The 137,879-nt window shown below is 37.7% G+C and overlaps 1 long non-coding RNA gene across 3 annotated transcripts; it reads left to right on the top strand.

Annotated features, from left to right (window-relative positions):
• The first annotated feature begins 16,630 nt into the window (after window positions 1–16,630).
• LOC102012860 lies at window positions 16,631–89,958 on the top strand. Of its 3 annotated transcripts, none has more exons than XR_260563.2 (5): window positions 16,631–16,732; window positions 41,184–41,273; window positions 79,070–79,128; window positions 82,675–82,808; window positions 89,777–89,958. It is a non-coding gene; the product is annotated as an uncharacterized LOC102012860 (long non-coding RNA). The 3 variants fall into 3 exon arrangements; XR_260562.2 differs by lacking the exon at window positions 16,631–16,732 and adding an exon at window positions 37,495–37,549; XR_001233536.1 differs by lacking the exons at window positions 16,631–16,732; window positions 82,675–82,808 and adding an exon at window positions 37,495–37,549.
• The last annotated feature ends 47,921 nt before the right edge of the window (window positions 89,959–137,879 follow it).

Raw genomic sequence — 137,879 nt, 5'->3', positions numbered from 1 at the left:
ATATATAGATGCAAGATACCTAAGATAGTTGTACTACTAAGTTCTGTTGTTTTATTGTAAAGAATAGCTAATGCTTAATTTTTTTGACCAATTTTACATTCTTATGTCTGGTAATCTGAACAGCTACTTTCAAGATAAAAATATGCCATATAACAACCATTTTTGATTTCCTTTCATTTTGTTTCAAAATTCTGTATTGGTTTTAATGTTCTTTCTTATGTTTTATTCTCTTTATTAATGGCAAATGAAAAAAAGACATACTATAAAGTTACACTAATTAACATTATATGGTGATGACATAAGAATATACATAGAATCAATGAAAAACAGTACAATACAGGTGTGTGTATGTAAAAAAAAAGAAAATAGAGATGTTAATGTTGAATTAAATCAATCACTAAGCATAATTAGTCTTGTTGGTATTGATGGAGACATGTTGTAGGTGTCGAGATTTAGGAATGCATGTCAATGATACAAGGGCATTCTTGGTTCATAACTCATGCATTCTGAACTCTGAGTCCCTGTCCTGTACTACAGACAAGGACGGAGGGATGGAGTTTTTAATGCAGAGACCTTTAGCATCACTAGGAGCTACCTCCTTGGTACCCCAGCTTCTTCATTGTATCCTCTAGCCACATTCCTTGACCTGAGAGCTCCCATGTACCAACTGGCATCAGGCGACTTACACATCTGCCTATTTATTTTATCTTGAGAGCCAGAAATGAATTAATATCCTGGAAAGGAGTTAGTATGGCTGGTTTTGTAGGTAAATACAAATATGGTAACTAGAGCGCTTACAAACAACTTTAAGCAACATATTATGATTTTTAAGCTCAAAAAATGAGTGTAGGGTTTAAAAAATCTCATTGATAATTTTAAAAAATGCAACTACTTTGTATAATCTTAATGATCCTATTTGCACATGATAAAATGTAAACATTATAAAAATGTTGTGCAGTGAAAAATGAATTTTATTCCGTCTTAAAGTCTAGTGCCTCTGTCCCCCGTGCTTGCTTCAGAGGTAGTCACTACTAGTTTCTTGTTAGTATACTTCCAGAAATATGCTTAAATAATAAAACTTAAATATTGTGTGTAAAGATCCCTGTAAGAAAACCCAATTAGGAATATGATATGTACTCATCTTATTTATTATGGACTCATCTTATTTAATACTATTATTTAAGTACTTATGTACTCATCTTATTTAAGTACTCATCTTATTTATTATTATTACTTATTATTATTTTGAGAGATTGTCTTTTTTTTTTTTCCCAGTCCCGGGAATCGAACTCACGGCCTTGCGCTTGCCAGGCAGACTCTGTGCTGCTGAGCCAAATCCCCAGCCCCTTGAGAGATTGTCTTACTATGTTGACCAAGCTGATCTCAAACTCCTGGGCTGGAGTGATCCTCCTGCCTTAGCATCCCATGAGACTAGAATTATATTGGTAATGCACACCACAGCACAGCACCTGATTGTTTTTATTTTTTAATGAACTTAACCATGTTTTCTTTCTTGGAAGTTGTTCATATCCCCACAAATTGCTTTATTCCATTTTAAAATGGCTAAATGGATAAGGAGGAATTTGCCTAATTTATTAAAGAAGCTCTCTATTAACAGATATTTAGGTTATTTCTATTCTTTTGAAAATGCAGGAGGGCCACCAGATTGAGACCAACAACTTAGTGACTTAGAAAGAACTTGTCTCAAAATAAGAAATAAAAAGGGGGTTATGGATATAGCTCAGTATGAAGGCCCTGCATTCAAACCCAGTACTGAAAAATAGTAAACTCCACTGTATGAAAAGCTTAGTATGAATGTATTTGTACACTTTTGCATGTCTGCTTGCAGTATACCTATAGGCTGAACAACAATGTGAAGAGAAATATCGGACTATACTAGAAAAATACAGATATTATGAATTTGATGACCCATTACCCATTTACCAGCCTGCCGTCTAGAGCCACCTATTTAAATTTCTGTCTCCATTTCCTCATTTGTAAAATGAGTATAAGTAATCGTACCTTCAAGAGATGTTATAAGTGGTAAGAGAGCTAATATAAGTACAGTATCCTGACATCTATATGTAATACATTTTCCATAAATTATATTATTAGGATGATTAACTAGAAGCCAGGACCTTCTCTTTTAAAAACATCAGTACCAGTTTCGGAGAGTAACTGGTTTTCCCTTAAACTTGATGAAGATCTCTAAGCTTCTTATAAATATTGATATGATTTATTCTAAGTATCAACTCAAGGAGATATTTGGTAGAGTAAATTGAGAATAGGAGTTGCTGGCTGTAGTTAGAAGTGAAAAGCTAAGTTTAGTTTTATTTTTCCTCCTCAAAGGAAGCTTAAAGTTCAGCATTGTTAGGCCTTAATGTACTTATCTGTTGCATGTAGTAATTAGATTATTTGATCTCTAAGGTACTTTCCAGCTCCAACAATTATGTTTTTACTTATTCTATTCTCAAAATGAAATGTGACTTATATGGCTTAGACAGTTGTGGGAGATATACTTAGATTCTGACTCATCTGAAAGTGGGACTTTGCATATGTTGTTCCTTCTGCATGGAATTACCCTGCCATCTGCTTGCTGTGTCTCTATAAAGACTGCCTGGGTGTCCCTGCTGAGTTTGGTGCTCTCCCCTTTTGAGCTGTCATAGCCCCTGCGCTATGGGATAAGAGTTTTGAAGAGCTTTGGTGTGGAGTTTTTGATGTATCTAGAAAGAAATAACATGTTTTTTTTCTTTGATTGTAAGTTGTAAAAGTCAGGACTCTACAAGGAGCAAAGCTATATGTGCCTAGACAAGTCAGTTACAGGGAGAAATCATGCCCTATAAAGCTTCCACGTTCCAGAAGAGGAAAAGTTCTCTAGCGGGAGTGAAGGGTGAGTAGACATTGTGGGTCCCTGAAACAGGAGGGGGCCAGGAGGCCCAAGCTCCCCATCCTTGATAGCACCCAGACAGGTAGGAAGAATCTAGCATAAAAATGGTGGTGCAGGTCATTCTGGATGGATAGACCTGAGGGAGCTTGTGGAAGTCCCACAGAGGGTGCACATCTTGACAGCAGATGATGATAGTCTTGTACTGGACATGAACATGGGAGGGGGAAAGGGATGAGGTCGGGCCTGCTGTGGTGTGAAAGCAATAGAATGATCTCATGTACCCTAAAGGAACAAAAAAGTTGGCTAAATAAGAACTGGACCCCAAGATACTTTCGACTGGGGACATGAACAGAATCCAGAGTGACCTGCATGGACCAACTCCTGAAGACTAGGCGCAGGACTGCTCAGCACATCACCCGTGTCAGTCAGTCCTCCCAGCCTGCACTAGAGAAATGCAGCAATCACACACTGGCAGATGAGGTACTCCATAGTAGAAGTTAATTTGGTCTGTTAATGTAGAATTATTAAAAATGTAAGTAAATTTTTAAGGCCCTCAAATACTTCTGTTTGATACTTTGTCTTCTTCTTTGGGTTGCACTTTGAGGGAAGGCAAAAAGTCTTCATTTTCTTTTTTATTTGTTCTCCTACCTTGCAATACTGACACAGGAGAAGTGTGCAGAAAGCATTTTGAATGAATAAATGTACTTTCATTGGTTAGCTGTCTTAAGACACAATCTACTGTAGGTGTTTTCACACCCCTGTGAAGTAGGCATTATTATCTCCATTTTGCAATCGAAAAACCAAAGCTCAGAGAGCTGTGACAACCCATCCAGGGGCAGCAGGAGACAGATCTGCTCGCATCAGTCTCCCTTCCTCGGGAAAAGTGGTGCTTTCCTTTTACTGGCTGAAAATAACTACAGAATAAGAAGGAAAATTAGTTCTTCATGTATGTTACTAAATTTATAGATAGTATATATTATATATCTTTTAAATATGCTCTAAATAAACATGTGTGGTCTGCTCATTTTACTTTTATTATTGCTTACAAATTTTCATAAAGTACCCAGGTTTTTATAATCTCACAAATATAATAAATATATAGACAAAACTATAGTACTGCCTTATTTATAAAAGAAACATATGATTTTTGTAAAAGCTTTGTAAGATCAGAAAAAGATGTTAAAATACACTTCCTCTAGCTATCCAATAACAATCTTCAGTTATTATTCACCCAGGTTCTAGAAATACATATTAGGAAATCCATACCAATGCTTTGTCTGTAGGTCACATCACGAATTTCTGTATAACACAGAATATTCCGTGCTCATGGAGCCAAAAACCATCTTTGTAGATGGAAGTGCTCAAGGGGAGAAGACATTGTAGTTAGGGCCTAACAGGTAAATGGTAATTCTCAGTATGCAAATCACTGTTTTATAAGCTCTGCCAGAAAACTTTGAAAGATTCAAGGAAAGTAAAGATATTCATATAATGCAGCAAGATAATTATGAAGAAAATAATGTTTAATTGCGATTTGAAATACCATAAGGGCCATAATAGTAGCTCAAAGCTTGGTTTACAAGTAGTTTAACAATCCTAGAGAGAGGAGGGCTATTACATCCAGAAGGGACCTGACCACCTGGCCTGAGAGTGTCATAGTACACACAGGAAGGGCGTCGGCACTTCTGTTTTATTGGTGTAAAGAGAGGGTAGGTAGAAAGTCAGCCCTGGCGTACAGTGCAGATTGGGCCAAGCAGCAATATACTCTCTCCTTTCCCGGAGGGGCCTAGAAACACTGTGCTCAGGCCAAGAGTAAAAGTTTAGCACTCAATTTGCATTTCAAACTTTCTAGAAAATTAACATGTCTATTTCAAGCCACTTAAAGAAGAAAGGCACCTTCCACCAGGGCATTAGAAGCCTCTCCATGTGAATAGAAACCAGTGTAGAATTGTTTTGGCTTGTTTCCATGGTGTTTAAGAAAGTAGTAGGCCTGGAGGGCACACTAAATTGACTTGATGTTTTTACTTTTTTGACATGTGGGGACTAATCGCATTTCCATGCCAGTGAACCCTGTCAGCTGCTGCAGATTAAAATATAATTAGTCTTTCCCTTTAATTGGCCATGTAAAAAACCCATCATCTCAAAGCCCTGGCCTGGTGCTTCAGAGCACAAACTTGGGGCCTCATTGCCTGCATTTGAATCCTGATTCTGCAATTTATAGGGTATGAGACTTTGAGTAAGGTACTAAAGATCTTTATGCATGATTTTTGTTGTTGTTGTTGTTCATTTCTACCTATCTCATGGAGTTTTTATAAGGATTAACTGAGTTTGTGCACTTAAAACAATGCCCGGCACATTGTAAAAACTGTAAAAATGTTAAATAAAACTTCTCTCTGACTGCTGGTGAGCCAAGACTAAAACAGCTAGCTGGGAGTGAGCTAATGACATATGGCTGACTTGAATGTCTCATAATAATACTAAAAAAAGTGCCAGTGCTTTTATGACACAGTGGGTGGTTGGGCAAGTGAAAAACAGGCAGGTTAGGGCTGAATATTATAGGAGTCTTGAGAAACCCACTGTGTTGTTTAGGCAGGCAAGGTATGTTAGGGCTGGCCAGGGAGGTGAACACGGAAAGCTGGACTACTTTAGGAAGAGGATGCATATTTCTCTGATTATTTACCTGGATTATGGGATGAGTTAGATGAGACAAAATGAGGCCAAGGAACAGACTGATGATATCCAGAGTTTGTGCTTCTATGCTTTTGGATAAATCAGAATTTGAATTTTGCTATTTCTTATTCTACTGGTTAATAGCAAAGAAATTACTTCTTTCCAACTGGATGAGAGAGGTAATTTATTGGATGTGGGGAAGCTCACATAATCAAAGGAAAGGCAAGAAAAGAAATTTAGAAGGACCAGGAAATAATACTACCAAGAGGCTCAGAAGCATAGACTGCTGGTTCAGCCAAACAACACCTTTTCCCCTTGGCTCCAAGCTCATGTTCCCCCAGAGAGAGAATCAGATTGGCCCAGCATGGCTCCAGAGCCCAGCCTTTGGCTGGAGGAGAGAGCATCTTAACTGGCAGTCACATCTGTCTGTGTCAGACCGGAGAGGCTTTCCGGAGCAAAATCACAGTGCTATTACTAGAGGAAAATAAAGGAAGCAGACTAGACAAAAACAAAAACAAACAAAACCCCCAACAAATGCCTACCTCACTGCTCTCTGCAACTGATGGGGAGGACAAAAGGTAGTACGAGAGAAGAGACCCTAGAAACTTTGACTTTTAACTTCGGTACCTGGATAGCCTTCTCTTCTGGTCTTGAGGCTGGACTCTGTACTGGATCTTAGCCAAAAGCTGGAGCAGAGACTGAGGCTGAACTTACACCAGGAAACGTGCCAAGGCTCTGATGGGGTCTTCTCATCCTAACATACTTTGACTTAAAATAGCTTAAAACATTGTGTGGATTTTTATGAAAAAGACAGCTATTCTATTAGATGCTTAGAGTACCTGCTGTCTCTCTCTCTCTGTCCTTCTCTCTCTCCATCCATCTCTCTCTGTCTCTCTATCATCTATCTATCTATCTATCTATCTATCTATCATCTAATCAATCTATCTATCTATCATCTATCAAAGCAAACAAAGACAACCCATTTCCAAACACCAACCAACCTCCTCAAAGCAGAAAAACCTCCAGCCTTATCCTCTTCTATTCAGAAATTTGTGGTCAGAGAAGCAAGACAAGCATGTAGACAAATAAAGTACATAATAACAATATAGAGTGGAAATAATATAACAGAGAAACACATCCAACAGGCACAGCTAACTCTGCCTGGGAGATTCAGTAGAGATGGCATTTAACTAGTTCCTGAAAAATGAATGAACACTTACACTTTTAAATTGAGACATTTATTATATAAAAAAAGACCCTAAATTATAAACATTCTTCATACTGCTGTCAGCAGCACCAATTCCATCCCCTGGCAGCATAAATATTGCCCTGTCTCCTGGGCTGAAAAGTGGGGTTGTAAATAATACCTTGAAAGCCAGAAAATGAGGAATAAATAAATCGTCACATTCCCAAGTTAAAACAACCTGTAAATGGTACCGTGTTCATAATAATCTGCAGTTTCATGCACTTAACTAGGTGTGAAATAAGCCAGGTGCCTTCGAGACTTGTCAGACTCATCAGCAGCTGTCACTCGTTGGCTGGTTAACTTGAAGGTCAGAGCCTCTGCTGGACTGGGCTGGGATCTTGGGTCAGCTATTGGCTTCTCAGTGCAGGGGCTCCTTATGTACTTAACATCATCTCTTGGTTAGGATTCATTTAAAATACACTTTTATGTTTGCAAAGTGTCTAGAACTTAATTTCTTCTCTAGAAACTCAAAGGAGGAAAAGGAATAGAGTGATAATAATTTACTCAAAATTCATTTGGATAAGAAGAATTTAATCAAAATAAGGTGATAAAGCTTCACCAATTAGCAGTTATTCTTAAATGAAAAAATATTGTCCAAATTTATTATGACAATAGTATATTATCCTGTGGTAATAGGAGTTTCTTTTGGGATGCAGTATCAAAACTGGACCCTCACATGTGAGAGGAAAACATTCTCCCGCTGACCTACATCCCCAGCTTGCAAATAGGTATTTTAAAGTGTTGGGAAATATACATATATTCTTTTCTCTTGCCATAAATGTTCTATCTTATTGCATTGTATGCATCTATGTAAATTACCTAAGATCACTTTTTAGATCAATGTGGGAAAGCAAAGAGGATATGAATGATTGAATAGATAAACAGCTCTAAAACGTAAAATCTATTTTAAGAACTGCATTAGTTATCTAATTTGAGCTGACGAAAACTGCAAAGTCCCATATATGGTTCCACTGACACCATTCTTTTGCCCCAGATAAAGTAGTCACTGGAACACTCAAGCTGTGTCTTGATTTTGCTTCTGCCCCCCTGTGTGTTTTTAAAATACTGCCCTGGTCCAAGAGCATTAATCGACCTCCCAGGTCACATCGACATGAGATGGTTAGTGATTCCCTTCCAAATGTTGTATAATAAGTTATCAACTTACTTCAAGTCTTTCTGACACTTAAAATAAAGTAAACCCATGTAATCTGTGAGATATTAGTGCAAACATATTTGGTTGTAGTCAATTTTCATTTTAGTAAAAATTCCTACTCTATTTTGGTTAAAATCTGTCAAGCAAAAATCAACTCTAAGGATATGGGTGAGGAGAAAAAGATTCTGGATTACCTATAGATTTATCATTTGTGGGAATATCAAACAACTTATTCAGTATTTACAGTTGGACTTTATCTAGCTTTCATAATAGTATTCCCTAAGTGTCAGTGGGGAGCAATTCTTTAGCACTATATTTTGATAAATTGAATTCATATATTAGAATATTTTTACAGATTCTTATTCATTCTTGCTCATACAACTTTCTCTAAAGCCAGAAGTGGCACATCTAAAACCCAGGCACTCAGGAGGCTGAGGCAAGGGGGAATCACAAGTTTGAGGTTAGCTTGAGCTACAGAGTGAGTTTAAGACAGGCCTGGACTACATAACTAGATTCCATATCAAAATAACCCCATCAAGCAAACAAAAGGCTTTCTCATATCTCTGTATTAGAAGAACATGACAGGGAAAGGTTCAGGGTGAGTGGCATAGAGGAAGGGAGAGAAATCATAGAAACTCACATTCAGCTAAATGATCCCTTGAATGCAATTTGAAGATAAATATTCTATTCCACATTATTTTTTCTCTGTCCAGTTGACAGAATAACAGGAAATCAATCAATCCCTCAATCACAATCAATGAGCCTGGAGCCAAGCTCATCTAAGTGATGATGGATGACACTTAAATGTGAGTTAGTGACTGATTTGGAGGAGTTTCAGAGGAGTAGAGGTAACAGCAGCAAGGTGGGTTTTACCTTGGACATGGAGAGGACAGGATGTTGGCTTAGTGATGACACACTCTACCCAACAACCTCTAGCTGCCTGAGAAGTTGCCCCAGATCCTGCCTCAGACCCAATAGATTGAAACAAGCCCATCTGAAATGATTTTTTTTCTGCTGTGTAATTTTTATACTAATACATTAAGCCTAGAAATCTACACTTAAATATCCAAGTGTATCTGTATAGAGGCAAACAATTCCCAGCAATGCCTCCATGACAATATGTAGTTTGTTGCTAATTAGGAAAAGCGCAAGTCATAATGAGATGTTCCCTTGCTTGCTAGAGGACTGCTCACCTAAAGGGTTAAAATATTCAGCTCAGGAGGGCAACCACCTGGTTCACAAAAAATCTCCGACAGGTGCTGTTAGCAATGCACATTTAGTTGATGTTTTAGGCACGCAATATCTGTGCACAAGCTCAAAAATACAGTCAAACTACAGACAATCCTTAATATGAGCATTCCTGGGGCCTCATCCTCTCTCTAGCAACAAATTTTCCCTCATGTCAGTAAACGCTCAGTGCCCAGCTAAGCCACTGCCTTTTCTCCTCATCCTCCCTAGACCAAAGCTGCCAGCATGCTCTTTTTCCCAGATGTTAAAAATCAACACTTCAGCAAGGTGATTGCCAAACAGAAGAGGAACATTTTATAAATGCATCCTGGAAGGATGACAGACCCAGGCCTTTAGCAGATTCAAGTGAGGAAAGCTCAGACAAAGAATATATGGCTCGCATTCTCCCAGCCCCTGCTTGGACCCTATGGTATAGATTGAACTGTATCACTGGGTAAAAATACCAGTGCTGCAGGTCCATTAAAGATTTATTTACTATGGAATGTTTTCATAATGGAAAACAGCTATAAGGTGTTTCTGTTAAATCCATTTCTTTTCGTTTCGGTCCAGTTAGGAAATACTGTCCAGTTCCCATCAGTCTTTCTATTGTCTTATTTTTTGGGTGTCTTGTCTCTTGTAAGTGACCTTCTTCCCCACAGGCCAGGGCAGTGAATTTTGAGTAGTTCTGCTTGGGGCAGCTGTCCTTGCTGGTTCCTAACCCATGCAGGCTTTGTTGGGTACCGTGCTGGTGGGCTTCCCAAGATACCCAGCCTGGTAGATTGGGCTGATTAGTCATAGAAACTGCTCGTTTTTAGAGATTTTTTTCCAACCTTCTCTGGCGCCAACATCATCCACTTGATGATCAGAAGCTTTTAGTCAGCATTTCTGCAATGAGAAGAGCTTCAAATAAGCTTCCTTCTCTTCAGGAATATAATGCCCAGGCCTGAGTAAGTAGGCTGTCCCTTGAAAGAAGTACAGTAAGCGACTTTCAAATGAGCAGGTGAACACATGAATGCTTTTCATTTAAACATAGAACAGAACACTGTTTTGGAAACTCTAGGAAACAAGTCTGAGAGTGTATTTTGAGGTTTGTAAACTGGCTGGGTGTGGCAATGCATACCCCTAAATGCAGTACTTGGTGAAGCTGAGGCAGGAGGATCATAAGTTGGAGCCTTGCCTGGACAGCTTAGTGACTTGGTGAGATCATGTCTCAAAATAGACACTTGGTTCAATTTTGACTACCGCAGAAAAACTTTTTTTTAAAAGTAAACTTGCACATACTGTCTTGGAGACATTTTGATTCTATTAAGATTTAAAATGCACATTTTTTTTTATTTTTTGTTTTTTTGAGACAAGGTCTCGATATGCAGTTTAGGTTGACCTTGAACTTCCTATGATGCCTAGACTGGCCTCAAACTCATGGCAATCCTCCTGTCTCAGCCTCCTGAGTGCTGGGATTATACGCATGCACCACCATGCCCAGTTTACAATGCACATTCTTGACCAAGGAATTTCACTTCTAAGACTGTATCCCCCAAACTACCCCAGCATACATGTTCAAGGCAGAAATTACAAGGATATTTATACAGCATTGTTTGCAGTAAAAAAGATCAGAAACAATTTCAATAAGTGTCTATTTTATAGGGGCCTAGTAATAGAGGTTTTTATAATCCATCAGATAGACTCAAGAATTGTTAAAAGATCGAGGTGGCTCTAGATGTTCTAACATGAAAAATTTCTAAAATATACCAGATATCAAAGGATAAGACCTGCACTGCTATTTGTGTGAAAAGGAGAGAGAGAACTGCCTATACCCACTTGCATGTGTGTATAGTATGTGCTGAAGAGGACTGGAAAGGTGAGAGAGAGATATTGAAGGAGGTGTTTCACTGTTTGCCTTTTTATACAGCTTAACATATTTTCTTTGTCTATATAATTCCTACTGAAATAAGCAGGTAATTAAATAAGTTGCAAACAAATACAATATTGTTAATTTTGCATCTTCTCTCTAGGGTTGCTTCTTAGTATTTGCTTTTTACAGAACAAATTCTCTTACTGGGCATAGACCTTTAGCTCTGGCCTTTGCTGAGTAGCTGTGCAATACTCAGCAAATTGTTTAGCATTGTCCAGAGCATCTTTTTGGTAAAAGAAATTAATAATATGTGGAGAGTTATCAAGAGGATTAAGCAGTAAGGTCTCAAGCACAAGGCCTAGATCATAATCCTTAATAAGGCATCACTAAGAGCTAGTTCGCTTCCCTTCCCCGCTTGCAGGAGGTAATGCTGGTGTCTTTGGCACCTAGTTGGAACACCAGACCTTTTCTTTTCTCTCAGGGCATGTATTTTCTTTGCAGCCTACTGAAGATCTTATGGTTTACTATGATAAATCAAAATAAAAAAAGACCAAAAGATACCACAAGGTGCATAAACAAAGCCTCCTTTCAGGGTTGTGATTACAAACAGGTCTCTGGGCACTTCCAGCCTGGGGTGAGAGCATGGTGGGCCTAGAGCTTCACACATCTTTGTGGTTGTGACCTTTAGACCCCTCTGGGGTCCTCTTAGCTCTGGCAGCTGCACAGCCCGGGAGACCCAAATAGCCACAGATATACCCAGAGCCTTTCCCCTCCAAGTCTCCTGGGGCCTTTCCTTTCTAGAAAAACATTTTTATTTTCATTCTTTTTACTTATAGTTTTCAAATCTATATAAAATGAGTTTTTGTTTTGGAGGGAAGAAGGTACTTTAAAAATGAAGAGCTCCCTGGGGTAACTTTTGTGGTGGTAGAGTGTGCGCACTCATTGAGGTGTGTGCATGTGACTTTTTTGGAGAACAGCAGAGAATGGGAAGCAGCTGAAGTGTTTTCCTTTGGGCCCCCTGTGGCCTCATCTAGTTGCTCGCCGCCGCACACTGGGTAATTTTACACACGCTGGCTTCAGATGCTGCTGAAGTCTGGAGTCCTCAGAGGAAGGCTGGTTCTTTTGAGCTCGGGTAAGGCATCACATCCCCTCCTTTGTTTGTTTTAGAAGTTGTTCTGGTGTGCAGGCTCCCAGGGGCATCTCGGTGAGGACGGAGATATCTGTGCCTTAGCAGAAATCTGTGCCTTAGCAGGATCTTCCACCGTCTCCATCACCACTCACAGGATGGCGCAGCAGCATCAGTCTGTCACGTGGGATAGTGGCGGGGGTGGGGCAGGGTGATGGTGCTGGATCTTGGTAGCCTCTGGCAAATTACTTCATTTCCCAAAGCCTGCGAAACAGGGGTGCAAATGTTATCTGCCTACTGGAACTGTGCCTGGCACACAGCAAGTGCTCACAAGGAGCCGTGCAACTCAGCTCCCAGGTTGTCTTTAAGTCTGGCGGTCAGCTCTGACAGAGTAGACACTCACTTTCCCTATTTTAGATCCTAAGAGCCCAGCACTCTACCTAAGCACTTGAGTAAATGAATGGTGCATGAATGAATGAAATCCCAAAGCCAAATCATAATATGACTAGACTAATTTTATGACACATTTTTCATTCACATTTGACTGGCATCCTTGAAGACCCCCCTTTGACATCATTTCTTTCTTGTCTGCTCCCTCTCCCACTTAAAAAGTGGATCTATTTTCCTGTCTCCGTGTATCACTTTTGGAAGTATTTGTTTTGTCCCTTTCTGCTTTTATTTTCTTTGACCTAGAAGGTTACTATAGCACTATAGCACACTATCTAAATGAGAATAATTTGTTACTAACTTTTCCAATTAGTATTGTGATTCTGAGGGGAGGGTCCAGAGTTTTTCTATTTCTACTTCAGCTGTGCAGAGATGACCAAACTAGGCTCTGTTGCTTCACTGGCAGCTTTTGAAATGCATTAGAAGAGAACTAGAAGAGATCACAGCAGCCACCCAGTTCAAACCCTTCATTTTGAAGAGACACTGTGGATTAACCATGGTTGCAGAGCTAGTTAGTAGCAGGGTAGGGACTACAAGGCAGGTCTCCTAAGTCATTGTTCAGTGATTTTCTAATGCATACAATAGCTTTCCTTCTACACTCAAGATGTAGCATTTTAACTAATGCATATTCTGATGTTACTCTTAAACAATTTGAAGATGGATGACAGAAGATTGATTTTGAGGAGGAAATCTCATTGGCATTGGTGGAGTGTGCAAAAATTAGTCAAATTAAAGAAAAAAGAAGGATCAAACTGATTGCATTTGGGATCATATTTGGCATGTGCATCGGCACTTTGTGACATGATTTATTATGTAGTTACAGAAACAAGCAGACTGCATGGAATAAATAAGTGGTGAAAAATAAATATAAGGCTATTTTGTTAAGTGATTGAGTAAGTGATGCAGAGAAAATGTTTTGTGACTAGTGCAGTAGTGAGTAAACACTAATTCCAGATCCTGAAGAGTGAAGTAGGTCTGGCTATGCATTTCCATAGAGCAAACAGCATGTGTGGGTGAGGAGAGGGTGGTGGATGCAGCAGTGTGGGAGGTGACGTGTGTTATGGGAGGCTGGTGAAAAGGCGGTGTGACTGGAAAATAGATCCAAGTGGGTGGGATGCAGAAAGATTATGAAGGACCTCAAGAGTGAGGTAGAAGAGGTCAGACCACAAGGTGCTCACCTTGCATTTTGGGCTACAGTGTGACTCTGTAGAGGCCAGTTTGATACAGACACATGTGCAGTTGGCATTGTGGGTTTGGAGAGCCTAGAAGACTATTTATGGGGTGCTTGACAATCTAGGCAAGAAATGGCAAGATGGCAGAGGTAAGTGGGAATGGAAAAGGAGGAGAAAATATAAATTTGATAGCTTGAGAGAAGAAATTATTCAAAGTTGGATCTAAGGACTTCAGCCTGAGTGACAAGGTAAAGGAGCTTGTCTGTGTCCTGAACTGTAGTTCCTGCAAACACAAGAGTTGGAGCCGATAGCTCTAATGGAACCTATTCCCGGTTGGCAGGCTTCCTCTCCCCATGTTTCAGGTCACAGAGCTGTTGTATTAAAGGCGTGCCTTAGTTCCCTTAAGGAAAACAATATTTATAAGAAAGTTGGTTGGTTCCTTGCACCTGCTTTCTGATTACTGTTGACTTTGCTACTTAGTTATCTCATTGTTAAATATATAGAGAGCAATCCCTGGAGCCCATTAGTCTCCACAGGTGGGAATGGATTTAATCTGTGGGAGAAAACAAAATTGCTTACCTGGAATGTTTGTTCTCTGACTAATCATGTAGTCATGTTGACCCACCCTCTATACCCTGTCAGTTCCCAGAGGTTTTGGCATTAGCGAGGGGCATTAGAATTATATATGACTAAGGAAGCCTGTTGGGGGACTTTGTAATATTCAACCTTTGACTTATGAAATTGAAAAAGATTCTAGGCATGGAGGCCTGCAGATCTTTTATAAGACAGTTATATATATATTTTTTCCTGATCTAAGGAGCATTCATTCCATACCTGACATATCTCCTTTATTATGTAAAAGGCTAAAAAGAAGATACATGAGCATGCTGGAAGTTTTCCTGATGACAGCAGACATTTATGCGGTAAAAATGTTAGTGTCATTATGGGACTCTCTGCAGTAGTAACCCTGTGGAGTAAATATAGTTATCACCCCCATTTAACAGATGAAGATACTGAGAAAGGCTGGGAAAGGTACCTCAAGGTGAAGTGAACTTGTCTTGGACCTTGGCCATCTGACTTTAAATCCTGACTTTTTCTCATTCTGTTATGCAGAGCTTGGGCAAAAAGTCAGGCTCAGAGAACTGCCAACTTGTTTACATGTTTTATTTTTAAATTATGTAACATTGGTTCTTTATGGATTGTTTGGACTTGTCTACTACAACAAGCAGGAGAGCAATTCAGGAGATTGTATATTACTCTCCATTAGCTATTAGCTCTTGTGAATTAATTATGCTACAGAAGTCACCCTTTCAGCTGTTTAAATTACCTAGCTAATCCACATTCTTGCTTTGCTTCTTGCAAGGTCCGGCTTGCCTAGAAAAAAATGGGTGCTCCATTTCTCTTACTATATTTAGCTGCCTGGGTTGGTAACTTCTACCTGCTCTTTGGGACTTGGGCTTAAAGCCAAGGTTCTTGTGCAACAGAAGGTGAAGTGGCTGGATTTAGGCTGTATCTTGTGTCAGTCATTTTGACGAGGGCAGCATTTTGAGGAAAACATGGCCAGATGGCTGTAGGAAATGCTAATTTACAAACAGTTTGTGTGCTTTGCTGCATTTCCCCCATTGTGTTTCTTTGATAAATTTGTCTTTTGACCACTTCTTCCAAACTACAGCTCTCCAGAAGGTGGCATGGTCTCTGCTTGAACCTGTGGCACAGCGTCAACATTATTTCTCCTTTTAAATTCCAAGAAGATAGCCTAGGCAACCAGGAGATGCAGACTATCATATCTTCTGCATGCACTATGAGTAGGCCCTTGGTTCTTTCTACTTTACCCCGATCCTCTTGTCATAGTTCCATTTAAATCATCTTCAGAAAAGATATCATATTTTCCTTAAGTGTCTGAGGAAACCCTAACTTCTCTTTCTCTTTTATGCTGGCATTCAGCAACTTAGATTGTGTTTAAATACCAGAAAATGGCAGGTGATGGCAAGGTGGAGCTAAATCTGTAACCTTCTTTCTGTTTGTTTTGACCAGTACATAGCCAGTTAAACTGATTATGTACACAGGAGGTATTCATAAGGAGGAAGACTCCAGCATGGATTATGTGGCACTCTGGAGGAAGCCCCAACCTCATTATCAGTAACTTCATCTTTTACTTAGTTTCAATCTTCAGGGTGTAACTGAAATAAGCCTACTCTGAAGTTGCCCTAACTGGAGGTGGAAATAACTTCTTGCAGTTCACTGTGTAAGAAACCTCTATGGCTAGACGTGGTGGCCCACACTTGTTATCCCAGCACTCAGAAGTCTGGGGCAGGAGGATCGCAAGTTTGAGGTCAACCTGGAATACATTAAACCAATCAACCAACCAACCAACAAAACAAACAAACAAATAAACCCCTTTATACATACTGGGAGATCGGGCAAGAAACTTTGGGTCCTCAGAACGTTAGAATTAAACATCAGTGATTTCTTGCTGCAAGGCATCCTGGGAAGGTGCCTATCAAATAACAAAAATGCTTGTGAATAGTTTAGGGCAAAACCCGAGAGTTCTTTGAGGTTCTTTTTTTTTTTAAAGCTATTATGCTTATGGAGAGAAACGAGTCCTAGGCCTTCATTGTCTCAATCCTGACACACAGAAAAGGACAAAGGAACACGACAGAACAAGACCCAGGGGATGGGAGTGAGCCGAGCCACTGGCCTACCCTTCCCTGCTGAGTACCTGCGGTGACTGTATGGACAGGGATTCCCACAATCACTCCAAGCACCTCTATGAAATAGCTGCGGTCTGTTTCCATTCCATTACCCACTTAGTCAGCGGCTTCCTGCCTATCCACAGTTGACTGCCGCAAGGACTCCTTGGTGTCTCCGCGTACCCTTGGGAGGAACAGCGACGGGAATGAGGAAAAGATGGACAGAGACAGAGCCGGGTCAGGTGGAGGCTTCTTTACTGGATGGGTAAGAGGACCTGCACAACAACAGTAGGGGCGTTTATTTATACTCTTGCAAAGTTAGTATCACGAGACACAAGGTTGCCTAGCGACTAATGACAAATTGTCCAGGCAGGATGCTTTTCTCAAGACTGAGGTACCTTGACTGCTTTAGGCACTGTGGCCTTATCTTGCCTCCACACCTATAACCAATTTCCAGCTTCAGCCACTCCTAACAGACTGCCTCATACCCAATCTGCTTGTTTGAAAGCTCCCATTTCCCATCTCTGGCAGGTGCGCCTGAATCCCACTGACCTCTGTAACTGTCAGTCTGTAATGGGAGGCTTAATGAGCAGATACACTGATTATTACAGTAGTGAAGATATGGAAATAATGATGGGACAAGAACAGAAAGACAATTGCTATTTACTTAGCAAATATTGAATCAGTACCTATTTTGTCGCAAGCACTGGTGTAAGTTAAGAGCATATACATGAATAAAACAACAGGATCTATGTCACAGAAATTCTCTATCAAAGATGGACACAAAATCAATGGTTATTTTTAATAACATTTTTTTTTTTGTCTTTTTGAGAAGAGTGTCACGATGCAGTTCAGGCTGGCCTTGAGCTCACTTTGTAACCCAAGCTAGTCTTGAACTCACAACGATCCTCCTCCCTCAGCTGCCCGAGTGCTGGGATTACAGGCATGCATCACCATGCCTGGCTAATAACTATTTTTGTTAAAAATACTTTTCTCAAAATTTGGAGGGCAGAAATATTTTGAGGCATTAATAATTAAACAGATCAAAAATTAAGAATTATGACTTAGCAAGGTATAGATGTGAATGCTATTTGAACTAGGAAGCGATGAATATAATAAGTAATAAATGTAATCAAGTTCTGTTTCAATATAAAGTTTTCATTTTCTGAAGATAAGCTGAATGATGAAAGGCATTATAATTCTTTCCTTTTAATCTGGGCCCTTCTTGAAAATGCAGTATTGATGAGGCCGAGGCCATGAAGCTCTTAAATAAATTGTGTGCAATGAAGTTTACATATGCTGTTTGACAGTGATCAGTCATTCTCTAAGAAAGACTGGCGATATTTTTCATTCATAAAGTCAGGTCTTCGTTTATTACCATTTCTCAGCAGGAGGGAGAAGAGTTAAAAGCAGCAGTGGCAAAAGGGATAGGAAGGGTGTGAGACATGGCTTAAAGGTCATGATCTCCACACACCTATGTGTCAAGTTTGTCTTATGCGGGTGGAGGGGTTACTTGAGGACATTCTGGAGCAGAAAACTGTCAGAGGGGACAGAATGGAGGAGGTTGTATCCCTCAGCCTTTAAAAACACAAATCCTTTATTTTTTAAATGAGCTAAAATATTAATATCATAGGGAAAATTTTCATAACTATACTTCTATGGTTCTATATGAGCACATTTAATTGTATCTTAAAGTGCTAAAAAGGAAAAGATAAAACATAGCTCTTAAAGAGAGTGGGAATTTATAAATTCAGAGTGAATTCAACAAACTTAGAGAAATCCAGCTGTGTCTGTCACTTTGGTAATGCCCCCTTCAATAAAAGTGTTGACTAAAATATACTTCTAGTTTTCAAAGAACTCATAGTGTAACAAAGGGTGGGGCTGTTGTGTGCAACACCAAGTAAGTACTGCTTTAGTTTGTAGACAGTCTAGCAGGGTAATTTCCTCAAATTTCAATGGAGGAAAGGGGAAATTCTTGGTATTATCAGCCTTTCTGTCTTCCTTTTTTTAACCTATGTGTTTTTTGTGATCTTACAATTTAACTGTATGTGGAGTTTTTTGTGCATCTCATCTTAATGGTGTAGTTTAACAATCAATACCATCAATTTTCTGATAAAGTAAGGTTTGAATACACAAAACAGTTACAATAAATTTATCATTATATATAAGTCACTTACCAAACAAATGGGCTATTCAGAAAAGGCTAAAGGTAAATTACTTGGAAAAGGTGGCCAAGGGTCATGGTATTTTTTTGATTTGAAGAATTTATGGCTGAGTAGCTTCTTTACAGTCATAAAATTTCAGCTTCCTATTCTTTACTCGAATTGAGTCTGAAGAATCAAACAAGACTGGGAAGAGAAGGTGATTATGGAAGCATACCTTCTAGGTGGGAAGGCTGGTAAAGAGGTTCTATTAATATAGGGGTTATATTTAGCATACTTACAATTATATATCTAAAACCTAACACCTTGTGACACATAGTTGGTATGTAAGAAAATTGTGCTTTATCTTTTCCTTTTTAGCACTTTAAGATACAATTAAATGTGCTCATATAAAACCATAGAAGCATAGTTTTATGAAAAATTTCCCTATGATATTAGGATATTAGCTCTTTAAAAAATAAAGAATTTGTGTGTTTAAAGGATGAGGGGTACTACCTTCCCCTTGCTGTCCCCTCTGACAGTTTTCTACTCCGGAGTATCCTCAAGAATTGGACAAGACTAGGAAGAAAAGGTGATTCTAGAAGTATACTTTCTAGGTAGGAAGGTTGGTAAAGAGGTTATGGGTGATGGCAGAGTGGGAAGAATGCAGTCTGCCCCTTGTAACTAGGGTATGATATGATGTGACTATTAATTGTGATATATCAACTTGCCTGGACCCTAGCAGTAAAGAATATTTTTGAGTGTACCTGGGCGGGTCATGGATAGTACCTTAGGTGCTATATATGGTCTCGGCCCCTTTCTTTCCTAGTTCTGTTCCCTTGCTATGCTTCCTGGCCATCACGAACTGCACATCTTTGCTCTGTCCTGCTGTTTCACCGTGATGTGTCTGTATTGGAGCCAGCTAACTCTGAACTGAACCCCTTAAAACCATGAGCCGAATTAAACCTCTCCTCCTTTATATTGTTGCAAGCGTCAGGTATTGTGTGTCAGGAAAGTTAACGAATGCACATGTCTGATCCCTAACTCTAAACAATAAGTTGTGGCTGGAATTGTTTGACAACCACTTTCTTTCTTTTCTTTTTTTTAAAAATTAGTACATGTTTGCAGTACATAATGAATATATGCATTGTCTGTAATTGGTGCATGTACAAGACACATCTTCATTCTTGTATGTCCTCTTCCCACCTCCCAACAGCTCTTGGTCCCCCTCCCACTTGCAAGGTACTCACTTTAAATAAGAAATAGAATATATTGTACTATAGTTGGTAACTTCTGTATCGTCTGTTGGTACATTTTATTAATGTAGGGGTTATATTTGGCATATCTAAAATTATATACCTAAGACCTAACACTGTGTGACACATAGTTGGTATGCATGAAACGCTATTAAATGAATTAGTACCTAGTGATGGAAGAAACAGAAAAAGTGGCAAACAGAAGAGGGAGAAAATTGAGTTGTAGTTATTTCCTTAGTCTTCCTAGAATACTTCTTGATATCATTAACCCAATTTAAAAGACTGCTTAAGTACTGGAGAGTGTCATAATTTCAAAGTATACATTTATCTTTATATTGACAGCCTGTTTCTTAATAACAATGCTAGAAATTTGAATGGTAGGTTTTAATCTTAGAACAAAGAGCTCATGGCAAAGATGTGGGATTTCAAACCAAAATATATTTCTGTCACCTAAAATGCACCACATCCAGTACGACTATTGCCTCTCAGGAACTCTTGGCATGTATATCTGTCCATTTGATACAGAGTGGGTAATGTAGCTCCTTTCTGAAAGTGCTTATTTAATTCATCTGAATTAAGTGGGAATAACAGACAGAAGAGCTTTAACCATAGAGATAAAGTAACCGAATTGCATTGCCAAGAATGAGTCCAGGTTAGTGGAAATACATTAGGAAAGACACTGTAAAAACGCAAAGTAAGAGTCTTACAAAAGATCAAGGATTAGTGCTGTGAAAATATAACAGCACAAAGAAAAAGCATTAAGAACGTAAAGCCATTTTCCAAAGCAGCCATTCTCATCCAGAGCATACAAGATACTTTCAGCTAGAGTGGCTTTTGCCACTGCCTGGTGTCACAGGGCTCAAGCCCTGGAAACCAGTTGCACATGGCTCCTTCCCTTGCAGGAGTGCCAGCCAGCAGAGCTTCCAGAGCAAGTCTGCACAGGCGACTGGAATGCTCAGGTGCCTACATAAAGAGATTCAGTCTGACTATGAACCCTCCTTAGTCAGCTCCTGATGATTCCAGAGATGGTAGCCCTGTTAATCTCAGTATATTACTTAAAAGAGGGTGTTGAAAACACTGTTATTAGGTCCCCACGTCTGATGCTATATGCTGTACCCCAAGGAAAGGTCAATTCACACCTTGTGTTTTCCCTGTTTCATATCCCACTAGTTTGGCTTCCTAGGAACTCCCAGAATTTCAGGAGGCAATTCCAGACATCAGAGAAACATTTTTTAAAAAGTAGTATTTTTCAACAGGCAGCATATGAAAAAAAAAAAAAAGACAAACCCAGCTTGACCATTGCCTCTCGGCAAAGGTACAAAATTTTCAGACAGTAAATAAATAGAAGGTTATTTGAAAGTGCAGTAAACCTAGAGAGATAGTCTGGAGACAAACAGAAGACCAGGAGGGAAAGTGGAGAGGGAGTGGTGACCCAGATGGGAGAGTCTACAACCCTGTGACTCCAAGCATGGTCTCTCATTCCTTCAGCTGACAGAATCAGAACTTGACTGTTCGAGGGTTCCCAGGGGATTTGTGTGCACCTTGAGGTTTGAGAGCTTGGGTGGCTCTTGCAGATCAGAGAGGCAGGATTCTGAGGGAATTTGCAACCCATGGAACTTTGAACCTTTTGTGTATCTGAGAAATGTCTGAGGAAGTTGTGAAGAAGGCAAGTTCACAGCCCAGAGCAAGGAAGTCCTGATTCAATTTGCTTGTGTGGTACCTCAAAAATCTGAATTTCTAACAGATTTCCCAGGGCTTCTGACACATGTGGTTACTAGACCACACTTTGACAAACCTCTGCTACCAATGCAAGGTCTGTGGAAGGAAGTCTATGCTTCTTAAATAAAACCTATTGAAGCAGCAGGCTGTAAACAGCTTCCAGCTTGAGAGATGGAGTTTCCTGCCTGAGACATCAGAGCTGTATTCAGTATTCCCAAACACTCCTCTTCCTAACTAAATCTGTGTTTCCATGATGCTGAGCTGAAACTCAATGTTGGCTTTGGTATGCTGTTTTCTTTGCTCAGGTTTCAGAGTCAGAAAGACTGAGGTTGGATCCTAGTTTTAAGGCAGATGCACTACTAGTTTTGTGATCTTGGGTTAGTGATTGGGAATCTCTGACACTATTTCCTTGTGTAAAATAGGTTATATACTTTTACACATGTGCCTTGGGGGGTTATTGCAAGAATTACAGAGAAATAGTGTGGATGAAATATATAGCATACTCTGTTAGCATTTAGCAGACATTTTGAACATTACCACATCTGTTGTTTGTAGTCTTTTCTGGCTGAAAAACTACTTTTTTTTTCTCTCTAAAATGTAACTGTTCTATGTAGGGTGCCTTGACAAGCTCCCCTCAGCACCACTATGCATGCTCACACATTTGTTTGTTCATAGTATTTAAACATTTCTCTCTCTGAGGTCCTTTTGACGTGTTATTAGTGTGCTCTCTCTCTTGCTACTGAACTGTGAACTCATCAAAACAAATGAAAGCAAATCCTATCTGTGGTGGGTTGACAACTGGTGGTCACCTTGGAACACCCAGATGAACCAAACCAGTGTGGTGCTGGATGTGGGAGGCCCACCTGGGGACTGTTGCCAACAAAATAAAAAGGAGGACTGAAGAAGAAGAGGTGCTGCTGGGAAGGTGTTGGTTCTGCTGGGGCTGTTGGTTCTCTTGAGGAGCTTGTCATGCTGGCTTTCCTAATGTAAACTTGGCTGTTCTTATCGTCAAAGGAGCTCAGGACCTTGTTGAGAATGGCAAAGGCTCACTTTGGCGGAGCTGTGGTCCTTACTTTGAGCATCGCTTTCTGGCTCCAAAGGGGAAGATGGTGCACTGTTTAATGTCCTGGAGAAGTTTGTTGTGCCTGCTTTCCTGGTATGGACTTGCCTGTTCTCATAGTCAGAGGAGCTTGGAATCTCATTGTCACAGAGGATCGCTGTGGTACTTTTGTGGGGAGCTCTGGTCTCTACTTTGAGTGTTGTTTCCTGGCTCCAGGGCAGATCCCTCAGCCTACTGGCACAGATCCTTCATCCCACCGGGACAGACTTTCTAGCTTCCACCACTGACCTTTGGCCCTTCCCAGTGCAGATCTGTGAAACAGACTTGTGGAGGACATTATTATGAACTCTAGGTTTTCAGCTGGACTCGTGCAGGATATTGCTGTTGGATCCAAGCCTTCAGGTAGATTCTTTGGGTCTTTAGTGTGTGCACAGATTTCTTGCACTCTTTTGAATTTGACTCTTCAGGTGACATTATAAAATAATCTGTAAGTTATGTGTCCTGTATTGTATTGTTTTCCTTGCAAATCCTACTACAGTGCTATCTTACCCCTCTTTGTACTTTTAACACCTAACTCACAGTATAAAGGCAAAGTTCTAAGCACTTTGAATACATTAGCTCATTGAATCCTCGGGACATTTTTTATAAGCTGAGCATTGCAATTATCTCCATTTTATGTATGGGGAAGCTACAGTACAGTAATGTTAAATAACTTCTCCAAGCTTACACCAAGAAGTGATAGACCTTAATTTGAACCCAGCAGTCTGGCTACAGAGTTCAAGGCAGGAGACACTCAATGAACACTTGCTGATTGGCATGACCTAGTGAGTATATTAACCTCAGGGGCAGGGCAATCCTGTCCATAAAATGGTGAGAAAGGAGCAAGTTAAATCACTGTCTAGTTTTCTAATAAGTTTTATTAAACTGAACCAATATCAGAACAAATCACAGATATAAAATGGATTCCTTCTGAAAGGAAACCTTGAGTCTCTTAAATTGTGGAGGTGAGTACTCAGATTATTTCAAAGAGTAAAATTTTTTAGAACAGTAGGTGTGAATGAAGAATTGCTGCCTTGGAGATTTCTTTCTTTTTTTTTTTACCTTTATTGAGGTATAATTCACATGTAATAAATGTCACTCATCTACGTGTACAGTTGATGAATTTTGGTGACTGTATTGTATCTGACAACATAACCCCTACCACAATTAAGATGTAGATAAATTCTCTCATCCCATAAAGTACCTTGCACCTTTTCCTTGACCTCTGATTCTAGGCAGCTATTGTTCTGCTTTCTGTCACCAAGGTTATGTCTTTTCCAGAATGTTATAGAAATGGAATCATACAATATTATATTCTTTGAAGTATGGGTTGTTTCATTTAACATAAAGCTTTTGAGATTTATGTGTATTGTTGTTTGAATCAGTTTTTTTCTTTCTTATTGATAAATATTATTTCACCTTATGGATAAGCCTTGGTTTGTTTATGCATTTGCCAGCTGATGGGCATTAGGCTTGTTTCTCAGTTTTGATGATTATAAATAATGCTTCTATAAATATTCATGTGCAGTTCTTTATGAGGAAATATGTTTCCATTTGTCATGGGTAAATACCTAGGAATGGGTTTGCTGGGTCACTTATTAACTCTATTTTTAACTTTGTAGTATATTTTCAGGTTGATTTGTAACACAGTTATACTGGGTTGTGTTTTTCCAGCAATGTACCTGAGTTCTGGTTGCTTCTATCTTTGATAGCACTTGGGATTGTGAGTCTTTTTAACATTAGCATTTTATTTATTTCAGAGTCATAACTATCACTGTGATTTCAAATTGAATTTTATTGATGATTAATGATGTTGAGAATCTTTCCTGGACCCATTGGCCAATGTGTATCTTCTGTGAATGCCTATTCAAATCTTTGGCTTATTAAAAATTTGAGTTGTGTATCTTCTTATTGATTTTATGTTAAATTTTTTTTTTAAAATAAAGTTCAGATATAAGCCTTTTGTAAAATATATGTTTTGCAAATATTTTCTCACAGTTCATGGCCAGATTTTTCATTGTCTTAATTTTGTCTTTTGGAGTGCAAAGGGGTTACTTTTATGGAAAAAAGGTAAAACAAAATTTCATAACAAGATGACAGGAGAATAGCAATAGTTAATACACTGCACATTATTATATTTAAAGTAGTTACTGACAGTACAAGATATGGGCATAAAAAATTCTATCGAAATTAGCACAAACCTTCCTTTTCTACAAACTAAGAGACCCTAATAGTATAACTAACTTGCTTTTTTTCACTTTTTCCTTCCTTCTTTTCCCCTTTTCCCTATCCTAGCTCCTTTTTTCTTTTAAACAATTTCTTTTCATTTCACAATATCTAATGTACATTTTAGACCTTATTTATCTTTCAATTTCTCATACCAGGGGGACAGTGCAATGTTTACACATGTGAGTCTGATTTATTTCTCTTATGAGTATGGTCTCAAGTTGCATATATTTACCTATAAAAGTCTCAAGTTTATCATTCTTAATGGCTGAGTAGTGACTCCATTGTATAAAAATACCACATCTTCTTTATCCATTCCTTGGTTGATGGGCATTTAGATTGTTTCCAGGATTTAGCTATTACAAATTGTGCTGCTATGGACATGGGTGCATGTATATCACTATGGTATGATGTTTTTAATCCTTCTGGAAAGATACCCAGGAGGGGAATAGCTGGGTCAAATGGAATCTCTAATCCTAGCCTTTTGAGGAATCTCCTCATTTCCACAGTGGTTGCACCAGTTTATACTCCTGTCAACAGTGGAGAAAGGTTCCTTTTCCCCCGTAGCCCTGCCAGCATTTGTTATTGGTTGCTTTCTTGATGACAGACATTCTTTCTGGAGTGAGATGGAATCTCAGTGTTTTAATTTGCATCTCTCAAATGACCAATGATGTTGAAAATTTTTTCATATATTTAATTGCCATTTGTATTTTTTCACTGAAGAAGTGTGTCTTCATCTCAGATGCCCATTTTTAATTGGGTCTTTGAATTTGGGGGCTCTGATTTTTTTCAATTCTTTATGTGTTCTAGATAGGAGTTCTTTGTCTGAGCGATGATTGGCTAAAATTTTTTCCCATGCTCTGGGCTTTTTTTTCACTCTGTTGGTGATTTCTTTTGATGTGCAAAAGCTTTTTAATAGGATAAGATCCCAGCTGCTGATTCTTTGAAGCAATACCCATGCAGTTTGGGTTTTGTTCATGAACTTTCTGCTTACCCCTATCTTCAAGATTTCTACCTACTTTCTCTTCCAATAGATTTATTGTTTCTATTGTAATATTTAGGTCTTTGATACATTTTGACTTTAGCATAGTGCATGGTGATAGACATGGGTCTAGTTTTAGTTGTCAACATTTGTAGAGTCAGTTTTTGCAGCACCATTTATTAAAGAGATTATGTTTCTTCCAATGAACATGTTTGGACCATTTGTCAAAGATAAGGTGGCAGAGTGTGTTTATAATTGTGACTGCATCTTCTAATCTGTTCCACTGATTCTCAGGTCTGTTTTTCTTTTGCAAGTACCATGCTGATTTTATCACAGTAGCTTTGTAGTATAATCTCAAGTGAGAGATTGTGATGCCTCCTGCCTTGGCTTTGTTGGCCAGGATTGCTTTTGCTATTCTAGGTCTCTTCTGGTTTCAAATGAATTTTAGCAGTATTTTCTGTTGGTCTGTGAGGTATGTTAATGGTATTTTGACTGAGATTGCATTAAATCTGTATAACAATTTTGGGAGTATGACCACTTTCAATATATTGATTTTTCCTACCCATAAGCAAGGGATATTTTTCCATTTTCTGATATCCTCTTCAACTTCCTTTTTGAATTACTGTAATTTTCAATGTATAGATATTTTACTTTGTTAGATTAACTCCTAAGTATTTCATTTTTTTGGTTGCTATTATGATAGGTATGGTTTCCCTAATTTCCCTTTGCGTGAGTTTGTTATTTGTGTACAGCAATGCTATTGATTTTTGAGTGTTGACTCTGTATCCAGATATACTACTGAATTTGCTTATTAAATGTAAAAGTCTTTTGGTGAAGTTTGGGATCTTCTATGTAGAGTAACCTGTCATGTGTGAATGTCTTGGTCCTGATATTAGAGTGAGAGCTTTTCAGTTATTTCTCTGTCTTGTCTAATTGCTCTGGCTAATGAACTAAATTGAATAGGAGTGATGATCTTGATTATTATATGTCTGGGTGTAGATTTATTTTGGTCATGGCTAATTGGAGTACCATATGCCTCACTTGATTCTGTTCCCATGTTTGGGGAATTTTTTGCTAATACTTCTGCAAATAGTCTTTTTATGTCATTTGTGTTGATTCCTGCTTTTTCATTGACACCTATCAGTCTTTGTTTTAAAAAAATTTTTTTTTTGTTTTGTTTTTTTTCTGATACCAGGAATTGAATTCACGACGTTGTGCTTGCCAGGCAGGCGCTGTGCTGCTGAGCTAAATCCCCAGCCCCAACACCTATCAGTCTTATAAGGGATTTTTCCTTTTGCTAGCAGCAATCTTGTCTTCAGGATTGCTTGAAAGCCTCTTGAAAGCCTCTCTTCAGTGTAGTTCAAGAGGTTTTGTCAGCTTTCAGTGAAATTTTTAATTTTCTAGATATCTGTTTGCATCTGTTTCATGCATTCTATTTCTTTCCCATATTGATCTTTCATAGTTTCCTTCATTTTCCTGTAGTCCTCTATCTCTACTCTAGATTTTCTGAGCATTTCCTTTACAATTGTCATCATTTATTTATTTATTTTTTACCTGAGAGATTATTTGTGGTCTGATTTCCTGTATAGCCTCATAGATTTGTTTCTTTACTTTGGTTGCTATTTTTTTCAGAAATTTCAGGTGTGTAGCTTCCATTTTCCTCTGTCTTGTTGTCTCAGGGGCTTGTTTTGGGAGTGCTTGAGGTCCAAGATTGCATTTTGCTTCTGCATCTTACAATTTTTAATTTCAAAAATTCTTATTTTGTTTTTTGTTTTGATCCTTGTAGGTTTTTAGAGTAAGTAGCTATATTACTAATACTGAGTGCTCTCTGCAAAAAGTCTGTTGTTCAGTGATGTCTTCTATGTGTAGGAGATCCTTGGTTTGTGTTTGTCCCAAGATCCTACCCTCTGATGTAATTAAGAGTGAGAAGTTGATATCTTTTTGGCTCATTCCCCAGTTCTTTGGTGTTGGGTTTTGGTGAGGTTATTACCCCAGTGCTTCCCAGTATTGTTATAGAAGGGAGAACAACTGATTACAACAGATATGACCTCACTAGCTAAATTAGTACAACCAGTAACAACAATAGCATCAAGCACAGTTTAGAAACTGTCAAATCATGGTTATGATTACTTTTGTACCTTAAACCATAGAAGCAAAATCTATAGTTATATAACAGAACTGATTGTAAATTGGGAGCTTGTATTCAAAGTGTTTCCCCCTGGTTTCACCATGTGGTGGGAAGTTTAAGAAGGACAGTGGATCAAACAAAGATAAGTGAAAAGAAAGCAGAAGCAAGGCTGGAGGACACAGGATGATTCCACAAGCTTTAGGAAACTAGACGAGAGGGCAGAAGAGAAAGAATGAAGGAACAAGCAAAGGATTATCTGAACATCGCTTCTGGGTTTGGGGATGGGATTAGTTTTCTGTGGCTAGAGTTCTCCCCAGACATTAAGAAAAGAGTAGAAGAGATAAGGAAAAAGAAAAGAGAAAGGAAAAAGTAAAAATAAAGAAAAAAGGGGTGGCCCCACCTGCCTGCTTTGATTCCTTCTGTTTTTGTCCCCATGCACAATGCTGGTTCACCTACATAACCACCCATTGGCTTGTATTTTTTATTGTTGCTTCAGACTTCTCCACATCACTAGTCCTGCCTGTCTATCCTGTGTGCCCTAGTTGAGACCCTACTGTTTTGCTTGTGTTCCCTTCCATCTCTGGGCCTTCTGCATGCAATTCTCCTGGGTTACAGCAGTGGTGTTATGAGGGAAAAGGGGTTACATTTTGATTGACTTTATTTAGTTTTTCTTTTGTGTGCTTTCTGTGCCATAAGAAATTTTTGTCTAATCCATATGAAAAAGGATTTTCTACTTTAGAGGTTTAATAGGTTTTTACATCTAGGTCCACCATCCATTTCCAGTTAATCTTGTGCCTCCCATGGAGATTTAATCCTGCTAGCATCTTTGTGCTGATGTCTTATGCTGTCAGGTTAGACATGGCCAAGTAGAAACTAGTATTAGAGTGTGTGTGGGTGTGAGAGTCAGGGAAACCTTTTAAAGCTGATAGCTGTTCAGTTCTCAGGTCCCACAATAAATGGTATTGTTTAAATCAGGCTTGTGATTTTTCATGTGGGATGTGCAGAAAGAATATGAGGGAAAAAACTGGTGGAAGATGAGGAGCTCAGGTAATGTTTTGAAGTCATTAAAACTTTGGGCAGATAAATGTGTTCCAGGTAGAATAAAGAATGATTATAATGCTTATTTATGAATCCAAGTTTCCTTGAATGTTTTAAATATTAAGCCCATAATATTGTTTTGCTTGTTTTTTTTTTGTTGTTGTTGTTAAACTCTTTGCTTACCTCCAGAAAGCACAAGGTTCTTATTTCAAGACAACAAACTCTTCCTTATTGCTGCAAACCTGACTGAAACAGGAAGGACCAATCTTGGGAAAATCCTCAGGTTGATGTCTTTTTTCCCTAGCCTGTCTTTTTCCCATTACCACTCCCACATGCTCTGATCCTAAGATAGTCTGAAATTTCAAAATGTTAACAAAAAATTCTCTGTATGTAGGTTGTTTCGGATTGTTAATTATTGGTGGCAATGGATGAATGTTCAGCACCTTGGAACCTTTGCAAAAGAAACCTAATAAGGATTCATTTGCTGTAGTTGGAAAAGTATTTAATGAACAGCTGACCTTTCAAATGTTTACAGGAATTGAATCTCTGTACTGCTGTAAGGAAGGTCCAAGTTCTAATTCTGACTCAGACACTGAATCCCTTTGTAGAGAAGGCTTTTAAATATCTTCAGCTTCAGTTTTCACATTTTTTTTTAAAAAAGGTTAAGCTTCCCTATCAATTATTGGTAAATGCCTGTAAGAGTTTTAAGAGAGTGAAAAGTACTTTCTCAGGGCAACACTCTATTGTTACCTCTCATGATATGATTTGCTATTCGCCTAAAATAAATGGGTTTGTATTATGGAAAGGAAATGATCCTCCAGGATCCTTAATCATGGGATAGGAAAACATGTTTCTTTCACATAGAGTTTGTGAATAAAGCTTCCACTGTTTGGAGGGAAAAATGAAAAAGGAAGCCCAGTTGTCTGGATTAGGTCACTTATAAATATCTTTAAAAATATTTACATAAATCTCCACTGACTAGCCAATGCTCTGAGCATATTCCATAAAAATATCTTCTAAATTGCTTTTGGAAATCCACAGACATATATTTTATGTCCATTGTTTGACACATGAGGCCTGCTATTCATGGTGCTCAGTTGTTTTAAGCCAATCCATGTATCTAGAAAGAACTAGGAAGGTGGGCTGCAGGGAAAGGTTTTACCTGAAAATTAAGAAGGACTCCTTCCTAACTTTGCTCCCACTTTTGGAGAATCTATTTCAGCATAATATTTTTTCCTTTGAGTCAGTTACTTCATTGCTTAAGTTTCTCATTTAGATGAGTTCATGTGTCCCTCATCTGCTGGCTCAGTCAGCATGGAGGTCTCACCCTAACCAGTTTCACAAGGCTCCCATTGTGGTTTTGGACATTATACAGGGAGCAGTGGAGCAAGCCAGGACACTTCCATGTCATCAGTGGAAAGTGGCATTTTGAAATCGCCTGAAAAGCATTCGTCATTTCTCTTGCAGTTTAAATATGAAGGAAATTCTCAGAGAATCGTAAGTCATTGCCATAGACTTCATCTGGTTCCTATGAAGGAAAACAAGGGTCATGTAGTTATCAGAAACAGGTAAAAGAAATCAGGGGATATAGTCATCCCTACTGGGGTCTGATCACACCTGGAAGGTATTTAGAATGGAGACCAAAGGTCACAATTGAGTGTTTTATTTGATCTATATATTGCTAAAATTTCCAACACAGTGTTCACAAAATAAAACAGAAACAAAATCATAAAGAATCATAAGGCCCAGTGTTTTCAGCATTTAAAATCTAGAGATTTCACATAGAGATCTGGAATCTCAGCTTCATTTGAAATCATGGAAAGTCTCGCATCTCTGAGTCTGCATTCCTAAGGGGTTAAATGGGCTAGGTCAGAGCAACCATGGCTCCTTCTGAAGTTCTGAAGGTTACACGACTGGCTTATCCTCTGGAGATATGATTTTATATACTTTGTTACTAAAAACATAGGTGACTACTATGTTATCTTTTCTATTCCAAGGAAAGGAATTACTTATAGAGAGAGAGTGAAAAGAAAAATTTTAAATGATATATTTGAATTTTTATTCAACTGTTTATAGTCAGAAATTCACAAGGTCATCCATGTATGAAATGGTTCACATATAGTACTCCTTTGATTCTTCTGAAAGGAAGGTGAAGCAGATGTGTGTTTTATACTATGTAAGTTTAAGAAGCAAATTAAATATTTTTCAAAGTGGTGTATCAAGGGGCTGGGGATTTAGCTCAGCAGCAAAAGCGCCTGCCTGGCAAGCGCAAGGTCGTGAGTTTGGTTCCCTGTACCGGAGAAAAAACAAAAAAACCAAACCAAAACAAACAAACAAAAAAAAGTGGTGTATCAAGAGATTCAGGGTCTTTTATGTAAAACCTGAAATATGACCCCTTGATTACAAAATAAGGTAATGGCCATGGCAGTCCAGTGAGTACCAGGACTATATTTACACTTAGAAAAAGGTGAAACTACAACAGGTACCACCAATACCTTTTTGCTGAAAAGTATGGGTTAGTTTGTGAAACACTTTTTATTCTCAGATATCTTCAAATCTACATCTCCTCCTTTACCCACTAGGCAGCAGTTTATAATGGACATACATAGCTTCCTAGGCTAAGCTTTCTAGTATTCCTTGTTCCTTCCTTTTAGCATCCAGACTTCCTTTCAAGGTGTTCCCTCTCTGTGGTCCTAGGGAACCAGGAGGCTGTGAATCAAGCCACTGTGCACTCCTGCTAGAGTAGCTATGGGATTTCACCAGCTATTGATGGGTGTGGGGCAAAAAATGGGCAAGTGTCCTAAACTTGGAAAGCTAGACTTTCCTTGCTAATTAAATCTGGAGAAGAGTGGTGCAATATTAAAAAAAAAAAAAAACATGAAATAACATGAAACTCGTGAATTCCAGGGATATTGCTTTGATGGCCAGGAAATTCCTAACCTTTTTTCTAACCTATTTCCAAGTTAGTTTCTCCATCAATTTCCTGAGATTCCCCAATATTCTTTTTCTGTCTTTGGTTCTTTTTGGGAGGGTGATTTTCTGTTGTATACAATTAAGGAGCCCTAACTGACATATCTAAGCCCTGATGATTCTTTTGCTCTACCTCCCTATCTGTCCCCTGGTCCACTCCCTGTCTTTTTTCTATAATAGAGTTCTATCTGATCAAAGAATATATGTATTTTATTTGATCAAATCACTCCTTCACTCTTCTGCTCAATACCTTTGATGGTTCCCCAATTAACTCTGAGAAAACAATCAAAACTTTACAATGCTTGGGAAGGCTTCCCATGACTTGGCCCTCTATTCCCCTTGTGACTTCATTTCCTGCTACCCTGACCGTCCTTGCTATATTGGTCTCCTTGCGGCTTCTCTAGTACCAGGCATGTCTCTGCCCATACCACCCCGAACACATCCAATCTCAGCTAGTACCAGGCATACTGCAACCTATTTTCCCCTGTTTCTCCTCTCTGTTTCCATTGCTTTCTTTCAAAGATAGTTGTTTTCATTTACTCCCTCACCTTTACCTTTATTCACCTTTATTCAATATCAACTACATGGTAAGAACTTCTTTAATCACCTATTTAAAATGTCAAGACACTCTTACCATAGACATTTCATACTCACTCCCCAGCTTATTTTAAATTTTATAGAATTTTATCACCATGTGGAATATTATACTATTTTCTTATTCATTTTTGTTGCTTGCAGTGCTGGGAATCAAACTCAGCACCTTACACATGCTAGGCAAGGACTCTACCACTGAATTATACCCAAAGCCTTCTTACTGATTTTAAAAGATTGACTATCTATGTCTGGTGCAATGTAACCTTCAAAATGACATACAGTGTTTGCTACTGTATCTTTACTATATGGAACTGTACCGTTTACTTGTTGAACAAAATTATGCAGTCTTCAGGAGAGCAGTTTCATTTTCCTTGTTTTTTTATTAAATCTAATGTAGTGCATGGCATAAAATAGGCACAAAACAAATTTCAGTTTTGTTGTTGTCCTTAGCTGCTGTGATTGTTAAAGAGGATAGAGCCACCAGGATCTAATCCTTTCTGGTTAAATGGTTTGTAGTAATCATAGGGACTAACCCCACCCAGCATTTGATCTGGTTTTCCTTTTGATGGTGAAGAAAAAATCTGATCAGGACTGAACTTGCTTAAAGAAAAGCTCAGATTAGTTTCAGTGAGTTTACACAGTCAGTGTTTTGAGTTGCAGCTCTGAAGTTGAATAAAGCCAAGAAATACAATTGATCATTTTAGTCTGCAAATTTCATTTGCAAGTTCAATGGAAGTGAAAGTGGAATGGGGTCATGCCGTTAGCTTTCTCACAGGCAGAGATTTCCAGGATAGGAAAATGTGTGTGTGTTTGCGTGGCCAATGAAAGAGGGACCATCAGCACCATGTTTCACTCCTTGGAGGGAAACAAAGGATGTCAGAATAGACTATTACTAAGCGAGATGTTTCAATCCAATCCTCCATTCTCTCTACTACCCCCCCACCAATTAAGCCAAATTCTGTGATATTGTGATGGAAAGATAAATACAATTTTAATCTAAATTTAGCCCATTCTTTCAGTATTTCTTTTCTTCCTTCTGCAATTCAACATTCTAATTTTCTATTCCCACCCCCAAATTCTGTCTTTTAGGTTGGCTGGGTTTCAAGTGGTATTAGTCACAATTTCTAATTATTTAAGCTATTTCTGTGATTAAGGAGAATAGCTGTGATTATAGAATGCTATTGAACGATGGGGATTTCAGAAAACCTTATTGGTCAGTTTCAATGTAGTTAGGAAAAAATTACAAAGACAAAAATATGTTTTGAGAAACTGTCCCTTATGACTTCAAACTTGTAGTTTATTAGAAGTAGAGGATAATTTTGCTGTAGACTTTAGAGAACACTACTCAAGATAACTCCTATATAACATGTGCAGAGCTTTTCCTTCTTGAGCATCAGCAATTTTAAAATGTTGAAATATTTTCATTTTCCATTATAATTAAACTCTGGGACCAAGAATTTCTTCCTTGGGTTGTGAATTCCTAAACTCCAAGAGTGTAGTCCAAATTTATTCTTAATCTTTTTTTCCTTCTTCTCAATTGTTATGGTTTGTGTCTGTGTGTCCCTCTAAAGACTCATGCAGTGATGAGGCAGGCTTTTAGAGTTTGATTATGGGTGTGAGAGCTACACCCACAACTGCCCTGGGGTGGATAGTTTGCATCTGTAAGGGAGAGGAAGAGGCTGCTAGCGGCCATTCCTCCCTTGTGTGCTTGTTGCTTTTGCTGTGTTCTGCCGCCATGAGCTGTAGCCCTCTGCCATGTGCCACTCTGCCTTGTAACCTGCCAAGTATGAACTGAAAACTCCACAAACTGTAAGTGAAATAAACCTTTCCTTCCTTAATTTTGGGTGTCAGGTATTTTGTCCCAGCAACAAGAGAAAAGTAACCAAGACATCAATAAAAATAACAAATGGTACTGGTGATACTTAAGTCAGGTATATTCCAGTTAAGGTAAATTCCAACTTGTTTGACACCTGCTATCTAAACCCAAACCACCCAAGGCTTGGTTCTATTGAATTCTTGTATCTGAAGAAACAAATAAGGAGCTCCACTAGTTGGGGTAGAGAATTGGCCGAAATTTCATGTCCACATATCAGTTGAAAAAATAACTGTCCAAGAACTGTAAGCAGTTTACTATTTTTGTTGTTTCTTTTAGTCAAGGGTACCTAGAGCTAGCATTTATTATGTGGGTTTTTAATGAACACTGAGATGGCAACATTTTCCCATTTGTATTTTATGTCAGCTTCAATAAGAGTTTTTGTACAAATGAGGTCAAATAAAATAACTCTCCAGCTTGAGCAATGTGATCATTTTCACTACCCATCAGATAATATATATTTGTAGACAGTGGACAATTATAAATCTTAGATAATGGGTATGATTTATATTAATTTTGTTACCTTCAGAGCCTAACACAATACTCAGGATATAGTAGGTGCTCTATACATGACTGATGTGACTCAATTGAACTAATGAGATGATTTTTACTGTTTCTAGCTTTTTGACCTCTAGGAAGGGCATCAATGGTTTTTTTTTTTGTTTGTTTATTTTGTTTTTCTAACTGATCTCTTTGGTGTGATCCATTCTTCTTCCTATGCTACTTAGAGGTTCTTAGGGTACATATATTAGATTTTAATGATAGTTCTTTGAATTTGATCAACTCTTATAAGAAATATTCATATCCATCTGTGAAGTTGAGGCATTGAAATCTAGAGGTGAAGCTATTTTCTTTAATAATCTTTTTCTTTTTTGGTTTTTCTCCGGTACCAGGAACTGAACTCACGACCTTGCGCTTGCCAGGCAGGCGCTTTGCCACTGAGCTAAATCCCCAGCCCGCTATTTTCTTTATTGTTACTTATTCTGACACCTAAGTTTGTCCTCTATTTTTAGTGACTATATGGTAGCCCTAATGAGCGCATTGTTTACTTATAATAAAAAAAAAGTTCTTTCTTAAAGACTTGGTGATTGACAGGGCTTAAAATAATGATGGCAAACTTAGAAATAAAGCTTCTGACATCTTTACATTGTTAGCATGAGTTTTGAGTTTTATTTTAAATGGTTATTTTCCAAATTGAAATTCATTATGATGGGAAGGTTAACTCTTATTTTCTTCTCAGAGATAGAAGGTTTGAAGTTACACTTAGTTGCTTCTTTCCACAAACAATTTTTTGCAGTTGGTTCTATCAATAAGATCATCAATATTTATCTAATGGGTTGAGTTTTTCAGAGCTGTAGATTTGGAAGATAACTGTTTTCTTACCAAAGTATGATTATTTTTATCATTAAGGCTGTCCTTATGTGTCTTCAGACCAAACCATTTTATAAATTTTTTGGTAGAGATGGAGCTTATTAATGCCCTCAATAAAATGGCAGTTAAGTTACACCTTGGGCTTGTTATTTTCTAAATTATTTAATCCTAGATCTTTAATTATCTTTAATTGTTCCTTTACAAAGCTTTCTGATTTAATGTATTTTGATACATACACCTAAGTATACGATCTGCTCAGATTCAACTATAATTTATTACAACTTTCAATTTTTTAATCTAATTGTATAAAGTCTTTAAATGTAAGAATCTTATTTTGTTCCATATTGTTCTTTATATTTTTATCATATAAAGAGTGGCTGATTATTCTTAGGAAGAGTTCAGACATGATTATTTGCTTAATAAGCAAGGTGACAGTAGTTTATACCTGTATTTTTTAAATAGTGAAAAATATTTAAACATTGATTTCATATGAATGTGAGGTAATTTAATAAGAGCAGTACAAAATGTTGTAAATTGTTTTACAGAACTGAAGGTTACATCAGCTACTAATGCATAATAATGTGTACTGATGATAGCAGTACACTTATCTTAATATAATTCATTTTATGTCCTGTTACCTTGTTTTTCCTGTCCTTTGATGTTTGAATAGAATATCAATTAACTTTAATGACTAGTCTTACATGGCTATCTTCTGCCCTTCTTGATTATATTTTTAAAGATTATCCCTATTGTTAGAACAAAATGTTACTCTTTCATAGGTACAAAGATAATCTTAACTCAAGGTGATTGTTTATATATATCATTAGTACTCATATTTTACAAAGTCAAGCTCAGATTCCATGCAGATTATTCTGAACCACTTATTTAACTCAGAGGTATGTAAGGCCTGTAAGAGCAAATCAATCAGGATATGTATTCTTTAAAATTGACGACAGATTTACTTAACATTTTAAATGCTGTCTGAAGTGCCCTTACATTTAAAAAGTGAACTTTTGGGGTGCTAACCCAGTGATTATGAACTCCATAAATGTCTTATTTGATGGTGAATATGAATAATTTTAACTTCTTATTTATAGTGACCTCATTGATTTTTTGCAGGGATGGGCAGGCATTTAAAGGTTAGCTTTTCAAAGTTCAAAGCTAACATAGATGGTGACATACTGGATAAGACATATGAGTGGATTCTTCATCAAATGTAGGTCATGGTGTGAGGGCTTCTAGACTGCCTGCTTTGAACTCTGCCGCTACCATTTGCAGGCTCTGAAAGTGCAAGCAAATGATTTCAATATTTTTGTGTTTGTTCCCTTTTTCTCAAAAAGTGAACAATAATAGTACTGATTTCACAAGGTCATTGTGAATTTGAAATCTTCAGCTTCAAGTGTTCAGGTAGCACTCGGTAAAAGTCAGATATTATTATTCTTCCCTTCCTATACCTCTGCATCTCTTCTTTGTCATCTACTTGCTATTGCCAGGAATTACCTGGCCCAGAGGACTATTTTAGAGTCTGTTCCCAAGGACATTCCTTCTCTTCCCCTTCATCCTTTTCCTCCTCTCCAAATTGGCAGTAGTGCGGCAGGCAATCTTCCTAATTTGATGTTTCTTTTTATTTTCAGACTTTTGACGTTACTTACTAAAAGACAGAAGAGTTGAACAGTCGTGAAGAGGTGATAAAGCTCAAATCTTAGAGTTCTTCCAGTTGCCATCTCTGGGATGATTCTTGCTTCCTTTGCAGCGGTGCTCTCCATTCAATCAGAAAGTACTGGCTTCCTCTTTTTCCCATGAAGACCATGTTCCAGGAGGCTCAGGGCAGAAAGTGATGGGCCTGTTTCATGGAGGGTGATTGTTACAGAGTTCCTTTTCATTCAGGAAAGTTTTCTTTGGGAATTCCTTTGAAAATTCAGCATGAGATCTGTTAGACTATTAATTTCTCAAGTTCAGACAGTTTTTGTTCACTTATTGTAGGATTTCTAATTTTACCAAAAAAAAAAAAAATACTGAAAGTTTTGGAGAGAACTTATTGAAAAACAGGCCTATAGTGTTGGAATGGGGGTGCATGTCTGTAATCCTGGCTATTTGGGAGGCTGAAGCAGGAGAATTTCAAGTTTGAGGCCAGTTTGTGTAACTTAGTGAGACTGTCTCAAAATAAAATTTTTTAAAGGATGGAGGCATAGTTTAGTTGTACAGCAGTTGCCTAGCAGGTGTGAGAAATGGGAAGAAAAGCAACCTATGAAATTTATCTTTTGTAAGGACATTGTTGAAGGTATTTTTTATCCAGATTTTTAGGAAGACAAATCCCATCCTGCTTTATTATCAATTGATTGTCGAATTTTCCTATAATTATTTTGTTTATCTTTGGCCTGTAACTGATGACGATCCTCTTTTTAACATTTCACCCCTTTAGCTTGCTTTTCCTCTCTGTTTGAATTTACATTTTGATTTAACAATTTTGCATTTTTAAACATCTTTGTAAACTACTTTAAATATTTCAGGAAACCATTGTAGTCTACGAAAGCTTTATATTTGGGAATATTCAAATTATGGCAGCCTAAAACCCTGCATTTCCTCGTAATAATGACGGTTAACATTTGCTCATTTCTACATACCACAGACTACAAAAATACTTTGTGAAGAGCCTCTTTTAACCCCCACAACTGTGCTGTGTGTATTTCCCTTTTGCAAGTGAGAGAACTAGTAAAAGGGCTAAGGCTATTAAAATGAATAAATGCGGAAATCAGATTTTAAATTCAACTGAATCCAAACACTGGACTCCCACCTCTAGATACTTGAAAACAGTGATAAAGTGGGTCAGTGCTCCATGCCTTGAAGGTGCCCTGATTGACATCTTTTGTAAGTTAGGGGCATAAATATGTTTGCTACCTCAACCTTCATTAGCAATGGTATTTGAACAGTTCAATGACCTAAGCCTTTTGCTTGGAATAATTTAGCATTATTATCAAATGTCAAATTACAGACCAAGGAGGGCACAATAGACACTTTTATTTGCAGTGATATCCCAGATAATTTTTTCTTAGTTGGTTTAAAATTTGTAGAGGGTTTGGGAGTGTAGCTTAGTGGTAGAGCATGTACCTAGCATGCCAGAAGCTCTAGGCAAGCACTGAAAATGTGAAAAGTAAGCAGAGGAGGGCTTTAGCTACATTATCAGAAATTACAATTTTTATGAAATGATGCAATTGAATTGTTACCGATATAAAGACACGATGATTATGACCAACTCTTGTCATTGTTGTTGATGTTCATGTTCAAAGAGTGGTGGTGCATGCTTGTAATCACAGCATTCTGAGAGGCTGAGGCAGGAGGACTGCAAGTTCAAACCTAGCCTGGTCAATTTAGCAAGACTCTGTCACAAAATAAAAAATAAAAGCTGAGCCAGAGTATAGCTCCCTTTGAAAACCCTGGGTTCAATCCCCAGAACTGCAGAGAACAAAAAAATAAACTGTAAATTATTTGAGAAAGAACTGCTATCCTTGAGAATTGACAGTTACTGTGCCAAAACCTGGAGTAATTTATTCTAACCACACCTTCTAGTTGTACTGATGCATTATAAAGAAGCAGAAGAAAGGACAGCCTGTTTCCTTCTGCCCTTGATTGAGAAGTCCAAAGATCTATTTTCTTTAGACCACAGTGTGCTTTATAGTTTTCCTATGGAATATTGAATGGCAAGAGGAAAGCTTTCTCTCTCTCTCTCTCTCTCTCTCTCTCTCTCTCTCTCTCTCTCTCTCTCACTTTGTATGTCTGTCTCTTTCTGTATCTTTGTTCTCAACTCTTTTAAAAATATTTTTTTTCTAACAGTTTTGGAAAGCATGTTCCTCCCAGGCATTTAAAAGCTTTTTTGGCATGTAATGTTGCCAGTGTTAACTTTGGCAACTGGTGCAGCTTACAATCATGCATTAAAGTAGAAATCTAATTTTCATATCACTTGCTTAAAGTTGAGTCGTGATAAACTTCGTTGGTAATGCTAGCTTTGTGTTATGAATCATTGCATGTATAGTCCATACAGTTGAACTATATGGAGGTAGGCAATTCCATGTTCATTTGAGAAGTATTTGTGAGTCCTACAAATTAATTTTTGTTGTGTCTTTGTTAGCTTTGAATAAGACCATGATGAGTTTTTATGTCCTTGAGTTAGGTAATTTCCTGTCTGGGACAGAGACACTGAGCAATTAAAATAAATTATTTTAAGTACTTTTTGGAAAGTCAAATTAACTTCTGACGTATCTGAGTAGTTTCTCAGCTGTGAGATTTTTAGGGACCTCCTGGTTCCTTTCACATGATTAGAGCATTGTAGGGTATGTGAGCATCTAGCAGTCAGTCTAAATGTTTTGGGCTCCTTGAGGAATCTAAGCTTGTCTGCTTTGTCTCTTTGTGAATGGGGCTTGTTTTTTTGCTTTTCCTTGTACTGGATTTGACTTTGGTCTTTACTAGCGTTTCCTTGGCTCTAGCCTCTGCAGAGTTGTTTTGCTTAGACCACTCACCTTCATTGAGTCTGACTTTTCTCTTTGCTTCTTTAGTTCTCTGCAGACTTGTTGGCTTCTGGCTTAGTTTTTCTTGTTGTTCTAGGTTCCATGCCTTTATGAAATTAGATTTCCTCCTCAAATTAATTTTGCTTTTTAAAACAGAGGGTGAAAGTCATCCTGTCCCCCAACCTTTTGGAACTTTAGCTGAAGTTTACATGAGAGAAGGAAGCCTTCCTGGAAAAGACTGGAGTGGTTGTTCTTGTAGGTTTCTTGCGAGTCCCACAGAGGTTGTTCCCTCCTGGACCCACAGGACAGAAATGAATTCATTATGTCCATTGGTGCCTTTGGGCATTTGAGCTTAAGTTTCTTGCAGAATCTCAGTTTAAGTCCAGTAAAATTTACTTTAAATGTGTACCATATGGAAGGGCAAAAATGATACTTTCTCACTGTTTATATCATACCATGTAATGTATAGGGCTCCTTCAGACAGATTATCTCATTTAGTATAGGAATTCACTTGAAAACTTGCAAAAATAGAGCCACTGATAGAGCTTCAGTGAAATTTTTGCCATGGTTTAGGTGTGGGTTTAGTGTCCCCCGAGAGTTCATTGTGATGGCACTGAACAGCACTGTTGGGAGGTGCTGCAGCCTTTAGGAGGTAGGGCCCTGTGAGAGGTCCTTAGCACAGGGCAGTGTAAGGTGCTTCTCAAATGACCTCTTTGGGAGTTCTCATACAAGCTCTTTGGTAATTCTCTTGAGAGAGTCGTTAGGAAAAGAGAAAACTTGGCCCCACCCATCCTCTTTGTCTCTGCTCCTGTTCCAGATGCGATACCAGGCCATACTATCATCCCCTGCCTCCAGATGCCAAACAAACCTGGCCCTCACCTGACTTTGGACTTCGATCCCCCAAATGGTGAGCCAAAGAAACTATTCTCTTTGTTAAGTTAGCTGCCTCAGTTACTTGGTTGTAGTAATGCCATGCTGACTAATATAATCTTTTATTATCTTTGATTTATTTACTTTAAAGGCTTATAGGAGACCCAAACTAAGTGAAGTGTGTTGGTTCATCTGCACCTGAAATAAAACCCAAAGACTTTGAGACACTTGGGCTACCTGATGGTAACAGCTGTGTTCATTTTATACACCTGCCTATCCTTAGCACCTAGAGTTTCTGGTTTATTGTAGGTGTATGGCAAATATTTCTCGATGAAATTATACTCTAGATATACACACATAGTACTCAGACTCATTTTAATCTCTGCCACCATAGTTTCAGATACGTTCTTCTAACATTTAAAGTGATTAGAAATTGGATAAGAGTCTGTTTATAACCTTGGCAAATCCCCAAACCTTCATAAAGTGGGTAAAAAGTCCAGAGATGACTAGGTTTGGGTGGGTTTGTTCTGTGGTGAGTGGTTCTTGGGTGGGCGAGAGAGGTAGTTGTCAACAGGAGCATGTGTTTTTCACTGGAATTTGTTGCAGGAAGTGGGAAGTCCTGGTTCCTGGGCCTCTGGCTAATGCTGCACTAGAAGGAATGGGGCAGGGTTAAAATAACACATGCTGTCTCTCTCTGTCAAGAGCTGCCATGAATCACTGCTTTTATTGGGAAGAAATTGCTTAGTAATATGAAGACTTTGATATAAAAATGACCACTGCAGCGCAGAGATGTATGAAATAAAGAGCTTGGTAGCATTTCTAGATCCATTTGACAACAATTATGCTGCAGATGAAATCAGAAATGTTTTTCTCCATTATATGTACCAAGAACAATGTGACTTGGGTGACAGGGACTCTATGAAACCATTTAGAAAATGTAACAAGGCCTTGACAAGCAGAAAAACACGATTTCCAATACTGTGGAGCTGTTTCTAAACAGTATTAACTAGAATAGCATTGTCCTGATTACCTGTGATAAAAATCCAGGGCAGTAAGACATCCTTGAAAATTAGTTATTCTTTGTTGAAATCAGTATGCCAATCTTGTGACAGTACATACAGTGCCTTTAGTGTTTTTATGGATAAATGCATGAAGTAAGAAAATTCACATACATTTCAAAAATGAAAGAAAGGAAAAGAAAATGATGGCAATGCTAATGGAGTGGAGGAAGGAGGTGAGGTTACAGAATGCAGATGTAGAGCATATGGATGAGACACTAAGCTCTTAGGAAAGGAAGTCTTGAGGAGATCTGGCTCTCTCCAAGATGTAGAGCTGAAGGTTCAAGGTTGTCCTTCATAGGAATCAAGAACTAGAGAATCTCTAGCTGATGTCTGGGTCACCTTAGTAACCATCTTGAGTTATTTCCCAAGATTGTGCTGACTTCTTCTTAGGTCTCCACTCAAACCGCCACATTTCCAATTACGTAAGCTAACACCTAGGAATGTTTTATTTTATTTTATTTTATTTTATTTCATTTTTTAGACAAGATCTCACTATGCAGTGAAAGTTTTGGCCTTGCACTTGCCTCGAACTCATGGTGATCCTCCTGCCTCAGTCTTCTGAGTACTGGGGTTATAGGCATACACCACCACGCCTGTTTTAGGAATCGTTCTTGATTTTGCCTTTTCCCTTACTTCCCATAACTAATCCATCAGAAATTCTGTAGTTCTATTTCCAAAATAAACTTTGAGAGTATTTATTTGTCCCCCTCTCACTGTCACCCTTGATCCTAAGACATCACCATTTCCTTCCTGACCAACAGCAAGGGAATTCTAATCTCCATTCTAATCACTTTTTTTTTTTTGAGCTTTTGCTTTGCCACATTCTTTTTTTTCACAGCAAAGTGATATTTTAAAGAAGTCAATAAAACAAACTATCTTGTTTAAAACCCTCCGTTGGCTTTTCATAACTCTGAGTGTAGAATGTAAACCCTTGCAGTGCTGGGGCTTATCTCACCCCACTGTTGCAGCACCCACTCTCAATATCCTGTAGCCACAGTGCTTGCTTCTTGTCCCCAGGATGGCCATGGTATTTTCCTGCCTTAGAGCTTTAGTTTGTGCTAGTTCTTGGACATACTTATCTTTCTCCTTCTCTTCCCATCCTCATGTTCCCATCCTACCATATCACATCAAATGTCCCTTTGTGAAGGTCTTATTCTTACATCCTTTCCAAAATCGTCACCATTTATCACATCTCTATTTCCTTTGTGCTGCCTGAGTGCAAGTCCCCTTCCTACCACATGCAAGGACTTGTGGCTTCTTCACTGCTGTCTTCTTATTGCCTAGAACAATGCATGGAACATGTAGCAAGCACTCAGCAATATTGGTTGGTTTAAACAGTTCTTGTTTAGATGCTGTATTAATCAGTTTTGCATTACTATAATAATGAAATAGATGAGGCAGGCTAAGCTAACTTTATAAAGATGAGATTTTTTTGAGTTCCCAGTTTTGGAGGTTGAAAGTCCAAACAGCATGGTGTAGGCTCCGGTGATGACTCCCTTGGCTGTGGATGGCTATGGTAGGAGTGCGTGTAGGAGCAAGAGGTTTATCATCAACCAGGAAGCCAATGACCAATTCAGGAGTTAAGGTGACTCATAATATCTTGACTCATGAGAGGTTAGGAATTTCATCACAGCTACCTCAATCCCTTCTGAGTCAGTTTTGCCAGTGACCTAAGAATCTTCCACTAGACGCCACATCTTATGGGGTCCACCAAGTCCCATATTGTTACATTAGGGATCAAGCTTCCAAAACAGGAAATTTTGGGGCACATTCTCAAACCATATTCAGTCTATAGCAGGTGTCTCTTTGTGTCTTTGGGAACCATTAACCTATTACCTCTCTGTATATTTCATATGGCTCTTACCTTCTCATCACAATCAAGGACTCTCCTACAACTTGAGGTTCATAGAGTTCTTTCTTGCTCTCAATACCAAACCAACTTTCTACAATCAGACTCATGCACGTAGGCATCTAGTCAGGTGTTTGTGGAAATCTCTCTGGTTGTCCAAGGGCTCCAGGTATTGCTGAGTCCCTATAGAGGTAGAGATTGGGGTGAAGCTGCCCTCTTGATGAATTTGCCATTAAATTTTATGCCCACTGTTCACTCTCTACATCCAAAGTAAAGGAACTTTTCAGGAGGTGTGATACATATCTTACAGGCTTTTGAGAAGGAACATTGAGTTTGCATTGCTGTCCTGAAATTAGTTTTAATCAAAAACATTTAGAAGAATTCTTTGGAGGGGGTAAGTAACATGTTCTTGAAGATCTACTACTGTGATACTGTTTTGCTTTTATGTTTGTAGTATTTTAGTTTTGATGGTACTCTAAATAAAATATTCATCTGAGCATATTTGGGATCATCTGAAGAACTAGAATAGAGGACCATGTACAGTCTAGTGCCTTTGCATGCATCTGTGTTCATGACTAACGGATCCTAAGTGAAGGTTAAAGGATGTTAGTTCCCTCTCTGTAGAAATGGAGGCTTTGCAGTTACTGGAGCAAAGCTGTGTTCCTCAACCTCTACTTCCACATGTGTGTGTGTATATTACTCTGTGGTCAGCTCTTTTAGGACCTTGATTACCGCACTGAGACTAAGGCTTAGGGTTTCAGTGGGAAAACACAATGGAATAGTTAAGTGCACCAAGCTCTATCTTTGCCCCTCTTGTGTTTAACAAAGCAGCTTCCCTTTTCTTTTTTGGACACCAGTCTTCTGTCTAATAAGCTTGTTGACTGGAGGGAATTGAAAAACTAGTTTAAAACCTGCTGGTCTAGACCATTCAGTTCCAGGTAAGAATTTCAAATATTATAGGAATTTGTAATGAAAACAGTTGGCTCAGATTTGATGATAGCTTTACTTCCAGAAGCAAAATATGGGAAACTGGCTCCGATTCAGAACCATAAGCACAAGTAAATTTCCATTGAAAGCAAAACACATTTCAATTAGAGCACATTCATATCACAGTAAGATACTGTATGCCTCTCAAGTTGCAGAGAATGGTATAGAATATGTTAAGTACCACAGTGCATTAGAGGCAGAACCAATGCTAGAACTTTAGGTTTTTGACTCTTATTCTAGTAGTCTTTTCATTATTCTGCCTTTTTCTTTCTTCTTCTTTTGGTACTAGGAATCGAACTCAGGGCCTGGCATTTGCCAGGCAGGTGCTGTGCTGCTGAGCTACATCCCCAACCCTATTCTGCCTTTTTCTTACAGCACTTTTTTTTCAAAATTATCTTATAGAAAGAGACTTAAAATTTCTGGAGATATTTTTTCAGTCTGTTTTTAGGAGTCTATGACAAAAACAGAAAGTGTCTTTGAACTGGTATACACACATATTTGAAAATCTCTCAATATTATTTTTTCTTCTCTCTGGTCACAGTATATTCCTTCCTATTTCATTCCTTTTTCCTCAGCAAATGCCTTGGTAAGCCCAAAGTAAGGCTTTTAAAAGATACTCTGTTCCTGAGATGTGATTCCTGCTTGCTGTCTTGATATTTCTGAAACTCTAATCTGAAACACATCCGTATACTTATTCACTATACTTATTCACATGTAGATTCCTTTGTTTCTGTCCTTTTGTCATGTTACCTATGTTACACATGGCTAGAGAATTTACTTACAATAAAGTCTGTGGATGTGCTTCAAATGCTCATAAATCTTATATTCTGACAGCAGGATCTTTTTTTTTTTTTTGCATTTGTAAGATCTCTGCTAACCAGTTTAGCTATAAAAGTTCCTATAGTTTTTATTTTTTTCTTTCCATCCATGAAGACACTAGAAGTTCTTCCTTTCTATGTCTATACTCTTGTAAATTTAGGATAGCGTTTCTCTCCTAGAGACTCAACATTTCTCTTTAATTACTTTACTTCTAATTGCCTCCCTGTCTGGCTCCCTCCTTTCCTTCACTGACACTGCTTTGTGCCAGGGTTTGATTATAGTTTAGCCAAATGCTAAAGATTAGATCAAGTAGCTTCTCATGTCATCTTTTATTTGTGTTGCTGAATGAAGCTTTTATTGTGCTACGTGTGTTACGTGTAGAAGAAACGGCACAGCTTAAATACTCTGCTAAATTTATTCTCTCTCTCTTTTGTTTTTCGACACTTACTTGAGTTTGTGTCTCTGAGTACTCTGAGACTCAGAGAGTCTCTGCTACTCTTGCTGACTGAATCTGGTTTCAAACATCTCCATGGCTGTTGACATCACTGGAAGTGAATTCACTGTTTGGTACCCTCCTGTGAAAGAGCTGGTAACCCAGAACTTCATTTCATTTTCCAAAACACTGTTGCTCTGAATTGTCACTCTGTCTGAATGCTTCCCAACTCATAGGAAGTTAGCAATTGTACCCCTAGAACCAAATAGACTACCGTGCTTGTTTCTCTCATGTATGTAGGTCACAGAAAAAGATAAACAACTTGGTGCTTTCTCTCTTGATGAGAAAGTAGGTTACTCTGGTTCCATGGAGAAGACTGTCTTCTCATTTTTTTGTTGTGATGCTGCTGCACACGAGGATCATATCCGGTGTATCTAGCTAGACAGGGGCTAGTCCTTGCGGCGTTGGCATTTATTTATTTTCCGAATACCTCACAGGTAAATGAAGCATTTGACTGTCATACCTGAAGCTTTATTTTACTTTAGTATATACATATCTAAGGAGTATTAAGAGATTAAATAGAAAGGCACATCCTGTTGTCCCATGGTAACAGCTAGATGTATAGGCTTCCAAATATATTTACATATACAGGCCCATTTACAGAATCTTAAAAATACCAACACATTCTACATATTCCTCTGTAATTTTTTTTTTGCTACTTAAGATGACATAGTCTCCCCAGGCAAGTAAACATTTATCTTACTCTTTTTAATAGCTACGTAATAGTCTACAGTCTGTATACATCATCATTTATTTAACTGTTGCCCTATTGCTGGACATTAAGATTATTTGTGATTTTTCACCACTAAAATATTTTATAACATGACAATGTCATAATATGCATGTATCTTTTCATTGTGATGCTTTTATTGCCTTAGGTTGGACACCCCCAAGGGCAACTACTCGGTCAAGTTGTACATGTTTTTTATTATATCAGATATTGCCCCACACTTTACTAACCATGCTTATCACGTTTCCATCAGCCATACTGTAGCAGAGTGTATATTTTTCTGCATTCTTGTAAACACTGAATATGTTTATAGGCCTGGATATTTTTGTAGACCAAACTGATGATTAAAAATAAGTATCAGGTTTTAGTTTCTATTTTCCTTTGTCTCCTGATAAGGTCAATACCTTCTTTTTGTTGGTTGGTTTGTTAATTTTTATGGTCATTTGGGTTTCCTCTCTTATTCATATCCTGTTTAGAGCCTTTGCCAGGTCTTATTTCAAGTTGTTTTTCTTTTTCAAATATGTAATGGTTTATATTTTAGCACTAGTAATCTATTTGTGTGTGTTTTCAATAAACTTCTAATGTTAGAACAATTGAAATTTATAGAGCCATTGTGAAATAGCACAGTGAGTTTACATACTATCCCCTTCTTTCTCACAAGCCTGTACATTTTCTCCTCTTAACATTTTAAATTAGCAAGAATACATTTGTCATAATTAATGGACTAACATGCTGTATTATTAACTAAAGTCCATATTATACTGATACTCCCAGAGGTTCTTTATAACATCTTTGCTCTGCTCCATGATACCCTACAGGAGACCACATTACATTTCATTGTCTTCTGTGCTCCAACAGTGTCTCAGACTTTCCTTGTTTTTGATGATCTTTGAGAAGCACTCATCAGATACTTTATAGAATGGGATTTTCTGATTTTCTTTTTTCCCTTCATAATTAGCTTGGGGTTATGGGTATTTGGGAGAAAGAGCACAGAGTTAATGTGCCAATTAGGTCATGTCAAAGGTACATTCTGTGAGCACATTTTATTATTATTGGTGGTGATCTTAATCACCCCGCTGAATTTGTGTTTATGTTTCTCAACTGTAAGTTTTCACTATGCTTCCACACTTCGTGTAGCCTAGGCAGTGGAGAGCTATGTTCAGCTTCCTTTGATGGTGCAATATTTATGTGAATAATTTGTAATTCTTCTGCCAGGGAAGTTAGTTTCTTCTTCCCTATTTATATAGTTTTTCAATTACTTATTTATGTCAATGTGGATTCATGGATGTTAAGTTTATATTTTGGGTTATTATCTGATACTATTTTAGTTTGATTGCTGCCCAAATGTTCCATTTACCCAATTATAAGACTCTTTTAGTTGGCTCTTGTGCTTCTTTGACGTATACCCTATCATAGTGCTTTTTTATGCTTTTTTTTTTTTTAAAAAAGCATTTCTTCAATTTCTGAGGTAGCAATATACTCCAGGCTTATCTTGTATCTTTCCTGCCCTAGTTGTAGAATCAGCCATTTCTCCAAGGAGCCCTGGTTCTTTTTATTGGAAATTATATTAGAAAAAAATCTGAACACACTGTTGGTATGCTTGTTGCTCTGGGAATGTCACAGCTTCAAGGACCTCCAAGTTAACACGGAAAGGAAATATGTACATATTCATACATGGATACATTTTCTATATGTAGCCATCTGTGTCTATATTATGCTGAACATAAATTCTTACTGATGCCTCCAACTCTAATCCAGTATCACATGAACAATTTCAATCTCTCTTCTTGCTTATCTGTAACCTCCCACTCTGACAATGAAAAACCTGGGTCTCCCAACTGTCACTCATTTTCTTAATCTTTTCATCGTCTATAGCAGCATCAGAATTGCTAACCCCTACTCCCAGGGAGATAGCTTTGTCCACAACGGTCCGGTATGTATGACAGCTTTTTTTCCTTTTAATCTTTCGGATTTGGCTCATTTTCATTTGTTTAGATCAGCACCTGTTGTCTCTACTCTCTCCTGTGACATTGTTTCCCACGTGGTTACACAGTTTTGTCGCACTCTGCATTCAATCCAGTGGTCCCAGGACCTCATGAATTTTTTTTTTTTTTGTAATGCAAGGTTCACTTTTTGCACTGTAAAAGGCTGTAAATTTTGACAACTTTATAGTGTCATGTATCTACCATTTTAGTGACATAGAATAGTTGCAGTGGCCTAAAATTTTCCTGGTATTTCAATTATTCAATCTTCCTCCATCCCTCTCACATAACTGTGAATCTTTTTATTGTCTCACTACTTTTAGATTTTACAGAATGTGATGTAGTAATTGGAATTGTAGAGAAATTAGCATTTTCAGTCAGGTTACTTTCACTCAGCAAAGTGTATATAAGATTAATGAATATCTTTTATGGTTTTATAGTTCCCATCATTTTTTGCTGTATAATATTGCATTATGTGGGTAGACATTACTTACTGAAGAATTTCTTACTTACTTCCAGTTTTTGGTGGCTAGAAATCCAATTGCTATAAGCACTCCTGTGCAGTTTTTTGCGTGCAGACATTTACATTAGGTAAATGCCTATCAGTACAATTATTGTATCATATGATAAAACTTATTTAACTTTGTAAAAATCTGTCAAAATGTCTTGCGCAGTGGTTGGACCCACCAACAATGAATGCTTTGAGGGAACAAATTATAAAGATAAGAACAGAAATTATTGCAGTGGAGACTAAAAAATGATACAAAGAGTTAATGAATTGAAAAATTGGTTCTTTGAAAGATTAAATAAAATCGACAAACTCTTAGCCAACCTTATCAAAAAAAAAAAAATTAAAGACTCAAATCCCTGTAACTAGGAATGAAAAGGTTGAAATCACAACAGATCCTGAAGAAATCCAAAAGATCATCTATACCTACTTCAAGAACTTGGGTTTTAACATTATGGAAAATACAGAAGAAATGGACAGATTCCTAGATACACAAGCATTACCAAAGCTGAATCAAGAAGATATAAAAATTTTAAATAAACCAGTATCAGTCAGTGAAATTGAGGGTGTAATTAAAAACCTACCAACAAAGAGAAGACAGATTCAGTGCTGAATTCTACAAGAAATTTAGAGAAGACCTAATACCACTACTTCTGAAACTCTTTAATGAAACTGAAAGGGAAACAATACTCCCAAATTCATTCTTGGAAGCAAGCATGACCCTGATACCAAAACCAGAGAAGGACCCACCCAAAAAAGAGAACTGCAGGCCAATCTCCCTCATGAACATAGATGTGAAAATCTTCAATAAGATATTGGCAAACAGAATGCAGCAAATCAAGAAGATTATACACTATGACTAAGTGGGATTCATTCCAGGAATGCAGGGATGGTTCAACATATGCAAATCAATAAATATAATGCAACATATTAACAGTGCCAAGGACAAAAACTATATGATCATCTCAATAGATGCAGAAAAAACATTTTATGAAGTCCAACACCCATTCATGATAAAAACTTTACAGAAAATTACAATAGGTGGTCTTTATTTCAATCTGATAAAAGTTATCGTTGACAAACCAATAGCTAACATCAGACTAAATGGACAAAAACTGAAAGCTTCCATGCTAAAATCAGGAACAAGACAAAGATGTCCACTGTCACCACTCTTATTCAATATCGTATTGGAGACATTAGCCAGAGCAATTAGACAAGACAAACTAAAAGGAATAAGGATAGGAAAGGAAGAAGTTAAATGATCATTATTGGTGGATGACAAGTATTCTTTTTTCTTTTTGTATGGGGAATCAAATTTGGGACCTTGCACTTGCTAGGTGGGCACTTGTACTGCTGACCTATATTCCTGGCCTGACAATTATTCTTGTGGATATAAGGCAGTATCTTGTTTTATTTTACAATTCCTTAGTAACAAATTATGCCCAACATCTTTTCATATATTTGCCATCTGAATATCATCTTCTGAGATATATGTTAAAATCTTTTTTCTATTTTCAGTTGCTCTGTTTTTTTTTTTTTTTGGTTTTTCTCTGGTACCGGGAACCAAACTCACGACCTTGCGCTTGCCAGGCAGGCGCTTTTACCACTGAGCTAAATCCCCAGCCCCAGTTGCTCTGTTTTTTTATTGTTGATTTTTAAGAGTTTTTGAAAAATAATTTTGTATAAACATCTTTCATTGGATACGCATTTTGCAAATTTTTTCTCCAAGTGTGTGTTATATTTCATTCTCTTAACAGTGTCTTTTACTGAGCAGAAATTTTAAAGTTTAATTCCAAATTATGAATTTAGCCTTTCATGGATTGTGTTTTTGGTGTTGTAAACCAGGCAGCATTAGAACCAAGAACACAGAAATTTTTTTCAGTATTTTTAGAATTTTCATAGTTTTGCATTTTACATTTAAGTCTGTGATCTATTTTGAGTTAATTTTTAGGAAACTATTAGGTATGAATATTAAGGGTTTTTTTGCATATGAACATCCAGTTGTTCTAATACTACTTATGGAAAATACTTTTTTCCATTGAACTGCCTTTGCTGTATCTTCAAATGATTATATTTGTGTGAGTTTATGTTTGCATGCTTTTCTGTTCCACTGTATTATTTTGCCAATACCACATTGTCATGATCACTATCACTTTATACTAAGGATTGAAATTTGGTAATTTGAGCCCTGTAACTTTCTTCTTCTTTAATATTGTGTTAGCAATTATGGGTATTTTGTCATCTCATATATGCTTTAGAATCCATTTTTCAATATGTATGAAATAGATTTCTGGAATTTTGGTTGGGATTACGTTGATGTTCTAGGCCAACTTGGGAAGAACTGAGATCTTAATGTTGAGTGTTTTAATTTACAAATGCAGAATATTTGTCTATTTATTCAGATTTTAAAAGTTTCTTTCATCAGAGTTTTATATTTTTCCACATATTTGCCTTTTATACACATATATATGTGTATTTTCTTTACAGCTCCAAATTGCAGTTGTTCATTGTTGGTCTACAGAGAAGTAATTGACATGGTGGTATCAAGCATGGTATCCTGTGATTCTGGCGTACTTGCTCATTTGCTTCCGGAGGTTTTTGTTGTTTCTGTTTCTTTGTGATTTTCCACACAGAAAATCATGGAATCTGCAAATAAAGACAATCTTATTTCCTCTTTTCCAGTCTGTTTATCTCTTGTGTCCTTTTGTTGTATTATTGCACTAGCTAGAACTCCTAGTACAAAGATGAATAGGAGTGGCCTGAAGTGCATTTTTTTTTCTTAATCTAAGAGTGGAAGCAACCAGCTTCTTATTTGTAGGCAAAAGCTATAGATCTTTTGATTTTTAAAAATCAATTAGAGAAAGTTTCTCTTTATTCCTAGTTTGCTACTTGTTATAGTTTGTAAATATTATCCCTTTTGTATAATTTTTCTTAATATTTTGATATTCAATTTCTTGCTGTATACAAATTTTATGCTTGCTTATTTTAATAATCTCCATTTGCTAATATCTTCCTATGTAATGTTTCAGATAAACTTCAAGATTCTTTGTGTTCTCTTTTGTTCTCCTATCTGTAAGACTTTTTACTACCTTTAGTGTTTTATGAACTTAGGAATCAGATTTTTGTGGGTTCATTTCCTAGATCTCTACTTAAAAAATATTTAAACTTTTCTGACCCTCAATTTCCATATATATATATATATATATACATATATATATATATATGCCCAACAAGTGGTTACTATCATCTTTATTTTTTATGGAGAAAGTATATGTACATAAATATATGTTCTGGAAAGCATTAAGATTATACAGGGTAGCTTTGTGGCATATCTGAGGGACAGAAGTAACCAGAATGTACATCTGTTTATGCAACATTTGCTCTGTAAGCAGAGAAATATCTTTTTCATATTCTAGGGAGAGCCATGTTAAATCACTGTTAAAAATAAGTAATCCCCTGATAATTATTAGTCTTACCCTGAACAACATAAAGGGTATTAAATTTTTCTTGTAGGAAAGCTGAAGGGTGTGTGTATAAACTTTTATTAGACATGAATACAATGTGGTTATAAACTGGAAATTTGATTGCTTCAATGCTTTATAGCAATTATAAGCCAATGGAAGGAATGCTATTAAAGAGTTACTAGAGTGCAAAAGAGAATAGTTAGTGTAGTATTATTGCATTATTGACATTCAAATGGAGTTTGCAGTTCAGCATGCAGTATTGGCTATATAGAAGATGTCGATGACTGCTGTATCTTTGTCCCAGTAGGTTTTTGTATTTCTTAGATTGACATCACAAATTAGAAACCACTTGGCTAGAAATGGCTAGGGTTTTGCTGGGAAGAGGATTTAATTGGGAATGTGCTCTTGGAATTTCTGAATGTGAAGCAGTATGTTTGTTGAAAATACACCAAGAATCCTGAAAATAATTTGTGCTAAACACATAAAACCAGCATGGGTCCTGCATTAGTGTTTGAGTTGTTTGGGTGCTAGGAGCCCATTGTTACCCTTGCCTTAAATTGCTTAACTTTTCTTGGTTTCTCTAGATATAAAACTAATCATACTTTCCATTATTTATGTTACAGAATGTTTTGAGAACAGAACAGAATAACGTGGGTCTGACATTCTTCATTTGTTTTCCATTACATATAGGCCAAAATCCAAATTCCTCAGTAATCTCATAGTGGCTGAAAGTACAGGTTTTGGAATCAGATGGATGACATGTATCCAGATTCTCACTCTGCCCTTCACAGCCATGGCCTCAGACTTTGTCTCTACAATACTAAGTTTCAATTTCTTCATCTATGAAATGGAGATAGTGGTAGCCCTTTCCTTGTAATAGTTGGGTGGAAATTAAATTGGGTAATGTATGTGCAGTGCAAACAGCACTTAGTGCACTTTATTTGTTCATTAGATGATAACAGCAGACTTTGAGGCCTTTGCTATCCCTTTTTTACAAGCTTATCTGCCATTGTTACCACCGTAAATTCAACCCTTGTTCATCCACAATACACTACTCTATTAAACTTACTTCACTTAGCTCCCGGCTTTTATCTACCACTGAACAGTGACTTCTTGATATCATGTGAGTTTATTCATAGCTGGGCCTTCTGTAGTTAACACAGAGCAGAACTATGACCACCTGATAAAAGAAAATCATATAGAATTAAACTAATATAGAGAAAATCATGAATATAAAATAATTGGTCAGATAAATATATAATTCATTGCATTATTGTTTCAGCGAGTGAAAATCCTGTAAGGGTAAGAGATATTCCACTATGGGCCAAATTAATTATATAGACCTGTTTTGTCTGGTTTCTTGAAGCTAAAATTAGTAACAAGGATCTACAACAAAAGCCTGAACTTCTGGGGGTTTTTGACAAGGCTGGAGATCTAGCAACACTAAACTACCATTGCTGCGTAGAAATGGTTGGTGTTCTCCAGTTAGATTCATTCTTCACTCAATGATAAGGAACACATATTCTTGGTCCATAATAGTGTTTCTTTATGTGGTCACCTACAGAAAATTTATCCCCCCTCCAAATGATTGAGAACATAAGTTGAGAGCAGAGAAGACCACTGTGCCCTTGCTAATTCCCAAGTAGATGGTATAACTGATCTACCAGAAGGACCAAAAACAGATACCCAAAACACATCCCAGTTTGCTTTACTGAATGTTTTAAAACATTTTTGATCTTGATAAATTCTGTTCCTCTCTTACAGTGTGCAAGCTGGCTATTGAAAATCCTACCCTGAACTGCCATTGCTGGTTTTGTTTTGTGATTTTTGAGAAGCCCTATGGTTTGTGAAGAAGAATTTGACTTATTGCATCTCCTTAATTTGGTCAATGTGCATACTTCAATTGACTATATTGTATTCTGTTTTGAACTGGAATTGTGCACATGCAGATTGTTTATATTGACTAAATCAAGCATAAAATTGCCACTCATTTTACTCTGTGTTTTACAGAGACAGCTTCAATGGCAGATTAAGCAAAGAGACAATATTTTTCTCAAGGCAATGTGTGGGAATTTGAAGTTGTTATCATTGAGATTCTTAAAACCTGTAAATGTTAAATTATAGTAGGTTGGTTCTTCCTGCTTTTACTTGTCATTGAATATATTTTCTTTCCCTGAGGCCCTAACTTAGCTTTTAACATTATGTCTTTTGGAAAAGATAGGGTATAAGTGCAGCAGGAAAATATTGAAAAATTTACTTAAGGAAATTTTGTATCATTTAGCTCAAGTGTGGGAACAAACATGATTTCTGTGAGACTTGGCAACTTTCTATCCTTCTTTCAAAACAAAGTACATCCAAAACACCTTCATGAGTCATGTACTAATTGGCCCTATTTCCTAGTTCTTGTGTTATTACATAATCTTATCCAGTTAGACATTAAAACGGAAGCCCATTTCAAAGAGGCTAAAGAGGAGATTAAGTACAGACCTTAAAATGTGACCCTCTAGTGCTACTCACTAGATTCTTCGGAATATCAGTCAACATCACAATGTTAGAATTTCAGTAAGGGATAATGGTTTTCTTTCCCCCATCTTCAACTTAATGATATTTTAACAACTTAAAAGTAAATAACTATAAAAGTACATAATATAATTCAACAAATACAGTAAGAAATAATTAGGTATCATAAAAGTACATAATATAATTCAACAAATACAGTAAGAAATAATTAGGTATCAAATAATTAGGTATCATCAGGGTTTACAAGGAAATGGATTTAATATAGGACACATAATTTATAAGATTTTTAAAATAATATTCACTTGAAGAGACAGATTCAAAAGAGTGCAGGAACTCTGTCCACACACTAGAGACCCAAAGAGTCCAGCTGAGGGCCTGAATCCTATGGCAATATCCTGCACGAGTCCAAGAGCTGAAGATCTAGAGCCCATGGCAATATCTTCCATGAGTCCAGCTGGAGACCTAGAGCCCACGACAATGTGTCAAGCGAATCATTAATCAAGAATCTGCACTGGGAAAGCCCAGAGGTCAGTGGTGGAAGCTAGAAAGTCTGCACCAGTGGCCTGAGGGACCTGTGCCAGCAGGCAGAGGGATCTGCACTAGAGCCAGGAAGTGACACTTGAGGTAAGGACCATAGCTCCCCCAAAGAGAACCACATCCATCCTCAGAGATAGCAAGAACCTGAGCTCCTCTGATGGTAAGAACAGCTGAGTTCATAACAGGAAAACTAGCACGACAGCCTTCTCTAAGAGAATCAGCAGCACACCATCTTACCTTCCAGTTCTGCTTTTATGCTGTTGACAACAATCCTCAGATGGGCCTTCCACACCCAGAACCACACTGATTCAGTTCAGCTGGATATTTCAAGTCGACCAGTAGTTAATCCACCACAGAGATGTAATATTTACAAGAGAATATAAGAACAGAGTGACTCAATTTTTATCCCCACATGACTCAACCATATGCATGTTCTTATGTAAGCAGTAACATACTATGTTGACTTCTTCCTGACTTGTGAAATTGGCTTGCTAGATTAACTTAAGCTCCATCCAGATGAGAACAGTACTGCTCAGGCATGTACCTTTAACCACCTTTAATATGTGGTTAAAATCTTTGTGAAGCCTTCTCCAATATACTCCTCATTCTAACCCCTGGTCCTGTTGGATTTGCTCTCTGCTTGGTGATAGCACTTAGCCTATCTTATAGAATCTCTGACTCAAAGTGGCATTTTTCATTTTCCTATGGGTCTGTCCCTAAATAGAGTGCCTTGAGGGCAAGATGCAACTTTTTCATCCTTTTTCTCCATGGTAGGGAAGAATACCTGGTCCTCAGATGCTAGCTCAATATGTAATTATTGAATAGGCGAGTCTGTGAATTAGCAGTGGAGCTTGGATAACCATTTACTTTAATAAGCCTCTATTATTTTAGCTCTACAGACATCAGAGTTTTCCATCTGTGAAATGAGGATTTGGACCAGTTAGTAACAAAATGTTCCCTGACAGCTGTAAAATTTGACTCTTTGATTTTTATGTATTGTGAAACATGGCAAATACACATAAAGTATTTATTGGACCTTTGTTTGAATGATATGGGAAAACAGATTCTAAGTTTGACTTGTTAAAGTATTATTGTGTAGTTTTCATGTATTGGTATATTTATACTTATTTGTATTTCAGAAAATATCACTAAATTATTGCAAATAATTAGGAACCAGATATTGAGGGAAGTATTTATTACTACAGATATACTTGGTAGCATAGACTCTGAGGATTAGGGCAAGATCAAAAACCTGCATGAAATTAAATAATATAAAGAAATCAAAACAGTAAAATGCACTAGCTGTCTTAATGCCCAGAAAACACCAAATCTTCCTATTAGCATATAACTTGTTTTAGCTGCATTCATGTATTTTGGTAGAAATTTTAATACTTGAATATTATCACCAAGAATTTTGGTGTGTTAGCTTCAAAAGGCTCAACAGTTATTTATCACTTCTTAAATCTAGAATTTACTAAAAGGAAAGGAAGAATGGATGAGGACCATGTAGGGTATTTTAGAGGAGAAAGAGAAAGATCTAGCCAATAGTGGGGAATGGTTATAGGAACTTCAAGAAGAAAATGTATCTTTAAAGGTTCATGTTCAAGAAGTAGCACAATGTAACCCTATGGGACTCATGTTCTGCATCACGACTTGAAGAACTTGAAGTTGTACTGAAAGAAAAGGAAAAGGAAATGAAGATAGTAGAAGCTATGGTAAAAGAGAGGGAGAGTGATCTTTCAAGCAAAACAAAACTGCTACAGGAGGCACAAGATGGAAACAAATTATTTAAATCCTAGTTTGAGCAGCTTAAGTGATAGAACTACCCACAGCCATCTTCTTTTCCCTTTCATGAAGAATAACTAAAATAACTGGTCTCTAGAATGAAATGGAGAAAAAAATAACTGGTCTCTAGAATGAATTTTAAAGAAAAGAAAAAGAAAAGAATTTTGATATATTAAAAATTGCAGGTAGATTGTTCCTTGTATATGGTATTGACTTTTTCTTGTGACAAGACGACCCCTCTTATTATGATAAGACTATTGATTTCATTTTTGAGAAAGATCTAAAAGACTGGGCAGGAAGGAGTATAAGATCTTTCCTTCTTCAAGGTCCTTTTAAGGTGCTGCAAGTCTTGTCTCTCTTCTTTCCCGACTTAACTTGCCTTGGAGAGCTCAAAGCAGCAGGGCCTGTTTAGCTGCTGGTACCAGTACTTACAAGTGCTCACCAAGATTTATATCCCAGTTGCTTATTCATCAGAACTACTGTTTAGAAAGCACCTTTGAGACGTTTAGTGTTGCCTGTTCATGGAGGTAATCACATTAGAGAGTCTTTGTTATCTTTCCTAACCTTTACTGTGGCTCCTTTTCCTTCTTCCTTTGCTATGAGCTTCATGTGTTTGTTCATTCATGAATTCACACTGGACACTTCTTATATATCAAACATTATGTTGGATTTTCAAGATAGGGAGACACAGATATTTCTTCATCCTCTAAAACTCATTGCCAGACGTCATTTTTGCAAGGGCATGAACCCTTTGTAAGATTGGTCCTTTGCTAATTGTGGCATTGGGACATATACTTATAATTTGAATTTTTAGTTTTTGACTTAATTTTAAGTAACTGATTCCTAAATTCATTAGATATCTGTGAAAATCAACTTGCTTTAGCCATCAGATAGTAGATACGGTATCTTAGAATGAGTTCATTTTTCATTTCTTGTGTCTATTTTCCAAAAGGAAATTTATAACTGGGGTAACTCATTTATAACTTTACACTAATGACCAGGTTTCTAATCTTGTTTAATTATTGCACTTGAGAATAGATATGGAAAGGAAGATTTTTATTTAGGTTGCAAATCTGACTCCTCTCTTTGATAGAACTCTATTAAAGCTCTCTCATGAGATTATGTACTTCTCTTTTTCTTTCTCCTAACAGTATGGTTTGAGAGACAAGGGAATTAGGCATCAATTTTACACCCATAAGTAGGGAAATTATGATGAGGTTCAACAATTGAAGGTACAGCAGCAACTTCTGGTTATTGATTTATCTAGATAAAAGGAGAGGGGAATATTAGGAAAGTGGTATTGTAGGAAGCCAGAGGAGTCAGTTTATTTAAGCCAGACATAAATTTTATGTAAATAGAATCCATAAAAATTTGACTTGGACAGTACTTTTCAGAAGCAATGAGAATTAATGTTTTGGTTCTTTCTTGTTTCATATCTTTTCCCATCAAACTCGATGGCTTAAACACCCACCACTTTATTAAACCTCTTAATTCTCTAGGCTGACTGTGTTCAGCAGGATGGTTCTTCTGTTCCACATAAAGTCGTCTGGCGCTGAAGCTATCTGGGAGCTTGATGGGATGCTTACATAATAGACAATTGCTGATGGCTGTCAGTTGTCAACCTTGATTCTTCTAGTAACCTCCTATGCTGTTCCTTATGGCTGCTTAGGCATCTTCACATCATGGTGGCTGGACTTTAAGAAGCAGGGTGGTGGAAGGTGCTAGCTTCTTTAAAACCTTATCTAGTAAATAGTGAAACTTCACTTCTGCTATATTTTGTTGCTCAAAGCAGATATAAGGCAAACATATTCAAGGGGATGGAGAGGGTCTATTTCTTAGCTGAGGGACTGACAAAGACGTTGTAGTTATTTCTAATTTATTGTAGTATAGCTCTGTGTAATTAATTGGTGTAAAAGCTGATTCCTGTGAAAAATAGAACAGCAGAAAAAGACCAAGAATTTGAGTATACGTTCTTTCCTGAGTGTCTGCACTGTAAGTAAAGAAATTTGGTGTATGGCAGTCACATTCAGGTGGGTTCAAGGGAAGGTTACCTTAGACCAGTGATTCTCATACTTGAGTGTTCCTCAGAATTACCAGGAGGGTTTGTTAAAACAAATATTTCTAGACATGGCTTCCAAGGTTTCTGATTCAGCAGGCCATAAGTGAGCCCTGGGTTTTTACATTTCTTTCTTTTTTTTTTCCCAGTATCAGGAATGGAACTCATGACCCAGCGCTTGCCAGGCAGGTGCTGTGCCACTGAGCTAAATCCCCAGCCCCTTACATTTCTAATAGATCCCAGGATGACACTAATACTACTGGTCTTGGGAACTGTACTTTGACAACCTCTGCCTCAGTCTGGTGCAGGACCAGAAACAATGAGAAAATTTTTATTCTATTTTATTTTAAAGTGAATAGTAAGAAAAAGAACAATAGCAAGATACCCACATCACAGACAAAAACAAAACAAAGTGAAAACATTAAAAATGATACAGGATTTCAAAAAACAATGATAGGAATTAAAAATTATATTACACATTGTTATCTTCAATGAAGTTGCTCAGATTATCAGATGTAAGAATGCAAGATGGATCAAACCATTACAGAGAATAAAAATAATAATTAAAAAAGGTTAGAGATGATACAGAGTTTCACTAGACAAGATGGTAGGGAGAAAATTTTGTAAAAAGTGGAAAAGGGACAGTATTATTTTTCCTCCAGTAGTTGTATTTTAAAGGACCACTTGAGACCATAATATTCAGTGAAACAAATAAGAAACACAAGCTTAAATATCAAGTGGTTTCCTCTTATGAGAAACCCACAGTATAAAGGACAAAATAAAATATAGATAATACAAAATAGGGAGACAGATCTTTTGCAAATGGGAAGAGGACCAAGAGATGGAGAGGGGGATGGGAGGGTTAAAAAAAGAATTGAGGTGTGATACGTCCATGTACTAACTCCCCATGAGAAATGTGATCTCTATATACTGTAGGCATGTACTAATAAAAAAGAAAAACTGAAAATTCCTTTAAAGTTTTAGGCCATAACCAACACATTGACATGGCTAACTAGTGGTGCACATCTGTACTTCCAGTACTCTGGGAGGCTGAGGCAGGAGAAGTACAAGTTCAAGGCCAGCCTGGGCTATGTAGCGAGTTTGAGGTCAAGGTGGATCATAGTGACATTGTCTCAAAAAACTAAAACAAAACAAAAGGAAAACACCCCCTCACACACATGAACGTAGGGCCTCCGTGTTTGTCAGGAAAATAAATAAATGCTAGAGCTGTATCATCAGGCCCTGAAATATCATTAGCTTAGGCTAGCAAAAGTTTATTCTGACTTATGTAAAGTTCAGTGTGAATCAGTGGCTTTGCTCTCTATGGCATCGCATAATCAATGTTGCTGAGGCAAGGGAAGAAAGGAGAGGGAAACAAGACATACCAGCTCTGAACTGCCTCTCCTTGGCAGTGATACAGATTACTTTCTCTCTGAGTTCATTGGTCAAAATCAGTCACATGACCCCAATCAAAAGGCAAAAGAAGCTACATCATGTAGGCAAGCATATGGATAGTAAGTCCTGTCTCTACCACAGTACCAGCTAACTTTACTGCCATAATTCTGTGACTAGGAACTGCTGGAATGAAAGCACTTCGTAAACATTCAGAACTATATATATATATAGTTATTTAAATATTATTGTTATTACTTCAAAAATATTTGTCTTCTATGACTAATTTATGCGTATATTTCTAATTTTCTATGTGGCATTAAACTAGGTGCCAAATGACATCACTATCTCAAAAGAAAACCTGCAGTGTTTTTATACCATGTTACAAATAACTTTGTAAGCCCTTGTCATCAGATCATTTTAGTTCTTCTGTGAAAGGTGATTGAATAAGACACCATCTCATTTTCTTTGTTGATTTTGCTAACCACACAATTCTTTACATAATTGTTGAAGTGATTACTTCTGCTGGGGCAGTCTGGACAGCCAGTGCCAAGTGGTGACAGGGAATTATCAGGTCTTTGAAACCATTTAGTGGACATTCTCAAAAATAAAGACATAAAGTTATTTTTATCTCAGCTACATAAATCCCACTGTCAGCTCAGTCTTAGAAGAGGTGATACAGAAAGTTATCAGTGAGAAATAAAGATGATTTTCATTCCTTTCTTCATCAGATTCCTTCTTACCGCTCTTGTCTTCCTTTGTCTGAAATTGTTTTTTATGGTGCCTTCATAAAAATTGACAGTCATGAGCAGGGCTATTGATCAAGTAGAAACTCTGTAATCATGGGAAATGAGCTTTTGGTTTTCCTCTGCTCATAAGAAGATCATTTGACAGCTAAAACCTTAGGATCGCGGTATACACTCAGTTGCATCAGCTTCGAGCCAGATTTCCATTTTAATTTTGTCTCTTGAATTCTGCAGGTCTAATCAACACCTTTAATGTGCTGAAACAACATGATGGTGAGGTGTTTCTGCAGAAACATGTTTGACTGGTAGCAGTCACCTAACTTTGGTAAACTAAAATGCTGTATGTCACGATTATTAGAAAGCTTCTGAGTTATGTACTTTGATGCCTTAGCTATATGGTCTCAGTTTACATTTAGAACACTTACAGAATTTATCCCTAACATTTTTGGTGGTTAACCAGATAGGCAGCTTCTTTAGATAAGTAAGAGATCAACATTATTTTCCCCACTGAGCAGATGAAGAAACTGTGACAATTTTATGACTAGCCCTATGCGTCCTGATGAGTCAGGTGGAGAATTAGGATTAAACTTCATTTTATATGTTTAGACCAAAGCACATTGTGTAACTCTGCTGTTAAATCCTTAAAGGCAGGAACACTCTTAATTTAAATGTTTGCCAGAACAACAGAATGATGTGTAATTATAAAATCTGGAGACTATTTCTCTGATCCAGCTTGGATGTATGACTGCAGTTCCTGGGCTGAGTGAAGAAATGCTTGCACGTAAATTGAAGGCTTCCATCAGGATGGAATAGAGGGAACAAGAGGGCAGAGTTGGAAGAACTAGACTGCAGGGAGAGCTGTATGACCTTGGTCATTTCACCTACCCTCTCAAGAGCCTCAGCATCTGCTTTGAAGTGTAAGGCACCAGAGAAGACATTCCCTAAGGTGCCAATTTCTATGGCAAAATTCCTAGACTTTTATGTTTGGGTCTTTTTTTATTTTAAAAATAAAAGGAGGAAAACATTAACAGACAGACAACCTTTTACAAGATAGCAAAAGAACAGTACAGACAATACAGAGTTACAAACAAAGTGGTAGGAAATTAACAATGCTTGTTGTGTTACATATTCATATCTTCAAAGTGGTTTCTCATGAAAACAGATAGAGACATGTAATATGGATCAATCAAGGACTTATTGACAGTTTCTTTCAGCAAAGAAATAGAAGACAGTAGAACAACTATGTTAACTATCCTGTATATACACACATACAAAATTTTTTCCTTCTTTCCTTTCTCTTTTTCCACATCCCAGTTGCCCTTTACCCTTGAGTACTTTCCTGTCATTTCACAATGTCTTATCATACCTCCTAGTTTAAATTAACTCTTTCAGGTTTTACACTAGTGAAACAATGCAGTGCTTGCACATGCAGGCCTGATTTATTTCACTTATGAGTATGGTCTGTAGTTGTGACCATTTACGTATAAATGTCTTGAGTTTATCTTTCTTTATAGCTGAGTAATATTCCATTGTATAAAAGTACCACAATTTTCTTTTCCAATCCTCGGTGGATGGACATTTGGGTTTCTTCCACAATTTAACAATTACAAATTGTGCTGCTGTGAACTGGTGAAACCACTGTGGAAATCAGTTTGGAGATTCCTCAGCAAACTAGGTCTAGAGGTCCCATTCAACCCAGCTATTCCCCTTCTGGGTATTTGCCCAGAAGATCTAAAAACATCATATCACAGCGATATATGTGCACCCATGTTTGGGTCTTGAAGGGTTCTTTACCAGTGAATTTTTGTCTAACTAAAATGTGCATTCTTTTACGGATTTATTTTTCAATGGCAGTTTTTTGAGATGTGGTGTCTTTGGCCCTGCACTGGCATGTGGCAATCTCCTTTCTGTCATCAACCCTGCTAAAGAGCACAGGAAAGAACTGGGAAGGGAAGTTTGTCCATGAGGAGCTAGGGATACAGAACAGGCATAAACTTGTAAAGGAACGTTCTCCCTATAACCCTGCCTCCCATTCTTCCCAAGGCTGGGAGTTGAACTCTAGTCCACCTCCTCCTATCCTACAGTGCCTTATTGATGGATAGAAGAAATTTTTGCACTGGGAGGGCGTTTGCTTGACTATTTTGCTAGCAGCTGTTGCATCCACCCCCATCCTTGTGCATTTGGTCAGTCTGTCTTGGAATGAGTCTGGGGGAATTTGCTTTTTCAGCTCCTTTCTTTCCTCCTACTCTTGCAAATGAGAAGAACATGGCATCAGCCTCATTGAAATGCAGCAGTGCCTTCCTATTTCTCCAAGTCTGTCCCTGCAGAAAGGAGCTTGGTGAGACTTACCAAGGGCAAAGCCTGGGGGTTGGAATCCCTTGGAAGGGTTTTCTCTGCAGAGGTCCAGGTTTATTTCTGAATATCACTGACCTGGCAGCCAGTTTCACATTCTGCAAAAACTCTCTAAGAGAATGTGTCAGCAGAACCCGCATTGCATGTCTAGACAAAGAATTGATATTAGCATCATCAGCCAGCATCCAATCTGTTAACTCTTGTGTAAGCATTGCTGTCTGTGCCCTAGGCAGTTCTGTGCTTTAAATGAAAAATTTAGCTCCAAGATTTACCTAAGTCTTTCAAGATATTCTTTCAAGAGGAGGAATCTTAAGCTACCATATTTTGAGATTAGATATTTTACTGAAAAATATGTAAGTTCCTGTCTTTTCTTTTCTTCTTCAGTTAAATGGTGGCTGTGTTGTTATTATCTTAGCTCTATTACACATTCCAAGAAATATTTATTAAGCACCTCCTGGAAGCCTATGCAGGACATTTTGTTAGACTTTGCTGATACATTGGTGAATGGAAGGCCCTGCTTCCTGGAGTTTATAGCTTAATAGGGAAGACTGACCACAAACAAGAGTAACAGGATCTTTCTGTCTCAGTTTCGGCTGAGGCATGAGAGAACAAAGCAGTAGGTGTCAAGTTCCTTGGCTTTCTACATTGAGATGCCAGTTGACTACCTCTGGAAGACTGGCAGACATGGTACTTCAGAACTAGTTCTGCCTGTCTGAGCCCGTTACCTACCTCCAAGGCATTGACATGAAAGCTTAGTGTGCTTGGAGGTTGGAGCGCTGGTAAGGAGAACTTCCTAAGGAAAGTTGTCACTGTACTGTGTGGTCCCTCTCATCCTGGGGAAGGGAGATGCGTCACCTGCGCTCAAACCTAGTAGAGAGGAGGGCTCTAGGGAACCACTGAGAAAGAGAAGTGTCCCGTGTTTCCCGGAGTTTGGGGGTCCTGGGGACTAATACCTGTGGCATCAAAGGCAGTGGGGGGGCAGCAGGGAGAAGAGGTACTGCCCTGGGAGTGCCGGCACTTTCAGACTAGGCAGGAACTGAGGCTCAGGAAGGACTGGGTCATCTCCAGAGCAGCTTGTCAAGGAGGGACATATAGAGGAGGGAGATGACTCTGAAAAAGAGGTGAGGCCTGGAATGCAGTGGCACAGCGGGAAGGCAGGGCAGTTCTTCAATGGCCAGCTGGAAAGGATATGGCCCAGCAAGGCAGCTATGTGTCAGAAATCCAACATGGTGGGGTTGCATCTGTGAAAACGCCAGGAAGAGTGGCACTGGGAGGGTTGATTGTCTGTCACAAATAAACTAGACTTATTTTCCCCCTTTCCTATCCACTGCCCCAATCCACAAAGGGGTCTGAATCTACAGAAAAGATGGGGGATGGGGAAGGAGTGAGAGAGAGCTGGTAAGAGCAATTGCCTGAGAAGCTTCCAAGCCTGGAGTAGATCTGAGCGGGAAGAGGGGAAAAAAATTTAGCTTAGCTTAGGTTTGGAGTTTGGGTATTAAACTCACCCAAGAAAAGGACTGATTGTTTATGACGTGGAAGTGATTGCAGGGCGGATGTTAACCTAGAGACAGAGAAGAACATATAGATAGGCTGAGTGCTCAGAGGGGCCCAGGGAGGACAGGAGAGGAGAAATTGTTTTCTGTGTGTGCCATACTGATCCTGGTTCTTTTACTAGGATAATATAATTATGACAGTAGGTAAATAACATGTAAAATCATAAAACTTTGCTCTTAAGAGAGGAGAGAGGGGAAGTAGTAGTTGGGAGCCTATTTAGATAGGGTGACGCAGACGACATCTCAGGAAACAATATTTAATAAAATGAATGAAACAGGAGCCAGCGAAGGGCTTGATGAGAGCAGGAAAAGGGTGTGTCTCCAGGGTCCAGGAAGAGGAAGCGACCTGTGTAAGATTTGTGAGGTATACGGACAGTATCCAATAACCACTTGGTTGGCTTCAGCCAAGAGTATTTTCTCTCTTTGCGCAGAGCACTGAGTTAAATGCTTTATCTTATAAACAGGATAAATACACCCTCGCTGAGACACAAGATTTAATCAGTCAGTGTTGGGAAAAAAATCACTTTGATAAAGGGTGAAATCTAAAGACTGTAAAGGACTAAGAAGCTTGAGCCCTCTGCCCTAGGGTCCCGATGGCCCCAAATAACTTTCCCCTCTTCTTAGTATTGCCACGATGTATGCCGATACCTTTTATGGAGGGAGAGCACCCAGGAAGGAGGGGAACAACCTCACCTGTTCTAGGCTTGGCTTATGTGTAAGGCTTAAAGGACTGTTTGCTGGAAGCTTGCCATTCAAAACAGTAGCGGCAGATGCAGCTCTGCGGGTGGACACACAGCCTGGAAAAGCTGCTTGCCTTTGCTGGCTGGCAGAAGTTTTCTCACTCAGGAAATAAAAAGAGTAAAAGATGAACTGGTGTCTTGGAGAAGCCTGGGGAGAGACACTGCGGGAATGCAGACTTAGCCATTTAAAGCCTGTAACTCAGGCAGACAGTGACCTCAGCGAGCGCCTGTGCGGATGGCACATTCCTGGGTCTCCCTGGGTTTCTGTGTGACACTCACTGTCCACCAGGGCATCTCAGGACAGAGGGATGCCCCGAGGCCAGTGGGACCACCCAGGAGAGGTGGACTGATGGACAGCCCTGCTGAGAGAGATCATCACATCTGTCTGTCAGATATGCAGTGGCAACCCAAGGAGGTAAAGAAAGGTAAACTATACTTTCCATGAATCCTGTACAAAGAAAAGACTGTACAACCTCAATTAATAGAGATGTTCATGTCTCTAGCTTTTAATTTTTCCTGTTTGCTTTCCCAACAATGTATCCTCAACAGAGAAACTGGCAAGTACAGTGTAAAAAAAAGATAAACTCAAGGATTTCATAGGTAAAAAGATGCAACTTGAGACCATACTCTTAAGTGAAATAAAATGGACTCACGTGTATAAACATTATGTTGTCTCCCTAGTGTAAGAACCTGAAAGAGTAAATAAAACCCAAAAAGTACAATAGATAATATGAAAGGAAAAGACATTGCTCAAAGGAAGGAACAACTGGGATGAGGGAAAGAAGAAAAAGAAAGAAGGAAGGCCATACATATATGGGATAACTATACTGCTGATGTCTGGTGGTTTATTGAAAGGAACAGTTAATGTTTAATTTTTTTTTAATTTGACCAGTTTTGCATGCTTATATCCAGTAACCTGAGCAACTGATTTGAAGACAACAATATGTAATGTAACAACCATTGGTGGATTCCTAAAACAAAAAAAAAAAACTATTTTTCCCTTTAAAAAATACTTTGTAAATAGAGAAGAGACTTTTGTGTGTTGGGAGCAAGAGTTTGGCCTGTCGCTGCTCTTTTCCTCCTGGTGAGGAGCAGTAGTTCACTCTTCTAGGATATGCATCCTTCAAACAGGAGCTGATCTCCAGCAAGCTCTCTGATGTACAGAAAGTATTCATTATACGTGCACTCAAAAATCAAGGTGGGAGATTTCAAGTTTTTAAAAGAATTTTACATCAGAATGTTTTGTAAATAGTTGGCCTTACCAGCATCGTATATAAATACCAGACAGTAACATATGCTGTTTGGTACTTCTTAATTTATAAATATCATATAATCTGTCAAAAATATCACAAATAATCTGTCAAAAATATCACAAATCAATCTTTAGATAGGCAGTCCTTAGACATGTGCCTTTTTTGGCCACACATGACAGTAGAAAGGGCTTGGGCATTTGGGTCAGGCAAAGGTATGTTCGAATCCCAACCTGCAACCTTCAGAGCTGGCATCTGGAACCCTGCCCTGGGTTCCTGCTTTGGAGGGTCCACTCGGTCCCTCTGACAGTGCAGCCTCCTCCTAGGGAGAGACATGTGGAGGCTCAAGAAGACCTCACTGAAACCTCTGCCTGATGTTCTCAGGACTGAAAGTTTCTGCCCTGGCAGTTCCTGGATGTGTGGTATTAGGTGCCTGGGCCTGGGCCTGGGGCTGGTAGCCAGGCTGTCCACTCTCACAGAACAGGATGGGGCTGATAGAGGTGGACGAACTAGATTGGGGGTGCATTGGACTGGTACCCCCGTTTGAATCACCCAGATGTCAGGGCTAGCTGTCTCGTGTGGGGCTGGGCCACACTGCTTGTGACTTGACTTTTCTGAAGTTCATTTTTTTTCTTATAAAATGTCTAAGAAATCCTATCAGACAGATTTCAAGGACCTAATTAAATTATTCTATAAACATAGTTATGCCGGGTGTGGTGGCTTATGCTTGTAATCCCCGTACTTGGGAGGCTGAGGCAGGGGGATGGTTGGGAGTTTGAGACCAGCCTGGGCTGCAAAGTGAGCTCAAGGCCAGCCTGAACTGCAAGATGAGACCCTGTCTCAAAAAGACAAAAAAACCCAACAAGAACAACAAAAAAAACAAAAAAAAGAAGAAGAAGAAGAAGAGACCCTGTCTCAAAAAGACAAAAAAACCCAACAAGAACAACAAAAAAAACAAAGCATAGTTATACCCATCATAATAAGCAATAAATAGCTACCGTTATCAATTTTAGCTAGAGTTTCTGGCTAGACTGAAAATGCCTATTTAGAGTCACCACACAGCTGAAGTGTATTACCAATTATATTGCTAGCACTAGCAGTATTTTAGATATATAGTCTCTTATCTGAAACTTTCCGGGGCAAATGTTTTCAGAATTCAGAATGTTTTAGGAATCTGAGAAAATTTCTAAAACATTCTGAATATTTTAAAATATGTACATAGCCATATATTGCATCATACCTTGAATATTAGAGGCAGGGCTTCAATATATTATTATCTGAGATTATCAAATATATCAGTATTTCCACAGCAAAACCTATTGAGTAAATATATATGACAAGTCAAGACGATAAGTAGATTCATGTCAGTTCTGGTCAATTTTTTAAAAATGTTTTACAATTTTATAACAATTTCAGATTTATAGAATAATTGCAAAGATAGAACATTTTCCATATATGCTGTACACAGCTTTTCCTATTAACGTCATATATTAGTATCATACATTTGTCACAGTTAATGAAGCAATATTAATGTACTAACTGAAGTCCCTGCAACATTCAGATTTCCTCAGTTTTTACTTGATGTCCTTTTTCTGTTCCAAGAGCCCACCAAGGATACTGCGTTTATTTAGTTGCAATGTCATCCATAGGCTCCTGTTGGGTGTGATTTTGCAAACGTTTCTTGTGCTTGATGATCTTGACAGTTTAAGGAATACTCTTTAGACTATTCTGTAGACTACCAGTATATCAATGTATCATCTGGCATTTCGTTTCTCAGGTTTAGGTCAGGCCAGGTTTGAAGTCTTATGGGAGGAGGAGCACCGACGTAAAGTACAGTGTCACCAGCTATTAAGGGAACATGCTGTCAACCTACTGTCCCTGTGGCTGACGACCTTGCGTGTCCGGCTGAGGTGGTGTTCATTCATAGGTTTCTCTGCTATCAAGTTCCCTCCCTCTGCCTTTTTTTTTTTTTTTTCTCCGATACCGGGAACCGAACTCACGACCTTGCGCTTGCCAGGCAGGCGCTTTGCCGCTGAGCTAAATCCCCAGCCCCCCCTCTGCCTTTCATACTGTACATTTGGACAGAAGTTACTATTAAGGACTTACACTTAAGCAGCAGAGATTTCTCTGTACCTCGTGGAGGGCAGAACCCTGATGCGAGTTATCTTTAATTCTGCACAGGGATGTAGAATTACATGTGTTTTCTTCCACATGCGCCAGGTTTTGCTGCCAAATGGATTCAAGCATCTTTTTTTTTGAGACCAGAGCCATCATTCTATCTAAATTTACAGGATTGTATTAGCACGCGCTTCCACCCACTGCTCCCCGCTGGTGACAGGAGACCCCGAGAGGCTGTTCCTGAGAAGGAGCCTGACGGAACTGGTAGGAAAGCGCAGTCCTGTGCCTAGGGCTGGGCTGGTCTCCACCCACTATCCACACGGCGGCTTGGCTGTACGTTCCTGAAGGAGCACCATGTTTGGTGCTTGCACATCTTCATAACAAAGTCAGCCTGGCTTCATAACAAAGCCAGCCAAATAGTGGAAGTAAGGCAATGAGTGGTCAGATTAACAGAAAGTTTTCTTTAAAAGAAATTTCCTTTCCATGCATTTATCAGGCCTTTAAAAACATAGAAATTCTTGAGTTACATTATTCAAGGTGGGGCGGTACACGACAGGTGGAAAGTGAGGTGGTCCTTGCCGCAGGCAGTCTTTTCCATCTCACTCCCCCAAATTCCCTCCTCCCTCAGGGAGTCCTCTTCCCACCCTTGGAAGCTCTATGGGCTCAGTCCTCTTCCCCCTCGCCTCCTCTCTCCCTGTTCCCTGTTAGCTGTGTGAGATTGTTAAGATTCTCCATTGTTCAATCCCAGCCCTTCTGTCGTCTCTGTGTGGGTTCTGAAACTGGTTTATGCCCACTGGTGATCATCCAAATATCTGGCTATCTGTGCCCTAGAGCTGTAGCTTCGTCAGGCACTGCTCTCTTTTAGGTAGAAAGGGCCCAAGGGGAGGAGTCTCCCTGAAGGATGTTAGGGAGGGTCAAATGGGGGAGAACTTTACCTGTTTACCAACCTGCCAAGAAGTCTTTCTATGGATTAATCTACAGGGAAAGTAAATCATTATCAAATGTGTTTGGTATCATATTAGTCACAGAAGCCTTGCAGAATTAATCCCTAGACATCACAGGAATTAGTGGCATATGGTTTATACACTCTCAGGATTCACTTTCTGATTCCTGGAGTTTCTGGCTGAAAGGCATTCTTTTCATAGGGCTATAGTGTGACCTATTATTGATACACGGCTGTCAAATTTACAGCTGAAGCCTAACAGCCTATGTTACTGAGGGCTCAGGGCTAACTGACAAGTCCAGGGCAGCATTAGATTTGTTAAGAATTGACTGATGAAAATGTACCTGTAGTGAAATTTTCCTTTATTCAGTCTTCAAAGGAGCTCAGTAGAAAATTTCTCTTCTATGGACTTCAACTGATCCCTCTCCAGGCTGTGACATCATTGCTTACAATTGTAGGCATCTCTATATTGGATGAATGATCCTACCTCTTCTGGTTAATTTAGAGGGATAATGTGGATATTTAGAAAGTGGTGCAAACTTCTGAGGAAAAAACTGTTATATGTAATTTAGAGATGGATAGTCTTCAAATAACTCCCTGAATTTGAGCTTCAATTAGGGAGAAACAATTAAGCATGTTGGCATCGAAGGAATAAAATATTTCAAGTTACTGTCTGATCTTGGTCATGTCACTGTAAAGTTCAAAAATTAAACATAATGATGGACTAGATAAATAGGTGTTCTCTATACTTTCTGGTTATGCTGCTTGATGAATTGGCTAGAGTTTATTAGAGACTTTCTTTCAAAGATGTTCTGGGGGCAACTTTGAAAATCTTAAAAAATCTTTGTAAGCTCAGTTTTTATGGTGTCTTTGAACTACTTGCAAAGACTCTTAAATTTTCTTTTTTTGAGACAATGTCCAGGCTGGTCTTGCACTCACTATATAGTGCAGGGTGTAGTGCAAGGCAATGCTCCTGCCTCAGCGTCTGCAGTGCTGGGAATTACAGGATGTGCTACCATGCCTGGCTAAACTTTTTTAAAAGAAAACTTTCTTACCTATAAAACTCATTCAACTATCTATAACTTTTAATATACTTTATACATTTACTACTGAAATATAGCTTGTACCTTATAAAGCTGTTATGCAGTTTATCTGGAAATTTCTTCTACTTTATCCTGTAACAAATATATTCCATCTTGAAATAATTAATGATGATTTCAAATGATTAATGATGATTTCAAATGATTAATGATGATTTCAAATGATTAATGATGATTTTAGGTTAAAGATTTTTTTCTCTAAGTAGATTTGGAAAATTGTTAGTCAAGAAGTACAAAAAAAAAAGCCTGGTGTGGTGGTACACACCTGTAAGCCCAGCACTGGGGAGGCTGAGGCAGGAGGATCACTGTGAGTTCCGGCCAGCCTGAATTGCATAGTGAAACCCTGTCTTGAAAAAAGATAAAAACAAAAACCAAAAACCAAAAACTCTATTTACCACAGAGATTTTTTTTTTCCAGAAAGACCTGGAATCTTGTTCAGTTTTGTACCTGTGGGATCACCAGCAAACCGTTAACTTCCATGGGCCCTTGTTATCTGTATGGAAGGGTTGGAACAAGAGGATTTCTTGCTTGGATGATGAGATTTAATTTGGCAAAGCTCTGCTTTTGACCACAGAGGTTATAGATTTGGAAAGACCTCTTTTTAGGAAATGCCCCAAAGAGAAAATCTTACTCGCTGACTGTAAGGGCCTCTATCTGTAACGCGGGTCTCCCTTTGGTGTGTCAGGAGTCCCACTGTGAAATGCCACACCCACAATACCAGGGCATCATGGCAGCACGGGCTGGTTACACAGAATCAGGACACGGTCAGCAATAGCATTATTCACACAGAGGACCTGCCAGCACTTGGCCTTCTCATTTTTCTTGGTTGCATTGTGTTAAAAATCTTTATTTGATTTTCTGCAACTTTGTGTGCTGGCCATGGTATTTACAGGAATAAATGTGTAAAAAATAAGCCAAAATGTCACTTCCTGTCAGCATACCGTAAGCTTCTAATTGTGTTAAATGTTTTCTTTACTCAAGCGGGTGGATTTAGGACATGACAGTAATAATAAGCATTTACGTAAAGAATAGATTTTGATCAAGGAAATCTCCCATTGGCTCCATGCATAATCTTTACTCTGTTGGTTTTCCCAGGGCAAAAATTGCACAAAAGAAGTAAACCACAGCTCTTGAAATGTAATATCAGTAAAAGACAGCAAAAACAAAGAATAAACACAAAATCAAACAAAACCTCAACACAAAAGCTGGTCTAACAATGCAAAGTGCATTTTAATAAAATCCTACCACACCTAGGCAGTAATTCATATCCAGTCCATATCCTGGAAAGACTTATGACTAAGTGAAGAAGAAAGACCATGAAAAGAGTCAGTCATGGATTTTAAATTTGTAAGCACAGACTGATCCAAGAAGACTTACAACATTTTTTATTCTAATGCCTCTTATTGGAGCATGTTTTGTTTTAATCATACAATCTGTGTCCGTCAGCAGCAGTCCGTGATTGTTTCTGTAGCCAATGTGAAATGCTAGGAGGATCCTTGTTTAACCAGTTTTTAATAACTGCATCTCTCTGTCACCCTCACCATCATTTATTTCATTTGCATTCAGTACCAGAGTTCTTTACCCACAGATATTATGTGTAAGGGTGTGTTATATCTGTAATGATATAATTAAAGTGTGCAAAGGGCAGTAATTATACAGGAAATGAAAAATCAAGAATCTTCTATTTCTGTCCCAGGCAAGTATCATAGATCACTGTTCTGCCAGAGTGGGCTTCTTTCTTGTGGGAGTATTGTTCTGATGCTATTGGTAACAACACATTTGCTATTTTGTGTAAAAGATTCTTACATTTATACTTACATTTGTCATATTGAAAATGCTAATGTGCAGTAAACATTGGCACCTAATATATAGACAGACATAGATACTGTGGTTAAACAGACTGGAAGATTTCCCATGAAAAATTGATAAATGTGTATTTATGAAAATGAATGTCAGCACTGCTCTCAGTGAATAGTGCTGCACTGTGTAACAAGAACATAAAATAAATGCCAGTTGTTTTATTTTGTGCTAAGCTTTTGGGTTAAAAGTTAGGTTAATTACCTTGATCAAATTATTGATGCCTAGATTGACTTAAAACAACTTAAAACTTTGCATTTTATGATTCTTCGGTTGCTCCAACCAGTTATTTTGCTTGCCAGATGTGTTCAAACTGGAAAAAGGCAAAAATCCAGGGACCAGCTGTACACTGGTGTGGATTTTCCTTTAAACTAACAAGAAAAGTCTCAAATCATAAAATTCCACTGTGGGGAATACAGTGTCCTTTTTAAATGCTAATGTAATGCCCTCAGCATGTTCAAGGCTAAACAGGCAGAGAATAGATACAAACTGGTCAAGACATTTCCATCTTTATTCTCCTCAGTCTGCGGGCTTTCCAGACATGAGTCAGCACACTCTCCTTGCTCCCTTTTGCCCCTTCTGCCTGGGGGTGTTAGGGTGGGCAGGACTGGCCTTGCTTGTGGGGACTATAGTTAGCTTTTCTTAAAATGCTACCTTTTCCCTGATAATTTTAATAAGCAAAGCAATGCTTAGCTGTATAATGCAGAACAATGAAACGATATATAAAGCAAAAGCTAATAATCTTCCCTCTCTTCCCTTGGAGGAATCCAGTGTTCTCTTCTGCCGTTTATTGGGTTCTTGCTCAGTTCTGCAATATGTACACATGCAGATTTTTGTTTAGAAATTTATAGAAGTGGGAGTGCCAGTTACTTTATTATTTTTGCAACAATGTAATCTTTCTTTAGGCCAGTAGAGAATGAAACACTTTACTTGCTTGTTTATCATAGTTATGATTTAGTCCACTTAACAGTTTTAAAATAATCCTTTTTACATGGAGAAATTTTAAAAAATAACACTACCTTTATTAAGCTATAACTTACACATCATACAGTTGACCCTGTGGAAGTATGAAGTGTCCTTTAGTATATTCATAGAGTTGCAGATACTAGGTCTCACTGTAATGCAATTGTAGGACATCTTACCTGCCCCTAAAGAACACTTATACCCATTATAGTCACTCTATATTCCCACTCTTCAGTCCCTACTAACCAGTAAATTACTCTCTGTTTCTATAAATTTGCATGTTCTGGACATCTAATATAATCATACAATATGTACTCTCTTTTGACTGACTTTATCCACTTGGCATACTGATTTCAAGTTTTCCACATTTTGTATGTATCAGTATTTCATTCCTTTTCATGGATAACATTTAATTGAGTGAATGTACAACATTTTGTTTAGACATTTATCAGTTGATGGGCATTTGTTTTGTTTTCACTTTGGGGCTATTTTGAATAATACCGCTGTGTACATGTGGGGTTTTTTGACGTACGTTTTCAATTTTCTTGGGTGTATGACTAGGAGTGCAATTGCTGGACCATTTGATAGCAAAATGTTTAATATTCTGAAGAACTACCCAATTGTTTTCCTTAGTGGCTACCCCAGTCTACTACTACTAAAGCGAGGATTCTAACTTCTCCACATTCTAACCTCAATGGCAATATTCTATTGCTAGGAGCTATTCTATTGCTAATGCTATAGCAATGCAATAGCATTCTCAATAACAATATTCTATTGCTATTGTCTGTCATTTTAATTTTAGTTAAAAATAGCTCAAAGTGTTATGTCATTGTGGTTTTGATTTGCATTTCTCCTTTTATCATGTCTCTATTGAATATTTGTATGTTTTATTTCTATTAAAATCCTTTGCTTTTTGTCCCTTGTTTGGTCTTTTTATAATGCCTTTTATGACATATGAAAGACCTTAATGTATTCTGGACATAAATTCCTCATCTGATGTATGGTTTGGAAATATCTTTACCCTTCTTTGTGCTGTCTTTTTATTATTTTTTGAATTTGGAATTGAACCCAAGGCCTTCATGCTGCACTATATTTGTAGCCATTTTTATTTATTTTTGAAATATGGAGACAGGGTCTCTTTAGGTTTCCCAGGCAAAACTCAAAGTTATAATCCTGCTACTTCAGCCTCCAAAATGCTGGGATTAAGACCTTTTTATATGCTTAATAGTTCCTTTGAACTTCGAAATTTTTAAAACTTTAGGAAGAGCAGTATTGTGCTTTAGATGTATACCTCAGAAATCATTGCCTAGAATCACTATTTCTTCCTTTGTTTTCTTCTCACAGTTTCATAGATTTAGCTCTTAGGCTAGTGGTCTATTTTATTCATTGGCATCCAAGTTAATTTTATACATGGTGTGAGGTAAGGTGTCCAACTCCATTTCTTTGTTTGTTAATATTGCCCAGTTATAAAAATTCTTTGTATGTTATTCCAGAATCATTTGCTGAAGAGTGTTATCTTCTCACTGAATTGTCTTAGCAGCCCTGTCAAAAATTAATTAGCCATAACTGCAATGGTTTATTTATAAAATCTCTATTCTATTCTGTTAATCTGTGAGGATGCTTGATTACTGTAACCTTGCCATTTTTGAAAATACAAAAGATGAATCTTTTTGCTTTGTTCTTGTTGCACAAGATTATTTTGGTTGTTCTTGGATTCCATATTAATTATAGTATCAACTTGCCAGTTTCTACCAAATGGTAGCTGAGGCTTTAATAGGGATTGCATTGAATGTGTAGATTAATTTGAGAAAAATTGTTGTCCTAACCACATTAGGTTTTCTAATTTACGAGCTTAGGATGTCTTTCCATTTATTTATTTCTTAAAGTTTCAGTTTATGATGGGTTTATCAGGGTGTGACCACATTATAAGTTCAGTAATATTTGCATAGAAATAAAACTGATTTTTGTATATTAATCTTGTATCTTATAGTCTTATTGAACTCATTTATAATTTCCAAAAATTTTCTTGTGGACACTTTTGGATTTCCTTTATATGGTGCTTGTTATCAGAAAATGAGAGCTATTTGTACTTCTTTTCCAAAGTGGATAACTTTTTTTTTCTCCATTATGCTTTAGCTAGAACGTATAGAACAATGTTGTATAGAAGTTGCAAGACACAATTGCTTTGTCTTGTTCTTCATCTTAGGTTTAAAGCATGTAGTTTTGCATCATAAATTATAATATTAGCCATAATTTTCCACTAGTGCCCTTTATCATGCAAGGAAGTCTTTATATTACTACTTTGTTGAGTGTTTTTTTAAAATTCTAATATCATGTTGTAATATATTGCTTGGTTTTCATACATTAAATCAACTTTCTTTTCTGCAGAGAATTGATTATGGTGTATAATACATTTTAATATATTGTTTTGATTTGATTTGCTTGTATTAAGATGTTTTTGTGTTTCTACTCAAGGATTGTCTATAATTTAAATTCTTTATTATGTTTTTATCTGGTTTTGTTATGAATATAACTTCTTATAACGAGTTAGAAAACGTTCCTTCCCTCCCTTTTTTTTTTAGAGGGGGAAAGATTGTAAAGGTTTGGATTTAAATCTTTCATTGCTTAATAGAATTCAACTGTGACCATCTTTGGGAGTAGCTTTGAAATTACTAATTCAATATCTTGCCTTCTACTTTTAAAAATTTTTCTATTTCTTCTTGTGTTGGTATTGGTAGTTTGTCTCTTTTAGAAACATATTCATTGTACCTAGATTATTTTATTCATTGGCATACAAATGTTGATTGTCTTCTCATAATAATTTTTACAACTAAATGTTTGATAATGATATCATTTCTTTCATTCATGATTGTAGTAATTTGCATCTTTTTCCTTTATCAGTCTAGCTACAATTTTCTCTATTTTGCTGGCTTTTTAGAAGAACCAACTTCTGATTTTGTTGAGCTTCTTTATTGTTTTTCTATTCCATTCCATACTTAATTATTGATGGACATTCAGGCAGTTTCCATTCTCTTTCCATTATAATCTAAGCTGTAAAGAATATCCTTGCTTGTTAGTCCTGTGATCTGATACTTTTCAAATTCTGCATTATAGATCATGAAGTGAGACTGTTGTGAATTTTTTATTTTAACATATTGCCCTCTTACTTAATGATGTTCCTGAAAATATGGAAAACATTCTTTCAGCAGCTCACTTTGACCATCTGGCCATTGGGCCTGAAGGTCAATCAAGTATTCAGGGTCACCTTGGAAACATATTTAGTCCTGAACTTGGGGTCAAAGTACTTATGATTTATTTTTATATTTGTTTTTATGTAGTGTGCAATCTGAGATGTTACTTAATTTTACAGCTTCTATTTTTCTTTTTCTTTGGCAGAATGACTTCTGCTGACCCCATAAGATTGTTGTGAGGGTCAGATGTATCAACAGCAGGGTCTTTATGTAAAATATCTTAAAAGCCAACACTGTGCATTTGAATTCCATCTCTGCTGCTTATAAACTGCTTAACCTTGGGGAAACTGCTTAGTATTTCTGTTTCATCATCTATAAAATGGGCATGATTGCATTACTTTAACTCATAGGATTGCCAAAAGGATAAAATCAATTAGTACAGTTAGTACATAAGAAAGACTAGTGCCTGACTCCAAAAGTAAGCATTTAAAGAATGTTAGCTAAAAGATATGCATTTCTCATTGCTTCTTCCAGTCTCTGTCTCATATGCTTGTATGTGGGAAGAAATTTACTCAGTTGAAAGCATTTATTGAGTACATTTGTGTACAAAGTAAGTAGAAGATAGAAAAAAATAAATAATAGTCCCTTTGCTAGCAGAAGTATCTGAAAGGTGAGACATGTTCAGTTATAAATGTAATAGAAAGTAGAAAATGTCAACGGCTATAAAGGGACAGACCTGAAGGACTCTTTCTTCTGGGTTTAAAATGAAGCAATATTCTAGGTTCAGCTTCACCAGGTTCTAGTCTGGATAATTAGACTGGCTATCTCATTTTGCAGGAGAATCAGAAATAATGGAACCCAGGAAGAGCAAGATTTTTTGGATTAGGCATTGCAAGGTAAGGCCAGGAAAATGGCTGACTGCCTGTTGAACTCAGTTTGCAAATGTTTATTGAATATCTACTTTGTGCTGGGCAATGTAGGTACACAGGAGAATAGGACAGACCTGGTCTTGGCATTCCTCCAGTTTGGAATTCATGTTGGTGGTGAGCAATGATAGCAAGCGAGTGAAAGTGACAGTGGAGAGAAAATAAGATGAAAGAAAAGGTCACATTAGCTGATTATAGTCTGGTTTGGGTAATGTACACACAAATGCTGCCCAAATGTCTAATATTTTCCTTGACCTGTCTCTCTTATTAGACTGGCTTTCTGAGTTAGGTGGAAATACGAGCAGTTGTCCATGCAGGACATTTCCAGAATGGCCCAGGACCTGGCATGGTGGGAGTGAGGAAAGAAAGGAGTAATTAGTAGGCAGCCTTGGAAGTGGGATGGGATATAAAGAACAGGAATTCTGGGAAAAGATGATTCTGTATTCAAGCTATTTGCATAGATGTTGCCATTTAATGAATATCTATCTATCTATCTGTCTATCTATCTATCTATCTATCTATCTATCAATATTTGTTTTGAGAAGACTAGTAGTGGCTGAGAGGAAGCGAGGGTTCTGTGAGAGACCAGGCAAGTGGGTGATGGAAGGGAAAATGGAGCAGAGGGATCTGACAACCATCACATTCCTTTCTCTTTTTCCCTACTAGCTGAAGTACAGAGAAATCAGTGTCTTGGACTGGTGGTAAGAAAAGACCAGTGGAATGGAGAAAAGGGATAGGGCAGGACCCAGAGGCACAGCTGAGCTGCAAGACTCTTTCACTGGAGAGGACATTTTTATGCAGAGGGGAGGAGATTGTTATGGTTGTGTCTAGATATCACTCAAAGCCTCATGCAGTCATGAGGGGAGCTTTTTTGGAGGTGGCTGAATCTAGAGTTTGTGATGGATCCATGGTCCAATGCTGGGATTAAGGATGTGAGTGCCATACTCGCCCTGGGGCAGGTAGTCTGCATAAATATAATGGACAGAAAGAGTCTCTTTTTTGCTTTTGCTGCCAACAGTTGCCACTCTGCCATGTGCCGCCCTGCCTTGGAGTCAGCAGATCATGTGCTGAAGCCTCTATAAACTGTGAACTAAATAAACCTTTCCCCCTTTAACTTGGGCGTGTTGGGTATTTTGTCTCAGCAATGAGAAAATTAACTAAGCCAAGGATACATAGGACTGAGCCAGCCCAAGGAGGTCTGTGTGGAAATAGATTAAGGACACTAAGGAGTTTCACAATGTAAGAATCAACAGTGTTTATTGCTTTCATTTATACTTAAGTCTGCTTGCTCTTTTTTCCTTCCTTTGCTTCTGCCTTTTCCCCCCTTTTTTCAGTGCTGATGAGGGGATTTGATTTCTTTTTCCCCAGCAGATAACGATCTAGTGTGCTGGTGAAGGAAACAATACATATACAGGTACATAATTACACCATAGGTCATGCATACCTGTAATATCAGCGCTGTGGGAGACTGAGGCACAAGTCTGGACAACTAACAAGACCTGTCTCAAAAGAAAAAAATGTTTCTAAATGTTTGGGGATTTAGCTCAGTGCAAGGGCCCTGGGTTCAATCCCTAGCACCCCTATATATATATATATATGTGTGTGTGTGTGTGTGTGTGTGTATATACACACACATATATATGTATGACTTTTTATGAAATGAAGTCTATGTATCACACAACTGACAAATAATAAAATTGTAACACTCTTTGCTGTAAATTTCTTATAGCAAATTGATTCTCATAGACTATTTTTCTGACTTTTGCCAAACTCCTACAGAACCTGTGGTGGTGGCTGATGAAAAGCACAGTTCTGACATGAATGACAGTTGTATTTTCACTTATGTTAACAAAATTAAAATGAATTGACAAAGACATTTGTAAGAATTTTACCCATTTATTAATGATATGAATGATAATAATTTTTGCCACCGAAAGAATATGTCCTGAAGTTTTAAGCAAGTTACAGTACTCACAAATAGGATATATTTTTGTTTGATTTGCATAATTAACATTTTTTTCATTTTTATCTTCATACATCATCACTTTCTTGAGTTTGGACATTTAGCAAAACTAGAAGTCAATACCTGGTTGGTAGCTTTTGCCAATATCTGTGGTGTAAATACTTCCACCACAGTGCCACTCAGGTTTACTTGGGAAGGAAGGGGCAAAAGTACACTGTATCCTATTATTACTCCCCATTTAAACACAATAAATATGAATAGCCTCAGGGCAAGAGATAATGCTAAATAGATATGAATGACATCAGAAGAATAGATAACAGTAAATGCAAAATAATTAAGAAATGAGATTTGCACAGGTATTACTGTTTTTTAATATTTTTTGAGAGCTTAGCTTTGATCTTCAAGTAATACGATTGTAAGTTTACATAATTTAATTTTTAATAATGGTAGTATTTAACGAATGGTTTGCAACAACTCTCCCAAATTTAAAAAACCAGCTCTGCTGGGCTAGAATGAACTTGCTTTGTGAAACCAGTGCATCTATTTGCCCCTAAAGAAATATGCATCCTTTGGGTCATGTCTTTTATTTACTTTTCCAGTACTGAGGATTAAACACAGGCCTTTCACACTCAGACAGGCCTTGCTAAATCATCCAGGCCGCGCTTGAACTTGCAGTCTTTTGCCTTTACCTCCCAGAGTGCTGGGATTAGAGGCATGCACCCCACGAGGTCAGGTCATGTCTTGACTTCTTTTTCCTAGGATCTCCCTCTGGGTCTGACAGGCCTTCCGGGGGCAATGAAAAAATTGATTTAAGCACTCCATGCAGGTATTTATTCTTAGGAAGAAAACTTACCAGGTATGATTGTATTTAATGCTTCAGTTTGTAATCATTTTTACTTTGGAAAAGTTTAGAGAAAAATGTTTATCAAATATTTAAATTGAGTAACTTAATGGAAGAATAACATTATCAACCATAGAGTTAATTTGAATAGTGTGTACAGGAAGCTGTATCATAGCTATATCAAGACTCAAGTATCATGAATGCTGGTATCTAAGAGATTGATAGACATGATTAAAGGCATTTTACAAGTGGTATAGACCACTGAGATTATTGAATATAACATTATAGATTGCACAGTAGTGATCCCGAGTGTACATGGTGTTCACATGATAAGATGCAGTTGCAATAATAAAGCAGTTTGTATAAAGTATGAATAACTTTCCACAGAAAGATCAGCTGCTGATTTGAATATTGGGTGTACGTGGAGAAGTTTCAGGCCTAAGAAAGAAATGGTCTTTGTATGCTGTAAATGTTTTAGAATAAATTAAAAGACACAGAGAGAACAATAATTCTTGGATCTATTAGTCAGTGTTTTGAGCTGCAAACAGCAGATCCCTCCCTAGTTAGTTTAAACAGAGAAAGAATTACTGGGTGATACTGTGTGGTTTACAGATTCTCTGTGGAGTCAGGGCATCAGGCTTTGGGGCCTTGCATCTGGGAATAATGCTTACATAACACTACTGATTTTGTGTCATTGTGATCTTTGCTTCAGTGAAAGCCTCATTGCCACTATTTCTGGACACAGACACCATAACTTCCTCTGCTGAATCCAGTCTGTGGATGCCAGGATTTTGATCACAGCTGTTTCCAAATGCTGGGCACATATGCCGTTATGCTGACCAGAAGGTGACTTTTAGGTGCTTCCTACTTCTGAACAAACTATGTTTTCTTACGAATCCAAGTTGCATATGGGTTTTTCTTACTAATATATCTAACAGCCTACCTGTGACACAGATACCTATTGGGTGGAAAAGGGAGTTGTTGGCATCTATTTTGTAGAAAAAAGTTGAAGGATTTCCAACTACAGGAAGTGATTCAAAAGATTCCAGATGACCACAAAGAGTGACAGAGATCTCCTGCATCAGAATAGAAAGAGCGAGGTATTAAACTAGACATAATGCCACATGTGAAGGGTGAAGAATTCTTTGCTATCATATTATTTGCACTTATAGGTTTTGCAAGTGTTTGGGTATAGTTCTCATAAATGTCAGTATTTTTTCATACTGTGACATGTAACATGACAGTTTGTTAAATGTAGGAGAAGAAATGGCATCAGAATAATTGTAGTTACAAGGAATTTAACTAGAACTGAAAAGTTTATCATTTAGAGTAAAATAGATGATACTATACCCACATGGAGGTATTAAACAGTAATGCCAGGATTTCTGCAAAGATGTATTTGAAACATAGTTGTGTGAGTGTCTAGGGAGTACCGCTAACTATTTGGTATGCATGATAATAGTTTACCTTGTATGGAGGTTTTATAACTGAAAAGTATTCTGTGTAAATTGTTAGTTTGAGCATCAAAAGTTATGTTTGTTGTTGGAGTATTATTTGCACTGTCATATTAGTTTCAGAATCTAAATCTTAGAGAGACTGAATTATTTTTAAATTCACATACATGCTAATTGACACATGAGTTTTGAAATCAGCTTTTTCACTTTAAATTTTATAAACATAGTAGGATCTAAGAAAATTCCCACTCTCAAAGCTGTGCAGGATTCCTGGGAACCTGTTCATGCTGCCCAAAGTGAGTGTCTGGTCCTATTCCATTAAAGGAATTCCAATTGTGATTCTTGGGGAGTATGCTCACTTAGGACAAGTTATTGCTAAAAGCCTGTCATTCAGTTTGTACAGTCAGCCAATGAAACAATCAATAGACATTTCCTGGGATGAGGACAGGGTGCACATGGTGTGTGATCCTCCTTCTCCTTCTTCCTGAACTCTGACAGATTGCTCTTCCTGTTACTTCTGAAGGCATGGCAAGTCTAGTATGAGTTGGATTATAAAGGCTTGGTGTTCAATTATAATTTTAATTTTCCTAGTTGCCTGGTTTACTTGAAGTTAATAGTGTAGTACTGGGACTTTTTGCATGGGGGGTCCTAACTTATTTTAGAGGTAGGACAGTTTTATTCTCTCTTGCTCTCACTTTTGGCTCACTTATTGATCTCTTTTCCTACTAATTAAAATGAGTAAAACTGTTTCCATAGTAAGGCTGCCATAAAATAAATGGGATCTGACTATGTACCGTTCCCGTGATTGCTTCCCCAAAGGTAGGGTGTAAAATTCTAACATTTTATTTTCAGTTTTTAACAAATGCAAAAGATCTGCCGTTCAGTCAATTCTTTCTATTCATTTTAGATTTATATAGGCAATGGTCTCCGTTCACATACATAGGCAGATGATACATTTTGACTAGATTTTAATATATATATATATATGCTTAGCTTTATATACCTGTTTTATTTTTATGTACCTGTTTATTTAATATATATATGTATATATAATGCTTAGCTTTATGTACCTGTTTTAGTTGCTTTTTTCTTGTTGCTGAGACAAAATACCCAACTCCCAAAATTGAGGAAGGAAAGATTTATTTAGTTCACAGTTTGTGGAGGTTTCAGTTCATAATCAGCTGGCTCCAAGGCAGGGTGGCACATGGCACAGGGACAGCACTTCAAGGTGGCAGAAGACAGCAAAAACAACAAGAGAAAAAGGAGGGAGGAGTAAGCCTCTTTTCCTCCCTTATACTGTAAGCAGGCTACCACCCCTCAGAGTGGTGCAGCACTCACACCATCTCTGTGCCCTTCTCTTGCACAGGGTGAGGATGTTTATAAAGTGTGGACCCTGGCCCCCTGCTGAGTCCCTTAGTTAAACTTTTAAACTTCTGGACACAATATATCAACCATTGCAATATCTTAATGTGTCCAATCAGAAGAAAAGCAGTAGAAAAATTAATGTAGAAGACACAGATACATGCTTTCACTTTTGGTACCTTAACAGTAAGTAATATTTGGAAAATATAGTATGAACAAATTATAAAAGAGGATACTTGATTAAATAAGGTCAGTCCAGTATACTACAATGGCTTGTCATTTGACAGTTCTCTTCTGTTGGTGAAAAAAGCCTATTCATACCTGTAAATCTTGGACATATAAAAATGTACATATTAAGGGGGTACAATGTGGGGATTTTTTTGTAGTACTAGAGATTGAAACTGGGGCCTTTATGCTAAGCCACAGGCTCATCCCTGTATGTATGTATGTATGTATGTATGTATTTATTTACAAACAAGGGCTTGGTAAATTACTAAGTTGTTCAAGCTGGGCTGAAACTTGTGATCTCCTGCCTCAGCTTCCCAGAGAGCTAGGATTACAGGTGTTTAACCCCACATCTGGTTTCATGTGGTGTTTTGATACATGTATACATTCTGTGATCTATCTTCTCAAATATTTATCATTTCTTTCTTTTTTCTTTTTTATTTTAAAGAGAAAAGAACAAAAACAAAATGAAAACAAAATAACACAAATGCAGAAAAAACAATATAGAATTTCAAAACAAGATGATAGGAAATTAACAATTTTTATTGTATTACATATTATCTTCAAATTAGTTGCTCAAATAACCAGATATAGGCATGTAAGATGATCAAATTATTGAGCATTAACTGTTCCTTTCAATAAACCAATATAAATTAGTAGTACAATTATCTTAGCTATCTTGTGTATATAAATACATATTTTTCCCTTTGTTCTTTCTCTGTTTTCTGCATTCCTTCATTTCAGTTGTTCTTTCCTTTTGAGCAATTTCTTTCCCTTTCACAATATTTATTGTACCTTTCAGATTTTATTTACTCTTTCAGGTTCTTACACTAGGGAGACAATATGATGTTTACATATTCAGGTCTGATTTATTTCACTTAATGAGTGTGGTCTCTAGTTGTGACCATTTACCTATAAAATCCTTGAGTTTATCTTTCTTTATAGCTGAGTAATTCTCCATTGTATAAAAATACCACATCTTTTTTATCCACTCCTCAGTTTATGGGCATTTGGGTTGTTGTCAAGATTTAGCTATCACAAATTGTGCTGCTATAAACATGGGTGCACATACATCGCTGTGGTATGATGTTTTCAGTTCTTCTGGAAAAATACCCAGAAGGGGAATAGCTGGGTTGAATGGGACCTCTAATCCTAGTTTTTTGAGGAATATCCACACTGATTTCCACAGTGGTTGTACCAGTCTACTTTCCCATCAACAGTGGAGAAGGGTTCCTTTTTCCCCACTGCCCCTCCATCATTTGTTATTGGTTGATTTCTTGATGATAGCCATTCTTTCTGGGGTGAGATGGAATCTCAGTGTTGTTTTACTTTGCATTTCTGCAATGACTAGTGATGTTGAACATATTTTCATGTATTTATTTCCCATTTTTATTTCTTCATCTGAGAAGTATGTATTCATCTCAGCTGCCCCTCTGGAACCAGAAGAGACCCTTTGTTATCCTAGATAACAAAGACAAGGCAGGAGGCATAGCAATCCCTAACTTGAAGTTATACTACAAAGCTACTGTGATAAAATCAGTGTGAGACTGGCAAAAATACAGACCTGAGGACCAATGGAACAGACTAGAATATGCAGCCACAACCAAAAATATACTTAGCCACCATATCTTTGACAAAGGGGCCAAACATGTTCACTGGAAGAAAGATAGCTTCTTCGATAAATGGTGTTGGGAAAACTGCCTCTCCACATGCTGAAAACTAAAACTAGACCCATGTCTATCACCATGCACTATACTAAAGTCTAAATGGATCAAAGTTCTAAGTATTAAAACACAAACACTAAATCTACTGGAAGAGAAAGTAGGTAGAAATCTTGAAGACATAGGGGTAGGCGGAGAGTTCATGAACAAAAACCAAACTGCATGGGAAATACTTCAAAGAATCAGCAACTGAGATCTCATCTTATTGAAAAGTTTTTGCACATAAAGAAATCACTAACAGAGTTAAAAAGAAAACCCATGAATTGGGAAAAATAATTTTGCCAACTGTCCCTCAGGCAAAGGACTTCTATCTAGAACATATAAAGAATTAAAATCAGGCCCCCAATATTTATCATTTCTTTGTTTTGAAAACATTCAACATCTTTTCTTGCAGCTTTTGAAATATGCAGCACTTTTTTATTACCGAGTCACCCAACTGTTCAGTAAAGCTCCAGAAATCCTTATTCATGTCTAACTATACCTTAGTACTTCCTGGCCAATCTTTCCTCATCCCTTTCTCTCTCTAACTCTGCTTAGCTTCCTGTAACCACAGGTCTGGTCTCAGTTTCTAAGTACATGTGATTTTTTTTCTGAAGCTAAGAGATTTCAGTGTGGGGCAACCAATACTGATGAAAGTACTCTATTGGCCAAGATGGAGATTTATTTTAGTTTTGAGATTCTTTGTTTCACATCCATTAAAAAATATACTGCACATCCAGGGAATGCCAGGGACTCCTTTGGGCTCAGGGGATATGAGACAAGGCTCCTGCTCTTAGAGAAACCCATTTGGAGGAGGAAACCTGAAAACTGACCAAAGAACACAGAGATATTTAAGATCATTTCAAAGATAGACAGAGTTTAGGTAGTAAGTAGAGCAGTGGGATAAAATTTGAATAGGATCAGTTTATGGAGGGCTGGTTAGTGATGTCATAACCTCTCTGTGAGTGTGCTCTTGTTGCTGAGATCCGAATGACAAGAAGCAGCAATCTGTGGAAGAATCTGTTAGCACTGCACATGGATGCGTGCTTTCTTTTATTAGGCTGGTTAGGCTGGGGTAATGTTTCCACTTAAGGATAAGAGTTCAGAGACGCACTAGTTTTCTAACTCTATTGTGACACTTCTAATACATCCTGGTTATTTTTTAAATGTTCTTATACCAGTTCTAAGAAGACAGAGATAATTCCCTTAAGAACTGCTTGAAACCAAAGAGCTGTTGCACAATTTCACAAATATCGTTGAGTAGCTTGTAGTAACATCACTGATTTGCAGCAATGAGAGTGCTAGTGGTTAAGTGTTACTATAGTGGAAATCATACGGTGCTAAGAATCCCTGTAGAACTATTTTGGAGGCCAAGTGAGGAGTTCTGAAATAAGAGATTTCTCAACTTGCATCTAGATAAGAAGGAGTAGTTTCCTAGATAATGTAACAGGCAGGGATTAGAGGGAGTAGAAGAAGCTTCTACACAGAGGAATATGTGCAAAGAACTCCAGGGAGAGAGGATATGGTACATCTGGGGAACTGCAAATAATCTGCATTTGATCAAAGTGAATAGTGAAGGCAGTTAATTGATGAGAGAGAGGGAATCCTAGATTAATAAGCAGGGGCCAATGACTTAGAACCTGGTAAACCGTATTAAAGACTAGGTTGATGAAGAGGACAACATTCATTCATTCAACACATTCTTATTAAGTATCTTATGTGCTATGTAGTCTTTTAGGTGCTGGGGACACATCAGTGAACGAGCAGAAGTCCCTGTCCCCCTTCTGTCTACATTCCACAGGAAAAGCATTCTTAATAAACATAAGAATGTTGATCAAGTGAGTTGCCAAAGTTTTGAAGATTTTTGAGCTTGATGTCATATGGAACAATTTTTTAACTAGGGACACCCAAGAGGTCACAAGTCACAGATAGATGATGGATAGATAGATAGATAAAAATTTAATAATTGCACTTGAGATTTTGAAATCCTTTCACTCTTCTAAGTGAAATTAAACTACTGCTTCTTAGGCACAAGGGCTGGAGCTTGCTTCCTGCTGAGCACTTTCTAATCAGGACTGCTCTGTGACCCTACACACCATGGGTTCTCAAACTAATGTGTTAAACAGAAAAACAACAGAAAAGCTAGTGGCAAGAGTGCTATTAAATTATTTGAAGCTCATTGAAATTATATCATTTTGAGGAGATTGTTCAATAATGTGCCTTTAAGCTTCGGATTGTAGCAACTACACTTTGCCATAGAACTTTTCAGAAATTGCACTAAACTTGGTGGAACATACCCTTATAATACTTACAAATTCAAGGAGCTTTTCATTTCCCAATGTATTTGCCCTCTAGTAATTTAAAGTTGGTCACATATATGAATTGAATCTAAAAAAGAGTACAGTTTTGTGGTCAGAGAAATTTTTGATTATTATTGTATAGAGGTATAATTACACTTAGTTTTTTTTTTTCCTAACCTACTCTGTACGTCTTCAACATGGCATATTTCACTGAAGCACGAACAGATTGTTCTAAAGATAAGTTCCAAATTGCTAGCAACTTTTCATTTTGGGAGAGAAGAAAAGAATCCAGTGTTAAGCCTCTGTCTCTCTAACATAAAACTCGAGGTGGTGAACTACGTGGCACTTTTGATTATATGTTGCAACCACAGTAAGTCCCTGAAATCCAAGGGAATACTGCTCTCCAGGCCTTTGTGTAGAATGCTCACATGGATGCTCACAGCAACCAACCCAGAAGCAAATTGCTGCTGATAGTAACTGACAGCATGAATTACTGTGCTGTCAGACACTGCCAGGACCAGCCCGTATGATCTCACTTTTGCTCATATGGAAAGCTGATCTCGTGCATGAGCTGGAGTGAACCTCCCAAGTTCAGGGAATGCAAGGTCTCCCAGCAGTTGTCTGAAAATAGCCAGCACCTTTGAACTTAATCACTGAGGCATCTCCTATGTTCATACCTATGAAGCTAGGGTTTTCTTTGATAAATTTCTGATCCTAGCATGTAAAATCCCTAAGAAAAAGGAGAAGCTGATTCATCTGTTTATTTATCACAGGAAAGCCTGGATGTCAATGAGTGCTAGGAATGATGTCAACTTCGCCTTAGCAAGTGGACCTGCTTCTGGGCCTGCCACGTGCTCTAGTCCCTGTAAAGACAGTCTACTGCCAGGTTGATTTGTAGTAACTTTCAGAAAACTTCCTTTCATGCGGAATGAATAAACACATTGAAAGAGCTTTACTCTTCATTACAAATGCTCAGTTGAAGTAAAGTTATGTGATGGGAAGTGCTGCGGGAAAGATTCTGTATTTGTGTTTATCCATACAACCAATATTACTAAATGATAGTTCGACTATGAGAAAAGCTCATCCTCAAAATATATGCCTGGAAAGAGAACGTGAAACTAGGACTGTTCATCCAAGGGATGATATCATAGATCCACAACCCAAGATTAGCCTTGAGATTTCTTCCATAATTTCCCACTCTGAAACTCACCTAAATAGTACAGCATTGCAGAAAACCCTACCTGGCCTAATGCCTTTGCTCATCATTAGCACTATAATCTACTGCTTCTGGGAAAGCACAGACCTCTCAGGTCCTGAACTCTGGTCTTGGCAGGTAGAAAGCCTTCCAGGTCACTTTGAAGATATGTTTGTTTTGAATTCCTAAGCCTACACATGTTTTCTGTTAATAAATTGGACTCTTGCATATGATTTTATTCCCCCATTTATTTCTTCATTTTAGGAACAATGGTCTCTTTGAAAATGGAACCTATTTGAGTAGAAGGAAAATAACCTTTCTTTGTCTGGTCCATGTTTTGCTTTCTCAGGAAGAGGTGCTGTGCTGCAGGCTTTGCAGGGCATTTCTTCCAAGCTAGCACCGCTCTGATGGTGGCCATGAGAGCATGAATGTGGGAAAGCTTTACTTCCGGTTAGCATGGGCTGGTGGAGGACACTCTGGAAGGACAGGAGGTTAACCAAACCCTTCCTGTCTGGGGCGAGCCAGAGGTGGGCATGGAAAATCCCAGCGAGGGAAAGTGCAGTAATGAATTCCATGTGGTAACGGGGGCACGGAGGAGTAAGCACTCACCTTTCAACTTGCATGTTCTGAGGGCCTCTCCTGCACCTCCTCCTGCCTTCCTGATCTTAATGAGAGTTCTACCTTCTACCTAGGAGGGAGAACAGAGAAGCGTGGAGTTCCCCTTATTCTTTTCTGTCCCTCGTGTGCTGGAGCCAATCAATCACCACGTCCTTTCAATTCTAACTTAATCTTTCAAATTCCACTACATGTTTTTCATTTCAACACCAAGCCCACATATATCGTTTTTTACAACTAAGCTTCTTAACTTCCCTAGCCTTGTTTTCTGTAGTCTGATCTCTAAGATACCCATCTGATCATCTTCTTCTTAAGAGGCTCCCCATTATCTTAAAGAAAAAACAACTCAACTCTTTTGAATGATATAACCTTTCAATTGGTGTTTTTCTTTTTCCATCCTTGCTTTATCGTAGGCTCTGTCTTGGATTTCCTGCCCATCTTTTTCCATCTCTAGGGTAATTCCTCCTTGGCTTTTTGCAGTTTAGTTCAGTTACTACCTCCTCCTGGAAGATTTCCACTGAGCCCCTTTCTGGCTTCATGACAAAATGTTCCCGAAAGATCTCATTGTGACCACCTTGGAAATATATCATACACCCCAAGCGCAAACTCAGTATTTTCATTCTTCCAGCTCAGCACTGGCTTAGTGCTTAGCATATCGTTGGTGAGTGAATATGGGCATTTAAGGGTTAATCAGAGAAAGCCACATAGAAAAGGTGGAGCTGAGCTGACTCACACTAGAGGGAGGAATCAGGGAGACAGAGAGGGCTCTTTAAGGCCAAAAAATAATAATAACAACAATAAGAAGAACATAGGCAGAGAGACAGCTTGCAGTATGTGGAGAATTATAAGTGGCTTAGAACTGCCGGAACATAAAGGGTGAGGTACACAATTCATTTGTTGTATCCTGCCGCAAGCTCCTCTCAGAAATTGGAAAGGCTTCTTAATGCTTTGGGTATAGCTGAGAATAAAGATATATTGTACATGACTTGTAATCCCAGCTTTTTGGGAGGCTGAGGCAGAGGGATTTCAAGGTGAAGTCTAGCCTGGGCAGTTTAGTGACTTAGCAAGACCCTGTCTCAAAAAAACAAAACAAAACAGGGGTTGAGCAATATAGCTCAGTTCAATCCCCAGTGTCGTGTTAGTCCCTTTGACATGAACCGCTATGCAGTTTAACTTCATTATAGGATTTATACAAAAAATTATAGGATTTATACACAAGTGTTCAACCACAGCAGACTACAGAGGGGCAGTTAGGTGGTGGGATGCAAGCTTAAAGCTGGGACATACATGCCTCCTTGAACATGGTCACCATACCCCTGGGGCCCTGTGTTGAGCCTCCCAGGATGCAGCCTCAAGCTGCATGTTGAGAAGGTAAGCCGGGACCAAATGGCCCCTCCTGTACTCAGCATGCTGATTTTCCATACTTGAGTAAGAATGTCCTGTGGGAGCCTTTGCTCTGTGAGCCATCCCTGCTGACTTTCACTGTTTTAACGGCTTGAAAGTGGCAAAAAACTAACATGTTACAAGGAGAAAAGGGAAAATTTGAAAAATAAGTGTAGAAAAAGAAGGACACATTAAACGAAGTCTTTAGAAAATGGATTAAAACTGCTGAGTTAAAGAATGCTTAAAATAAAAGAAAAGCGTATGCACGTTCTCAGGTAATACGGGTCACTAGTGTAATAGAAAGATTTAATTAGTGTAGTTGAAAATTGTCTGAGTGTGATTTCTTCATGCAAACTGTGGATTCAGAAACAAGCAAGTGATGCTTGGAGTGACTATGAGAGCTTGCTGAGGGTCAACTATTCCTCCTCCAAGGACTGGAGGAGTTCAAAGTGCACCTCCAGATGAACCCGCCCAAAAGTCATCAATTTATTTAAGGTAATTTTTATATGTTAATTTATTTGCCTATATAAAAGTTATTATTGAATACCTTTCTTTTTTCTTTGTTTTTTGTGTTTAAGATTTTGTTGTTTGTTTGTTTGTTTGTTTGAGACAAGGTTTCACTGTATAGTTAAGATTGGCCTTGAACTCACTATATAGCCTCGGCTGGTCTCAAATTTGTAGTGATTCTCCTGCCTCAGCCTCCCCAGTGCTGGGATTATAGGCGTGCAGCACCACATTGGCTCTTTTTATTTTTTAAAAATTTTATTGTAGATTTTTTTTAAATCATCAAATAAGAAGGCTTGGAGTATCTGTGAGGATATTCACACCAGGAAGTCCTTATTTTTATAAAATGATCAAGCTATTATTTCTCCACCCCATTATAAAATCTCTTGTAATCTTTATTTGGATTGAAAGTGTTCAGATTATTTTACTCCCTGATTCTATTTTTCTAGAAGAGTATAAAATTTATGTATCTGGGTTTTTCTCCCTCTAGAGTCAGTGCAAAAATTTTCCTCCCCGGGGTGTGGCCAAGTCCTGGTGAGTTTCCGTAATCTGTGCGTCAAGGGCTGCTTTGTCCTCCACCTCTTCTCTGGGCTGCTGTCTCTCTCTGATGTGGACTTGGGACCCAGAGGGGCAACAACGTTTGACCTTTCAAGGAGGTTAACAAGACTTGCAATCCACTGTGCCCCCTTCCCTCCCCATCACGTACCTGGGATTTAGGTCTCTGTTTCTCAGCAGAATGGAACTTCAGTGCTCTGTGACTCAGTGGTAGAAATCAGTTCAGAAAGGACACAGCTTCCTTAACTTTGTCTTGTGTGTCTTTATTTTTATTTTTCTGTCTTTGGTTTATGGTTATTTCTTCATTAAGGGAGTAGGGGTAAATATTATTTTAGGTTTTTACAGAACCTTATGTACAAATAACGGAAGAAATGGCCAAACTGGTAATATTTCACTTATAGTTAATTGCAAAAATGCGCAGATATTAAAAATAGACAAGCTAGAAGTGATTACAATATCGCTTTTGTTGTTACATAAACATAGCAAGGAAGATTAGAAGTGGAGGTTTCGTTTGGTATTTTTTAAACAGTTGGAAGACCTCAGTGGCATCAGTTTTCAAAACACAGCATTTTTTTTCCATTTTGATGAAAAGGAAGGGGAAGAAAGCAAGAGCTAAGTTGACTTTTTATTTATATGCATAACATTTAAATAAAGTTCTCATGGTTTTAAAAAAAGCCTTTTATAGTTTGAAACCACCTTTAACTGCCTCAGTGAGGTTCTTCCTATTAAATATGAGTGTCCCTGTCTGTTTTCTATTCCAGATGTCTATTTGCATGTTTTAGGTGCTGACTTCCAGCAGTCTGGGTGGGACACTCCCATTGGAATTGCTAGAGGTCCCCTGGTTGGCCCACGGGGTTGGGTATATGCGGCGCGCTGTTAAGAAGGCCTCTGGGGATTTGAACCTCAGCCTTTTGGTTGGTTGAGAAGCCCTTACTTGGGTTTGGAAGGAACGGGACTTCACCTCCGGAACCTGCCCAGAAGCTGGAGTAAAGAAAGGAGAAAAAGAAATGCTCTACTCAGAACGTGGCTATGGTTATCACCTAGGACTTAATTATGGGGCAGGTGTAAAGGAGGTCCGTAACCATGGAGCCTGCTTTGGGAAAAGATGGATTGATTTTAAATCAAGTGTAGGTGAAGTTTCATACTTTCTAAGTAATCATATATGTCACATTTACCGTATAAATATGGATATAATGTACGATACCCAAAGGTTGAATTAAATCCAGAATTCCAGTACAATGTAGATTGTATAAGCCTCTTACTGTGATAAATGCTGAAGAGTTCATAAGCAAACACAACACAGTTCTTGCTATAATATAGTCTAATTTAAAAATGCAGCATCTGGATATATAATACTAAGTAAAAGCAAGAGAGCATCTGCTTTTAAAATAACTAATTTCTGCTTTGATGAATGGAGAATTATGTATGACTTGAGGACTAGCTATTTATAGTTTTCCTGGATACTTTATCTAACAGAATAAGAAATATTTAAAATAATTTAATAATTTAAATAATGTAATAAAAGAGCTTGAAAGAAAATATTTTGTGATTTGCTGACTTATACTATGATCCAGTCAAAAAGGTTTCAAGAAAAAGACTATCCTGGGGCTGGGGATTTAGCTCAGCGGCAAAAGCGCCTGCCTGGCAAGTGCAAGGTCGTGAGTTTGGTTCCCGGTACCGGAGAAAAAAACAAAAAAAAAAAAAAGAAAAAGACAATCCTTAACAGCAAATTGGAATTTGTTTCAGCAACACTGAATAATTCTGAATCTATTGCTAATACTAGTGTATTGGTAAGCAATATTTAAAAAAAATTATCCTCAGTTATTTTCTTCTCTTTCATTTTTCTTTCAGCATAGTCTACGGAAGAAAGACCTTCTGGACTTTCACTGATAACTTGGTTTAAACCTTGGCTTTGCTCTTTGTGGCTGTGTAACCTTGAGGAATCATATTTGCCCATTTTTGGCTTTGTTTCTTCATCTGTAAAATGATAGGATTACAGTACATTGAATAATAGTGGAGGTCTTTTCCAATTTTAACATTCTTGGGCTCTTTAATCTTCTGAATTTGAGGGTAGAATATAGACACACGGAAACGAACATATGCTGAAATATATTATTAAGAATACAAACCACTCAGACTTTTGGGTTTAGGTGGAGTTATGAATGAAGTCTGCTTTGCTTATACTATAATACAGACTTCTCTGCTAGATTTATATTTTACCAACTTATCTTTTCGAAGAAAAATTGCATATGTGTGGGTAAATAGGGTGTTATGATGAATTAAGCATTTAATCCAGAAACTCTAGATAGATAACAGCACTGTCTTGGGCCAAAGCAGGTGTAGTTCAGGTACTATCGCTGAATTAGCCTGCAGGCATCCTGTTGACGCACAGCCCAGGAGCCCTACTCATTTCTGACACCTCCCACTTGCTCAGGTTCTTCTGATCTCTTCCAAGGTTGGAAGCATTTCCTTCCTTCTGCTCCAGTTCATCTATGTTCTGTCTGGGATTAAAATATACAGTGGTTCGTAAGATCACTAGAAGAATAGATGCAATCTCATTTATTCCTACAGCATCAAGCACACAGAAGGTATTCAGTAAGTTTTGCTGAAGAAGTTAATTTTGTTGAAGTAGCTGAAACAACTATACCTAAGAACAGCTACCGTAGGGTCATGTTTTATCTCCTCAAGTCTCAGCGTGAGGTGGGAGAGCTGGGGGCATGATGAAGACTGGGCTTGGTAGTTACAGAACCGCTTCCCATGTGGCGTCCTATCTCTATTAAGCTGTAGGAATCTTGGCAGGTTAGTCATCCTGAGAACAGATTTTTGCCTAAGGTTCTGGGAAGGGATTTGAAATGCCTGTGTAGTTACTCAAGGGATGACATTCCCTTTGTTAAGCCCAGCCAGTGAGCCAGTCTCCCACCTGGGGCGTTGGCATTCTCTCACAGCGCCTGCTATGGGTTACTCTATGTCATGATGTCACTTGATAACTACAGAAGCCTAAGCCTTTATCTTGTGTAAAGAAGTTCTGGTGCAAATAGATACACAAATACATATACACAGACACAGATACACAGACACACATAACGTTCAGTAGTAAAATAGACTGTTTTCTATCCTTTTGGTAAAATTTTATCCTTTTCAGTTAAAATTACCTTCAACATTTTAAAACAGTTTCTCTTATAAATCTAGTAATGTATTTATATTGCTGTTTGTTGCTAAACCAATTTTATGTGATAATTTCCTGCTTTGAATATTGTAAGTTTTTAACTTATTGAAATGCTACTGAACTTTTGTTCCCTTCTTATTCCTGATGTTTGATATCATATTATTAATTTTAATTTTTCTGCCTGCTGTTGTAACTTTTTCCATGCCTAGGATAAGTGTGTTCTATTTGCTGTTCCTTCAACTTTGAAAACACCTCTGGGATCAGTACTATGTAAGGTAACCGTAACAAGTCCTGTATCATTCCTCTACTTTGCTTTTTTCTTTCCTCCTTTAATATCCATCAGTGATGTCATTTCTTTCACATTTAAATTTTGTTCTATAGATGTAATTAAATTTTTAGAGATTTATTTTAAAGCCAGTTAAAAGTTTCCCCCCTAAACTGTATAAATATTTTAATTATAAGAAAAGGGCTAAATTATGCTTTTGCTTCCTATGGTTCAATGTTATGACTGTGCTGACTCAAGGTCATGTTTTTGAAATGCTGGTGAGAATGCAGACTGGTGAAACCACTGTGGAAATCAGTTTGGAGATTCCTCAGTAAACTAGGTCTAGAGGTCCCATTCAACCCAGCTATTGCCCTTCTGGGTATTTTCCCAGAAGATCTAAAAACATCCTATCACAGTGATATATGTGCATCCATGTTCATAGGAGCACAATTTGTAATTGCTAAATTGTAGAAGCAACCCAAATGTCCATCCACTAAGAACTGGATAAAAAAAATTGTGGTATTTTTATATAATGGAATATTACTTAGCTATAAGGAAAGATAAACTCGAGGCTTTTATAGGTAAATGGCCATATCTAGAGACCATACTCATAAGTGAAATAAATCAGACCTGCATGTGTAAGCATTGTATTGTCTCACTAGTGTAAGACCTGAAAGAGTGAATAAAAAGTAGGAGGCATGATAGTCATTGTGAGATGAAAGAAAAATGCTCAAAACTAAAGAGAAACTGGGGTTAGGGAAAAGAGAAGGGAAAGAAGGGGAAATTATATATGTATGTATATACAAGATAGCTAACATAGTTGTACTACTGTCTTCTATTGCTTTACTGAAAAGAACAGTTAATGATTACTTGTTTGATCAATCTTGCATGTCTCTGTTTGTTTTCCTGAGAAACCACTTTGAAGATATCAATACATAATACAACAACCATTGTTAATTTCCTACAACTTTGCATGTAACTCTGTATTGTTTGTATTGATCTTATGCTATTTTGTAAATGGATGCCTGTTTGTTAATGTTTTCCTTCTTTTATTTTTAAAATAAATTTTAAAAAGTATATACAAAAATCATATCTTTGTTATTCAATCCAAATAGATTGTCATTTATTATACTTGCTTAAAAGCATACCATACTTGCTTAAAAGCATACCATATTCTTGTATATACATACAATATTTCATATTTGTGTTTTTGTACACCAAATTTTTCCTGTAGAATCTAAATGCCTTTCCTTCTTGTTGAGAGAACGAGCTTCTTCACTGTATCACTGAAATGTTTCAGATTCATGTTCATTTTTTTAATTAGAAACACATTGTGGATTGAATCTTTAAATTTAGGGGGTCTGAGATGTTTTAGTTCTTTATATATTCCAAATATTAGTCTTTTGTCTGAGGAATAGCTGGCAATTTTTTTCCCCATTCTATGGGCTTTCTTCTCACCCTGTGGTTTCCTCTGCTGTGCAAAAGCTTTTTAATATAATGAGGTCCCCGTTGTCTTTAGGGGTGTTCCCTATTCTATCTTCCAGGAGATTTAGTGTTTCTGTCTTAATATTTAGATCTTTGAACTATTTTGATTTTAGTTTAGTGCATGGTGAGAGATATGGGGCTAGGTTTAATCTTTGACATGCAAAAAAAACAGTTTTTCCTGGATCATTTATTGAAGAGGTTAGCTTTCTTCCAGTGGATGTGTTTGGCCCCCTTTTCAAAGATCAGGTATCTGAGTGTGTTTGGAGATAGTTCTGGATTTTCTGTTCTGTTCCAGTGATTCTCGGGTGGTTTTTTTTGTTTTGTTTTTTTGCCAGTACCATGCTATTTTTATCACTGTAGCTATGTAATATAACTTCAAGTCAGGGATTGTGATGTCCCTACCTTGCCTTTGCTGCCCAGAATTGCTTTTTCATTTCTATATCTCTTCTGGTTCCATATGAATTTTAGGATTTTTTCCTAACTCAGTGGAGTATTCTATTTGTATTTTGATTGTGATTGCATTAAATCTGAATAACAATTTTAGAAGTATGGCCATTTTCACTATATTGGTTCTGCATATCCAAGAACAAACTATAGCTTTCCATCTTCTGATATCTTGTTTGATCTCCTTTTTCAAAATGGGGATCTGAAGTGAAAGGACGTTTCTCAGATGAAGACATATAAGCAGCAAATAAATATAGGAAAAATGTTCGACATTACTGGTCATTCAAGAATGCAAATTAAAACAATAGTGAGATTCCCTCTCACCCTAGAAAGAATGGCTACCATCAAGAAGTCAACCAAAAACAAATGGTGGTGAGGCTGTGGGGAAAAAGGAACCCTTCTCCGCTGTTGGTGGGAATGTGAATTGGTACAACCACTGTGGAAATCAATATAGAGATTCCTGAAATGACTAGGATTAGAAGTCTCATTTGACCCAGCTATTCCCCTTCTAGTTGTCTTTCCTAAAGAGTCAAAAACATTGTACCACTGCCCAATTGGTTGAACATCGAACTTTGTGGGTTGATATTTTATGACTTATCTTCACTCATATCTGTTTCATCTTTTGTTTTGCCATTCTGTGTTCTGATACATTTAATTTTATAGCTGTCCCGTGGATTTTTTAATTTTTATATTAAAAGACAATTTTAAGGACTAGTTTCTGTGGTGATAAATCCCATTTTTATAGATGCATCTTCTTGTTTTCATGGTTGTAACATTGCTTAAAAAGTCATGAGAAGTCCAACTGGATTTTTATTTTTTAATTAGTACATGTTTGCAGTACATGATGGTTACATCCATCATGGGGAGTTGGTACATAATGCACAGTGCATTTTAATTCTTTTTACATCTCTGACCCTTCCATCACTCCCTACTCCTTCTGTCTTGGTCCTTTTTTCATCTGCGAGAGCTCTATTTCCATTTTTTTTCAATTCTTTTTTTCTCATCCCATTTCCTCCCACTCCTGCCCCCTTCCCTCCATCTCTTATTCCCCTTCCTATTTGAAAAAAAAATCTCCGTACTTCTTTATCTCTTTTAACTTCTACAGTTCCTGTGTCTATTACTCAGGTTTGATCTCAGACTTTCTCTATGAAGCTGTCAATATTCCTTGTATAGTTGCTTGCTTTTATTGACCAATTCTTACTTCAGAGTGAAAGTTCAGGCTCATTACTCTGAGTGGAACTTAAATTTCTTTATGGTCCTCTTCATGGTGTCTGGGAGGAGCTGAGGCAATGTGCATCTCCAGCTAGGCATCTTGAACTGCAGCTCTTTACCCATGTTAGTTCCCAGCCTGGTGAGCACTTCTGCAAGCTCTGAAGGGAATAAGTCTTGGATGGATGTGTTCTACCCTCAAAGAGTGTAAGAAAATGTAACTTCTCTGTCTCAGCAGAAGCAGAAAACCACCCATGGCCTGAGGCACTTTCAATGATATGACCCAATATTAAAGGACAAATGGGGTCTTCGAGTGTCATATGTATATAATATATATTGCATAGATGCAGTAAAAGGAAAGTACTATCATTGTCTTCACTTTCTAGAGAAAGAAACTTAAGCACAGAGAAGTTGAGTGAATTGTCCAAAGTCACACAAGTCATGAACCTCTGGTTCTGGAGACCATTAAATTCTCTTTCCTCTTCCACTGAGGTCATTGAAGAGTGAACCATGAAGATATAAACATGCTGGAATCTTTCTTTAAAATTATTTATTGCAAGATCAAAAGTGAATACAGTTCCATGATGATGAAGAAATGAATTATACATTTCTGACTACCCAGTTAAACACATTCTGAATGGAAAGAAGACAGGGAGGCAGGTAAAGGACCCAGCAACTTTTCTGGTAAGGCTGGTAGACATTTATGTACATTATGGATGAGAAAACATAAAACAAGAAGAATATAAGCAATAGGACAAGAATTTCAAGAGCGTTAAAGCCAAGAATTAGCTGAGGCTGGCAGAAACCACTGGAGACAGCAGCAGCAATTTTGATAGCTATTTTCAGAACAATAGATAGATGAAAATTATAGGGCCATTGCTTGAGAATGATGGTATCATGTTAAAAGAAAACACTGCACTTCCTCTTTTCTTCTGTCTATACCAAGAATAGTGAAGGGTAGGCTGGCAACATGGAGAGATCAATGCATTAAAATGTCATTAACATCCATGCTAAAAAAAGACTAACAACAACTTAAATATTTTAGATGAATTCAAATCCCTACTGCTAGAGAGATTACATTTTTTTCTTCAGAGAGATTATATTTTAAGCACAAAATAATCTCATTGGTATGATCATGGAACTATCATATTCCTCCAAAGAATTTTACAGAGTGGGGAAGAAAATCTAAAAGAATGGAGAAGGGCACAAGCAACCTCGATTTTCAAAGGAAGGATGTGGTATTGTAGTAAGCATTAAAAATATCTGCTGACTTTTCCTGCAGTAACTTTCAATAGGGCATCTTTGTACAGCAAGATTATATTTTTCATCCCATCAACGTCAGATGTGGACATGCATCTTTATGTGGCCAGTGTCAGGCCAAGCAAGAGACACTTCCCTGTAGAACATTTAAGGACTGCTGTTTACTGTCACCTCTTCTCGCATTAGCAGAGTAACGGTTCCAGACAGGGACTCCTCAGTTTGGCCTTTGGAGTGAATCAGTAGCAGCAAACACACAATGGACACAAATAACAAAGCGTGCTGTAAGCCACTGAGATCTTTGGGGGTGTTTATTACCATAGAACATCCTAGACTTTTCTGATTTTTATAGGAAATAATAGTAAATTTTGAAAATTAAGAATTACTATCTTACTATTGATTTCCAACAAAACCAAATTAGTACATGTCTGTAGTCAGAAAATTTGAGGGTTTTAGAAAAGAAAAAACTCTGCCATAAAGAACCATGTGTCAAACTACTTTTACTGCTTTCTCTTTTTATTTTTCTTTTTTTTTTTCTTAGAAGTCTGTGGAATGTCATAGACATATTGAAGTATACTTCAGACAATGTTCTTGAAAATTACTCCATAGTATCTTTTAAATTGCCAAGTATTTGTAGTGATGCCATTCTGTATTTATTGTGGCCATGTGTATTATTCCTGCTGAAAAACGTGGAGAAACCTGATATGGGTGAGAATGTGGGTAAGTGAATTCAGGGCTAAGTGAACAAGAGACTTGGAGTGAAAGCTTTCGGAAATAATTCCTTGGTCAGCATAGATATTATATTATTTGTCGAATTTGGGGAACATGACCAATTATATAAGATGCTCTCTAGAAAAGAGATTTAATATGTTGGATGGCAAAAGTAGAATTTAAAATGATATGATCTTTTGCAATGATGCCCACGTCAGTGTGGTGCAATTTATAATTGAGGTTGTATAAAGAACAAATATATAACTTGAAACTGTGTCTTTAAATACCAGCAAGATGGCAGAAGGGGAGCTGCTTGTTGGAATTTAGGTATAGCGAGATGGTTTGCATTGGTGCATTGGTGCATTGGTCCAAATCTCAAACTACCATAAATGAGCCGGTACTTCTACTAAAATGAAGGTATTCTAAAACTATAATGACAGATGCTTCTGTCCAGATGAGGGGATAATTAATTATTAATATGTGTAGCTTCCGGCAGTATTTTTTAGCAAGGGTATTTATTGGGTTAATTATTTGTTCTAGGATGAAAAAACAAAGGAGCCTTTGGGCAGGTAGAGCAAGTAAACCTGAACTAAAGCAAAAGGCACTCAACCTGATAAGAAAAAGAGCTGTGAAGGAGCAAAGGGAGTCACTGCAGACATAGTTCCACCTAGAGCAACAGGATGCTAAGTAGTTATAGACAAGTCCTCCCTGGCTGCTTTGACACACCTGGCCAGGCTCCTGTTCTCTCAGTCAACCCCTGTTCCCTGGTAATATCAAGCTGCAGAGAAAAGACACTGAGTTCACAGACACCATGAAGCACTTTCTAATCCTAAATGCCTATCAGAATCGTTTGGGGAGTTTAAAACTGCAGATAATGAGACTTACCCCAGACCTATTGAACCCTAATTTCTGGTGACAGGTCTTAGGACTCTGTATTTTCATAAAACTCATGTGGTTTTAATGACCTAATGATACTGATTTGTGAGCCACAGAGTCGTGGGGTGTGGTGGGTTTTTAGAGCAGGGGTTGGGTTAGAGAACGTTGGCTTATCAGGAAGGGAGGCACGGCTGGGATGGTGGTTCCCAGGACCTTGTGTTTAAGGTCTAATACAATGGAAAAGAAGGGTGAGCAACATAGAATTGCTGACTTTTTAAAATTTTATTTTAGAGAAAATAGTACAAGAAGAAGAACAGTAGCAAAATACAAACAACACAAAGCAAGGACATTAAAAATGACACAGGGTTTCAAACCAAATGATAGAGATTAACAGTGGTTGTTATATTACATATTGTTATCTTCAACGAAGTTGCTCAGATTACCAGATGTAAGAATAGAAGATTGATCAACTCATTAAAGGGAATAAGAAAATAATGATTTAAAAGAACATTAGAGGCAATACATAGTGTCACTAGGCAGGATTGTAGGAATTCACCAATGGATATTATACTGCAAATTGCTGTCGTCACCTAGATTGCTCAGATTACCAGGTACAAGCATGCAAAATTGGTCAAAATATTAAAAAAAAACTTTTAATCATTAACTGTTTCCCTCAACAAAATTGCTGACTTTTACAACAAACAAAAAATAAACCAAGCCAATTATCTATTATCCTTACAGTTTCATTAACAAAGAAGTTAAATTTTGAAAAGCAACCAAATAGGAATTGATATAGGAAGACAGTACAATTTTCTCAGATTAAATAAATTTAGCTGAGTTGTTTCCATTTCTTTTCTTTGTTTCACCATGGATTGAGGACAGTTTCTTCAACTGAGGTGTCATGTGGCCTAGCAGCAATGAGAGCCACCAGGATGGTACGTGGAGTCTGAGGTAACCTCTGGAAGCATGATACTCCAATGTGAGGCAGCAGCTTGTAGCTGATTTAAGGACTGTAGTGCTGACAGTGGTGGACGAGAAAGCTCTGAAATGAATGCTTGGATGATGTGCTAGGAATGCAGGGGTGCTGTGGATAATAAAGGATCTATGAGCAGTTAGTGTATGGAAATTAGCTGTTTGGCTGCAAAAGAAAAGACACATATGGAACCTGAAAGCCAAGTTAAAACTCGTGAACTAGACCTATTGGAGGAAGTCATGGGCAGACCCATTAATTCAAACAAAAGCTTTTGAGAGTCATATTTTCCCCCTAAGCATTAACATGCTGCAAAAAGATGGGTTTAAAGCACATTTGAGGAACAGTCAATAAGAATGTAGATAAAAGCGTTCTGGACTGAGTTGGAGGCTGGATTAAACTGTTTTCTAACCCTGGCAGGACTCAATGACTGTGCAAGGCTTTCCAACAAATACAAATTCCTGAACCTTAACTTAGATCTGCAGGAACAGTGCCATTGTGAATAGGATTTAGGAATCAGTATGCTTAAGAGATTCCTAGAAAATTCTTAGTTAAGTTGTCTGTAGCCTTGGAAAATTAGCACATGGAGTGAATTCCAACATCCCTAAGCATTTATGGTGGCAAGTTCTGTAAGATTCACAGAGACATGGCATTTTAAGTGGCACTGATATTTCAGTATCTCTTTACTATAATATTTTAGTATTGGTTACTTAAAAGTTGTGTGTGAAACAACCAATTGTTTGAATTTTTCCTTCAATACCACTGAAAGCATTTCACTGTTTTTGAGGCAAGGTTTACTTTGCACTTGAAAGAGGAATTAGCATCACATGATGAGATGGAGTCGTGGTCTTAGTTATGAAATATGGATGTGTAAAATTGCCAGACAGATAACATGTTCCTACCAAAATTTTTATCTCCAGCATCACTGACTTATTTTTTCCAAACTCAAATAGCATATTCATTTAATGTGGCCTTGGATATATGTTTCTTCCTGTGAAGGGAACTTTTATTGAGTTCTTTACTATTTTGCAAAATCTTTCATTTTCGTAAATGTTTCCTCCCAGTATATGGGGAGTAACTGTCCTAGATATCGAATTATTAGGGTAGAAAAGCAGAACATCCCAATGTTCATCTTATTAGTGTCCATACTCTAAAGTCTTCATGTTTGACCAGAATTGTTGTCTTTGTTGAGTTTCTGTCCCAAACCTTTGTATGCAGATTCCTCAAAAAGTTTTCAACCTTTGAGAGGTGAGGGCCTGAACTATAGGCAGAAGCAGCTAGAGAGAAGCCATCCATCACTGAATATATATTTATCATTTCTTGAAAGTTTTTTGATTTCTAAATCCTGAGGGAAAGCAATTTAATTCTCTTGGAAATATATTGTATATATATTTCTTTGTTTTCTCCTTTTTGCATCTGGGTTCTGTTTGATTATTACATATTTATGTAATTATCAGACCTAGTTGGGGTATTATTATGCCAGGCACAATGCTAGGTACCAGGTAAACAAGATTTCTATGTGTAATAAAGGGAAAGCTACATATAATAAAGGGAAAATGATATTAAACTTACAGATAAATACATAAGAATTTCTGTTAGGGCTATATGAAAAAGTAAATGGGTCAGAGAATTGTTGGGAGACCCACCTCTAGTTGAAATAGTTTGGAAAAGGTAGTGATATCTGAGCCAAGTCAGTGCAAAGGCCCTGAGAAGGAATTAGTTCAGGATTTGAATGGCCAGTGTAGCATGTTTATAATGAAAAACTGAGGTTAAAAGATCAAGTCAAAAAGAAGGCTAAGCCAGATAATACAGGATAGTACAGTCTGTGGTGGGAATTTGAATATTTTACAAGTGTGAACTATTTTAAACAGAGAGTAATATGCCCTTGTACTCTGTAACAAATCATCCAGGCTCTCTGTAGAGAATGGTCAGGTAATATTGGAATGGAGGTGACAAGCTAGAAGGCTGTTACAGTAGCTCAGTCCAGGGATGTGACTCCCTCATGGACTGATGCTGTTGACTGCAGGGAATGTTTGTGAAAATCACATGTATGTCCCATTCAACAGATATTCTCAATTAAGAAAGTCACATACAGTGACTCTTACAAACTGATTTTTGAAGCTGTGTTTTTCAGCCTTCATGTACACATACCCAGCAATATCCTTAGCTTTATTTCTTTTGCTCTTTGCCCTATCACCGCCTTCAGTTGAGAATCACTGAGTTAGGTCAGGATGACTTCATCTTTTTTAGAGATTTTCATTTTTTCAGTACATGTTTGCAGTACATAATTATTACATTCATTGTGAGGAGCTGGTACATGTACATAGCACTTCTTAATTCTTTTTTCTGGACAAATGGTATGTATCCTGGTTAAAACTTGCAGACCACCCTTCAGTTATTTCTGTCAGGCTTTTCTTTCCTAGTTTCTACTGTTTAGTTTTCTGTTCTGAAAGAACACAGATTACCAACTTCTTCCCTATCCATGTCCCTACTCTGAAAGCCCTTTCTTGATGAGTGTATTTTTTTGCATGCAAATTTAAAAAGTAGAAAAATCCCTCACTTTATTTTACCCAAAGAAGAGAAAGTATGGGAAATTATTCTCACTTTTTTCCCCCTTTCTGTCAAACTTCAAGTAGAGCTAGCAGGGGTAGAACACATTTACAAACTTTTGTTTTACAATGGAACTCTTACGTTGGCAAGACAGCTGACAACAAAACCTAAAATTTATCGAGCCCTGGTTGTGTGTCAAGCACTGTTGTGTTTTCAAAATGAGTTACATCCTATTGTTCTCCCTGTCCCAGAGGTGCAAGCTGAGAGATGGAGCCATAAAATACTGTACTTCCTCACGGTTCCATGAACAGTGAGGGGCCAACCACAGACTTACAGCCACGTTTCCTCTTTTCTGGGCTTCATTGCCCCTCCCGGAGGAGGACTCGGACCTTCTCAGGACTGGACTGAGGAGCTCTATCGACTTTCCTGCCTCTCTACTCTTGTACCAGGAATCAAACTCACAACTTTGCGCTTGCCAGGCAGGCGCTGTGCCGCTGGTCTATATCCCTGGCTATTCAGGCATTTATGAACGAAGGCTTTTATGAATTCTGGTAACCAAAATGGAAAGAAATATGCTCCCTGTCCCTGTCCTTGTTCTCATTGAATTTCCAGCTTGGATGGTTCTGCGATCATTTGTTGCAACAGCTGTCCTCTGTGGACAAAGTGACACAGTGGGACACAGTGGGAAAGGGAGCAGTGCTGTCCCAGCTGCAGGGAGGCAAACTTTCCTCCCTGTGGTTTGTCACCTTCCGTGATGAGCACATGCATTTATCAGCTTGTCCTTCTCACAGGGACGCTCTTGGTCACAGCAGGCTCCAGGAGAGTACTTGTCTCACTACTGAATTTTCTTTATATGTTTTTTTCTAAGTACGTATAAAATTATAGTCTTGAGCTTTCCTTTTTCATACGCAAGCTCATCATTATAAAACCCAATAATGATCCCCGAAGGAAAAACCACACGGAGTGAGAAGGCGCGGACGTGGAGTGAGGTGTTGGACAGTAAGACACGGTTCCTGGACCTTGCCGACAATCCTCTCTTGGGGTCTGTGAACTGCGTTCTTATGACTTGAGGCTGTTGTTCAGGGTATTATGGCATAATTTTTTCAGAGCACTATGTGCTGTCGGTCCCATTTTGCAGGCTCTGCTTTGTTCCTGAGCCTAAAGCTGTAGTTTTCAACATCATTTTTTTAATATGATAACACAAAAGAGGTGACACTACAAGAAAAATCAGAAATATTTTTTGAGCCTGAGGGATTATTTTGCTATAATACCTTTGATGAGAGCCTTTTAACATTTTATTCTCATTTATTATGTGACTACAGGATTTGAGTGTAGTAAAAGAACGAAAGAAAGATGTTTCCTTTAAAGTTGAGATTAAGTAAATCTCTTTCACAAGGTAGAAGATGAGTATACTTCAGTATTTTATTTTTGAGAGAGAAAAGTTTTAGTGTTTGGTTTTAAAGGTAAAGCCATCTATTCTTGGGTCAAAAGAAAACAAACGATCTCTTCTCTATAAATTCATAAAGGGATAAGGAATAAGGCAAAGTTCTGGTTATATTTGCTCCTCAAGAAAACTCTAGGAGATCTCACTTTTCATTTTACAGCGAATCTGTTCTTAAGAAAAACTCACCTACTCATTCATATTAAAGTAAAAATGAATAGATTTATCTTAAAATATGATCTGCCCCCAAATTGTAGTTTTAAATAGATAAAATCTTCAGGTGAAAGAGGAATCTCTCTATGTTTATTTACCTGTGTATTTGTTTCTGTTTAAAATCTACATTGTACTTTGTCCCCAAAAGGAGACTTAAGGTCATACACTATACAGTAAGAAGATCATTGTGAAAATAGGTAACTGAGAACACTAAAGTGACATTAAATATTTGGAACTTTGGCTTTCCGAGAAAAGGGAACAAAAAACTCTGTATAATGTTTGTATTGTTAGAAAACCCTTATTTTTTATTTTTTGGTACTAGGAATCGAACTCAGGACCTTGTGCTTGCCAAGGAGGTGCTTATGCTGCTGAGCTATATCCCTTGCCCAGAAAACCCTTATTTTACTTCAAAATCTTAATGGGATAAAAATATAGTGAGGTTAGCATCTCCACGTACTGTAGACCAACCTTTCAGTGAAGATTACATACTTTCATGGTGAAAGAGTGTTTTTGTCTTTCATATTTTTGGGATCATTGAGTACAGTTCACTACTCCCAGGTTTAGTTCTTTAGTAGTCTTCTCTTTGGTTATTTATTAACCTCCTTTTAAAGTGTAACTTAATCTTTTTAGGAAGGTACAAAGTTCAATTAATGTTACCATTGTTCCTTATTATGATAATAAATAAGGCCACTGTAGAACTTGAAATGCCTCATAAAGCATGAAATTTGTGTGGGAAATAATTAGCCCAGAGGGCCCTGATTCTGAACACTGGTATCATACAAGGCAATCCTGCAAGAGAGGGCAGAGCTGCTTGTGTGAACGAAATCTTTATGGATACCTGTGCTCAAAATAGTTGATACGCTTCGCTCCTAGCCTCACTATTGCTATCCTCATACATCCTGACCCTTATAATGACAGAATGTCAAAGGAGATCAAGGGCTCCCTGCTGGAAAATCAAAAGAAGGAAGCAAAAGATCTCTTCTCTAGAAATACATGTAGTTTGCAATTTATCAAGGAGGATGATTCCACAAGGTCCAGAATTCAAACTGAAGACAGAGTGAAGTTCAGTTTTTCCTCCATTTGAATAGTGGAGGAAGGAGCCCAAAGACTCTCACAGGGTTCTAGTATTATGTTCGCTGATCAGAAGGAGACCTTGGGTCCCTTTCCCATCCTCCTAGGACCTAGGGCAGCCCCTGGAATGCAAGTGCACAGTAAACACTTGCAGGACCAATGTACAATGAAGTCTCTTTCCTCATCTGGTCTCTGAGAGTCCATGTCATGGGAGCTACATGATCACAATGACAGGAGATCCTTCAAACCCTGCTCTGTTGGTCGATTTAAGGTAAAGAAACTCATATGTCTCATACCGTGTTGTTAAGGGTGCTCAGGTCTGGGATGAATTTGTCTGCAGCTACAACCCACCTTCATCACACACCAGCTGTGTACATGTCGGGGAGCTGGTTAGCTCTTCTGGGGTTGTCTCCTCCATTCTAATGGGGGTTATTAGCAGCCACAATATAGTAGCCTCAGCTTCAGGAAAGCCTCAAGTCCAACATCTTAAAAGGAAGGTTCTCTTTGGCTAAAAATATCAGAAACTTCAAAGAGCTTAAGACAGGTTGACATCTACTTGTGGCTTTTTAAAGTCGTAGTAATTTCAGTAGTAATTAAAAGAGCATTGACAAGGGAAGCTTTCCAGAAAGAAGTAGGCAGCTATCCAAAGTATTTTGAGTCAGGAATAAATATTAGTGGATTTCACTGTTAAGAGATTTTTAGAATTATCTCCAGTAAAATGAAGAGAGTTTACCAGTCAAAAATAAAATAATGTTTCTAAAAAAGTCTTGGATATGAAATTCTACTTTGAAGCTATTTTTCCTTAACATACATACTGTTCACGCAACAGTTCTTTTTAAACAGCCACCATATGCCAAGCATTATGTTCAGTGCTAGGGCAAGAAAGTGAGAAAGGCAGGAGGGCTGTTGCTAATGAGTCCGGAGAATAGCTACACAGATAGGCAGGACCCTTCGAAAGAGTCACCCCAGGATCCCATGTGCTCATTCCTCTGTGGCTGCTGTTGTGTTCAGCGCCTTCAGACAACACTTGGGCTTAGGGGTCAGGGCTGGCCCACAAGCCAAACACCAGCACCAATGGCTGTTGGTTCCCTTCCGGAAGGACTAATATCCAGTGGACATTAAAACACCCAAATTCCTCCTTGATTGGTTAATAAATGGTATAGCTTGGAAATCCAAGTGTCCACTTATGTCACTGCTGTGGTCTCATACCCTGATTCCCCAGGATGCCTCACAATCCATACCTGGATCTTGGTCAAAGACCTCTAGTGCCATCTGTTCTGACTCCTTGTTATTGCTCTGCTATAAGTATTGTTGAATATTTTGAATTATCATCTCTGACATATTAGAGTCCCACTGGATCCTCCTATTCTGCTGTCCCATCCACCCCCTTCTGCACCCAGGGCCCCATCTCCCACTCTAGGTTACATTTAGCTGTTGATGACTGTTATATCCAACTTTAACAGACAAACTTGGTCTACTTCTGCAAGTACTTGTATTTGTTTAAAATAAAATGGAACAGACTACATTTCAAAAGAGAGGTCCTAAAATTTTTCTGAGTACAACAAATGTCCTTGAAACCAGTCTGGGGGTGTCCTAAGGACACCACTCGAGGAGATGGCATTCATTTCTTATGTAAATTCTAATGCTTTTATTAACACACAACAGTATCAGGCCAATTACTTTATAGTCATGCCTTGCATATTAGATGAATGTCTAATTTTAGAAGAGTTACATTTTAAAGGCATAAAGCCTTGAGTTAAGAGCGTTCTTAAAACCTGGTACATATTTCCAACTAATAAAATCTTATTAGGATGTAAGAAGTATGATAGCCATAGCTATTCCAGGTGCTTTTTGGAAATCCTAATACCTAGCTATGAAAATAACATGACAGTGAATATTTCTTCTAGGGACAATATGATTCAGAGTTATCCAAGTTGTTAATACAGTACAATGGTGAAAGAGAATTTTTTAATGAAAGGAATATGAACTCAACAAAGTACTGTGATAAAAAATACTTTTTTTTTAATAAGGTGAGAGACAGAATTAAGTGTATTTTATCACAGTACTTTTTCTGAATTTATATTTCTTTGATGAAAAATTCATATTTTGCCCATAAATATAAGGTTACAAAGAAAATAAGTTACATTGAAAAGTTAGCAAAATATTTTTAATACTTTATATATATATATATATATATATATGCTTACTTGTAAACATTTGCTGTAGTGACACATTCAGTAATTAACCAAATTTAACCAGTGATGGACATAACAGAATTATGAGATAACTGATTCAATTAGAATGAAATATAGAGGTTGTTTAAATGTTTTCTTTATTTCATTGTAATTTGCTGCTTACATTAATAATGTGAAGAAATGCCGAATTTCAGTCTGAGGTCAATGAAAATAAAGATAAGAAATTGTTTCTCTGAGAACTCGTGGTTCACTTGAATTTTATCCATGAACACTCATAATTGTACACCCCAGAATAAGAACCTCTGTGAACATAACAGGTTAATTTGGAGCACTCAAAAACAATAATAAAGAAGCTGTACCTATGTTCCCCAAATACCAGCAATATGGACTTAAAATAACAAAATGGTGCCAAACTTAGTGAAACCAGTGGTGGTTGAGAAAGCATAATCTGCAACACAAAGAGACAGGCCCAATGAGTAATGGTGGAAGAAAGCTGGGAGGAGCTAATTATGGGAAGCTAATTATGAGGGCGGTTCCAAAGAAATGAAGGGCAGAGAAAAACCCAGCTATTTCAGGCTTCTAATGAAAAGGCATTGTGTTACTGAAAAGGTGACAAGGATCTTTCTCTTAGTTTAGCAAAACCTAAATGTCCCAACCTCGACCATCAATGGCATCATTTTTTTTTTTCTTGAGTTCTGGATATTAGTTCTTTGTCTGAGAAACAGCTGGCAAATACCTTTTCCCATTCTGTAGGTTACCTTTTCACTCTGTCAGCTGTTTCCTTTTCTGTGCAGAAGTTACAGCCTCCAGACTGGGAAAAAATTCTGCCAGCTATTCTTTGATCAGAGGACTAATACCTAAAATATATAAAGAATATAAAGAAGTTAGACCATCCCTTCCAAATAAAAGACCCAATCAAAAAATAAACAACTAAAATAAATAGACACGTCTCAGAAGAAGTACAAATGGCCATTAAATACAAGAAAAAATGGTCAGCATCTCTGGCCATTAGAAAAATGCAAATGAAAACAAAGTCTCTATCTTACTCTAGGAAGAGTGACTATCATCAAGAAATTAAATAATAACAAATACTAACAAGTCTGTGGGGAAAACGGAACCTTTCTACATTGCTAGTGGGAATGTAAACTAGTACAGCTACTGTGGAAATCAATTTGGAGATTTTGCAAAAAACTAAATATGGAAATTCCATTTGACCTAGCTTCCCCTTCTAGGTATCTTCCTAAAAGAGGTAAAGATGTCATATTACAGTGAAGCATGCATACCCATGTTTATAGCAACACCACTCATAATAATTAAATATTGGAAGTGGCCTATATGTCCATTCTTAAATAAAGAAAATGTGGCATGTATGCACAATGGAATACTTCTCTGCCACAAAGAAGGAAAAACTCAGGCCATTTGCAAGAAAATAGATGCACTTTGAGACCATAATGTGAAACGAAATAGATCAGACATGTTAACTTAAATATCACATGGTTTCTCCTATGTGAGAACCCCAAAGCATAAATAAATAAGAACAACATAAAAGATAGGGAATAGGGAGATAGATCTTTTGCAAGTGGGAAGAAGACCAAGAGATGGAGGGGTGAGGGAGAGGAGGATAAGGAAGTGAGAGAAGAATGCTGATGTGTTATACATGTACTAGTTCCCACGAGGAGTATAATCATTATGTGCAGCAAACATAAACCAATCAAAAAATGAATGACTTCAAAGTGTTATCTTCTTTTGTCTAAATAAGTGATGTGAGCTCCAGTCTCACAGAGTAGCCTGGATGTAAGAAGCGGCCCTTCCCCTGCCCTCTCAAGTTCCCTGACTTTTTGTGTTCCTAAGGTGCTGTCTCTACAATGGGGAGTACGGCGAAGATCTTTCCCTGTTCTTCCAACAGGACTTCTTGCAAAGTCATCATACAGCTGCTTCTGCTGCCAGGGTCCTTTGTCACGTGGCTGAACTGATGCACAGAGGTGTTTGTACCATTTTTCTGAAGTGGTGGTGTGTGGCAAGGTCTTCTTGGTGGCCTTTGCAACTTTATCCAAAGAGAAAAATCATTCCACCCAGCAATCCCAGAGTCCTATGGTTGTGTAAACACATTCGAGGACTCCACTCTGCCCAGAAACACTGCTCTGTGGTCTGCAGTGCTGCCTGTGCTTTTTATTAGAATTTGTTACTCCAACATCTGTACATTCTGGATTATAGCCCTAAATAGGAATGAACAAGAATTCCAAAGTCTAGTCGGCTCCCTTTATTTATTTGTTTGTCTTGCTTCCAGCATGCAGCAAAGTTCAAACATGTAAATCCTTTTATAATTTTTAAATGTAAGTCTTTTGCAAATAATTATTTTGACAAGAACGTCTTCTTGTCTTTCACCTATTTCCAAATTATATGATTTGTTGTTTCACTGTTGAATTTTGAGTTCTTCATACATTCCAGATTCTGACCCTTTGTTGGATATGTAGTTTGTGAATGTTTTCTCCCCATCTGAAGCTTGTCTTTACACTTTAAAATTGTTACAGAGCAAATACTTTCATTTTTATGAAATCTAGTTTATTAATTTTTCCTTTTATGGGGTGAGATTTTAGAGTCAAGCCTAAACACATTTTGCCGGACTTTAATTGCAATGATAATCTATTTTTTCTAGTATAGTAGGAACCTAGTATAACTTTACATTTCAGATTGAAACTTATGATCCATTTCAGGCCATTAGCAAAGGCCATCTTTGTCTAAGATGGGAGGTTTAGGTCAGGGTTCTTATATATATATATTTTTTTCCTTGTAGATGTTTTCTTGTTCCATCAGCTGCACATTGACCATCTTTCTCCCATTGAAGTGATCTTGTACCTTCATCAAAAGTCTTTTGGATATGTTTGTGTGGCTCTATTTCTAGGTTTTCCATTCTGTTCCATTGGTCTGTATGTTTATCTCTCAAACTAATATGAGATAATTTTAATTACCGAAATTACATAATAAGTATTGATATCAGGTAGGCTGATTATTCCCATTTTATTCTTCTTTTCAAAAAAATTAGCTATTGTCCCAGTGCTTTTCTACACAAATCTTAGGGTAACCTTGGCTGTATCTACGAAAATTCTGGTTGAAATTTGGGGTGAAATTGAATTAATCCTGTATATTAATTCAGGGAAAAATAATATCTTCACTACGTTGAATCTTCTGATCCATGAAAATGATATGTTTCTTCATTTATTTAGCTCTTCTTTAATTTATTCCATCAGAATTTTATAGTTTTAAGCATATAAATCCTGTGTGTTTTCATGTTTTGTTAGGCTCATAACTTTTGTGTGTGTATGTGGAGCTCAGGATTAGGCCCAAGGGTTCACATGTGCTAGATAAGTACCCTATCATCGAGGCTCACTCCTAACCCCTAAGTATTTTGGGAATGATTTAATGTATTTTTAATTTTTATGTTTATGCATTCATTGTTAGTATGTAGAAGTTATATATACATGAGAGAGAGAGAGAGAGAGAGAGAGAGAGAGAGAGAGAAAATCTTGTGACCCTGAAAAATTCAGTGTTTATAGGAGTTTCCTTGTAGATTTCCTATGTAGAAAATCATGTCACCTGCATGAGAATGTTCTTTTTTTAGTGGGTTTGTCTGTGTTTTCTTTTCTTGCCTTATTGCACTGGTTAAACCCTCCAGTGCTGCACTGAATAAGAGCAGTGAGAATAGCCATCTTTCACTTGTTCTGAGAACTCATTCAGTCTCACATCATTCGATATGGTAGAAGCTTTATCAAGGGAAGGAAGTTGTCTTCTATTTCTAATTTTCTGAGAATTTTTTATGAACGGGTGCTACCTTTTCTCAAGTGTTTTCTCTCTTCAGTGATATGGCCATATGATATTTTAAACCATTTTTTATATGGCAAATTACATTATTTTCAAATATCTGAGCTAGATTTGCATTGCTGGGATAAACTCTACTAGGCCATGGTATACAATTTCTATCATATATTGCTGAATTCTGTCTGCTCGTGTTTTCTTAGGAGTTTTGACACATATTTTCACAAGTAATATTGCTCTATAGTTTTTGTTTTTTGTAACATATTTGGCTTTTAGTATCAGGCAATATAATCTTCATAAAATAAATTTGAAATGTTTTCTTATATTTTCCAAATGAAATTGTGTGAAACTGGTATTAATTCTGCATGCATTTGGGAGAATTTTCTAATGAAATCTTCTGGGCCTGGAGATTTCTCTTTTGGGAGCTTTTGCATTGTGGATTCAATTTCTTTAATAGTTATTAAGCTACATAAATTATCTATTTTATTTCAGATTAGTTGCGATGCTTTGTGACTTTCAAAGAGATGTCCCATTGCATCTAAGGTGTCCCTCTGTGCAGAGCTATTCACAGTATTTCCACACAGTCCTTTTAATGTCTGTTCTGATAGCCCTTGTTTCATTCTGGGCATTTGTGATTTATGGCTTTTCTTTCTTTTCGCTTTATCAGTCTTGCTAGAAATTTGTCAATTTTATTGATCCTTTCAAAGAACCATGTTTCAGTTTCATTGATTTTCTCTTTTCTTTTTCTGTTTTCATATGCATTGACTTTTTCCTATTAAACATTTCTTTCTATTTCTTTAAATTTATTTTTCTCTTCTTTTTCTAGATTTTTAATGTAGGAGCTGTTCACATGTAAACATTTAGTACTACAAACTTCTCTCAGCACTGCTTCAGCTGTGTCCCACAAGTTTTTATATGTTGTACTTTTAGTGATATTCAGTTATATGGAATTTTTCATTTCTCTTGAGACTTTCTCTTTGATCTATGGACTAGTTAGCAGTGTGTTACTTATCTTCCTGTTATTTGTTTCTAGTGTGTTCCCATGTGGTCAGAGAATACATGGAGTGACTTCAATTTTGTAAAATTTGTTGAGATTTGCTCTATGGCCCAGGCTTGATCTATCACGTTGTGTACACCATTGACTCTTGAGAAGAATGTGATGAAGCCTCAGTTACAGTCAATGTATATGGTAGACAAGGTCTCTGCCATTGTGGAGCTCATGTTCTGCGGTGACAGTGACATAGAAGGAAAATAAAGACGTAAAAACCAAGGGGCCATAACACAGCTAGAAATGACCATTATGATAAAAAAAAAAAACAAAAAAAAAAACCAACGGGGTTACATGCTACAAAGACACAGAAAGATTGTTTTATATTTGGTCCTAGCAGATGATGGTAAGCTGAGAAGCCCAGAAAACCATGTCCATAATCCAAGAAAAAGTCTTCTGCTTACATTGCTCCAGTTTGCTCTGTCCTCCGCTGACCTCTTTCTGGCTAACTCTCTCAAGCCACAGCACAGTTCTACATTCTTGGTAAAGCCTGGAACACTCCTGCCAGGAAGAAGAAAGTGCACCTGATGTAACAGTCACTGAAAGTCTTGGGCTGGAGAATAATCTGATTGGCCCAGCGTAAAAGGAATTGGAGAGAAGAAACCACAGGCAGAAAGGCCAGATGAGGAAATAAAGCTAAATATACACTATCTCAAGAATATTCATAGAATTTACTGTTAAAATTAAATCCTGGCTTACAATGAAATAGTGTACAGCTGGGTTCTCATACTTCTTGGTCTCAGGGACTTTATGCCTTTAAAAAATTACTGAGGACTCCAAAGAACCTTTGACTGTGGGGATTATAGCTGTTGATTTTATCATATCAGCATTTAACATTTAAAAAATGGAGACATTTAAACATTTATTTATAAATTAATGTAAAATAAACCCATCTCATGCTAACATAAATAACATATTTTTATTTTTAAAAGTCACTATATTTCTCAAACTAAAAGCATTTAGAGAGAATAGAAGCATTGTTTTCTTTTCTGCAATCTGTTTATTCACTGGTTTATGAGAAGATGACTGGATTTCTCATATTTGCATTTCCATTTAATCTGTTGCTCTGTGTTTTGTTTAAGGGATAAGAAGAAAATTGAGCATCACACAGTAAATAATTTTTTTTCAAGATAAATGTGATAATATACACTTTGGTGTATTTTTTAAACTGCATAGTTAACTGTTTTAAAGATTAGTTGCAATGTGAGTTCTAAAACCCAGTTTTCCTATTGTTATGTTAATATCCAGTGATATATTTTGCACTTTGAAGGAATCTTTTATCCATGTACTATTTCATATCATGCACTGGTTATTTGAGCAGTATTAGTTGACTGAGTTACTCAGATCCTCCAAAGTTTTACATATTTTATTACATAATATTATTTAAAAAATCATATAAGTAGTTCTGTAACTTATGAAGCTGTCAAGTTCATGGTGCTGAATATATTTGCCAAAATTCTACTCCTTTTTCAAAAAGTTCAAGTTCCAACAATGGAACTACTTCTGCCAGTCATATTCCTTGAAGTTATGGCCTACTTCATCAATTTTTGACAAAATGTTTGTCATACATCAAGTCTCCATAAACATAGTTTCCCTATCAGTCATGTTTTCAGGTAGAAATGGTGCTCCATAACAAGCTGACTAGTTGAGTTTATCACTCAAACAACTGCTTTTCCTCATGAGTTCTTTCCCTCATGAGTATGAGCAATTTTACCTCCTATTGCTTTTGTGTTATCAACACAATGAAAAGGCAAACTATATTTTACTGTACAGTATTTATGAAAATAGTTCACTTCTGGTCTACACCAGTGAACCACAATTTGAGAAATGTTGCTGGACAAAAATGAGAATGAATGATCTACAATCCCACACGAGACATGGATGAGTCTCAGAAATACAGTGTTGAGAGAAGGAAGTCAGAACTCAAAATAATGCATACCATATGTTCTTTTACATATAAAATGTATAAATACAGTCAAAACTTGTGAGTGGTGTTAGGAATGAGCGGAAGGGCTATGCTTAAGGGTAGTGAGCAGAAGGAGGCTAGAGATAGGCTTTGAATGTTGCGGTTATTCTGTTTGTGGGCTTGACGTTGGCTACATGGTCATGTTACACTATGAAAAACTCACTAAGCTCTAGGCTTACAAATATATACTAGCTCTGTTTGTATATTTTATCACAATATAAATGCAAAAAACAAGAGAGTTATTTTCTTGTTTTTTGTCTCTTACTCCAGTTAATTGACTGTGTGAGATATTAGTTCTGAATAATAATAACCAAGATATATGACTTCTTGCTTTCTAAAACACCAGTAATATTGGTTCTTAAAAGGTTTTGCCTTAGGTGAAATTTGAATCTGTCATTTTTAAGGCACTAGGTAACTCACGCTTAAGAATTTGTTGGAGTTCTTTGTTATTTTGTTTATTTGGCATTCCATATACACTTTTTTTACACAGTCATCTGAACTTGCTGAATTAACCTTGACAACGTTGATTATTTTTCCCTATTGAACTGTTTAAAAAATGCAGTATATGTGGTTGGACGCAAGCTGCCCATGGGGCTTCTGATCTTCAATGCAGTTTTATGTTGCTAATGGGTTGTTGCTTCTGGAAAAAGATCATAATGAAGCAAGTGCTGTATTTCATGCCTGTGGTTCAGCAGAGGAGCTGGCTGGCATGGAAATAAGGTAGTATGCTTATTCATGCTATGGCATAAGAAGCTGTGTCACTAAAAATAATCTTTTCGAGAGGTAGAATTAGTACCAAAAAACATTTTAGGTATTTGACCTTTGCTAAAATAATACTCCCTTCTCAAAATCCTCTGCCACCTTCCCTACACGTTTAACTTCTCTCCCTTTTTCAGGTTTGGCTCAGGCTCTGCCTCGCCACAAAACATTTTTCCAACCTCCCCAGCCTACAGTTACCTCCCCTCTTCTGAGTCCAGCACTCCTTCTTATGTTGCCTATTACACATTAACTCAACCTATATTTATATATTTATCTAACTTCTATATTGTGCTGAGTTTAGTATCCAAAGACAAATGGCTCAAACCAGCTGGGTAGAAAGACAAATCAGAAATTCACTTTAGTGTGGTCTGGTAAGTGTGACTGTAGACAGAAGCACAGGCACTGGGGCACTACACTGGGAGGTACCAGTCGGGGTGGTATCAGATAGAACCTAGACCATAGGCAGATAGACCTCAACTTGTGCCTATCTCTGCCATGCACTCTGGGGAGTGTTTGACAAATCACTTAAGCCTTTTAATCTCAGTTTCCTCAGGTGCAAAATGCTGATAACTGGGGTTTCTATAGTAGAGGCATTATAAGGAGCAGATCAAGTTGTGTGCAGAGCACACAGTATGTGCCTGGGACAGGATAAGTGGTCAATGAGTGTAGGACATTAGCACTAGTTTTAAAAAATGTGTGTAATACCATGGCCCATATGGTTCATGCACTCACAAAGGGGCAGGAATAGCATGCAGTCACACTCAAGAATTGTGTTGCTTCTTCTCCATCTACTTCCCTGACACAATCAGAATCTGGTTCCATACTTTTCTGTCTAAGACTTTTCATTTGTAACTACTTATTGTTTTTTTTTTTTCTGTGTGGGCCTTGTGTCTTGGTCAAAAGTGGATATCAGATGGGTGGAGTTTGCCCTGGCGTTGGTTGGGGAGATAAAGGCAGGGCCATCTCACTTAGTCATTGTACACAGCAGGCTCCTCATTGATTGGGAAAGGTTTCCTCTAGATGTACACGTCAACACTTACAATCCTAACGGGACCTAGGGTGCAGAAGGGAAGTGAGCTTACACGTGGTGGATATCATCCAGTGCCCCAAATTCTTTTATTGTTCTCTGTTGTCCTTGATCATAAATGAAGGTTCCCATGTAGTGATTGCTTGTGGACAACACAAGCAGGTCAACAACCTCAGGGAGTCTTGTTCTCTCACTGTGACCATGTCCCCAAGTTGCCTTTCCTCACCAGGAGGTTGGCATAGCTTATTCCTGAGAAAGCGGAGTGGGGGCTCACAATATCTACTCTGCCAGACCATTCATAATCCACATTTAGAAACTGTTTAGCCACAACCCCTTTGTAAGAAGTATATAATTATGAAAAAGAAGAATTGAGAAAGAGAAGGTACCACAATGGAGGGATAGGATAGGGCCAGGACAGGAGTTTTCTTTCTGTGAATAGGGACAGGAAAGACAGATTAGGAAGAGGGAGTTGGGAAGAGAACCCCCCATTTATTATGCATTTATATTTCAGGTGCTATGGAGGCACTCTACACTCACTATTTCACCTGATCCTTGTGCTAAATCATTTTATAGATGAGAAAACTGGGCATTAGACAGATATTGACTCATTTTTCCAGTGGCACACAGCTAGTAACTGGCACTGACCAGGCCAATTCAAAGTGGTTGACATGACTAACAAAGATGAATATGTCTCAAATTCTTTACCTCTCATTCTTGCCAGTGAAAATTTTACTCAGTCTTCTGCTAGGAGACTGTCAGAGCCTTACAAAGGGTTTCAGGTCACTTTCTTTTGGATCAGGGTCTCTAGCTAACCCTGTTTGCATCCCGATGGTGGACAGCTATTGGCCTCCCCTTTCCTAGTTGCCTTTAGAACCTGTCTCTTGTAGCAGAGGTTAGAATTGTAAATATTGCTTCTCCTGCCTCCTTTGTGGCTGTGGCATGAGTCTGTGACTCAGTCCTCGGTAATGGGACATAAGTTTTGTCAGAGGCTTCTGGGAAAGGTTTATTTCTTTAGCACAAAGACAGTAAGAAGAGTGGATATGGTTCCATCCTTCCTGTTTTGGTTATGAACATCGTCTTGTGAAGAAGTGATGCTTGAAGCTGAGGGAGCTTCTTGTGTCCATAAAATTTTGGGGGGCTGGGGATTTAGCTCAGCGGCAAAAGCGCCTGCCTGGCAAGCGCAAGGTCGTGCGTTCAGTTCCAGGTACCGGAGAAAAACCAAAAAAAAAAAAAAAAAAAAGAACATAAAATTTTGGGAACCCTCTTCATTTCTTTGAAGATGGTGAACAACACCTTCAAGGTTTTATCTATCCATTTCTTTTATTTAGCAGTGAGGAACATGATGCATACATGTTGAAATGATGTAGAAAAGAATATAATATTTTTATGAAAATATTTTTGAGCATGAAGGAAAATTTGAAATTAACTAGATTATCAATTCATTGTTTTACAGAAGAAAAGCATCTGAGATACAAAGCAATTAAAGGTCTTTTCCAAAATTATTGAGCTGGTTAATGACAGAGTTTGACACAGTAGATAGACCTATGACTATTTCAAATGTTGGTTCTGTCAGCTATTTCTTGATGAACAACACATCATTCAGATGTAGCTGAGTTCTTTAAAATAGCTGTGACGAGTAAGTGACCAACTGAAATGACTCAGCTTGCCTGGTTCATTTTGTTTCTAAATAGTCCTGAGTTTAGTGCGCTATTTAGTGAGATTATCTGACATTCTGTTTTGCTTAGATTCTTCCTTGAGTTTAATAAACTATTTGAAATAAAAGCATCCTGACTTTAGCCATGCTGCAACTGAGAACCCCAAACATATTCTCTGATTTTCTTCCTCAATGTGACATTCATCAGACGAAGAAGGACTGTTATCACTTCCCAGTGCCATTTTTATAATTATATGCTTCACTAAAGTGGGTCACAATTAATTTCACTCTCAGCATATATTTTCAGTGTTAAATTCAACAGTACTGGGTCATTATGGATGACTTCAATGTCACTGTCCTCCCTTGGCCTATGGTGGGTTCATCTGTATACCCTAAGGAGATATATTCTTATCCAAACCTCTGCTAACTGTAATGTGACCTTATTTGGAAGTAGGATCTTTGGAGATGTGATCAAGTTGAGATTGGGTGACAGTGGATTAGGGTGGGCACCAATCCATGAGTGGGGTTGTGATGAAGAAAGCGGGATTTGGACACAGTGACACAGAGGGTGGAGGAGGCAGAGGGAGAAAGCTATGTGAAGACAGACAGAGACTGCAGTGATACATCTTAAAGACAAGGAGCCCTGGGGATGGCCAGCATTCACCAGAAGCACGGAGCAGGTAAGGAAAGATCCTTCCTCAGAAGCTTTGGAGGGAGCATGGCCCAGTTGACACTCTGACTTCAGACTTCTAGACTCCAAAGCTGTTTTAAACCACCCCATCTGTGGTGCTTTGTATGGCAGCCTGGAAAACTGACACAACCTCAGGAGTCCTCACCTGGTATCAACTCTTATTTTTCATCTATACTTGCAGGTATCTCTTGAGGACAGTCAATATTAAAGTTTATATTTTTATATTTAATAAATTTAATGGACCCATTGATAATAAGTTCCACAAAGACTCTTAGAAAACATTAAATTTTTGGGGGCTGGGGATTTAGCTCAGCGGCAAAAGCACCTGCCTGGCAAGCGCAAGGTCATGAGTTCGGTTCCCAGTACTGGAGAAAAACCAAAACCAAAAAAAAAAAACCAAAAAAAACAAAAAAAAACCATTAAATTTTCCATCTTTTCTGTCTCTTTCCATGGAATTAACAAGCAGTTAAACATAAGCAGTTTTGGTTGCCATAAAACATAAAGAATGCAGGCTGAACCTCTGTGACCCAAAGAAAGAAAAGAAGTATCAGTAATGTTAACCATCAGGAAATGATAGACCTAGAGCCTTAATTGGTGGTCTTCAGTCAGTCATGCTTGTTGGGTCCAAGTGACTGAAAACTCAACTCAGAGGGAAAAATCTTTGGGCTTACAATTTAAAAGTGAAGATCAATCCAGGCATTTAAATGATGTTGCCATAACACCATGTTTCATGCCACTGCCTTTCTCTGTGTTGCCTTCAGTAAACTGAATAATGGCTCCCCAAAGGTATCAAGTTCTAAACCTTGGAACCTGTACATATTACCTTTAGGGGACCAAAGGTCTTAGGTCTCTGTAGATGGGGTTAATTTAAGAATGGAGAGATTATTTTGGGTTATCTGGGAAACACCTAAATTCAATCAATCATTAGTGTCTTTATATGAATGAGGCAGAATCCCCAGAACTTGGGGGAAGAACAAGTGAAGTAGGGAAAGATTTGGTACTTATGAAAGAGGAAAAATCAGTGTAAAAATGGAGGCAAAGATGGGAACGATGCATCCATAAGCAAATAGATGCAGGCGTCCACCAGAAGCTGGAAGGTGCCAGGACCCAGATCTGTAGACCACCCAGAGGAAGCAAGGTCAGCTAACACCTTGATTCCAACCCATGGAAACTGATGTAGAACTTCAGGCCCCAGAACCATGAAAGAGGAAAATTCAGTTGTTTTAAAACTTCCAAATTTTTGGTGTGATGACAAGGTAAATTCAAGTAGTAAATTGGAAAAGAGAGCATTCTTCATTGCGCTTACATGGAAGTTTCAGGAGTCATTCTGAACTAACCAGCATGGCTCCTGTGCCTTCTCCTTAATTAACTGGTGTTTCTACGGAAGGAAGTGTTCTCATTGGCTGAGCCAAGGTCACGTGCTCTGCTTCCTGATGGAGGGGTGAAGTCCCACCTGCTCATGTGGCCTGGGAGTTGACTTGGCCTGGTTTTCTAAAGAAAGTTTATCATCTGACCCGAAGCCAACAGGCATCCACTAAAAGATCCTCATCAGAGTAACTTTATGTTATGATCCCCCTCTCATTCCTTGGTATTTTGTTTTATTGATAATTTCACCAAAATATTACATTATGGTTAGTTGTATATTATGGGGCTTCTCTCCTATATTGTAAATTCCTGGAGGATAGTGGCTGTGTTTTATTTTTAATTGGTGGCTCAAATTGTACATATTTTCTTATTAGCTTGTTGAACTTAATATTAAATAAACAGCAATAAACTACAGAGTTATATTGCTAAATGTCTCACAATAATAGCAGAATTAGATAAGAATGCATGTAGAATACTTCGGGTTCATTCAGTGTACTATGACCTCAGCTCTATATTTTTGTCCTTTATATATGACTATACATTGTCTTTTTTCTATCTTGTCCATCCAATTATCTTTTCATTTATTAACAACACCCCAAGTTTTTCTTGAGTTTTGAACAATGACCACTATGCAGCCATATTTCTTCAGTCATGTTTCTGGCTTCTGATATTTGTGTTATAGGTTTATCTCAACAAACAGAAATCTCATTTTCAAGACTTCTGAGGCAATTGCACCTGTGCTATCTAGCATTTAAATGGTGACAACCTCTGTCCTCAGTGATAAAAGAGGGCATTAGAAACCCTTTCCTTCTCCTTAGGTTTGTGAGCTTGACATTTATCTAAATTGTTGGCTTACAGGGAACGCATTTTTACATGACGTTCTCAGATCTGAAAAATAGAACATCAGATGAATCGCAATTAACTAAAAAAGAATGAAAGAATCAGTACTGATAATGGAAGCTAATAAAAGTGATATATATATATAACCAAAGTATTATATATATATTATATATAAAATGTCACAATGAAATTCAGTGAAAATATTTTAAAAATCAGTTGAAACCCAGTAAAGAAATCAAAATTCAAGTTATAGATATATTCACTAGTGTATTGTAAAATAGAAAATAACAGGGTAATCTTCTTTCGTACATTGAGGTAATCAATGCAAGTGATAGCCTTCTTTTAAAAATATTTATTTAAAAGAAAATGAGAAAATTTCTTATACCCCATGGCCTTGAGCTGTTACGCACTATGGAAATTTAACACAGGTTTTTCTTTGAGATTTAAAATGGTCTATTACTCTGCCTATTCAGAAGTAGTGGTTTTGGAATAGGTAAAGAAAGCACAGCAAATTTAAAAACTACTATCAACACAATAAGGAGAGATAAGTGGATTGTCATTTGAGATTATCTAATTGCTGAAATATTTTTATGAAGTTAACTTTCATATGTAAATACATGAGCAAACAGTTAGATAAAGCGTCCTTGTTGAAGTATGCTTCAATCCTCAGGAACCATGAGCACTTTTTTCCTAACTGAGCCAGAGGCAGACTTCTCTCGGCCTTAGCGTGCACATTTCTGGGGAGAAGGTGTGAAGGAGAAGGGAGAAAAGGTCCTTATTCAGGTGGCGACTGCTCGAGTCCCCCCGGGGAAGGGCTAGCAGGGACCTAGAGAGAAGAAGGGCACACAGCCGTCACTTGCCTTACATGTTGCGGGCGTGGAGGCAACTACTCAAGTTCCTTACACCCAACTCTAAGCCTGAAATTATATCATGTGTACGGTATGAAATTAAAATTCCTCCTGAACATGAATGCGCAGGCATTGTAGCACCTCTGCCATTCACCAGCAGTGGCGTTCAAGAAATATTTGACTTAGCTTCCTGTCTTTACGCTCCCTCTGTCCCTCTCTTCCTTTCTTCCTCCTTTCCTTCCTTCCTTCTTGCATTCTATTTGCTTGCTTAAAAAAATAGATTTATGGACATTGGCAGCAATGTACACATTGCATTGCTTATTTCCAAGGCAGTGTATAATATGCGGCTACATGAGAATGTAACTTTAAAAAACATTGTATGTAACTTACACATTGTTTTAAATTTATTTTTATTGGTCCATGTTTGCAGTAATGTTTACATTCCTTGTGTGGGGTTGGTCCATGAATATAACACATCTTGATTCCTTTCTCCGTCGCCTTGCTCTCCCTTCTGCCCTCTTCTTTCATCTCTTGATCTCCTTCCCCTTGAGAAAGATCTAGCACCCTCCTTCCTATTATCTGGCTTTTATTTTGCTATTGTTTTATTTAATAATTTGTGTTTCTCATGTAAAAGAAAATAATGCGATACTTAAGCTCATGTGTCTGATTTATTTCATTGAGCATTATGGTCTCGGGATGCATCCATTTTTCTATGAATGACTCAAGTTTATCCTTTTTAGAGCAGGGTAGTACTCCCTTGTGTGTAAACACCACATTTTTTTATGCTTCCCTCTATTGATGGGGATACTGGCTGCTTCCATGATTCGGCTATTATTAACTGTGCAGCTAGGAACATGAATATGCATTAAAACACAAAAGAAACACACTGAAGGTTTATTTTTATTTTGTTTTGTGTTTTGGTTTCGGAAATCAAACTCAGTACTTTGCCCTTGCCAGGCAGGCACTTGTGCCACTGAACTATATCCCCAGCCCAGTTATATCCCCGGCCCTACCCTGAAGGTTTAATGGAGAGTCTAGAAATAAAAGGTAGTCAGGTGTGGTAGCCTACTCCTATAATCCCAGGACTTGGAAGGCTGAGGCAGGAGGCTCACCATGAGTTTGAGGCCAGCCTGGACTACATGGTGAGTTCAAGCCCAGCCTGAACTACATAGACCCTGTCTCAAAAAACCAAAAAAGAAAAAAGGAAACAATAACATAGGAGAAGCTTGTTTCTGTTTCCATAGAAAGAGGAGGGTATTGAGTTTATGTGAAAAAACAATGAACATAAAATTATGGGTATATCAGAAAATTTTAAAAGTTTTTACTGGTGAGTTACTTCATATCAACTTAATGTATGTATAGAGACTGCTGTTTTTTCTACCTGTGGTGATATTCTTGAAAGTTAGTAGCTTCTGAGTATTTGTACATCTAGCAGTAATAACAGTAAAAGAGAATAAAAACTTAAACTCCATGTTTGGAGAGAGGTGTGCTACACATGGACGTATTCAGGGAGGAAAACCAGTTTATGGTTCCTCTCTTCTTCTTCCTTTCCCCGTCTCTCTCTCTCTCTCTTTTTTTTTTTTTTTAAACCCCTATGGAACTTCAGTAACTCTCCTAGCATCCCTCCGAATAAGGTCAAATTCCTAATGCAGCAATAACTGCAGTGACTGCCCAGCCAGCCCTACTCTTAGCGGTTCACACCTTGCATTTCTCAGATGGAGGGAGGAGCAGAACAAATGCAGCCTGGACATCGGCTTTGCTGAGCCTACTGAACCCCTTTCCAGAAGCTTCCACAGCCCGTGCTGGGAATCAGGAAGGGAAGTGGGGCTCTCCGCCCCCATATTAACTGGGGCCCTTCCCCACCAGTGTATCTCAACCTGGTGGCTCATCCACAGCCAGGCATCAGGGCCTTCTACCCTTTGTAACAGAGCCATAGGGACTCCTCCTTCAAACATAACTAGCCTCCTAGAAGACACACAAGTGGGGATAAATAAGGTTTCGATTTTAGGAATCCATTTTACTGCAGATACTAATTCGTGTTTTCACCTTTTCTAGCTTCTCATTTTCTAGGTTTGGCTGTTTTTTTTTCCCCCTTGGTTTTACTCAACAGCCATCTTGGCAGCTTCTCCCTGGAATCATTTCCTGTCATGACATTTTTAGAAACCAAAATAACAGCATTTACCATGTAACAGCTAAATATTCCCATGGAGTATCTTGGTAAAACAAGCATTTTTGCATGGTAGCTTTTAGCACATCATTGGTCATGTATCCAGACTGAACCTCTTCTGGGTGTCCACAGTTCCTGACTAACCAATAGGCTGATGGCAGCATTGTCTGCTGTCGCTCTGTAATCACATCTGGCATACAAAGCTGGCGACGCTCTGGCTTCCGAGCTGTTCTCATGTAGTGTCTTGTTTTAATTTCAGAACACACGTTTATTCAGGGAGTAAGGGGGATGGTGCTTTTAATAATAAGGGGCAGCTGTGTAATTTTCTGTGAAAAAAAAATGAAGCAGAGGTACGCTGCAATATTACATGGGATTATGAGATACCACAAATGGAATGTCAGTTGGACACATTCAATAGTTTCTGAATTCTTTAGATTTTTTAGAAAGAAAATAATCACTCGTGCTTCTTACACTTGAATTATTTACTTAGCCCTTTACGTCTTTAATTTTCCGATTTAAATTTAGCACAACATAAACTCAGAGAGGTGCTAGGAAAAATAGCCAAAGTGTCTACAGACAGTCAGTGTTCTTACGCCACGATGGCTAAACCTCAAAAATAGATGCAGCCCCATCAAAGTGAAATTGCATGAGTCAGTGTCTGGACAACTCAGGAGACTTTTTTTCTAGTTAGGGGAGAGGAGAGACTGGTCATTTTAGAAATATAGAATCACGGATGGAAGAGGTTTATTTTGTTTTTATGTTCAGAGAGAGAGAGAGAGAGAGAGAGAGAGAGAGAGAGAGTTTGTGTGTGATGGGGAGGAGTGGAATCACTGGAAGAATGAATCAAACAGAAGCCTCTTTAAACAATATAAAGTAAAGGTTAGTTTACTTCATATTCATTACTTTTTATTGTTATATATATTAGCCAGAATCTATACCTGAGTGATCAGTTTACCCAACTTCCGCAACTGAGAGGCGAAGCCGCAGGTGCCCTCATCTGTCTCGCTCTGTGTAGTTGAATCAGTCAGATTCTTACTTTCCCAGATTCATTTAAACATGTATAAAGATGGCCATGTGACTAAGTTTTGGTCAACAGTGTATAGGGAGAAATTTGATAGATCACTTCCTTGATAAAAAGAGAAAGTAGCTTGATTTTTTAAAAAAGTTAAGCTTCCCTGGCTTTATACCTTTGAATGGGAATGTGATACCTAGAGCTGAGATGCCATTTGGACCTATGAGGTAGAAAGACCAAGGATGGAGAGAAAATAGAGTAGGAGAATGGACAAAGCTTGTTTCATTTATTATGTAGCCAGCCACTGGGCAAAATCTGAGATAGCCTACCTTTGGACTGCTTCCCTTGTGGGACAGTTAATGGTCTTTACTTTTTAAGTTACTTTAAATAGTGGTGTCTTGCTGAGCCTGCTAACCTTGGAAGTACTGTAGAGGAGTTGCTTTATAGGATGAAAATTTATAAAGTTGTGCAGGGTCCTAAATTTATTGAATAAATAGTTCTGCATATCAAATTGTTCACAATGAAAATTATGTATGATTAGTCTGTATTATGAATTTTGGTTTTTGGTACCAGGAATGGAACCCAGGACCTCATGCTTTCCAGGCAGGTGCTACACTGCTGAGCTACGTCCCTGGCCCTGTATTATGCTTTGGAAAGAAAGAATAATGTGTCAGTTCTTCACGGCCTATTTTTATTCAGGTAATCTAGTCTGTGAATTAAGAGCCATTTCTTCTTCACATAATGTAGGAAGTATAAAGGGGAAAATTGTGTTCAGTATCCATATGATCATAATTATTTGTTGCCCTGGTAAAGCTGTTTTCATAGGCCATCCATAAACACTGTTTTTATCCCCACCCATGTTTCTTCTCTTATGAAACAGGGGTGTCTTTCTTTCACCTGGACATGGAGTGCATTGGTCAGTGACCCTTGGTCTTTAATCATTGGGCCTGAGAAGACCCATCTGTGAAACATCAGGGAGGGTGACAAAGCAGATACTTTCTTATACTTAGATGTAATTCTCTACCATTTGAAAATGACAGACCTTCAGTTCTCAGAGTGACACACCTCCATGTGTTTCTGGGAGAACTTCATGTAGAGATGGAAATGACTTCTTCCCCTCTAGCAGATGTACTGCAGGGTGAGGACAGGGTCAAGAGTTCCTGACTTCTCTCCTATGGTCACGAGCTACTGGAGCTGCCTTGGAGTGTACCCAGAGTTGTCCTAGGCACAGGCACAAGTCCTTCTCTGATTTCTCACCAATCTGGGGTCCCTCTTTACCCTAAGTCCTTCCAGATTTATTGTGACCTTGCAGTTCTCTCTTGACTGGTGCTGTCTGCTCTTCTTCCATTTATCAGTCATGTTAATGCCAAGAAAATACCCCGTAATCCTAATCATTACCTGAAAAATTAAGAATTTAAAATTTTCCTACTTGATAGATTCTGATTATAACTTTAAATAAGATAACTTAGATAACTTTAAATCTTTAAATATAAGATTGAAATCTTTAAATATGTTATAACATATATAACTTTAAATCTTTCTATTGATTCACGTCCACAAAAATAATTACGGCAATAAAACTGTTAGAAGAAAATCTTCTCAAATCTCAGGTTAGACAATGATTTCTTAGATATAACTGTAAAATCATGAGCAAGAAAAGAAGATAATTTCTCTTTAGGACGACTCAGTCTTCACCAAAATTAAAACCTTTTGTGTGTGAGAGCGTACCAACAAGGTGAAAAGGCAGGTTACAGACTAGGAGAGAATATTTAGAAATCATGTGTCTGAAAATGTGCTTATATCCAGACTCTATAAAGAACTTTTACAACTCATTTTATTTTATTTTATTTTATTTTATTTTATTGGTTTTTCTCCAGTACCGGGAACCGAACTCACGACCTTGCGATTGCCAGGCAGGCGCTTTGCCGCTGAGCTAAATCCCCAGCCCCTACAACTCATTTTAAAAAACACATTTTATAAGTGGAGAGGAGAAGAATAAGCATTTCTCCAAAGAGTATATAAAAACATGCTTAACATCAGGAACCACTAGGAAAATGCAAATCAAAACCATAATGAGATACTAATTCACATTTATTAGAATAATCAGGATCAAAAAGACAATGGCAAGTGCTGACAGGATGTGAAGAAACTGGAACACTCAGACCCTGCCGATGGGAATGTAAAATGCTATAACTGCTTTGGAAAATGGTCTGGCAATTAAACATGCTGGTCAAATGATCCAGGAATTCTACTTTTAGATGTATACACAAGAGAATTGAAAACATGTGTCTAAAATAGTTTGAGCATGAGTGTTCATAAAAGAATGTTCATAGAAGCATAATTCATAACCAAAAAGTAGAAATAACACAAATGCTCATGACCTGATGAACAAATAGACAAAATATTGTATATCCACACAAAGAAATGCTATTAGGCTATAACAAGCAATGAAGTACTGATATGCACTAAAATATAAATGAGCCTAAAATGATACTGAATGAAAAAAGCAGCCACAAGAGACCACGTATTATATGACTGTATTTATACAGAAAACAGATTCACAGGGAGTATGGTGGATTAACTAATGGTCAACCTGTAACACCCAGATGAACTGAATCAGCATGGTGCTGGGTGTGGAAGGCCCACCTGAAGACTGTTGCCAGGACCGTAAAAGGAGAACTTGAGGAGAACATGGTGCATTGTTGATTTTCCTGGAGAAACTTATCGTTCTGATTTTCCCAATATGAACTCAGCTGTTCTCATCACTGTAGGAGCTCCAGTCCTCAGTGTTGCTGAGGATGGCTGCAGTTCACTTTAGAGAAGCTCTTACACTTACCTTGAACATTGCTTCCTGGCCGCAGTGCAGATCCCTCTGCCTGCTGGCACAGATCTTTCATCCTGCTGGTGCACACTTTCTAGTTTCCACCACTGGCCTCTGGGCCCTCCCAGTACAGATCCTTGATACAGACTTGCATGACACATTGTTGTGGGCTCTAGGCCTCCAGTTTGACTTGTGCAGGACATTGTTATGGGCTCTAGGTCTTCAGCTGGACCCATGCAGGGCATTGCTGTGGGACCCAGGCCCTCAGCTGGATTCTTTGGGTCTCTAGTGTGTGGACAGATTTCCTGCATTCTTGCATTTGACTCTTTGGATGGATATTACAAAATAATCTTATAAATTATGTGTCCTATATTAAATCTTTTCCTTTAAAAACTCTGAATACAAAAGGGAAATCGTACAGCAATGGCTGACTGGGGTTTTCAGGGAAGGAGAGAAGTGAATGGGATGTGACTTCTAAAAAATGTGTTGATTCTTTTTAGGATGATGAAAATATTTAAAAGATTATACTGAATATTGTATCTCTCTAATATAGGTTATATATGTAAACATACTTAAAAGGTAAAGTTTATAGTATGAGTCACATATGAATTAGGCTACTAAAAATAATCATATAACAACATGTAAACAAGGACATTAAGTAATACTACATGTTTTATTATTTTATTGTGTAATAAAAAAATAAGTAAACCAGAAGTAAAAAAAAATTAAAAGAAGAAAGCAAGAACAAATGCACATCAAATTTTAGCAGTGACCCAGTTATTTGGAGGCCATTATCACCAATATATACAATACTGTTGCACTGGATGTCAGAAAAGAGGAAATTCTCAGAAGGTAATATCAAATAAGGATCTGGTGCAATTCCAATTATAAGTAGATGTCTAAGCTATTTTTACTGATCAGGGTCAGATTAGAGAGAAGGAGTGCCAATGCAGCCATGATTCTTTAAAGGAAATACGGTATATGTTGTTGGTAAAAGGACTAAAAACCCAGCAATTTGGCGTAGAGCCCAATCCAGCTTGGGTACATACTTTAATTATCCTGAGAAGTCCTTACCAAAGTAACATCTAGAGGACAACTTAAATCAGAATTTTGGAGGAAGTATACTTATTAAAAGGAAAATTTATTAATTCTATGATAAAACTATATGTAAGTCAGTATCTCAGGAGGCTCGGGGGAGGGGTTGGAGTTCGGGATTTTTTCTTTTTAAAAATGTTACTGTGTGATTTTTATGCAACTAAATTAGAGGACAGTGCTACAGAGTAGAAAAATCCATTATTTATAGTTTCTATTATATATGATACTGAAGTCCAAGTTAGCAAAATGAAATAGGAAAAATAGATTTTACAAGAATTTGAAAGACTTAGCATTGTCCTTACCCACAAATATGTTTGTCTGAAAAAAAGATCTATGGGAATCTGCAGACAAGGATATTTGGAAAATCCAGCAAAATTTGTGGATAAAACGGTAGAATTTATAATGTTTGGCTAGGTTATTGAAATTAAAAACAACAATTAAAATTAAACATTTTTTGAAAACTCAGTAGAGTTTATGTCCAACAGCATAAATTTGTACAAATGTAATTTTTTAAAGACATAAAGTATAATTCAAAAGAGCAACAGAAATTTCTGTAAAATAACCGACGAAATTTAAAAGCCAAATAACACTATATACGAATTCATGATACTAATGTAGTGAAGTTATACAGTCTTTCATGGAACTGAGTCCTTAAAATTTTAGGGCAAAAAAGAGGAGGAAAGGCATAGGACGGGATTAGAGCTTTAACTGTACACGGAATACTCTAGTAAAAGAGGGTAAATATGGTGCAAAGCTGCACTAATACTAACATCTGCTCAATCTGCATAGTGTGCAACTGCTTCTGTTTTTTGTACCTTTGGAATATTTTTAAACAGCAATAAAAATTGATTTGCAGAACCGAAGCCTCACTACTGTTCAACTCTTTCAAACAAGGTAACATAAAGGTCTATATTGGCTTAAATCCCTGCATCAATATACGCCATACCTGCAAGCTGGACAGATGGCAAATACAACATTCTCTCTCCTTGACAGATGGATGAACTGGATGGTTTAATTACTTTCTCCTAGTTACATAATGAGTAGCTTTGGAAACGAAATATTTTGGTCAATAACTTGGGCATCTGGCCACCACGCAGCATGTCAGAGCATAGTTCTTAGCTTTTATAGTTTCCACCATGAGGCAGCATAACAGAATTACATATGTTTTATTACAAATATAAGACAAATTACATAGTATTTGTACATAATCAGACACTGTAGAAAACATAAGCTTAAAATTTTAGTTTTCTTATGACACTGTGCTTTGTGAACAAGCTTTTCCATTCTGACATGATCCCCCAAATGATAATTCATTAGTCAGTTTTTAATATAAAATGTAGACATTAAATAAGGCTGAGAGTAAATCAGGTTTCTCACAAGAGCATTTGATTTTTGTGTTTTAGAAGTGAGAAAACAAGGCAAAGAGAAAGTGGTGTATGGTTAGGAGATGTAAGTTTTCTTCTCAAGCTTTCCAGTGACTAATTGTGGGCTGCATAAAGCCTTGCACTTCTCCAGGGTCTGTAAAATTTCTAGAAGAAAAGATAGCTCAGGTGGGAGAACACTGATCTTGGAATACACTGCTTATTTGGAGCACAGCAAAGAGCTTGCTGGGTTGGAAGGAAGTGTTTGTGGAAAGTCAGTGGCTGATGAGGCTCGATGGGTTTGGATTTTATTCAGCAACATCTGAAGACTTGAAGAATGGTACAGTGGTACCTGACTTATGATTTGTATTGGGATATTGTTATGCAGTAGTTGCAGAGCATGCAAAGAAACCATATTGTACCAGGACAAGCATATAGGGACTTTTTTGCTCACAAAATAAGAAGGCAGGATATAGACAAGCCGATGCTAGTGCAGTGTCTCAGAAAGTTATCAAGGACTGCATGCAGTTCCTTCCAGCTTTCGGTTCAATGTTGTTTGCTTGGAGCTCTTGTCCTAGTTCTGACTGTTCCATTTCTAGGCAGAAAGAAAAGAAAAATTCAAAAGGTAAAATATTTATTCCAGCCAAGAATTTTCTTTTTACAGTAATACAATAACTATAATGGGAGGCCCTTTCAGTAAGAATATGCCAATATCTCTTTGGCCAGAAATGAATCAGCAGGAATCCCAGGAGGTATATGTTGTGTGCTTGTGTGTGTGTGTGTGTGTGTGTGTGTGTGTGTGTGTGTGTGTTTACCTACCTTATTGATATATAATTTTTACAATAAATTGCATGCATAGAAAATAATTAATTTGATGAATTTTGACATGGCTATATGATAATAAAATCATTGTCGCAAGTAAGGTACCAAATATCTCTAGGAGGTGAATGTTTTTAAATAGGAATTTTGTCACATGAATAAATCAGGCTTAGCAAGATAAAAATGGAAAAAAGGAGAAAGTAGATCTTTGAGAGGCAACTTCAGTATCTTCTACAATTTCCAGACCTATAAAACCTGCAGGGATGTCCCTTTGAGGAGTTCTTCTGGTTCACCTTGGTGGACCACAGAAAACTTTAGGGAGAGAACCTGTGTAGCTACTTGCCCTGGAATTGTTTTTGACCTATGTCTGCCTTGGTAGGCAGTGTGACATAGAGTGAGTGTGACTTTTAGAATTAGATCAGTGTTCAAATTCCAGCTCCCATTAGTACTTTTGAGCAGTTTTGTTCAATGTATATTTATTTAGTATCAGCTATGGGATAGGTATTCTGTCCTTCCCTAGGCATACAGCTATAAAAAGGACAGAGCCTACTATCTGAGGTTGGTTGAAACTTTTCTGTAAATGGGAATTGTGGCAAAGATAATTTTACTTATAACATGTGAAAGTTAATTTAATGGTAATTGTTCAAGAGCTGTCCTAAATTTGGCTTCATTCTACTAATGCTTAAATTCGGGAGACTAGATTGCTCCACTAGAAATTCTGCTTGATTTTGGACTGATCCCAGGAGTTCTGAGCTTTTTCTGGAGCTAATTAAGACCAACTCCCTTCCCTCACTTCCACTCTACCCCCCAAGACCCTAAACCTCATTGGGTTAAAAGCGCATGACCTAGTTTCTTCCCTCTGGGAAAAAAAAGTCTTCAAATATCTTCTTGGCATCTCAGCAGTCCCCTGCCTCTGTGAGCCCTTCTATTTTGAAGTCACTCAGGAGGCTGGAGCAGCGGCCCCAGCCCCTGCTCAGCCCCCTTTGTGTTACTCGCCTTTCCCTTTCCAGTAGTAGGAACCCAGTGGATGACCCCAGGGCAGGCAGGGAGACATCAGATTTGCCCAGGGATCCTGGAGTGATCCTAGACTCTGGGAACCCCTTTCTAGACCACGGGGTCCCTAATTTCTCCTAGGAGCATGAGGACATAGGTAGTCTAAAAATTAACAGGTTTTACCAATTTTTGCCTTTTGATAACATCAAAAATATATTGGGATGGATATTCTAATAATTATCCTTTTTGGATACTATTGGCCAAGCACTATCTATTTATCTATATCTATATCTATCATCTACATCTATCTATGTCTATATCTATATCTATCTAAAAATTAAATGACTTTATGATTATTCCCAATTTTACACAAAGGAAACCAAGTCGATAGAGACCATGCACTCTCTGCTCAAGTTCACTCAGCTTACAGCGGGTAGAGTTGAGATTCACAGCATCCAGCTGTCTTGTCTCAGCCTCCACTTTCTTCACCATTATCCTGTATGATGGCTGTTTTTGGAGCTGCTTCCTATTGGGAAATATTTATCCCAGCTGTATATGGCAACAGTTTTGTGGAAATCCGAAATATCCTAACGGTCAACTCTATTTGCCTTTTAAAACTGACAATTCAGAGATGTGTCCAGGAAAAATGGCTGTCTTTGCCAGATTCCTGAATTCTCTGCCTTTAGCCTGGCTGTGTGCTCCCTGGCTAGGCCCCTTGCAGAGCTGCCAGTTCTGAGAGCCTGGGTCAGGCTATACCCTAGTAGATAGGAGCAGTTGTCTCTTTAGGACTCTGTCCCTCAGGGACTCTGGAGTCGTGTTTTTTGCTCAGTGCTAGTTGTGTCTGAATTTAATTCCTCCCAACTTTTAAGAAAGCTGAGGTGTGATAAATGGAGGAAATAAAAAACATAACATTCTGCAAAAGTCCAAAATGCAGGTGGAAAGTATTCCTGCCTAACTTTCTGATAATTCACTCTTGGGCTTATGGTGTTTTCTCTCAAGTATTATATATTTCAAACATACTTACACTCAAAATACTTATCTGGCAACTCCCAAGTTAGACGATGTATGTATTACATTGGGTTCTTCTTCTTTAATTATGAAATAAAACATGATGCTCACATCCTCTCCATGTGTAGTATGATGATAAAAATATGACCAATGCCAGTCTCTGAAGTACCAGCTCAAATGCTGCCTCTTTCCTGATCCCTGTCCCATCTACTAAGAAATAATCTCCTTCCTCTACCTCCTTTAGCCTGAGTCTTCTTTTGTCTGTGTGCTTGATTATAGCTGTATTAGTATTTCTCAAAGATAAAGAATTGGGAGCTAGAAGACATGGCGTTAGCAGACCATCCTTTCCCCTTCCAATGATTTAATGTCACTGACATTCGACAGAAACTAAAATGACCTTTAACAAAGGGGGTTTCTATGTCTATGTCATGGGTTAAGGTGACCCTGTATCATGGGTTAAGGTGACTCCAAAAGGTTCTGCAGGAAAGACAAGTATGGCTTGAGAAGACCATTCTGGAATGATGAGATATCTCAGAACCTTAGTTTTGGGTTAGTATTGCATGATTTTCCTTTGCCAGAGTTTTACTTTTACGTTTATGAATTTTTTATTCAAAAGTGAATATTATACAGGATAGCTAACATAGTTGTACTTCTGACTTCTATTGCTTTACTGAAAGGAACAGTTAATGATTTCTTATTTGATCAATCTTGCATGTCTCTATTTAATTTCCTGAGAAACCACTTTGAAGATATCAACACGTAATACAACAACCATGGTTAATTTCCTACCACTTTGTCTGTAATTCAGTATTGCTTGTATTGTTCTTATGCTATTTTGTAAACGGATGTCTGTTTGTTAATATGTTTTCCTTCTTTTATTTTTAAAATAAGTTTTAGAAAGTGATTATGAACTGTTGTTGGGGAATATCTGTGTTTTAATTTTGGTGAGTATGGAGATTAGTGCCATATAAAATGAAATCTACAAATTTTACATTCTTTCTAGCCTGGGAAAGTAATTAGTAATAGTTTGAAAATCTCCAGTTCCTTGGAAAGTTTCTAAAATTTGTACATAAAAACGAAAGGGGCCTGAAATCATTTTCTAGACATAATATTGACAAAGCTTTAAATTCTTTCATCATCAAAGGCTCTGTTCAGTTTATTAGTCTCAGTTCAGTTTTGGAAATTTGTATGTTTTCTGTGGGCATCATTTTTATTGAGGCTTCAAGGTTCTTGTCATAAAATTATATGTACATATCTTTAACAATTGAAAAAATTGCTCTCTATGTGTTGATTTGTCTCCTTAGAAATTGCCAAACTTTCCTAAGGGTTGGTTTTAATTCTATTCTTTTTCTATTTTCTCATTTTTAAATTGTATTTTATTTTTTATTTTAAAGAGAATAGTAAAAAAAAAAAGAACAGTAACAAAATACGAATATCATAGACAAAAACAAAACAAAGCAAAAACATTAAAAATGATACAGGGT

This window comes from Chinchilla lanigera, unplaced genomic scaffold, assembly GCF_000276665.1.
Source record: "Chinchilla lanigera isolate Chin_1 unplaced genomic scaffold, ChiLan1.0 scaffold00017, whole genome shotgun sequence".
NCBI classification, from domain to species: Eukaryota; Metazoa; Chordata; class Mammalia; order Rodentia; family Chinchillidae; genus Chinchilla; species Chinchilla lanigera.
Note: the sequence above shows the minus strand (reverse complement) of the source record. Positions and strands in the feature narration are given on the sequence as shown.